This window comes from Ursus maritimus, unplaced genomic scaffold (genome assembly GCF_017311325.1).
Source record: "Ursus maritimus isolate PB19 unplaced genomic scaffold, ASM1731132v1 scaffold_16, whole genome shotgun sequence".
Lineage (NCBI taxonomy): Eukaryota > Metazoa > Chordata > Mammalia > Carnivora > Ursidae > Ursus > Ursus maritimus.
Window position 1 is genome coordinate 35,394,243 of NW_024424008.1, and position 142,356 is coordinate 35,536,598.

General features: G+C 48.4%; 2 protein-coding genes across 2 annotated transcripts in view; both read left to right on the forward strand.

The window, feature by feature from the left end:
* Positions 1 to 53,336: 53,336 nt before the first annotated feature.
* Positions 53,337 to 100,369, forward strand: IGSF9B (immunoglobulin superfamily member 9B). The gene is made up of 20 exons (XM_040631013.1): positions 53,337 to 53,400; positions 64,370 to 64,567; positions 66,356 to 66,502; positions 71,729 to 71,880; positions 72,154 to 72,271; positions 73,644 to 73,785; positions 74,105 to 74,250; positions 76,907 to 77,049; positions 77,365 to 77,505; positions 77,589 to 77,705; positions 77,983 to 78,133; positions 79,235 to 79,346; positions 81,719 to 81,894; positions 82,947 to 83,173; positions 84,028 to 84,112; positions 86,330 to 86,491; positions 86,864 to 86,909; positions 87,506 to 89,155; positions 96,900 to 97,021; positions 100,161 to 100,369. The coding sequence occupies exons 1-20, from the start codon at positions 53,337 to 53,339 to the stop codon at positions 100,367 to 100,369; spliced, it is 4,308 nt and encodes a 1,435-aa protein (XP_040486947.1).
* A 37,957-nt stretch (positions 100,370 to 138,326) lies between these two features.
* Positions 138,327 to 142,356, forward strand: part of SPATA19 (spermatogenesis associated 19) — a 14,707-nt gene continuing 10,677 nt past the window's right edge. Inside the window, exons 1-5 of the mRNA XM_008688405.2 lie at positions 138,327 to 138,602; positions 138,775 to 138,831; positions 139,329 to 139,421; positions 139,606 to 139,697; positions 142,329 to 142,356. The exon at positions 142,329 to 142,356 is cut by the window's right edge and continues 50 nt beyond it. Coding sequence (XP_008686627.2) covers positions 138,345 to 138,602; positions 138,775 to 138,831; positions 139,329 to 139,421; positions 139,606 to 139,697; positions 142,329 to 142,356 — 528 coding nt within the window. The 5' untranslated portion in view covers positions 138,327 to 138,344. The remainder of the gene's footprint in view (positions 138,603 to 138,774; positions 138,832 to 139,328; positions 139,422 to 139,605; positions 139,698 to 142,328) is intronic.

The window sequence follows — 142,356 nt, forward strand, 5'->3', positions numbered from 1 at the left end:
AATACTGACTGCATTAATTACTAAAGGGGAAAAAAATCCTAGCCAGACCCAGTTTCAGGGTCTAAGTTGATGGGCCACATGGAGGTTGATGTCCAGGTAAAACTTCTTAATGCAGGGTCTTTATAAATACTTCTTTCTTGGGATTGTCCTGGGCTCACAGGAGGAAAGGGAATGTGGCTTGGCATGTGGAACAAAGGAAGGGAAACTGGAATTCCAGCCTGTGGGTGGATGAAATGTAAGAGTTGATCGAAAACCACAGGCTGAGTCCAGGGTGATGGTACATGGCCATCTGCAGACCCTCCCACTTCCCCTGCATGTCCCAGACGTTGCAACAGGATGCTGCCCTGGAGGTGACTGCACTTCTCATGCCCCTGGCACCCCACAGCCTCTTCTCTCTGCTCACTGGACCCCACATGGGCAGCATCAGTCCTCCCAGGACCCATAGCCTCTGACCCCCTCCCCCCCATAATCTCCTTCCTGCCTACACTTCCTGTGGTGGGTGCTTGGCCTCTGGTGGTCAGCCCTTCCTAACAGAGGTGAAATGTATTGAACAGTTTCTTCTTCTCTGGTCTTTATTTCAGTGGTTGGCTTTGTTCCTTCCTCTTTTACTCTTTGGTTAGAATTGCTGACCAGGTGTCCTCTCCATGGCCTCAAGTCAAAGTTCTCATTCTGGCCAATCCGTGTGGTGGCCAGCCTGCAATAAGGTTGGTATCCATAGCCTTTAATGTCTCCTCCCACACTGAATTGGCTGGACTTGTGACCAGTAGGAAATTGCAGAAGTGATAACATGACTTCCAAGATAAGGCCACAAAAGGCACTGGCTTGCACCTTGCTCTCTCTTGGACTGCTCTCACCTGGGAAAGACAGCTGCCAGGTCATGAGGACACCTGAGCAGCCCTATGCAGAGGTCCACTAGGAGATGAGCACCTGCCAGAAACCAGACTAACTTTCTAGCCATGCAAGTGAGCCACCCGGCAGGTGGATCCCCTGGCCCCAGGCAGGCCTTCAGATGACCGCAGCCCAGCTGACACCTGACTGCAGTCCATGAGACTCCCTGAACCTTGCTAAGCTGCTCTTGGATTCCTCCTGGATTCTACAAACTTTGTGAAACTTTTATTGTTTTAAGCCACTAAATTTCAGAGTGATTTGTTAAACAATGGTGAACAGCTAATACAATGTGTTTCTCTAGGAATAGGTTTCTTTCATTGTGTCCTTGCCAATAATGTCTTTTTTTTTTTTTGAGAGAGAGAGAGAGTGCATATGCATGCAAGTGGGGGGAGGGGCAGAAGGAAAGGGAGATAGAGGATCTAAAGCTTGATCTCATGACCCTGAAATCATGACCTGAGTCAAAATCAAGAGTCAGTTGCTTAACAGACTGAGCCACCCAGGTGCCCGGTGCCCCTCCAATAATGTCTTTTAACATAGCCACACTTGTTGATAAATCAGAGTTGCTTTATCTTACCAAAACAAAGAAATGTTCCTCTCATTTATTTTGAGTACTTAACATAATGCCTAGTAAATAGTGTGCCTCGGTATTAAAAAATGTGGAGCAAATGTCAGTGCAATTAATGGAAATAATTAAATCAATGAATTTCAAGGTTCTGTGTCAAATAAGGGACAATGGTGTTACTGATAAAGTTAAAGCGGGGAGCCTGGGTGTCTCAGTCAGTTAAGTGTCTGACTCTTTTTTTTTAAGATTTTATTTATTTATTTGACAGAGATAGAGACAGCCAGCGAGAGAGGGAACACAGCAGGGGGAGTGGGAGAGGAAGAAGCAGGCTTATAGCGGAGGAGCCTGATGTGGGGCTTGATCTCACAACGCCGGGATCACGCCCTGAGCCAAAGGCAGACGCTTAACCGCTATGCCATCCAGGCGCCCCTTAAGAGTCTGACTCTTGATTTCGGCTCAGGTCATGACCTCAGGGTCCTGAGATGGAGCCCCGTGTCAGGCTCCACGCTCGGCAGGCAGTCTGCTTCTCTCCTTCTGCCTCTGCCCCATACCCCGCTCACACTTTCTCTTTCTCTCTCTGTCTCTAAAATAAATAAACAAATCTTCATTTAAAAACAAGTTAAAGCAAAATAAAACTCATTTCTGTGCATCTTTTTGTGATTTATAGGTGAGGAAGTCAGGTAGTAAAGTTTGTAAAGTCAGGTAGTCAAGTTTGTAAAGTCAGTAAAGTAAAATTATTGCTAGATCGATATTAAAAAAACCGCTGTCACTAAATACGCCCCATGTGATGTTGGTAGGGCAACACTGACATTAGAGGATGGCCAATATAAGTGCATGGGGGGGGTCCTTTCATTTAAGTGGCTAGTCCCATGTATGACTGCATCTGAATCTAGACCTTTGAAGGTTATCATAGTATTTACGAAGTTAATGATGCAGGTATCCCAGCCACAAACTTTCTCTCTCCTCTCATCTAGTTGTACTCTGAGGTTTCCATCACAGAAAAGAAAAAATTATAAGAAAGAGGAAGTAAAACCGAACTTTACCTCATGGCAAAGCCTTTACTTCCATAATTGCATTTAAATTTTGCAGCAACCTTGTGAGATAGAAGCTATTATGATCCCTGTTTTATGGATGAGAACCAGGGCCCCATGCTATTAAGCAATTTGCCCAAGTCCACCCAACAGGTAAATAATGAAGCCATTATTCAAACTCAGTTCTGTCTGATTCAAAGCTTTCCATGGCAGTTTTTCACAGACTCGAAGACCTAGCAGGTGACTTCGAAATCGTGTAAACTAGCTTCACTAACACGCATGAGGACATAGAGACTCCAAGAGGTTAAGTGACTGATCAAAATAGCTCAGCTATTAATGGTGTGACCCAGATTGATTTTGGACCTCTGGTTTGTTTTTCTTTGCACTTCATCATTGAGACAGTAAGACTGACTTTGCTCCTGGAAAACCAACTCAAAGTTTAGGAGCACTCTGAGGATTGTTTGAAAGAGTTTTAACCCACCTATTTAAAGAAATGCCATTTCTTAAACAAACATAAAGATTGCACTGTTGAAAATGAGGGGAAGACGGTGTTCTGACTTTCCTGTGGCCCTTTGTGCCAACGGGCGGTTTCACTCAGGCGGAGAAAAGGTGCACACCCTGTGGCTTCAAATACAACTATGCCATCGGCAGTAGGTGCTGAAGCCTTGTGCCATGTCTGGTGGCTTCAGCAGCAACAGGAGACCCTTGCGGTGGATCAAGGCAAATTCTGTGCTTTTCTCTGATAATAGCACCAGTTTAATTATAATCGAGAAGTGTAAATTCCAGTTTGCTTACATCTCTAGTATGTTTCATTTCAAATGTGACTTTCCAGCTCCTTCTCTCTCTTTTTTTTCTCTTCGTGCCATAAAATATTTGCATATTTGAATGTCAAATTTTCCAAGTGCTGGAAGCAACAGGCTCTGGTATGTTCTTGAGTTATTTTGTATACCAGCATCTGTCTTGTTTCAGCAACCACCAGAGCTGAGAAGTGACCCAGGAGCAGCCTGGCAGGAAGAGAGAATGTGGGATCCAAGGGGGGGTTCCTTGTAATATGGAGCCCAACAAAGCCTGGGGGGGGTTCTTTAGTCCCAAACAGCTTCATAACAGATGTTTTCCCCCAGTTTATTTTTATTTTTATTTCATTTTTTTAGAAAGGCAGGTCACCAAATGAAACAAATACTGAGTGATGACTACAGAATGTATCTTTGGAACTTGCTAGACTAATTACTGAGGCTCCAAAATCACTTTAAAAGCAACACATTTTGTTTTGCAATATACATTCTTGTTGCCAAAAATTTTTTTTTATAATTTCAATCAGAATCCACCTCAAACTGGATAGCCGATTGCGGCAGAAGTGGAATTTGGAGGGAATACTGTTATTGGGATAGTGTGTTTCAAGGAATTTCCTCACTTCCTCTGTGTATCTAATGATGGGAAATTTTCCGACGATATATTCTCAGAGCTTGAAACAGCTTCGTTCTGGAATGATGCCTTCTGTTTAAGCCATTATGATAATAGCTGCTTGCTGCGTGCCAGGTGATATCTCACAACTCCCCTAGGTGGTAGGCATTCTTACTCCCCTACATTTACAGATGAGTAAACTGAGGCTCAGAGGGCATATGATGGAAAATGGCAGAAACTGGATCTGGATGGAGGTTATTCATATTTATTGTGTGCATTGTATTAGTTATTGATGAAAAGACTATGAGAGCAACATCTACCCATTCGATATCCTTATGTTTGAATGCTCAGACCTTGAATTTCCAGGGAGCTTCCTGATAATTTCCAGCTACTATGGGTTTCCAGTTTACATTTCATCAATGAAATAGGATTCTGGCTTACACACAGAAATGTGACTGCTTTGAAACCACACCTGCCAGGAGCATTTATTCATTTAACAAAAACGTATCAAGACTTACCATGTGGTCATCACGGGGAAATAATTGTGAGCAAGCAGAGCAAGTCCTTCCTTTTCTGTTGTGGTGGCAGCCACTGTTTTGGAAATTCAGAGTATGATACAGCACTATGAGCAGGTCCAGGTCTTCTGGTTGAGGTCTTTTTGTAGGTCTCACCAGAGATATTCTCTCACCCTAATCAAGGGTATTCTCAGAATCCAGATAGGTGACCTAGTTCATCGAGGCATATCTTGTTCCATCCATCCATCCACCCACCCATCCATCCATCCATCCATCCATCCATCCATCCATCCATCCAATTATTCATGTAATTCTTATTTATTTAGTACCTACTATGTGCCAAGGACAGTAATAGATCAGGTGCAGTTCCTGCTCTCATTAAATCTAGAAGGGGATGCATTAAATATGGACGAATAAACACATGTAAATACACAGTTATGACTTGCAACTGCGAGGTTCAGGAAACTGCTGTGATGATTACTTGAGCTTGGGAGCCATGCTGAGCTGTGTGGCAACTGTGAGCGAGAGTGACAGCCAGGTCCCACCTGCATGTGTCTTCCAGCCTGCATGCCTACATGGCCTGCACCGCCCAAAGTGGGGTCTTTTCCTCGTTCACACAGTTGCCTCTGAGGCGGTGCCACCAGGTATGGTGGAGGTGACAGGTGCTGGGAAAGGAGGGAACAAGATGTATGAAGACACCGAGAAAGGCCAGATTCAGAACACACGAGGAGGCCCTGAAGAGTCAGAGAAGGCAGGTATGCGGTGGGCTTGGAGCAGGGCCTTGTGGGCCACGCCAGGTATTGGGGCTTCAGTCTAGTGCAGTGGGAAGCCTGTGAAGGCTTTTATTTTTATTTTTATTTTTTTGAGAGGGAGAGAGTGTGCGAGCGAGCACAGGAGAGGGATGGGCAGAGGGAGAGAGAGAATAAGCAGACTCCACACCCAGTGAGGAGCCCAATGGGGGCTCGATCTCACAACCCTGAGATCAAGACCTGAGCCAACATCAGGAGTCGTATGGGTAACCGACTGAGCCACCCCAGAGCCCCAAAATATTTTTAAAGATTTTATTTATTTATGGGGGAAGGGGAGAGATAGAGAGCTCCTGAGCTGGAGGAGAGGCAGAGGGAGAAGCAGACTCCCGCTGAGCCGTGAGCCCCACATGGGGCTAGATCCCAGGATCCCAGGATCCCTGGAATCACAACCTGGGCCGAAGTCAGATGCTTAACCGGCTGAGCCACCCAGGTGCCCGCTATGTGGATTTGTATTTTTAAAAGTGACCTCCATCTTTTGCTCCCCAGCACCACCTTCACCCCCAATCTCCCTGAAACCCAGGCCTCTATTTCCTTGTCTGTAAAACAGGATCAACACCACGTGTTTCGAGGCTTTTAAAAAAAGGATTAGACGAAACGGCTCATGTCAGTTCCTATGAGTACCTCTTTATGGCTCCCTGTGCGTAGTGATGAGAATAGCTAAGATTTATAGGGCACTTCCTATTGATTTGTTTTCACTCATGCGATCGCTATGACTATTCTGTGTTGTCATGTCTGGGCAGTAGGAGCGTCCCCGCTTCGCAGACGAGGGAAGCTGAGGCGCAGAGAAGCTGAGCGCCCACGGCTTCACTCGAAATGACGCTTTTCGGCATGCGTGCATGGAAGCCCATGGACAGCACTCGCCAGTTTGTTGGCAAGGGCTACACCTCCCGTTTGGAATAAGAATTGTCCCAACACAGTGATTCAAAGAAGTTTCCAAGAACTGATTGGAAAGACCTGATCCTTTCTATTTGCTTCCCTAGCGTCGGTGTCCCATTAGTGCCAATGTCTCGGAGGAAGGCCTATGTGGGCAACATCTTCTCTCCAGCCATCCTCAATATGGGTGTGGGTGTGTGGTCTTTCCACCCCTCTCATTTGGCAGGAAATCACCCAGAAGATATAAGGTTGCTGAAAGCGTCTTTGACTTGGAAAGACTGTAGAAAATGCAGCTTTAAAAGAGCTGACACCTCTGTTATATTTCGGTATCCATCGGAAAGAGTTCTGGTATTTAGGGACCCACTGAGCTCTTGCTGACAGCTCTGCAGGTACAGTCTGTCCTGAAAGGTGTTTCCTCTGGCTTCAGGCCGGGCTGAGACAGCTAAAGTGGAGCCCCGGGGGTGGCGACATCTGGGCCGTGTCTCAGGTCATTGGTGCCTGTGGCTTGGTGCTCATCAGAATGTGGCTGTGACACTTCCCTCGTCTGCCTGGGCCACCCCAGAGCCTGGCAGGCCTTGTTTGACAGCGCTGTCCATGAGCGAAGCAAAACAGGCCATAGGGAAGAGCAAATAGCCAGAGTCTGGACCTCAGCACAGCTGCGCTGTGCGACCTTGAGCGAATCACCCAGACTCCAGGAGCTCACTGGGTTGTGTGAAGATCAAGAAATGGCATATACTTGAGGTATACAATGTGATGATTTGACTTGCATGGTGTGATATGTCAATTATAGCTCAATAAAGCTGGAAAAATAAAGAAAACTTCTTTTAAAAAAAAGATGTCTGGACAATAGCATTTAGAAAGGCTTAAAATTGGGCGACTGGGTGGCTCAGTCGGTTAAGCGTCTGCCTTCGGCTCAGGTCATGATCCCGGGGTCCTGGGATCGAGTCCTCCATCAGGCTCCCTGCTCAGCGGGAAGCCTGCTCTCCCTCTCCCTCTGCTGCTCCCCCTGCTTGTTCTCTCTCTCTTTCTATCAAATAAATAAATAAAATCTGAAAAAAAAAAGAAGGGCTCGAAATTCTCTGCAAGTCGGAAATACTGTTGATTCCTCAAAGGTAAGGTTCTGACCCAAGCAACTAAGCCCTGATCCTGGTCCTAAGCTCTCCTGGGGAAGGGACAAGGGAGATTCCCTTGGAGGCAAAGGTCCATCTCCTGTGGGACATAGGCCCAGGGTGGCGATTGCCTTGCTGCTGTGTCTAAATTAGATGTGTTTCTGCCAAAGTTGTCAGCAGGATGTCACTGCCTTCTCAAGTACAGCAAGGAAGTAGGAACATGCAGAGCCCCGAGGGGAAGGTTTTGGGGGACGGGGCCCAGCTTTAAAAAATGTGGGTGGTATTTCATTAATAAAATGGCCCTGGGCCTTCTTCTGGTTTCTCACCCACCTCTGGATTCTGCCTTCATTCCTTATCCCAGGTCAGCTTCTAGAAAGACTAATCCTGCCCTGAACTTGTTTTTCCTTGTGCCCAAGACTCAGATGGGCACAGACTTTCCCCACCTCTTTCTTTCCTGGGCTGGAGGAGGTGCTGCCAGTACAGGAATGGAGGGAGGTATAGGGGCTGGAGGGTTCTGTGGAAAGTGGAGGGATTTGAGAGGAGTCAGGTTTAGAATCACAAGGCCGCCTGTCCCGTTACTGAGAGCATGCTTGCTGGCGGTGGGGAAGGATACAGTGGTGTGTTCAGGGATGTCTGAAAACCCCGCAGTTCCTGACAAGCCAAGATGGCTGGTCATCCCAGAAGGATTCTGATGATGCTTACCACAGATCTCCAGGCAGTAGACCAGCTTTGTGCCAAAGCTTTTTCTGGCAGATATGTTATATATCTCTCCCTTATACCTAGAAGAGGAGAAATGAAGTGTAACTGTGGGTATCAGGGTCCTGATGGCACCCTTTGGCCCCTGCTGTGATCTGGCCCTAAGCACAGCTTCCTCTCCACAAGCAAACAAATATCCAGACCTGATCCAGAAAAAAAGTCCAGAGAATCCTGGCTTTCTCCCCATCCTGCCTGAGTGCTACTCCAGGGACTCACTTGGTCCCCGTACCTCTGGCTCAAGGCCCCGCAGCAGGGGCTGCTTCCTGGCTCCTCCCCTGCCCCACTGCCTTTCATCTGGGTCAGATCCTGTGTCATGGGTAAAAATCAAGGCTGGAGATGCAGAGACGGAGCCCGATGATGGACATTTGTCCCTGTCCTGGCCAAGGAGGCAAGGGTGTCATCCACCAGGTCACACTGAACATGGCTGGGCAAAGACAGGGCTGAAGGAGTGGGGAATGCAGGTCATTCCCGGGAGCCCTGGAGGTGGGGATTGTGAGGAGAGCCAGGCCCTGAGGCCAGCCTTTGTGCGTAGCAGTTCATGAAATCCTCTCAAGTCTGAGGGATGTGTCATCAGTCTTGCAAACACGAGCTGCCAAGAAGTAAAATGGTTTGCTCGAGACACACAGTGAGTTGGTGGTGGAGCTGAATCCAGAAGCAGGTCTTCTAATTCCCAGGCCAGAGTCCCCCAGCATTACTACGGGCCTCTCCGAGCAGCCCTGAGTGCCCTGGCCAAGTGTCCGCGGTTGCGGGAGCCTTTTGTCCAGAGAGGCCTGAAGGTATGCCTTGCCCAGCGCCCATCCACATTGCGGGGGGCCATTCTGGGCTCTCATGACCCCTGCTGCCACTCTGCCACCACGGAAGCCCTAACCCCTGACCCTGCGGCCCGCGCTGTGGCAGCTTCTCTACTTTGCAAGAGAGGCTTCCCTCCGGTGTTTGGAGATGGTGGTGAATGATCTGGAAAATCTGTAATTACACTTCTCAGAGCTCCGAGGGCAGCCTTCCCTCTTTCCCTGTTTAAGGTTTTCTGTGTAAAGGCCTGTATCAAGTGTGCTTGGAGGCGGCTGGGAGCAGGGAGATGACCCAGTGCCACATCAAAGGCTGGCCCTGTGACTCTAAACTGTGGTCCCAGCATGGAAAATAGAGCTTTCAGCTTCGTCTCAGTGTGAGCCTCCCCACGTACTAGTGGGAGTAGCCCTTCTCGTCCACCCCTCCCTGACCCACGGAGGCAGGCGATATCTCATTATTCTTCTTTTAAAACATATATAATAAGCTTCTACTATGTGACAGGCACTTTTTATTTGGAAATATTACCCATGAAGCCCCTATTATTATTATTATTTTTTAAATTGCTTCAATTAGGAAACTACTTTCCTTTGGATAGGGAGAAAAAGAAGTAAAATCCTCCTCCTTGCCCCTCTCACCTCCTTCTTGTACTTCTGTGGGATAATGAGAAGGGCAAGTGGGGAACAAGGGGCAGTTATCTTCCCTGAAGAAAGTCCCAGAAGGAAGGAGGGAATGGGATGAGGTGAGCATCACTCTTTACATTAAAGGGAAAGACTTCTAGCCAGCTTTCCCTCCTGCTGTGTCAGGGTCCCCGACATCTGGAGGCTCAGAGTGGTGAGCACATTTCCTGCTTTTGTTCCTGGAGACAAACCTTCTTCTGACATCCAGCATCTGTTCTGCCCAGGAGGGCTCTGCAATATTTAGCAGACCCAAACCCCACAAGGAGGCACTTGAGTCAACCCTTGGAAGATCACAGCTGCGCCTGGGTCAGGAGGAGAGGAGGCAGAAGCAGAAGAGGATGGGCTGCAATGTCCAGTTTGGAGCTCCCTGCACCCTCTCACCCCTCCCCATCAAAAACAAAGCACAACAAAACAAAGAACATAAACACATTTGTTCATTCATGCGTTCATTCAGCAATGACTTCTTGTGTCCCTAGTATGTGCCCTGTGCTGCTCCAGGTATTGTAGACAGAGCGGAAAAGAAAAAATCCCTACCTTCATGAAGCTTATTTGTTGTGGGGAACCCAGAGGGAACCAGATAAGTAAACCGCTAGCTAGTGATACAGGAAATGAAGGGAGGAAAGGCAAGATGAGGGGATTGAGAGACGTGTGTGTGTGTGTGTGTGTGTGTGTGTGTGTGTGTGTGTGTTTATGTGTCTGAGAGAGAGAGAGAGAAGGAAAGAGGAGAGGGAGGGAGAGAGAAGGCTTATTTGTTGTGGGGAACCCAGAGGGAACCAGATAAGTAAACCGCTAGCTAGTGATACAGGAAATGAAGGGAGGAAAGGCAAGATGAGGGGATTGAGAGACGTGTGTGTGTGTGTGTGTGTGTGTGTGTGTGTGTGTGTGTTTATGTGTCTGAGAGAGAGAGAGAGAAGGAAAGAGGAGAGGGAGGGAGAGAGAAGGAGGGAGGGGAGAGAGAGAGGGAAGGACGGGGGGGGGGCANTGGGATAGTGAGGGAGAGGGAGAGGGAAGGAGAGGAAGGGAAAGGGGGGAGGATGAGGGAGAAGGAGATTACATTTGAAGTGATTAGGAGAGTTTCCTGAAATTTATTTTTTATTTTTTAGGAAATATCTGAATAAAGAGAGGAAGCAATCCATGTGGAACCCAAGGGAAGAGAACTCCAAGTGAAAGAACAGCGAGCGTAGAGGCCCTGAGATGGGGACCAGGGTTGACATGTTTGTGGAAGGAAAAGGAGCCTAGGTTGGCTCGAATATTCTGAGGGAAGGGGAGAATGAGGAAGTTGGGGCTGAGAAATCATCTTGCTGGGGTTGGATTGTGGAGGGCCTTACAGACAAAAGTAAGGACTTTTCCTTTTATTCACTAGGTAGTGGTGAGTCATTGCGGGGTATCTGTGTTTAAAGAGATCATTCCAGCTGCTGCGTGCTCTACTCCTGTTGGGGCAATTACTATAGAGTGGGCAGTATCAGGAGGTAACACTGGATAGATGTTTAAATTGCAGATGCTTTACAAGCTATGTCACCACGCCCCCCATCTGGAGACAGTTGTGTGGCATGGTAGAAAGATAGGAATGTGCACAGACAGAGTTGCACAAGGCCTAGCTCTGTGGCTTTGGGCAAGCTGTCTAAGATTTCTGAGCCCCAGAGATGCCCATCCGTCATGGGGGTCAAACAGGAGGATGGAGTGACATTGCTTTCATGATATAAAGCATCACATGCACGTCAGACCTGAGACCCTTACGAATCATCAAGGGCTAGTGTTTGCTTTGTGTGTATTTCCACTCTTTTCACCCTGCTTTTTACCACTGTGAGTGACCCGTCCACTACAGTCTCTTCTTATGAAGCAGCGTCTTCTTATGAAGCAGCAGAAGTCTGCCTGATAAAGACTGAGGAATATAGATCCATTCACTTGGTTTGGACATCTGCTGATGATTCCCAAATCTCAACCCCCAGTTATTTCTCTCCCAAAAATCCACACTGACGTTGGGTCTCACACTCCTGAACATCTTGTGGGCAGAGACACTGACTCCCCTCTTCCAGATGATCTTTCTAGGGATGTTTGTTGAGCAAATGGATTTGGGAGAGCGAGATTGGGTCTCCTTTCAGAGTAAATGGCAGGCTTGCTTACTGTCCAGTGCAGTAAAGAGAATGTCTCCCCCAAGACAAAGGACAGGCAGGCTTCCAGCTCACTATAAAGAATCTGAGTTTCCTTTTTTTTTAAACATGGGGCTTGAATTCATGACCCCAAGAGCAAAACCTGAGCTGAGATCAAGAGTCGGACGCTCAACTGACTGAGCTATTCCGGTGCCCCAAGACTCTGAGTTTTCTAAGCTGAGAGCTCCCCTCCTGGAATGCATCTGGCCCACTTGTGCAGCCATCACCTGGCCCTTTTCATGGTGTCCTGTGGGACTGGGGCTTGGGGAACTGGCATAAGCACTGAAGCTGTGGCTGTTGCAATTGAGGTAAGTCATTTGTCTCTGACCCAGCAGTCTCATGTCTTCTGCCAGCATTCGTGAGGCTGTAGCAGGCTACCTCATTAGCTTGCAAATGGAGTAAAATCTCAGACTCTCCCCACGACTTCACAACTGGAATCTTCCACAGTTTGCGGGAAGGTGCTTTGAAATAACTTGCTGCCACCTTAAATTCAACATGTTCAGAACTGAAACATCACTCACATTCCTACTGCCTGTCCCCCACTGTAGCACAGTATTCCTGTCTCTCCCCTGGTACTTTATCATATTTAAGGAAGCTGTGCTCCTTTTCTCTCTCTCCTTCCTATGTCCGACTCCTTATCAAGATCAGGGGTGCCTTCTTTAAAATGGCTTTCACATCCACAGCTTCCACATTCCACATGCACCTTGCCCATCCCCATCATCTGACCCATTACTTCACTGTCCTGCCCTGCCTTACCCACCCAGACTCAGATTCACTCCACTCACTTCTGTTTACTGCCTCTGGACCATGGACATTGTGTTCATCCTGATTGCATTCTTACAGCACTTGATAGTTTCAAAACACTTTCACATACATTCTGTCAGATGTGTGAGTGAATATGACCCTTGCTATAGGGCAGTATATTGGTTAGTTTTATTGTACGTTAATTTTATGTTTATTTTGGCTGGAAATACAGATATTTGGTCAAACTTTATTCTGGATGGTGTCTAAGGGTGTCTTTTGGATGAAACCAACATTTTAATCAATGAGCATTTAGCGAAACACTTTGCTCGCCATGCTGTGGGAGGGCCTCATCCAATCAGTTGAAGGCCTGAATGGAGCAAAAACCTGACTCTCCAAGCAAAAAGGAACTCTGTCAGCAGACAGACTTTGGAATTGAGCTGCAATAATTGCTCTTTCCTGGGTCTCCAGCCTGTCAGCCAAACCTGCAGATTTAGGATCACATGAACCGATTCTTTAAACTAGATCTCTTGGGGAGCCTGGGTGGCTCAGTCAGTTAAATGTCTGCCTTTGGCTCAGGTCATGATCCCAGGGTCCCGGGAACGAGCCCCGCATTGGGCTCTCTGCTCAGCAGGGAGTCTGCTTCTCCCTCTCCCTCTGCCCCTTCCCCCTGCTCGTGCATACGCATGTGTGCTCTCTCTCTCTCAAATAAATTACTAAAATCTTTAAAAAAAGAGTAGTTCTCTTGGCCTTTTGATATACACATCCTATTGGCTTTGTTTCTCTGGAGAACCCTGATTAAGACAGGTGAGTATTATCCCCATTCTACAGACAAAGAAATTGAGGTTCAGAAATGGCCAGTCACTTGTTCACAGCATTAGGAAATGCAAGTACATCTCGTTTAGGCTTCACATCTCTCAGACTTTCTTCAAATGCCTGCTACCTTTGTCACTTTTTGACTATGAAATTTTCAATGATTTTTCATTTCTTAAGTAATCACATCTAAATTTTTTCTCCTTGATATTAAGGTTCTTCATACGGGTGACTAGGTGGTGCAGTCAGTTGAGCATCTGACCCTTGATTTCAGCTCAGGTTTTGGTATCAGATTCGTGAGATCGAGCCTCTCTTCAGGCTCCACACTCCGTGAGGAGTCTCCTTGGGATTCTCTCTCTCTGTCTCCCTCTGGCTCTCCCCCCTCTTGCTCTTTCTCTCTCTTAAAGAAAAAAGTTTCTTCATAATACCATTTTTTCTCCTTTCTAGTCAGGGAGTTTTCCTCAGCTTCTCAGGTACCCACGAGGGAGAAGTTTCTGGGAAGTGGCAGAGTTCATAGTCCTAAACTGAAAAGAAAGAAATCATTCAATGGGTTAAAGATATTATTGGAAGTTAAAGATATACATCTGCTTTGCAAATATGATGAAAATAAGACATCTTTTAGACTAAATAGGAGTTTAAATGTAAAAGCCACTGTGAGTGTTCTTGTTACTTAAAGGGAATGATGGGTAGGCCATTGACATGAGCCAGGCAATGCCGGGAAGATGGTAGTGTCCACAGGCTGTGGACTAGAGCTGCACTATCTGACATGGTAGCCACTAGTCACATCTGGCTCTTTAAATTTAAATTAATTACCATGAAATAGATTACCAACTTAGTTCCTCAGTTGCATTAGACCCATATTAAGACCCAAAGATCATATTCTGCTAAGTGGTTGCCATATTGAACATCCCCATCATAGCAGAAAGTTCTGTCTACAGAAGTAGAAAGTCTAGTCCCAAATATAAATCTCACAGGGCCCTTAACAACAGTTGATTAGTGACAGAGAGAAGACCAAGGTGAGAGGAGGCTTCCAGGGCTGAGAGCCACAGGCCCTTCCAGCAGAAGGACAAAGCAAGAGTCCTCATGGTTCAACCTCAGGGATGGAAATGCCTTTGGACCAGAGGGAGTAATTCCTCCCTCAGGTGGAGGCAGAGATCAGGGCGTGGCCATAGCAGCCTGGGCAGCAGGCAGAAAGACACCCCTGCCTGGATGAGACACCCAAGGGAAACACCCCTGCCCCAGAAGGACTCAATCAGAAGCTACTTCAGGTTTGGGGTCCAGGTGAGGCCTCTGTTTCCAGCTGCCAGGTGGTTTCAATAAACATGTTAGCTATGCATGATAAAAATTTATAGGGCAAATGAAAACGCATGATAGTAGAATATTTTATTATAATCTATATTGCAATTTTTATTATTTATTAGAGTGTATGCTGCTGTTGCGCAAATAAGTTATAATAAACCCCAATTTGAAGAAAAATAGGACATTTATAGATTTAATATTCAATGAACAGAAATCTCAAATCCTGAAGACACTTGGAAACTATTGGTAAACAAGGTTATTCCCACCTGTAGAAAAAGAGACATTGTGTTGGGAGAAAAAAAAATTGGCTTTTTTTTCTGATTTCTCATTTTGTTTTTCTCTTCTCATATTTCAAGAATTCCCTTGGAATAATTCCAACCTTATATCAACTAATCTAAGGCAAAAAGATCATTGTTCGCAGTCCAGGGCTAGCTCAGAGATCAGATGAGCATCCCTAAAGGGGAGGGAGGGACAGCACTGACTGTTCCCAGTCGAAGGACAGGGTACAGCTGAGGCAGCCCGTGAAGTGAACTGGATGACATCTGGTGATCCTTCCTGCCTGGGGTGTTCCCTTCCAGAGAGAATATCTCGAAGGTGTGACCTGAGGCAAAATTCTGAAACAAAAATTTTTGTCTGCAACACTTGCTTCCCCTTCCTTTTACCTATATGGTATTCTGGTCCCCTTCTCCTTGAGTATTTGATCTGTTGGTATGATAAAATGATAGTGTGGTGATACTGATGTTTCACTTCTTCCAGTTTGCATATTAATGACAACATTTACATGTTTAACAAAAAGCTTCTAGAGACAGTGCCGGAATTAAAGGCAGGGAACAGATACCTCAAGTCACAGCAAGGGGGTGTTTGCCTGGGGAGCTAGTTGGACCAGGTCACTGGCATGTCTGAAGCTGCTTCCTACAACATTTGCTGTTGAGAGTAAGCCCACTAGTCTCTGCAGACAACTCTAGAACTTGGTTTCCAGATGCGCCATCGGATAAGAGATTTATCAATGTGCTCCCAAGACTTTGCTAACCTGAAGGGCCGTGGGGACAGTGAGGATATACTTGGGACCAAGTTAAAGGTCAGTCACTACTCAAATGTTCTTAAGACCAAACCCTGGGCACAATGGGTCTGTCGGTCCTAATGTAAGTGGGTTTGTGTATACAAGGCAAGCTGGGATTCTGGAAACCTGAATTGGAGAACTGTAAGAAATCAGGCCTAGACAGAATAGGGGGTGTGGAAAATGTGCCCATGTTCCCTGGCTGCTTCCTGTATTGACAGTGGCACTAGATGAAGTGTTCAGAGAGGCAGGGCAGACTCAAATCACCTCTGGGGTGAAGATGTGAGGAGGAGGGCTGCTCAGACCGGGAGAGCCCAGGAAGAGACTGCTGGCAGAGCCCTGGTGGGTCCTCAACACACCGTGAGTCAGACTTCTGAAGATAGCTAGGTCTGGGGTGCTCTGGGGGAGGGGGCTGGTGAGAGCCAGAGGGGGAAGGGGTGAGTCTGTGGTTAAGCAGCCTAGAGGTGAAGAGGGGGCACCAGCACTGCTGTGGGTGGGGGCAAGCCCGGTTATGCAAAGAACCCTGGTGAACATGCAGGTGCGTGGGGCTTTCACCCAGGAATGCCAGGGGCCATGAATACTTTTGCCAAACTAATTCCAGAGCCTGCCCCCTCCCCCATAGCGGGGAGAGCTTATTCTACTCTGCATCTTTCAGTGCCTGGCATGGTGTCTGGCTCACTGTGAGTTCCCAACATAGGTTTAATAAATATTTAGCTCTTACCATGTTCTGGGAATATAGGGGTGAAGGACATGACGTTCCTGTCCTCATGGGAGTGGATAAACAATAGTAAAGCAAGCAAGCAAATGCACATGATCATTTCATAGGGAATTGAATGCTCTCAGGAGAGAGAATAGAGGGTTAGTTTTTGGGTGGAGGGACCACCGTGGGTCGGGTGGCCAGGAAAGGCCTCTCTTGGGTGGTGATATGGGACCTGAAGGACAAGAAAGAACCAATGACACCACCATTTGGGGATGGGTGGTGGAGACCACTCTGGGCAGAGAAGATGGGGAGCATGAATTTCTTATGCAACAGCTAGCTCGTGTTTGGGAAAATTCCTGTGTTTGAGAAACAGGAAAGGAGGCAAGTGTTGCTCATGTGGCTTTGGTGGAGTGAGCCACACCAAGTGGAGGGGATGAACTTAGAGAGATTGGTGGAGCATCAATCCAGATTTCCTTAAGAGTGCTCTTGGCATTTAGGGTGAGGCACGCATGGATATTAGGTGGCATTTAACGTCCCTCGCCCTCGCCCACTAAATGTGAGTAGTGCCTCCTCACCCAAGTCATTCTGACAACCAAAAAATTCTCCAACGTGTTTCCATTCCCACACATTGCCTAATAAAGACCTCTGGAAGATAAGTGTATTAGTCAGGGTTCTTCAGAGGAACAGAACCAACACGATGCTTATATATGAAGACATGTATTATAAGGAATTGACTCATGTAATTATGGAGGCGGACGAGTCCCAAGATCTATAGTCATCCAGCTGGAGACCCCGTGTAAGTGCCAGTCTGAAGGTCAGTAGGCGCGAGACCCCAGAAGAGCTGATGTTGTAACTTGAATTCAAAGGCAGGAAAAGACTGGTGTCCCAGCTCAAGGCAGTCAGGCAGGAGGAGTTCCCTCTTACTCCCGGGAGAATCAGTCCTTTAGTTCTGGTCAGGCCTTCGACTGATTGGATGAGGCCCACCCACACTAGGCAGTGCAATCTGCTTTACTCAGTGTACAGAGTCAAATGTGAATCCCACTCAAAAACACCCTCACAGACACACACAATAACTGGGCACCCTGTTGATACATAAAATTAACCATCACTACGTAGGGCCTTGATATTCTTTCTGTGTGTCAAGACCTGGGAGAGCTGAGCTTGCTGGGGTAAGCCATGAGAGATTCCAGCAGAATGTGACTGGGAAAGGTAGGAGGTGACAGTCCCTAGGCATTAAAACTGCCCCTGGTCCCGCTTTATGATGATTAGGTTTGGGTTGGGTTATTAGACGGGAATAAGAATAACAATAAGTCTTACAGTACTTTGCAATCCACATACATGATCTCCTTTCACCTCCACCTCCCTGTTATCCTGTGAGGTGGGTGGGGGTGCATTATTATTGCTATTTTGCAGATGAGAGAAGAGGCTTAGAAAAGGTCAGAAGTTTGCCAAGGTTATACATGTTGCCATGGTGTAGCCAGGGCTGGGGTGACTTTGGGGTCCCCCAGAAGTTGAGGGGTTCAGGGTGGAAAGAGCAGGCTGGTTGCAGAGCATGGAGAAAGCTGCAGAGGGCAAGGGGACAGCCATGTGCATGCACTGCAGGCAGGAGAAAATCTTCAAGGGCGCAGCGTGCTTCTGCGCTGCAGTGACGTAGCAGACCTGTCACTTACCAGGAAAAGACAGCCGTGGCCGACAGAGCCTGCTGCTAGTGGCAGCTGGGGTCAGGGTGACTCAGAGGGAGCAGAAACCCAGGCCTGGCAGGGAGACAGCCAGACAGTGGGGTGAGGAGCAGCCAAATCTGTCACCTAGAGCCTCAGAGGATGAGGCCAGGGACATGCAAGACAGCGTGGGGGCAGCTCCGTCTCTGCAGTCCTGTCCTGGAGACCTCCTGTGGGGCTGCTGCCTGGACCCGCTTTCTTATTTGGTTTGCTTGGGCTAAAGAAGTGTCAGGGGAGTCTGCTGCGGGTCTTTCATTATTGATGGTGAAGGCACAGAGAAGTAGGGCAAGCTAAGATCTCCGTGTCCTCCCCCAGCATTTTCTGCTACAGTGTCAATCAGTCAGGGGCTGAGTCTTTTCATGTTGGGATTCTTGGTGCCTGACACTGTGGCCACCACCTGGGAGACCCTGCTGCATGCTTGCTGAAGGGAGAGAAGCCTGCATGAGGCCCTGTGGGATTTCAGAGAAGGAAAGAGGGGCTCTGATGAAGACAGCTAATTAACAACACTGTGCCACCAAAGGGACAGACGGCAAGCAGTTCCATTGGCTGAGCTGTCTGTGTCCAGGAAACAGATTCACGCCAGGCTGCAGGAGAGCAGTCTGGATCCAGCCAGGGGGTCAGGCAGGAGGGTGAAGCTGGCAGCCTGGAGAGACAGGCTTGGAGCACCTCAATGGGCTTGGCTATCTCCTCCCAATGAAATACGGTCATGCAGAGAAGAAAAAGAAGAAAACGTGGAAATCTGGAAAATAATGACTCTTTTCTCCCTGTGGATTCCTCTGAGGCAGCCTGATGTGGTCGGCAGCACGGGCTTTGGCACCAGAATGCCTGCAGTGAGGACAGGCTGGCTCCCATCTTGGATGTATGCGTGCCCTCATTTCCATCTGGGGTGACCCTCTGTGTCACGCCCTCTCCCCTCCTTCTGATCCTCTGTTCGCACAAAGTACCCTCACTTCCATGCCAGTTTCACTGACATCCACTGCTTGAGGCCACCTCCTCATGGTATAAGCCAGCCTCAGTTCTCTGTAGGGCAACAGAGCCCAGAATTGAGTTGCGATCCACCGCAGACCTTATGAGAAGTTTTGACCAAGAAACCATGCACAAAGATGTCCAGGCATTTCTTCTCCTCAGACCCTGTTTGTTCCTTACTCTTGCCACCTACAGACAGGGACACCATGGTTCAGATTGAGGGAAGGCCTGGGCCAGAGTTGGGTCGGTGCACTGGAGTCCTTGTCCCCAGAATATCAGGAGGGCACAATAGCTTGTGAGGCTATTGCTGGGGCTGTGGGCAAATAAGGTCAGACATCACTGGGCTAGGCCCTGGTGTTCCTGAGATCTGTGGTCTGTCCTGCTAGGAAACCACCCCCTATTGATGCTGACTCTGCAGCGATCAATGCAAATTACTGGAAGAATGTAAGTATCTTCATTTTTCCTGGACTTGTGACCAGCAGACCCTGAGGCATCTCCTTCCTTCCTTAATCTGGCCCTAAAGTGAGGCAGGCAGAGAGATGGCAGTGTCCTCCCAAAGACAGGCTCTGGGAAGGCTGAATGGGTGGGTTTGGGGACCTCTGCTGTGAAGGGACATAGGACACTCTCATCTGTGGAAGATCATGGGGGCAGGAGTCCCCTTTGGGACTTCCCTGAAGGGCTAGGTGCATTCACAAGCAGGACCCAGGCTGCACAGATGGTTAGGGGGCTCCTCTGACCCTTGAGAGAATGACACAGAGGAACTCTGGAAACTCAACCAAACTTCGCACCTGTGGCTCCTCTTGGCTTTAGATAGAGCGTCTCTAGAGAGGTTCTAGCTATCACTCCATCCTTGATGAAATTTCTTGTATTCTGCTCCCAGCCCTCGCCTGGGACTCAACCATGCTAGTGACTAATTGCTCCCTTGAAGTAAGAGAGAAGTCCATCAGAAGAGAAAGAGCTCTGGACCATGGCACCCGGAGCAAATAACATTCCTCTCTGGATCGTATGCTCCTCATCTGTGGCGATAGGCTTCAGAGCACTTGCCCTGCCACCTTTATAGGCTCTGAGGAAATATGGGGAAGTGCTTTAAAATATTTTGGGAAAATGCTACAAATATTGTTGATCATTGAGCTTTTGCATTGTTTTGTAAGCCTGTATCCATCATCTCTAGTCACAACTGTACCTACATCTATCATCATCTATCTATTATCTATCATCAACCCATCTATCCATCATCTTTTTTCTTTTTTATACATTTTTTAGTTAACTAATTAATTTTTATCGAGCTATAATTGACATATAACATTGTATTAAGTTCAAGTGTACAACATGATCATTTGATATTTGTATCCATTATGAAATGATCACAACAAACCTAGTTAACATCTGTCACCATGTATAATTACAAAATTTCTTTGTTTTGTGATGAGAACTTGTAACTAATATTTACTCTCTTAGCAACTTTCAAATATGCAACACAGTATTATTAACTATAGGCACCATGCTGTACTTTACATCCCTTTGACTTAGTTATTTTATACTGGAAGTTATTTTATACTGTATCTTCTGTCACCCTTCACAAATTTTACTCTTTGCTGCCCCTGCCTCTGACAACTACCGAGCTGTTCTTTGTATCTATGAGCTTGTTTTGTTTTTGTTTGTGTTTATGTTTTTAGATTCTACCTATAAGTAAGATCCTATGGTATTTGTCTTTCCCTGTCTGACTTAGTTCACTTAACATAATGCCCTCAAGGTCTGCTTGTGTTATCATGAGTGACAAGGTTCATGGTTGAATAATATTCCACTGTATATCCATCACATTTTCTTTATCCATTTGTCTATGGATGGACACTTGGGTTACTTCTATATTTTGGTTATTATAAATAATGCTACAATGAACATGGATCTTTTCAAAGTTAATGTTTTTGTTTTCTTCTGATGAATACCCAGAAGTGAAATTGCTGGATCATATGGTATTTCTGTTTTAATGTTTTGAGGAACCTCCATACTGTGTCTCACAGTGGCCGCACTAACTTCCATTCCCACCCACAGCACACGAGGGCTTCCATTCTCTTCCTCATCAACACACTTTTCTTGATAAGCTTTTGATGATAGAAGTAAAGGAACCACAGGTAGAAGTAACACTACATCTCAATCTAGATTCTATAGGAGGGAATTGTTTCCCCAAAGTGGACAAAGAAGATCCTCCTAATAGCAAACCAATGTGAAAAAAACTTAAAGAATGTATTGTTCGCTTTTAATCTGCATAGAAATTGCTCCTCTCCAACTTGCTTCTTTTGATTAAATGTAACAAACATTTTTCCTTGTCAATGAAAATAAATCTTTGCCACCAGTTGGGAAAAAAAGCAAACGAAGGAGATATTTTCATAGGCCTCTGCTGTTCTTTTCCCATGAAAAAGTCCCTCGGCTAGTGAATCCCTCCTCGAGATGCTCCCTGTCCTGCCTGCTTCGGTTTCCTGGGGAGAAGCATTCCTGCTGAGGGGAGCAAGGGTCTCCTGGCCATGCCTGATCCTGTGTTCCATGTCCTTCTCACCTGGTGCCCAGCTGTGGGGTTTCAGACCTGCCATGCCTGCCCAAGGAAGACCACCCCTGAGAGGACCTACCTGCAGGCCAAGTCAGATGGGCGTGCGACCTGGGCTGGCAAGAGCAGCGGTGGTGGAGAGTGGTGGTGATGTGCTGCAGGATGCGCGGGGAGGGAATCGCGTCCGTATGGATGGGGTCAGGAACAACTCTGTATCCTGCTCCTCATTCAGGGGTCCCTGGCTTCCCCCACTGAGCCTTCGGTGCCAGGGAAGCAGCCGCCTGTTGCTGGCGTCGATGGCTCTTCTGCCAAGCAGGTGGATTAATCAAATACTCCACTCATCAGGGGGTATTTATGGCCATTTCCCCTGATTCTAATGTTCGGTTTTTATTTTCTAATTAGACATTTATTACTCCTCTCTCTCTGTCGTTTCTATGATAAAGGTGTAAGTGTGCACTTGCAGTCTGTTTGAACTCTGATCCTGTCATGAATAACAGGGACATTCACAAGGAGGGGGCTTCTAGGACAGCCCCTCCCCACACCCCCTCATACCCTGCCCTGTTTGAGCAAATCTCAAGGTAGAGAAGGTATGATTGCATCTTGCCCTCTAATGTGACATCAGTGTCATGTTAGACATTTTTCAAAGGATTCAGGGCACTCTTTACTTTTTATACTTTTTCCTTTTAAGGCAGTGTTTCTTCCTTTCTGCAGGGTAGGGGAATTAAACCAGTTGACTGGAGTTTCCCTCACTTCTGAGCTCCTTCTCTGCTTCAGGTTGACATAGACCTTGAGAAGGGTCCCCCAGGATTTGAGGAGTAGCCGGTACCCAGCTCCATAGGAGAGCAAGTCAGTGAGGCTGAGACCTCCCTTCAGGAACTCCATCCTAAGCCCATTTTGTTCCTGTCATCACCGCTAATCTTTATTGACTCTCTGCTGAGTGCAAGGCATCATGCTAGGTGTGGAATCTTCCTTCCACCTCTGGGGGTAACAAATTATATTCCTTGTACATATCTCCCTACTCTTCCTGTCTCAGGAATCCTGGGCGCAGAGAAGGCAGAACATACCTCCAGCCCTCCTTTCGGCAACTCCACTCATGATGATGTGGAAGGAGTCTCCAAGGGCCATCATCCAGTCCAATGTTCTGCTTCCAGGCTGCACAAACCAAGCTCTAAATCTAGCTCCCTTGGTTTCATCTACTCACTGGCTTGCTCTCTCCGGCACATTAACAGCCAGGGGGAGAAGAAAGAAACTCTGGAAAGAACCCAAAGTGCCCATTAGATGATTGTTATTATGTTGGTGCCTGTTGCAACGATATAAGTCTGAGGTCTTAATAAAATCCAACATTTTCCAATTAGCTGTTGCTTAATTAGCAACATGAATATTCAGAACCCTCATGCCCTTCGGCATCTTCTTCCCTCAAGTGCTTCCCAACCCAGCCTGCACCACCAGATAGTATTCTCACATCTGCAGATAGGAGGTGGGGGCCCATAGAGCTCTGGCCTCTTCCCTGAGCTGCAAGGTTCCCTAGCTCTCCCCACCTCCCCTCTTCCAGGGGCCAGAAAGCTCAGGCCATCAGATCTCCCCATTTGGAAAAATGCAAAATGCACAGTTTGTCTTACTCACCGCAAAACCTCTGAGGTTGATTACTTCCGGAAAAGGCCCACCCTGAGCACTAGAATGTGTGGTCCTTTAAACACAGACTCTAAAGCAATTGGAAGTCTTGGTTGCTCCTGGTTGCTGGTGGTTTCCTCCCTCCCTTCCTTCCTTCTTTCCTTATATCCTTTCTTTCTCACTCATTCCCTGCCTTCCTTCCCTCTTTCCTTCCTTCCTCTCTCCTTCCCTCTCTCCCTCCCTCCCCCTTCTCTCCCTTCCTTCCTTCTCTCCTTCCTTCCCTCCTCCTTTTCTTCTTCCCTTCCCTTCTTTCGTTCCTTCCTTCCCTCCTTCTTTCCTCCCTCCCCCTCTCCATTCTTAATTCCTTCCTTTTTCCTTCTTTTTTTTTTTTTAAATTAGCAACAGAAACTTTCCTTCAAAGGCTCCTTCCCTAGATGCACAGTGCATAGAGCAGATTAAAACAGCGCTGGTCCAGTTAATGTGCAGTTGAGTATGGAAAGAATTCTGCCTTCTCCACCTACTCTCCCATCAGATCACTTCTGGGATACTTTCTGGAGATCTAAGGAGCACAGTGTATGAAACGTTGATTTTTTTTTTTTTTGTTCATTTTTATTTTCTCAGGAAAGAAAATGGAAGGCCAGGGAGGGAAGGTACGTTGCCCAAGATCAAACAGGAACAGAAGGAGGGAAGTAGACTTGGGCTTACAGCTTCCACATCCATCCAGGGTTTCCCAGGCCCTGAACCCGGGAGCCCAGACAGAAATGCAAGCACGAGGACTCCTCAGATGGAAGGAGGAAGGGTCTCCCCTAGCAGCACTAAAATTCATTTTGCTTCCCCAGCAGGCAGTGGTGCCTCTCCTCTGCTGAATGTGGGAAGAGAGGAGAGGAAAAATGTCCATCCTCTGCCCTCCAAGTCCCTTGCCTGGTAGCCCCTCACCCACCACAGATTGAATATGCTGCATTGGCTATAATTTGGGCTTAGTTTGGAGGTAATTTCCCGGTGGTGCCTGCAGCTTCTTAATGCAGGCTGTCAAAATGATGTAGAAGTGTGCTCTGCCAGCCGCCCGGCTGACTTTATTCAGATACATCTAATGTGACAATTTTGTCAAAGCTTGTTTTAAGGAGCTGTTTTGACTGCGTGTTAATGCAGCCTTCCTAATCAGCCAATTGCTGCATTTGATCCCCCATCCCAGGAACGAGATGGTGATGATTTCTCCGCAGATAAATGTCTCCCTTGTCCCCGGAGGTGACCTGGCCCCATGGCAGGGGCAGGCATTGGGAGAATGGGCTGAGTCCCACCCCGGGCCCCCTGCCCCCTGCTCCCTGCCCCCTGCAGGCTCTGGTGGCGGCTTGGGAGACTGTCAGGCCTTTGGGCTCAGGAGCTGAGCAGAGAAGAGCCTGCGGGAGGCTGAGGGGAGCACATGAGGAAAGGGGCTCGGGGAGCTTGTGCTAACGAGGGCAAGTTAGGGGACCTTGGATGTGCTCTGAGAGGCTGGGGACAAAAGCCTGTCAAGAGAGGGCCCAGCTGCTAGGCTGCCGCAATGAGTCAACCACAGTGAGTTAGTTAATGTCTTTTCCGGACTCAGGTTCTCGAACTGCATGTCTGGGTGGGACGAGCCCCTGCCACCGCTCTGGGCTGATAGACTGATTCCCAGGCTTGGGCAAGTCACCTTGCTCTTCTGAAAGCCTGTGAGGATGGAGTATGAGATCATAGGTAGACATGCCGGGCAAGTAGGCAGAAGATCCCGAATGGCTGCTGCCTTTCTCCTCCCACCTCGCCAGTGCTCCTGGGCGGGACTGAATCGGAGCCCGGCAGCGATGTCTACACGGAAGTGGATCACACAGCCTTATCAGCTGCTGTTTCCCCTGTGCTCAGTGGCCTTGACACCCCTCTTTGATTTTTTAAGCTCTGTGTGGGCAGGAGTTGGGAATTTATTATTTAGTATATATTCCAAGGATCTCACATATTCCTGTAGAATCCTTGGCACCTGATTTAGTACGAGATGTTTAATTAAGATTTTTATTTTCTATAATTTAGATCAACTTTCTAAATGGTGAATTTCATATTCCGAGAGAAGCGGAACACGAATGAATAAGTCAATTTTTCTTGGCCCCTCTTGTGCTCCAGGCCCTTGCTGGGCGCTCTACCTGCATCACATCCTTTAACGGAGGTGTTGCGGGTCTATGCCTCGTCTCAGCTCACACAGCTGGGAAGATCCCAGTTTGTCCAGTACGCCGTTGCTGGCTCTGAAGTCACTCGGTGTAACAGGACGTCCCAGTTCTGGCACTGAAAAATCGGCAGCTCCTGTTTGTGCTGGTTCCTGAGAGGTACGGGGGGCTGAGGGGTGGTCTCCAGATTGTCCTCAGGCCAGGTATGCTGAGGGGTGGCAAAGGTTGACTACTCTCATTGCCTGGCTTTGGGACTTCCCACGTCATTTGCACCTCAAAATGTCACCCCCCTTTCTCCGTGCACTGGTTATTGATGTTTATTTTTAACTTGCATGTGATGAAGATGAATCAGAGCTGTCTCTACCAGCTGCAGATGGTCCTAACTGGGCCATCAAGGTTTGGGGCCTCTATGTCCTCTTTGCGGGGGTGGGGGGGTCTTCTGTGCTCCTGATCAGTTGAACTGGCTGGTCATATCTGACATACTGTCTTGTTCCCAGGACCCACTGTCTGGGCCACAAGAAATTCTTTGATCCTGTCTGAGTGCTTGATTCCCCTCTCCCCTCTTTTTCTGCACCTCTGGGAACATCTGTGCTGCTGAAAGCATTTTATTTGTCTTCATAAAACAAGAGTTAAAAATAAAAATCAATAACCACCAGATTATCAAGGGAGGATTAATTCAACTTTTGTAAATGCTAATGAGATCTGGAACCCTAGCCAGTGGTTCAAGCATGGATTAGTGCTCTTCTGCCTGGCTCTAGGAGAAGGGCTTAACAAGAGGTCTCTTGGGGATGCCTGCCAGACTCAAGTGTCCCTGTGACCTCAGTTTCATGAGGCCTATGCCCCCAGGACTCAGGCTGTTTCTGACCCCTGGCACATCTCCTGTTGGCTCCTTGGCTCAAGGCACTGCTGGCAGAGTGTGACCAAAATACCACTTTCCCAGGAGCAGAGAAAAGTCTCTTTACTCAGGACCTGGGAGTCTTTCAGTTTGTCAGGTTGTTTTCGGGATTGACTATCATTATCACAGGGCTTGGGGAAAGACTTCCAAAGTCTCCGTACCATGAGAACGTGCTCGAGTCTGCTTTGAGAACCTCTTCTGAGCTTGGCTCTCCAGAGGAGAGTGAGAGACAGCTGGCTATCCTGTGTGCTCTGAGATGTTGCAGTGAGAGGGAGCTGGAGGGGTATGGTGGTGGTTGAGCTCTTTTCTCAAATCCTACCACACCGCTAATTTTACTTCCTCAGAACCTCCAGGCCTTTCCCCCACAAAGGTGTCTTCCTCTGCCAGGCTGCTCTTTCTTCAGGAACCAGCGAAGCTCACTCTCTCTCCTTCAAGTCTCTGAATGTCTCCTCCATTTCTAAACCCAGCCTCTTCCCCACACTTCTGACTCCTCCTGCCCTTCTCGGTTTTTCCCCTTAGTGCTTATCACCTCTTATCATCTTCTATGTTTATGGTGAGCTGCTTGCCTCCTCCTGCTAGAGCTGTGGGACCCAGGTTGCCTGTCTTGTTCTGCTGTGCCTCTCCAGGCATAGAACAGAGCCTGGTACATAGTGGACACCCAAATACTTCCTGAGTGAAAGAAGATGAAAAGTCGGTGTGTCATTCCTTCTTTCCTTCCCAGCCCAGTCTTTGAGAAAGGTACTCAGGGTTTATGAAGGCAGCACATTGTGGTCCCTCCGTCCTGTGGAACACGACTTGACAGAAAGAAGCAGAGTCTGCTGGTAGAGGCCACAGCTCTGTGACTCTCCAAGACCTTGTGCTGAGTAAGAAAGCCAGTCTTGAAGGCTATGCACTGTATGATTTTGACATGCCAGAAAAGACAAAATGAGGGTGGTTGTGAGCGGTGGGGATGAGGAGGTTTTCTGGGGTGATGCACTATCCCGTGTCCAGTAGTGGTGGTGGTCTCATGAATCTACACACATGTAAAAATTCGCAGAATTATACAGCAATGGAAAAAAAGAGTCAATTTTGCTCCATAATACTTTAAAAATAAATAAAAATACCTTGAAAAAGGGAAGGGATGGAATTTATCCAGAAGCCCAAGTTCTAGGTTAATTCATAGCTGGAGTAGGAATGTTCCTACTACAGAAACTGCTCCCCCCGCCCCACCTCAATCAGAACACCTCAGGCCCTGCATTTATGAATGGGAGCCGTGGATGTGTTTCTCTCTTTATGTACACACAGCAGATACAATGCATGGGTGTCTGCGTGCAATTTTGAAAGGATAGCAGTTTTTAATACAGAGCAATACCACTTTGGCAGACCATTTGCTGCGATAAGAAGGAAATACGCCATGAATAGAATTTTCTTTGTAAATCCCTTTCCTGGCCTCAGACCCAGTTATGGATTTCCTGCTGTTAATAGATTTGAGTTCTTTTGCTTTTCTCTTCTTGCCTGTTCTGCTGCGGGCACTGTACCCTCTGCCTCCTGACAGCTCTCATTTCACTAGAGTCTGCCCTTCTCGCTCACCACTAGACCCTAGCCTGAAAGCTAGGCAGTGCAGGAGCAAGTGGCAGATCCCACCAACTAGAAATGTTTTCTACAAAGATGCTGAATGTTCTGTCAGCAGTGGGCCCTTCCTGTGTGTTAAGTGCTCTTTTGTGAAACACAGCTGTCCCTAGGAGGGAGAGCATAGCAGTTCCCCAAGTGCAGGAGAGTTGGCCGTTCCTTTTGCTCCTTCACCACTTTACCTTTATTCCTCTGCTCAATTGGTCCACAAATGTTACTGGGATCTTCTATTGTTGGTCACTGTGCTAGGGCTAGGGGATGGCCATGAGACAGATCTAGCCCATTTTCCTCCAACCAAATCAGAAACCTGGGAGCAATCCCTAGGCACTCTATCTCTGCCTCTACCCCATCTGGCTGTCCCCCAACCCTAGGAATTCCACTTGAAATTTTGCTAGACATGCCTCTTTTCTCCATCCTCACAGAGGCCAGCAAAGCCTCTTGTGGGACCACTGACCTGGACTCCTGGTTTCTTCCAAGTTCTCCCTGATAACCTTTCCCCTCTACCCCACCTTCACTCCATGATGCTGATGTCGCTAAGTGTTCATGGGAGCACTTTCCTGTTTAAGAACGTTTAATTTAAGGAATTGCCTCTGGAATAAAAATCAAGTTCTTTCATAATGGGAGCACAGGCTCTTCCCTGGCCTCATCTGAGGTCATCCTGGAAAGAGCTCTGCCTCTTGCCCTTGACAAAGCTGCTCTCTTTGCACACCCCAACTCAGTCCCCGAGGGTCACATTTCACCTTCTTGGAGAAATCTGCCCCTCCTCCACAACCTCCTAGGCAGAATTAATCGTTTCCTCCTCTGTGTTCTTATTATACTTTATTCCTAACAATGGCATACCAGTTCTCATGCCACAATGCTGACTAAGCTTCCAGAGGGCAGGAGATGACTTTTGTGTCTCTTGGCATTCCCAGCACTGGCAGGGAGAGAATTAATGCATATACTTGTTGAATGGAACTGATTTCAATTTTCCAGATACCATCTTTTCCAGGGGCCGTGTGTGTGCATGTGTGTGTGTGTGCATATGTGTGGGTGTGGGTGGGTGCTGGAGCTGGGGTGTAGGAGGGTGAGGGAAGGAAAGGGTTCAGGAGAGCCATAAGATCTTTTCATGACCAGTTGGCCTTAAGCCATCCTAACCTTCTTTCCTCCTCCACCCCCCACCCTTCCCCCACCCCAGATCTCCGGCTATTGGCTCAGCGTTCTTACAGAAGGTATTAGGTGTCAGTTTACCTCTCCTCCAGCTTTTCTACCTTAAGTCCATAACAGCTCAGTCATGGGGAGGACAGTGTTCCTTACTGACTCCTTCTCTTCCTGGGGGACTGGTCACTACGGCTTCAAAGCTCTCCGGGGCTGGCTGCCAGAAGGCTTCTTTTCAGACTCCAGGGCCTGACCACAGGCTGGAGTCAGGTGCAGCAGGTGCCACATGGCTTTCTCTCCAGGAAGCTCTCTGTTCCAGCTTCTGAGGTTGTGTGAATGGAGAGTCACCCCCTTGCCTTTTCCACTGCTCAGACCACTCTGGTCTTTAAATCTATGTTGGACTTCTTGGGGAAGGGGGTCTATGGTTTGGTTTAACTTACAGTTTAGTTTTTGTCAGGAAATTTGTGAATTCTTCTGAATCAGAGAGTTCTAAAAATGAGAGAGTTCTTGCTTCTCCTTCCCTTGCTCCTCTTCCTCACCCGCAAGTCTGCCTGAAGATCCCAACTGGGAGTGGGGGTGGGATGGGCTGTTCCTGTGGTTGTTTGGTTTTTTGAGAAATTAATTTTTGATTTGTTATATTTTTCCCATCCCACTCCTTTCCAAGAAATTAGCCAGGTCTTTTACGTTCCCTTGCTTATGCAAATTGTATTGCCAAAAAAGAAATTGCTCACAGACAAATTCCTTCTTAGCTTTTGTTTCCTGAAAGTCTGGGCTCCTTGGAGGAATTCTGCTGGGGATGGGAAGAGGTGGACAGAGACTATCAGAGGAGAGATTCTTCATGGGAGGGAGTGGGGTGAAGGTCCCCTGTGAGCAGGGGACACACACACAACCTGTCTGATAAATGGGGCCTTTGCACTTGCTCTTTGCTCAGCCTAGAATATTCTTCTGCCCAGATACCCATATGACTTGCTTCTTCACTTCATTTAGGTCTCTGTTCAAGTGTTATCTTCCCAGGGTGACCTTCCCTGACCAACCTATCAGGAATGGCAACCTTCAGTGGTTTCTTTCACTTCACCTGATTTATGTTTCTTCTTAGCAATAGAACTACCTGACATATATGTATGTGACTATTTATTTATTTTCCCAACCCTGGAATGTAAAAGTTCCAGTAGACCAAAGATTTAGTCTGTTTCAGTTTACTACTATAGCCTCAGCACCTAGATCACATTAATGGTATCTATGATGTTCGATTTTATGTGTCAGTTTGTCTAGACCATGGTACCCAGATATTTAGTTGAATACTAATCTGGATGTTGCTATAAAGGTATTTTTTAGGTGAGATCAACATTTAAATCAGTAGATTTTAGTAAAGCAGATTACTCTCCATAAAATGTGTGGGCCTCATCTAATCAGTTGAAGGCTTTCTCTTTTTAGGAAAAAAAGAATGAGGTCATCCCATAAGAGGGAATTCTACCAGCGGACTGCCTTTGGGCTTGAGCTGCAACATCAGCTCTTCCCTAGGTCTCCAACTTGCTAGACTGTCTTATGGATTTTGGATTTTTTGGCTCCAATCTATCTATTGTCTATCTATCTATCTATCTATCTATCTATCTATCTATCTATCTATCATCTATCTATCTATCTATCTATCTAATTATCTATTATTTATCTATGTATCTGTCATCTATTATCTATGTGTATCTATTTATCTATCAATCTATGTATCTATCATCTATCCATCTACCTATCTATATGTATCCCAATGTAGGTATATCTCCCTATATATCCTATTGTTTTTCTTATCTGAAGAACCCTAATATAGTACACAATAAATATCGTTGAATGAGTAACTAAGTGATGGGTAGGACCTCAGGAGAGAGTGGATTTATTGTATTTCTAAGAGACTATATTCTGGACATTGAGATTCCTAAGAAATTCCCTATAGCTGTAGAGCAACACATCTTTAAGGAACCATGTTGTGTGGGCTTTGAAGGCATTGGAGGTGAGTATAATAGACTTAGGTAGTAGAGACACTTCCCCGATATGGGGTCTTGAATGAGGTTGAAGTAGGGATAGAAAGGAATTTTGGGCAACAACAGTGACTTATAACCAAATTTACTTTGATTTAAAGAAAATGAAGAACTAGGCCATTTCTTGAATATCCACATTTATGGGTTAAGTTTTATTATCTTTCCAAGTTTCAAATATTTGTTCTCCTGGTTATGATCACACCTCCTTTCCCGCCAATGGTCACAATGTTTAACATGTGGTTCCTCTGCTAAGAAGGAGAATGATTCATTCATTCATTCATTCATTCATTCAATTGTCAAACATTTCTTGAGAACCTTCTGTGTTCTAGGAACCGTGTTAATGCTAAGGGTATATATTAGTTATCTCTGCTGCATAACATATCGTCCCCAAACTTAGTGGCTTAAAGCAACCACATGCAATTATTATTTCTCATAGTATCTGGATCAGGAATTCAGCAGTGGCTTGGCTAGGTGGTCCTGGCCTAGGGTCTTTCATGAGATTGTAATCACGTGTCAGCCTGGGCTGTCATCATCTGAAGCCCTGACTGGGGCTGGAGGATCTGCATCCAAGGTGGCTTACTTACATGGCTGCCAAGATGGCTCTGGCTCTTGGTGGGAGTGCCCAGTTTCTCTCCATGTGTATTCTCCATAGGCTGCTTAAGTGTCCTTGGGGCATGGCAAGGACATTCCCAAAGTGAGTAATTCAAGAGACAAAGGCAGAAAACACAATACCTTTATTTATTTATTTATTTATTTATTTATTTATTTATTTATTCATAGTGCCCGATCAGCGGGGAAGCGTCACAGGGAGAAGGAGAGAGTCTCTTAAGCAAGCTACGTGCTCAGCACTGAGCCTAGTGTGGAGCTTGATCTCGTGACCTTGAGATCATGATGTCGACACTTAACTGACAGAGACACCCAGGTGCCCTGACATAGTAGCTTTATGATCCAGCACTGCAGGTTGCATACTATCACTTCCATAGAGTTCTGTTGGAAACACTGGTCAACACTAAGGAAGGTGACTATATAAAAGCATGGATACCCGGAGGCCAGAAGCATGGGGGCCATCTTGTAGATCTACTTGAGGATACGAAGATGAGTAAGTTGGACAAATTTCCTGTGGTGCCATGTCTTGTGAATAAATTGGCATGGGCTGAGCTTTGCATATGCCTATATTATCTCCAGGTAACCAATTCTCCTGCTTAGGGAATCCTCTTATCTCCAGTCTCATCATCACCACCAGCTTCCTTCTCTTTGTGGTACCATCATTAATAACTATGAAGCACAGAACGTTATACCCTATGTCTGGACATAGTCTGTGTCCTGGTCATATTGTGGGTGGGCATGTACAAATGGCCTTTATGATACACAGAGACTCCCGAAGAGAGATAAAAGCCTGCAAGGGCAAAGCATAAATCACAGGCATAGGGTTTGGCCCCTGAACAGGGCAGATACACTTACTGACATCTCCCCGATAGCTCCATCAAGCTCATCTCAGTAGCACATTCCCTCAGTTCTTTGTTGCCTCATCAGTTCTAATGTGTTCATTTGTACTTCCTTCCTACTTGACTCTATATTCCTTGATGTCAGGGAGTAAGTCTTCTCTCTCTGGGGTATCTTTCTCTCCTTCTAAGTCAGTGTCTCAGTGAGGACCTGGACTGTACCCTTAAATGACTGGTTTGACTGACTTCAGTAAGTAGTCAAGGACCGAGGTCTTTCACTGTTGTATCCCCAAAGCCTGTCATGGAAACTCCTTCAGAAATAAAATTCCAGGAGGGTAGGAACTCTGTCTTGTTCACTCTGCCTCAAACAGTACTTGCCAAGTAAAGGTTTAACAGACATTTATTAAATGAATGAATGAATGTTGACACCAAGTAGTGTTAAAGCAGTACATGGATGATTTAACAAGTCTCGAATTGCCATAGCTCCAGCCTCTTTCTCCATATTCTGGGCCCAGCAAATCATTAAAACCATCTTTCATTTCTTCTGGACCTTATTTTGTTTTCTAGAACTTTCCCCAACTGAGGGTAGGAAAGAGGGCTAGTTGGTAGCCAAGACTTGTGGGCTCCAAACTCCAGCTTTGGACACTGTTACCTTGGAACATAGACACAAAAAAATTATCCTGACTTTACCTGTAAGAAGGGGTGCTGAGCCCAAGGCTGATCCCTGAGGGTGGGATGGGGTTGCAGATACAGCGAGAACAGGTGTGCTGCCTCAGGCTCTAGGTGGGATCTTATAACTGACTGAGGAGAGAAGCAGGGTGAGTGTGCATCATTATCCTATGATTAATATATAATAATATAGTAATCACCAGGCAGAGCTATGTTAATACAACATTAGGCTGGAAATAATACCCACAGGAAGCACCATTTGAAGCCTCCCACAGCATCAGTAATTTGGCTTCTCATCATGTTAGCTCAGGTGAGAGTAAGAGGACCCTGAAGACACTGGAGATACAGTCAGGTTCCCAACAGATTTATGCAGTGAAGTGCTGACTGACCTAGGGACCCAGCTTGCCTGGGACACTGCTACCAGGGGAAACTTCAGGATTTCTCTGCTCCCTTATACCCTCCTACATTTCATGCACAGGTGGAAAAGAGATGGGTCTCCTTGGGCCAAGGGCAAGGATGGTTTGGGGCCAAGGTGCTATATGTATGGTCTTTTTTCCTCAGGATTGTGAAGCCCCAGGGTTCTCTTTCTCTCCTATTCATGCACTGACCTGACCTGTGGATTCCTGGCAGGAGCCTTAAGAAGAAATGCTCTGCTTTCATTTTGTGCTTTGCTTTGGGGTCCTCTCTCTTCTCTGGTCGAGAGGGTATAGACCTAGAGAGAAAAGGAAGAACACCTGCCTTCAGTCTTGGCCACCAGAGACCTCTATGTGTATAGACTGCTCCCCAGGGGCTGTTTTGGGGTTTGCAGTGCAAACTTTGAGAGAATGTCTTGGCCTAGCTTTGCTCTCCATGCATACATCTCTCTCTATGGGAACACTGTAGGGTTGGGGTGCAGTTGACAGTGGCTGTGGCAGGGCAGGATGTAGGCAAGCCAGCTCTGGATCTCTGGCCAAGCATCACCTACTATCTTAACATGACTATGCATAGTAATAGGAGACTACCTCACATTCTAGGAGGTGTAAATTTCTAGAGGTAGGGAGTTGAGTGGCTTGACCTCTCTGCATGACCCCAAATTCACCAAGCCTTTGCCTTTCCAGTTTTCAGCAATTGCTTATGAAAATGACTCAAGTGAGAAGGAACAGTCTTTGGAGTGGAGCCAAAGCTGTGTTTGCCGCAGCAGAAGCAGCATTGCAAAGGTTGAAGAGGCAAATGGGTGATGCTGGCTGGAGGACATGGGGGATGGGAAAGGTTAACAAGGGTAGCTAGCTTTTAGTGTGAGAGACTGACTGGAGCCTACCAGCTGATCCAGGCAGACTGCATGCTTGTGTCTGCCCTGCCTGCTGATATCCCCTCCTCCCTACCCCAGCCCCATCATTCCCATTTTTCTTAATTCCTTGGAGCCTGAGTCCCATCTTCTTGGCTTAAACCTCCATTTCTAGGAGTTTCTCACCATGTGAGGAACAATCCTATTGCAAAAAGTGACCCTTTCTTCAAAGCTCTGGCTCAACACTCACGCTATAAACAAGAACCAATCTGACTGTGGCTCATTCAATGCCGGACTAGTGAGCAGGAAGCTACCATTTGTCTTGTCTCTTTAGGAACAGAGTGGGGGCACCCTGCCAGGGACCTGGGGCTGGAAGGGGACAGGTGCAGGTTTCACTGCTCTGGCATTTGATGTCTCTAGACAGGCATATTCTCTGGGACCTGTTGATGCAATTTCTCTTCTTGGCCAGAGGAGATACTCCCCTGGGCCAATTCTGCTCTGAGAAGAATCACCACCTGCTCCATTAGGGCAAGAAAAGGCAGAGATGGGAAGGCAATAAGGCTGAGAGTAGCAGAAGCAGAGCAGCTTGGAAAAGACTTCTGCAGAATTTCCCAGAGCCCTTCTTTTCCTGGTTTCCCAGAAGTCTGTTGTAGGGGGTGTAGAACTCAAGATTCCTGGCTTAGAGTTGAAAAAAAAATCTAACAAACTAAAATTGGAGGTTCACCTTAAGGTAGGTAGCACATGGCTCTTATGTCAGTCCCCTGGGCACAGAATCCCAGGCATCAGGTCACGGTGACATTGTCCTTCCTTGCCAAAGTGCAAGGATCCAGGTTACCTTGAAGGCTCCTGGGCTGTGTCTCTTCTGTGTGAGGAAGGCCAGCTTTGGACAGTTCTGCTTTTTCTCTTTCTGGGCTAAGGACTGGCTCAGGCAGTACATTCCCTGTTTGCTGTGTCTTTATAAGGCTGTCACTGCATTCCTGACACAAAACTTTTCTTGTCCATTCCTGGCTTCTGGATAGAATGGCACTGACTCCCAGCTGGGGAGGAAAGAGGCTTCCCTACAGGCTGGTCAAAAAGAAGAGGGGCCAGACATTCCATTGCCTCCTGGGAAGAGGCTGAGACCATGTGGCTTTGGAAAGCATTTCAGGCATAGTGGCATGCTCTCTACCAATGCACAGCCTCAGATGTCTTCCACCTGCTGTGCCCTTTGGTGACCCACAGGTCCAACCACACTGTCCAGAATTCACTGCAACCAAAACAACATCTCTTTGTGGCAAATAATAAAAAAACACATCCTGCAGCTTTATGTTGCTTAATTAATAAGCTTGTTATTAATCCCTAAATACCTGTAAGCATAACCAATTCTTTGTTATGACCATGTTGCTCTCTTGGCGGGAATCTGCTTTGCCCAAGCTCTGGCTCAACTGATGGGGGAGAAAGCCAACTTGATTAGGAACCTGCTGTCTTTCCCTTGACCCCACCTGCCCAATTCTTATTCTCTAGGATCTTGTAGCACATTTGCTATTTTATACCTCTTGCAGTTGGTACTTCTCCCAGATCCCTTTACTGGGCTGCTATACCCACCTCAGTTGCTCCATGAGTATTGGTCACTATTGATTTATAACTGTACCCTTGCCTGCAAGGAAATGCTTGGGACATTATGCCCCCTGCCTGGGGCGATCTAATCTGACCAATGCAGATTATAAACGGCAATCCCCCTTCTTCAAGTTGGGACAGCTCTGCAGTACTCATGGTGTTCATGCTCCGGAACTCCAGGGGAAGAACAGGTTGAAGCTAAGCTTTGACTGAAACCCTATCCTTCCCTGGCTTCTTCTCCTACCCATCCTGCTTGTCTCACTTCTCTTAGGTTCATTCTGAGAGCTCTCCATCAATAAATCCCTGGCACAAGAATCCTCATGGCAGGTTCTGCATTTGGGGACCCAACCTTAGACATAATTTATTCCAGTGAGGGCTGTGTGTGTGTGTGTGTGTGTGTGTGGAAGAGAGAGAGAGAGAGAGAAGGAGAGGGAGAAAGAGGGAGTGAGGGAGAGAGGGAGAAAAGGAGAGAGGGAGAGAGAAAGAGAGAGAGAGAGTGTGTGTGTGAGAGAATGGATCAGATTAATTCAATTTACTGAACACTTTCCGTGAACCACATGGGAAAGGTCAGGAGAGACGTTAGCATAGAACAGAGGCATTGAGGAGAAGATCCAGGAAGACCTCAGGGAGAGGACATCTGTCCTGTGTCTTGAAAGATGAATGATAACAAACACAAAGGAAAGGAGGAGCAGCAGAAGTAAAGGACAGAAACCGAGCCTTAGACAAAGCGTAGGCACCTTGCCCAAGTTCATTCAGTGGTAAGCATGGGAGCCAGGATCCAAGCCCCTCTGTCTGCCTCCAGAGGCTGCCTTCCTTCTGCATGCCTCTCTTCCTTTAGCTTGGCTGACTGGGTGGATACTAAAACTTCTGCTCTCCATGCCCTTCTTATCCTGCCATGTCAGGACCTTGCTTACATGTGCGTTACATGTCTCTGTGGGCACAGTGCCAAAATAAATGGTTTGTGCTCATTAAATATCTGTTGAACTGAGCTGACAACAAAACTGCTCTTAACCCAGCTTCGCCTTGTCTGTCAAGATTGAGTGAAGGAAAAAGTCTCCACTCTAGAGATTTCAAGCAGAAAGGGATTTAATATGGAAATTTAGGGTCTTATGCATTTGTTAGAAGGGCAGAAGAAGCAGATTCAGTGTTGAGATTATTAGAATGACTTCCACAGCAATGCAGAATTAGGAAAGCTGCAGCTCTGAGGTTCTTCTGGGGCTAAGCCTTGCAAGGTTGAAGCTGCCATTGGCCCCAGAGAAACCTCTGGAGATCTGGAGATGGGAGAATAGACAGTAGAATCCAGGGATTAAGCAGACAGATGAAGAAGTTGCTGCTACTGTTTTTGAAACTTGGAAAATGAAGAATGAACATAACATTGAAAACTCTTGCAAGACTATTATGACCTTGACAACCATCAGCAGCCTCACAAAAATCACCTCCATCTCCTGTCTGTCTTCCAAATCTTGTGTAAGTGCATGTAATGGGTGGGATCTAATTCACATGGTGGTGGGGGGGCAAAGCCATCCACAGTCTTCTTTTCTGCATCAGATGACCCTCTATTGGCCCATAAGTGACAGGTGAATGGCAAGAAATGCTCCTCAGTCCAAGCAGTTCTAGGTAGTGGTATGGGGAGGCAGAGGGGCATAATCGATGGTCCTCACGCCCTTAGGGATGGGTTGGAAAAGCTCTGTGTGAGTGAGAGATGGCAATAGATTACACGCAGAAGTTTCAAACTGTGCACTTGGAGAACATGAATTCAGAGACTTCCTCGTTACGTGGGAAGGTTCAGATGCTGGTGCTGGAGCCAAGGCTTGGGTGTCAGTGTACAGGCATGCACAGCACTGAAAATGTTCTCCTCAGACCTTAGGTACATCATCATCTGTTGTAATCCCATTAACTCATTTTATTTTGGGGAAGGTTGAGCCCAGGGTGTCCCAAGAAAGAATTTTCCCACTGTCACATAGGAAAATTAGTAGACAAAATTGGAGACAAAACCAAAATTGGGCTTTCTCCATAGGTTGAAAGCTATCTTAGCCATTTTCTTTTTCAAGATTTATTTATTTATTTGATATATATAGAGAGAGAATGAATGGGAGGAGCAGAGGGAGAAGGAGAGAGTGAAGCAGACTCTGCACTGTGCATGGAGCCTGACATGGGGCTGGATCTAACAACCTTGAGATTGCAACCTGAGCTCAAACCAAGAGTCAGTTGCTTAACTGGCTGTGTCACCCAGGTGCCCCTATCTTAACCATTTTCGAGGCCTTCTCCTTGCATACAGGAGGTTAAGGTCACCTGCACATCCTTCCAAGGATCAGATTGTGCCCAGGGTCCGGGTCTTCAACCTCTGCACACAGTCCCATATTAAGAACTGTGAGTAGAAGTGTAAAATAGTGTTCCTTCCTGTAAGCAGCTTCAGTAAGACCACCAACCATTTCCAACTAAGATGGCTTTCCTTCTTCTTCACGCCAATTGGTGGACATTATGGGAAGGAAGCTTTTGACTCTATGTTGAATTTTATAGCTGTTCAGCCAGAGAATTGGCTGCTTGATGAGAGTCCTCCATTCCCCAAGGTATCCCAGTGAACAAGTTCAGTATGATGGATAGTCACTTGTTGAGAAAGTCATTAAGGAAATTTAGGCACTGAGAGAATGAAGAGGCAATGGCCTAAAAATCTCTAAGGGCTTTTCTACTTCTGATGTTCTGTATTTCTGTGATTTGACCTAGATGTGGACATGGCATGAGGCCAATGGAGAGTAGACAAGCTTGGCCTCAAGGGCAGGGGGCAGTATAGTCTGAGGTCTTGGGCATGTGCTTGGGCTGTTTCGAATGGGTGGTCCCATTCGGCTTTCTCTCTCTTCTGCACTTGGTATTCTCTTTGTGTCCCCATATCTGTGCCTTATGGGATTTGGCTGGTGGCTGTCATTCTGCATTGGCTTCTGTAAGGCTTGGTACCTCATTTCCTATTGTTTGGGGCCTCAGGTGCAGATGTGCTCCAAGCTCCTCTGAGGATGGAGGTGCACAGAAAGCCCAGCTGAGTTATAATGGGCTCTGTCTGGTATAGAAGTGGCTGGGCATTTCTCCAACACCCCCGAAGAGATTAGCAGGCAGGGCATGTCCCATAGGAGTGGGAGCCAGAGTCCTACACAACTGGCAGAAGAGCTTTTGCTGGAGGTGTGTGTCATAAGCGTGTTGGGCTCATCACACCATGACTCACAGGCAGTGCGTGCTCCTGAGTGTGCAGCTCAGAGGGCAGGTGGGAAGGGAGCTGGTGAGGAGCTAGAATTCTGTTCAAAACTTGGCCCAAACATGCTTTCTGTGGCTCCAAAAGGGCCCTCTCCTAGTCAATGGTGTGTGTATGTGCCCCCATGTGTGAATGTATGTGTGTGTATGTGTACACATGTGTAGACATATATGAGAGTATCTATGTATATATATCCAATTATTTATGTGTCTCTATGTGGATATCTATGTGTGGCCCAGTGCATTTCATGCACATACTCATCCATGTGCCTTCTTGTGCATGCATGTGCGTGCGTGTGTGTGTGCATATGTGTGTGCTTGTGTGTTTGCTGCCAAAGTTTGGGTAGGCAGATCTCTCTGCTGGCTTTGCCTTGGGCCATTGGTTTCCTAGAGGGTGAGTTTGGATTCGTCCTCCCTGTTCTGGGTCGATGGCATTGATCCAGGAGGAGTGAAGAATCAATTGTTATTTGGTTGGAAGGCCTGGTGCCAGAGTGTGTGAAAAGTAATTAGAGGGAGAGAAGCTGATGCCAAGGGCTGGGCCCACTGCCCTTGATAGGGCTGCTGGCCTAGGAGCAGACTGGGGCCCTAGGTGGTAGAGTATGGTGGAGAAGAGACTCATTTAAGGGGATCCAGGGCATTCTTCCTTGCACCCGTGATGCCAACTCAGCCTTCCTCTTTCTACCAGCTCAGGACAAGCTCTGGAGAGATAGCCCATGGTGGGGACTGGAGGACAAACTTGTATTTCTGCCCTTGGTGATCTGCAGCATGGGAACAGGATCTCTTGACAAATACTATATATTTCACTCCCATGCATCTCTTGTATAATAATAAAAACATATGTCATTTATTCAAGGCTTCCAGCTTTTCAGAGAGCTTTCACTTTTCTTTTCTCATCTGAACCTTACAACATAATTATGAGGTGAAAACACAAGTATCACGCCCCATTTTTTGACAAGGAAATAGAGGCACATGTGCAAAGTGACTTGCCTAAGCTCCCATAGGGAGTTCAGTACAGAGGTGGGATCACAGTCCAGACCCAGCTGTGGGCTGCATATAGGGGTTCTCTTATACCAATGATTCTCAAATGAGGCACGGACGTCCATGTCTATGACCTTAACTCATCTGGGGTGAAGGTTGATGAGAAAATAAGTAACCCAGATGGCTTTGGAGGATGGTTCTTGCTACATTAAGGCAGTAGTTCCTCAAACTGTAGCATGCCTGAGCCACAGGAAACATCGTAGGGTGCAGGTTCTCAGCGTCTACCCCCAGAGGTTCTGATTCAGTAGGTCTGAGGTGGAGGTGAGATGGGGCCCAGACTCTGAGCTTTCTTAATCACATGCCCTAGCTGACCCCACTGCAGGTTTCCAAGAGCCATGTTTGGAGAAACAGCTTTAGAGAGTTCCAGCTCAGGTCAAGGAACAGCTAAGAGGAAATATAAATGGTGGGGCATCTTGTCTGCCTGTGGCAGTTGGAAGAAGGAAGGGAAGCTGCTGGAGAAAGTGGGATCTCTAAACCTTGAATAAAGAGAGAAGGGTAGAATGACAATTCTTTAAAACTCAGGCTATTCTGGGGTTCACTGGGACTTCCTCACAGTGTTTCCAGCTGGACTTAGAGGAGAAGCTATAGTAGCCTTCTCAGGAAGTGGTGGGGGGCAGTCCAGATTAAGTTGTATGGAAACATGTTAGGAAATAAAAAAAAGAGCAAGAACCAAATAGAGAGTCAGGAGTCCTTGTGTGCCCTCACTGCACCACTAATAGTGTCAGGCTCAGAGCCATTCTTATTAAACACCTGGGTTCACTTTGCCAGCTGAGGGGCACAGGAAAGAACTCTATAATGGATTCATCAGCCAGGAAAAGAAGGGAGGAAGAACTAGGCTAGGGAGATTCTAGAAAGAACAGGAGGAGTGGGAAAAAGTAAGAGATGGATAATGTAAGGGGTTCGAAGGACCTGCCTTCCCTGGCCAGTGACTATTTTATCTTATATGGTAACCATCCAAGGACCAAGGAAATGGGACTTCCAAAAACATGTACATGAGATTTCCTCATTGTGCATAGAATGATTCTTTTCTGAGAACTAGAGCATCTTCTTCAGAAAGTAGTAGATCATATCAGGATGAGTCAGGTAAGGAACCAGGAGAGTGTCCAGAGATCTCTTTTTCCTAAAGTAAGTTGCAAACACAGTTCCTGGTCTCCATATCCTACTCTTGGAGAGAGCAGAGGAACCTGTTCTGATCCATAAGGGCCACTTGACTTGACTGCACTTCCCTAGGATCCTCTGGGCAATAACAGCAGTCTCCCATAACCATGATCCTCAAATACATCATGGGGTAGGTGACATGTTTTACACTACAGACTGTGGTTGAGGAGTGGTAATAAAAGGTGCAGAGGGGGAAAGGAGCTGGTGAGACTGTGGTTAGAATTAAGAGGAACATTTCAGGGTGACTTGGAAATGATCTTAATGTTCTACAAAGTAGTTTCACCTCCAAGCTAGTAATGGGTTAAGAGTGAAAAGCCATGCAAGGATGCTTATGGCTGCTTGTCCCTTTTGGCCTATCCTCTACCCATTTCTCTCTTCTTGGTGTGATGTGCCAGTCCCAGATGGCACCCATCCCCATCCTGTTTCCTGTATTCATCTTGCTTCTCACTCCTTGTGCAATTACTCACAGCCTGAGCCGGGCTGAGATGCATAACAATATACCTTCACATTTGTATAATGCTTTGCCATCTTCAAACTACTTTTATACCCATGATGTCATTTGATGCACACCACTCACCGTGAAGGAGGCAGTGCAGTGTCATGGTTAGGAACATGGAGTCTGGAGGCAGGCTATATGCATTCCAATCCTGTCTCTGCTCCTACTATTGGTGTGATGTTAGGCAAGCACTTTTGTTTCTTCTTCTATAAAATGAGGATAATAACCAATTTTTAATGTCACGAGGATTCAATGATTTAGTCTTTGTAAGGTATTTATAACAGGTCCTGGAGTGTGAAGCACAATTAGCGTTACTATTATTATTGTTATTATTCCAGGTTAATAAAAGAAGACACACGACTTAGATGGGGTAAGTGTTCTGCCTAAGTTTTAGAGCTAAAATTTGACAAGGTTGGGGTTGAACCCAGATCAGCCACCTCATGGTCCCACAACACAGCAATGCCATATTACTGAGCCAATCAATATTCTTTGCACAGACTGTTTACCTTCTGGGTTGGAAGTTCATGAAGGATGGAACCCAGAACAGGTGTGATTTCTAAAGTTTCCTCTGGTGCATGCCAGACCCAGTTCTGGGAGTGTTACGGACTTCAAGACATTCGATCCTCACAACAGCCCAGAAAGGCAGGTTTTTTTATTCCTTGATTATAAGACTCGAAAGTTGAAGAAGTTGGGACTTCAATGCATCTGGCTTCACTTGCCCTTCTGAATGCAGATAAGGGAGCTCCAGTGTCCTGCACCTCTGAGAACTGCCTTGGGGATGCAGGACCCTGCTAGCTGAGGCGCTGTCCACAGTGCTGAGGAATCTCATTAGGACCCGTGGGCCAGGGAATTACCGCTGCTGCTCATGTCTCCAGCAGAGGGTGTGTAGAGTGGTTGTTCGATGTGTTCCTGCAATCCTCAGGCAAGGGAGTTCTCAGATTTTTTGTTTTAAAGATTTTATTTATTTGACAGAGATAGAGACAGCCAGCGAGAGAGGGAACACAAGCAGGTGGAGTGGGAGAGGAAGAAGCAGGCTCATAGCGGAGGAGCCTGATGTGGGGCTTGATCCCATAACATTGGGATCACGCCCTGAGCCAAAGGCAGACGCTTAACCGCTGTGCCACCCAGGCGCCCTGAGTTCTCAGATTTTACATACCTCTCATTAATCCCCAGAGGCTCAGAAATTAGGATTCTGTACAGGCTAGGAGAGTTATCCTTAACCTCTCTCTCCTTCTCCTGTGAGTGGGGTGGGGCACTGAAAATTTGGAGATACAGCACAGACTGTGCAAGGGTGCATACATGTGCATGTGCATGCAGAGCCAATGCGTGCCTGGGTGTCTGTGTGCATGTTGGCTATATCTATATGTATCCCTGTAGTTCTGTACAGGGCCCGTATATATGTGTGAAAGTGTGTGGGTGGGCAGGTCTGTACGTGGCAGCATAGCACCTGTCTGTGTGGGTGGTGTGAGAGTGTGTGTGTGTGTCCCTGGAGTGTGTGTGTGTGGAAAGTGTGTGGGAGGGGGCTAACAACTGTGGTGTGTGTGGTGCTGGTGGCACTGTAGTTGTGAGGAGTCTAGTCTGCTCAGCTTCATCTTTATCCCTCCCTGAGCCATACCACACACACAGCACCCACAGATGCACACACACCTGCACTCTCAAGCCTATTCACACCTACTTCTTCCATATTCACTGACACACAAGTAACCCATCAGCATTACAATACAGCACTCAAATGTGCATGAAAACACTAACACATGTGCACACAAAACAGAAGAACACATATCCAAACCTCTGACAGATCACACAGAAATGCTCTCTGCTTCCCTCTTCCTCCTTTCGAGCCCTGATCTTCAGCTTCCCATCCTCCCTGGAACTCTCCATCTTTTGTCCTCTTCCTCCCCTTCCTTGGGAATGGCTTTCCTTGGCTTGGTGCTCTTAGTAGATCCATTTACTGGGCTCAGCCCTGGACATAGTAAGGAGGGTTACACACTGGCCTGACCACTTTTTCCACCAGAAATGTGGATTTGTTCTCATTAATACGAATCTTGGTTACAAGAGGCTCCTGCTGGCGCCACCTGCTGGTAGCTGCTACCCAGTGTCTGTAACAGGTTGGGGGTGGGGAGCTGGGTACCCTGGAGACAAAAACTAGAGTGAAGCCAGGGCATCTGGACACTGGGCTCAGGATGAGTTTGAGGAAGGCGGATTTCAGGTGGACAAGTCTCCTTGGGACCTGATTTGGCCAGAAGAAGAGAAGAACGTTCTAGGGACATCCAGGCTGGGAGTTCTGGTACGGGAAAGCAGGAGTTCCCGCATACATATAAACTATGGATCAATGTGTGTCAACCTTGTGATGCATTAACTTCCTCATATGAGCAGCTTAAGAGGATGTGGACTTTGTAAATAGGTACAGATGTAGATATGACGTATGTGTGGTTATATGAAGAGATTCTGCCTGTGAATGTGTGCACAAGAGCATCCTGCATTTATGTGTGTGATTTTGCATATGTGTGTGTGAGTTCTGACAGCGGGTGTAAGTGTAATGTGTTGCGTATGTGTGTGTGTGTGTGTGTGTGTGTGTGTGTGTGTGTGTATAGATGTGGATTTTAGTTGTATTAACCTACCATATGGCAAAAACCTTGGCATTTTATGCTAAATCCTTCAATCTGGACACAGGACCTTGAGCTCAGGAAGTGTCAACATCTCCTACTCTGTGAACTCCTGATCCCTCTTCCCTCTAAAGGTAATGCCTAGTTTTCAGTTAACACTCAGTTTTCTCCCCTTCTCTCTTTCTGCCCTTCTCCAAATACCCATAGTTCACGGGGCACAGTTAGATTCTGGAATTCCATGCATAGAAATTTCTCAGCTACCATCATTTCAGGGTCCAAAGGCAGCTGAACTAGCCTCTGACCCCTTCTTGTCTGCCAGGGGTACACCATTTGCCTGGATGATGAATGGTAAAACACCCACTCTGCACTCTCCCCGACGTGTTTTTGCAGGGCTCATGCCTCAAAGAACCTCCACAAAGGAACAGCAGCCTAGGGCAGAGAAAGGCCCCTTCTCCCCACAGCAAATGCTCTTTTCAAACTAGCCTTCCTCTTGTTGGAATGTCGCAGAGGCTTCTTGGTGCCCCTCCATTAACCTTGGGAAGTTGCCAGGAGAGCAGCCGTCATGGCAGCCTGCCCCATCATCCCCCTTCTCTCCACATTCCTCCTTCTATCAGCTCATTGTCCGGGATTCCCTATGAGACTCTCTTTTCAGTGCCTCAACTGGCCTCCTCCCACAAAACCCTCCTGCCCTGGGCTTCCCTGGCAGCTGTGACTACCCCCGAGTCCACAAGCTTTTCCAAGTTGGTTTCCTAGAAAGGGTGTGGGGAGGGAGGTTAGCTTCTAAAACCTCAGAGGTCAGGGTTCTGGGCGAATTCTTCTCTTTTCCCAAATATCTATTTATATTTACATAAATAAATCACTATTTATTTATTTCTCCCATCTTGCCTCCAGGAATACACCCTTCTCGAGCATATTCACCAGACTCTCCCACATAGCTGTGCCCCCAGGTTGGACAATCCTGTCTCCTGTGTAGATAAATCTTGACTATCTCACATTGTTCCCTAGTTTCTAACTACCTAGAAACAGACACTGGGCTGCAAGCAAGGTTAGAAGTTCAGCTCCATCTTCTAATTTTAAATCAGTGTTTGTAGCAGCTGCTACATGCATATAGCAGCTCATATCATGGGGGCTATGAGGCCAGACCACCCTCCTCACTGGGCTTCTGAAATACCTCCTGTGTACAGTGCCTCTTCAATACCTACTGTGGGCTGGCCACCGTGTTAACCCTTTAGCTCATTCTGTTCTTCTGAACAACCCTATTGGCTATTAACTGTAAGTTCTATGAAGGGAAGAACCATGTCTACATTGCTCATCCTGCACCTAGTAGAGTGCTTGGCTCACAATAGGTACTCAATACCTACTTATGAATGCCAGCTGCTGCTTAAATGGTTGGACATTTGTGGAATTCCCAATGAGGCTTAGGGAAGTTACACAAGTTGCTTAAGGATACACTGTTGGTGAGAGGTAAGGCAGGGATGGAACTCAGGTCTTCTGACTCTGAGTCCAGTAATTGCTCCTTTATAGCATATTTACCTTGTGTCCAAGCACCATGGAAACTTGTTGCTGTGGTACCCTCTGCCATGGATGTTTTTTCCAAGAATAAATCCAGTTCTGTCTCTAGGCTCTGCTCACCACTCTGAAGACCAACAAGGAGGAACAGAGAGGAAGTGGAGAGAGGGTTGAAAAGTGAGGTCTTATGATAAAAGGGGCAATGAAGGAAGGATGGGGACAGGGACAAAAGGGAGGGGGTGCGGCTGGTGGGGAGTCAGGGAGGAGGCAGCAGAGAGTAAAGGGGACTGGAGAAAGGGAAGGCGGGGCTGACGTTTCCATCTGACCTCTGGCTCATATCTGGTCCCCAGCCCCTCTCTTCCTGTTTCCTGCACCTGGCAGAGCAATGCTTGAGCCAAGGCTCTGGGGGAGGGGGGGAGGGGGAGGCAAGGGAATAAAGATGCATTTGGCATCTCTTAGCACTCCTACACAAGGCCCTTTTGTGTGGGGGTTGAGAACTAAGTGTGGAGGGGTCCAAGAATGAGAGGTCTGGGGGTCGAATGTGTGCCAGAAATAGACCCCCTGAAGCCCTCCAGCTGTGGCTCCAGAGCCTCTTCTCCTCCCCCATCCCCATCCCATCCATCTGTGGGTCCAAAGCAGAGGCACAGGCCTTCCCACACCATTTCTTCGGCTCCTTGTCACTCCCCATCCCCCGCCCCCTTGCCCCTTGGTTTTACTTGAGCCAAGAGAGATGCTTTCTCCTCAGCTTTTTCTTTCTTTTTTTTTTTAAAGATTTTATTTATTTATTTGACAGAGATAGAGACAGCCAGCGAGAGAGGGAACACAAGCAGGGGGAGTGGGAGAGGAAGCAGGCTCATAGCGGAGGAGCCTGATGTGGGGCTCGATCCCTTAACGCCGGGATCACGCCCTGAGCCAAAGGCAGGCGCTTAACCGCTGTGCCACCCAGGCGCCCCCTCCTCAGCTTTTTCTTGGGCCCAGACTTGTTTCTCACTGCCTCCCTCCTTACCTCTCTAATTAACCCCACACTCACTTGTGTTACTCCTATTTGCCTACTCCTCCTCTCACCTTTCTTATCTGACCTATTTCCTCATTTCCCCTAAAACAGTCTCTGCTCTAAACATGGAAGCTTTTTCAGACATGCCAGCCATGTCACTTTATTACCACTTCTGTACATTCATTTCCCATGAATCTCTATTGAACCCCCACCATGTGGCAGGTACTAGGCATACCAGACAACAGTAAACTAGATAGACCAGCTCTTTGCTTTCAGGGGGTTACAGACCAGCAGTTTCCCTTGACTGCAGGGCCTTGTTTCATGCATTCTGTCTCTCGCTCTCCTTCATCTGAGATTTGGCTCACACCTCACTTCCTCCACTCAGCTCTTCCTTATTTCTACTGTCTCCACCTTCTTGAGGTTCTACGGCAATTCCAGCCTGGGCCACCATCTCTCTCCAGGTTCCATGTTGACAAAGTTTATTAAGCATTGCTCAGGTGGTCATCTTCATCTTTCCAAGCAGATATTAAGGTCCTGAGTGATAGGGATCCTGGTCTGTCACCGTTGTGTCCTCCTCAATACCTAGCATAAGGCTGACTGTGAATCGGTGTTCAGGGGTCACTTGTTAATTGGAGAATTCCTTCTCCTGGTGTTTCTTGAGCCTAGGCCCTTGATCTCTCCACTCTAGCATGACCTGTTTCTTGGCTGATTCCCCATATCTTCCTGATCGTCTGCTCATGTCAATCTTTTGCCAATAGCAATGATGCCAGTGGCTCTAATCCATGACTCTGGGTACCTCTGTGGAAGCTCCTATACTATACTAGAATCCCTGACCATTCAAGAGTCTTGGGTGTAAAGTCAGGTCTGATTTTCGTCCTACATAATATAACAGAGGCATGGAATTGGGCTATGGCTTGAGACTGCTGGAGACAGACAGAGCAACAACATGTAGGAACCTTTAGATCCCTCCCCTGCAGACCTTCATTCCTATCTCTGGTTTACTGTCCTTTCTGTAGATGGAGAAACTATAACTCAGACAAAAGAATGACCCAGACTCCCCAACTTGCTAGGGCCAGAGCAGGGATGATTCAGCAGAGTCCTGATTCCTAGCTGTCTTTTAGGCTCCTGAATGGCAGAGTGTGTAAGTGGGGACCACTGCTGCCCATCTGTTCTAGCACCTCATTGGTGGGGCTTTGGCCTTGTTTAGGCAAGAGCACACTCAGGTGGGCCAGAGTTGCCTAGAAGTCCTACAAATCACATTTTCTGTGATGTAGCCCTTGGCAAGGTGAGGGGTTGGCGAAGATTGATGGTAGCATATTCCTGTGGGGCACTTCATAAGGAGGGCTATCATTAGGGTACCTGAGTTCTGTGGACAAATTTGATGCAAAGCAGAGAAACTCCTTTCTTCATTCTTAATTAATCCACAGAAATATGAAACATGCCTTCTTTGAGATTGTTCGGAGCTGTCCTGGAAAGCCAAGAAGAAAGAGGAAAGGAGTTGGTATGGCTGAGGGGGCTATCTATCTGGTTTTCAGATAAACTTAGCTTAAATTGTGGACGTACTTTCTTCCTTGGGCAAGAACTTGTTCCCTTGTCAGCAAGACAAGCAATGAATAAAGTGTGGCTAAAATTCCAGGAACTGGTAACTGGGCACACATACATGACGAAGGCAGGTTGTGGGAGAGTATCATCTCCTCCCCACTCACTGGTGTGCTGTAACTACCATATGCACATGATGGCTAGGGCACAGTTCAGCAATGTCATACTGCACCTTTGTAATGGGTGGGGTTCTGATAGCCTCTCTTCCCAGTCCTTGGGGATTCATCTGGATAAAATATCATAAGGTGATCCTATGGTGATCAGAACAAGTGTGTTAAGCCAGAAAGGACTAGATGTGTCTCTGGGATGGTCACCACCACCCAACCAAGATATGACCCTTAGGGGAAATTGGAACAGAATAGGGACAGTCTGGATCCTCTGAAAAATTTGAATCAAAATTCAGTTTGAGTTTTCCTAAGACAAAGTCTTCAGAAATTTATTTTTGGAGAGGGCAAAGTAGAATGTTAGAAGAGCTACTTGTGTCCAGAAAAACAATTTATGACCAGAGGCCACCTGCCCAAGAGACAAGCAGTGATCTGGGAGAGAAGTAAGCCAAGCAAGGTGCCTGTAAAATTCTGTGAGCATTTTGAGCCTAGATGGAAAAATCTCATGATAAGAAGGTTTGAGAATCCTGTAAAGCTTTTCTCCACTTCTGTATCAGATCTTAAGATTAGATATTTATATTTTGGAAATCCAATTTCCTTTGTTTATTTTCTTCTCTCCTTCCAAGTTCTTTTAAAACATGCTGACTGGTCCCTGGCGTATTAAGAGAAAACGAGGTGAGAGGATTTGCTTCACACATGGGCTAGACTTTTATAAGGGTCAAGCTTACATCCCTCTGTGCCTGGGACTGGTGGCAGCAGCTTGAATTGAAGTGAGAAAAACCTAAGATCTAGATAATGTTTGCAAAACCTTTCTTTTTAGGGATTTTCTTTAAAGTTCATTTTGGTCTTAATTTTGGAGAGTGTTTTTATGGTAGAATGTATTATCCCCAAGTGGCTATAACATTACTTCCCATCCCATGAGCTCTCCTTACAATGGGATGTGGACATTACTGCTGTAGGGATCTACATTCTGTGCCTTGAAATTGGCGCAGAGTTTTGATTCTTGCAGAAGTGATGCTATGCATCTTCTAAAGCTAGGACATAAGGGTAATACATCTTCTACTTGGTTCTATTGGGATGCCAGCTCTTGGAATCCAGCCTCCATGCTGTGAGGAAGCCCAAGCAGCCTGTGGAGAAGCCCATATGGAGAAGAACTACAGCTTTGCCTACAGCTTTGGCTAACAGCCAGCATCAACTTGCTAGCCATGTGAGTAAGGCATCTTGAAATACAACCTCCATCCCCTAGGTGGTCAGATACCATATTAAGTAAACAAGAGCTGTCCCCACCAAGCTCTGTCCAAACTGCAAATTTTTAGCAAATAAATGACTCTTGTTGTTTTAAGTCACTACATTTTGGTATTTTTTTTTTATATGGCAAGACAACTGATACAGTTCCTTAATTATATAAACACTAAACATGGATTCTGGTGCTTATTTTGGGTAAATTGCTTTGACTTAGAGCTGCCTCTCTTCCCCACAAGCAGCTGTCCCAACAACTGTTCTAGCCTAGATTCTACAGAGATGTCTAGAACAGTTGAGGAAGCTAAGTGGTGACAGGTGAGTGGACTATTGTTTTTGAGTCCTACTTGTCAGTGGATATAAAGAGGGAATAAGGATGGTGTCCTCTTCTCCTAGGTTTGAAGCTTCTGTCACCTCCAAGGGCCTACGGAGATAAGGACTAGCATTCTGTATTTCCAAAAAGAAGAAGGGAGGCCATATACGCCCATACCTGATATACATACACTGCATTTGTTAGTGTCACTGATGATTAATCAGGTACACTGCCATGAGCAGCTCCTTCTTCTTCCCTAATGTCCCTCTTGGACAGCTGGGGTCCATGCTCATCTTGAATACACCTATGAATGTGTCCATGCCAGGGAGGGTCTGCCATCCTTCCTGGGTCCAGAAATTAGCCATATGCCAAGAGGGGAAGGTTTAATTGGACCTACTCCTCACTGTGACCTGAAACAGGATAGCTCTTTTGAGCTCATATGAAACCAGACTGAGACATGTCTGATGATGATAATGATGATGATGGTGATGATGCTAACTTTTGCCTTTGTATCTCAATTTTCTTCCCCTTTTCTCTCTGCCTTCACTTTCTTGTTCCACTTCATCTCCAGTAGTCTTATTCAGAAGAAGTTTAGTCTTGGGGTGTCTGGGCGGCTCAGTTGGTTCAGCATCCGACTCTTGGTTTCAGCTCAGGTCATGATACCGTGGTTGTGGGATAGAGTCCCATGTCCGGCTTTGTGCTCAGTTCAGAGTCTGCTTCAGATTCTTTCTCCCTCTCCTCTGCCCCTCCCTGCTTGTGCGCTCTCTCTCTCTCAAATGAATCAATAAAATCTTTTAAAAAATAAAAAAAAGAAGAAACGTAGTCTCTTTTTTAGATAGTTCCTTTGTACGCCTTCCCAACTCAACTTGTGCTTTTAAGCTCTTTAGGTTTTTCTTTTTCCTGCTGCCAACCTGACAGACAGTTTTAATTCCCTAGCAGAAACCACCACACTGAGTAGGACAAAGTAGATGGCCAAGCAGATACAATCAAGATGGATGGTGAGAGCGGCTCCATCCTTTTCCTTAATTCTTCAGGTCACTGGAAGAATGTTTTCCTGAGCACAGATGCTTCCCACTCCTCTGCCTTCTTTATGGAACTGGGGCTAGCCCTTGGGAATCCAGCATTTCTCTCTACACCAGTTAGTTGCTTAGAGGTTTTGGAAGGGAAAGAATTCTGTTATCGCTGCTTCTGCAAATGGATCCCTGTAAGGCTTTACAGCCCTAGAACCCTGGGAAAGTAGGTGTATGTGTGTTTACGTATATGTCGAGGGTGAAGTTGTCATTCTTGGGCATGCTAGCTGGAAATTAGCCCATCAGTGGGGGCTGAGAGCTTGTAATCCACTTCATATTCCCAAGAAAGTCATCAAGGCAGACAAAGAGAGACTAAAGCAAAGGCTCATGGAGAGATGTCCTCAGTGTTACGCTCTTGAGTGTGTTTGCACGACTGGAGGGGGTGGGTAGGGTAGGATGTTCTGGTTCTCCAGGTTACGTCCAGATGCTAAAACTTTACCAGTGGGTCTGCTGCTCTGCTGGGGGGGGGTCCCAGTTTTCTACCTCCTGGCTGGCTGTGAGCTGAAAGGGCTCAGGTTTCAGGGAAGGCTGTCCCTCCAGCAGTAAGGGGCAGTTTTGATGCATGTTGTGTGTGGATGTGTTTTCCCAGAAGCAAGTCTCCTTCTTGTTCTTTTAGGAGCTTCATGTCCTAGAGCCAGTGCTTTGTGGCCAATGAGTGCTTTGAGAGGGTGAAATTCCTGAACTCTTCTTTGCTGCCCCTGTGTCTTCCTTCCTTGGCCCATAGCCCATCCTAGGGAACTGTGCCACTCTCACATTGTTTTCGCTCCTTGAAAGAACAAACATCTTCACTGCAGCCTCAGAACACTGGTGTGAGGTGATTGTTTATAGTAGATGTTTCCATGACACTCATTTATTTCTTCTGCAGATACAACTGTGTTGGGGGAGGGGATGAGAGGTTAGAGTAGAGAGACTGAGAAATATGGAGACCTTCCAGTTGCCTCATCTATCTTCCTCTGTAGGAATAAGTCCATCTGGCCTTTTCCCTGGGTCCCTCTGTCCTAAACCCCGAAACTATTCCACATCTCCATCTTGGCTTCCTGATGCCGAGATGCAGCTAGGTTCCCAGATAGGTGGGAAGGGGAGGAATTTTGTGCATGAAGAGGCAGGCTTTTTTAAAAGAAGGGGGAAAAAAACTTCTATTGCTCAAAGTAGAGATTTAGTAATGATGAGCAACGATGACCTGCACTGGGGGTGGCAGCATGTGTGTGTGTGCGCGTGTTCCTGAGGAGGGGGTCTCTGACACTCCCTCAGCTGAGCCAATGACTCATTCTAAATTGGAGCGACTTTTGGAGGTCATTTTAGTCATCCCCCTGCCGTCAGGCCGGATGGAGTTTGACTTAACAGCATCACGTTTGGGTGGAAGGGGGTGCATTGCTGAGGGAAGAATGTCGGTGTATGGAAAGGAGTGGGGGAGGGTATCGTATGACCTCTTTGAAAAGATCTCCAGCGAAGGACGTTCCCTAGCTTTCCCAAGCTGCCCGTTCCTGGGTTTCCCCATCCCTGAATCAGCATCGTTCTCCAGGGAACAGCTTTTTGCTGGTTGAAAACCGGATGTTGGGTTTCCTGGGTGGGCGGGGGCGCCGTCCCCTCGGACCTGTCCAGGGTAATTGAGATTCCCGGGGTCCCGTTAGCAAGCCCGAGAAGCTACCATTCCCTTCACCAGAAACTTGCCATGCAGTGTGAGCAGAGAACAGTACAGAGCAAAGACGCTACAACGCCTTCTCCCTGGCAATGCGCATGATTCTGCGGCTCTGTGCTCGCCACACTTCAACGCACCTTGAAATGGGCTCGCCTCCTTCGCACCGCGACGAACAGACAATCGAGCCAATCGGCCCCCAGGCCTGAGAGCAGTGTCCAATGGGCGGCTGGCGGGGGCGGTCCCGGAGGCCCGGCCCGGCTAGGCTTCACCGTGAAGCTGGCTGCGCTCTGCCTGGGCTAGTAGTGCAGGTGCCGCTGCGCCGGGGGCCGGGGAGGCTGCGCGCCGAGCCGAGCGGAGCCGGGGAGGGATGGAGAGCGGGCCGCCCGGGCTGCAGGAGCACCGGCGCGGGGCGTAGGCTGGCGCGAGCGGGCGTGAGCAGGCGCTCGGGCGCGAGAAGTGTGAGGGCGCAGGAGCACTTTGCGATAGGATGAGGCTCTTGGCTGGCGCGCGGTAGTACTATGATTTGGTATGTGGCCACTTTGATAGCAAGTGTGATCAGCACCCGAGGTCTTGCGGCTCAAGGTGAGTTGAAGTGCAGCGCCCCTCCTCTGGCCCTCCCCGGCGCTTTCAGCCCCTTCATCCCCGTTTCGGGCTCCTCGGCTCGGCCGAGTGCTGCGCCTTTCCGCGGGCGAGGCTCCAGTTCCAACGAGGCGCGCTCCGGAGCACTGCCGGGAAGGGCTGGGGGCCGCGGGCCGGAGGGGCCGGGCGGAAAGGGGCGCGAGTCCATGGGCTGCCGGGCACTCGGGAAAAGATCTTGGGATCCGGGTCTACTTCGTCCGCCTTCGGCCCCGAGGCTTCATACCAGCGTGCCGAGACAGGTGCTCTTTGCCGGAGCAGCCGCCTCTTCTAGCGTTGGGGAGTCGGCGGCTTTCCTAACTCTGGCTGCCGGGGAGTTTGCGGGTCTTTGGGCAGGCTGCAGCACGCTCGAGCCCCGCGCAGCGCCACCGCTCGCAGACGAGCCCTTGCAGGGAGGCGCGACCCAGAGCCTTGGGACTCTTGGCACCCACAGCTCCTAAAGGGACAGGTTTTTCGGCCCTGCGGGCGCCCCCCGCTCCAGCTCACACCCCTTCTGATCACACATTCTGGCGGCTGAGGGTCGGATCCCCCTCGCGGTGCAGGAGGCGCACGGAGCCCGGAGAGAGGAGAAGAGCTGGTTAAGCGCTTGAGTCCCTGCGCCGGCTCCGAGGAGTGTCCGCTTATGCCTAGCCCTGCCAGGTGCCCGCTCCTGTCTTAGCCGCACCTGGGCCCCGGCCAGGCAAAAGTTCCCTGGGAGCGGGCCGCAGCCGGGCCGACCCCACGCCGTCCCCCTCCGCTGTGAGGCAGAACTGGCTGGGGGTGAGGGCGGCGGGGTGGGGGTCCCCTCTGCTGCATCTCCAAGCGGAGGGAGGTTTTTCTTTTTCTGATTTTCTCCGTCTGAGCTGGGGGTGAGACGAGGGAAGCCAGCGAGTTGGGTGATGCGTGCGTGAGCGCGCGCGCTTTTGCTTTGGAGACGGGCAAAGCGACCTACAAGCCTCTGGGTGGCACCCCAGGCTCTCGGCCCTTGTATGGAAGTAGGAGCGGAGCCTGGAGGGTGCTAGGACTCTGAGCTCACTGTTTTCAGCACGCAGACACAACCCAGCTGCGGGCAAGTTCACAAAGCCTCCGGGAGGAGAGGAGAGCTGGGAGAGAACCTGTCGGGGGGTGGAAGTCAGCTGGGAGGACCCGGCGAAGAGAGAACCCGCTCCCAGCCGCGCTAGGGCAGAGGGGGTCGTAGCGAGGCGCCTTTTACAGCCAGGGTCCTCTACTTGTCTGGGGGTGTGTAGGGGGAGAGGGGAGTGATTTGAGAAAGTTTCTAGAATGGACTGTCTTCCAAGCTATTTGAGGAAGGGAGTGAGTCTGAAAACGGAACCAGAGGAAGGCGAAGGAAGGGTGATTTTGTTAAATGATATGTTGACTTGGGTGGTTTAAAAACTCCATTTGTCAGGTGGGAAAACTGAGGCCAGGGAGACTCAGAAGCTTACGGAATGGGGGTGGATATGAGGTGGGTCGAGTTGTGTGTGCGAATCTGTCCTTAACCTTAGCCTCCTCCTTTCCCATATATTCTTGTAGTCTTCCAATGCCCTCGTCCTCCTCCCCTCCAGTTTTTGGTACGTTCCTGCTATGGGACTGTCGCTGAAAGCACAAAAGGAGCTGCTGGGATCTTTGAATAAAAAAGAGACACTGAAAGGAGGCTCTGAAATAGTCTCCACCCTGAGAAGTCAGGGTGAGGGGAATGGACTTTGTGCAAATTTAAATACAGAATAAAGGCAAATGGGTTTATATTGCAGCAACACACAGAATGGCCAGACAGAAGGAAGGACTTCCCAACATTGAAGGTTGTTGGGCATGAAGGTTATACGCTCTTTCTGGGTGTGGAGAGGTCCTTCTATCTGGGATGGCTTGACATGCACCCTTGAACCTGCCACCCCTATTGGTTTTGGGGTCCTTTTAGCTCGAAAAGACTATTTGTATGTTAGTTAAGGACCTAGGTATGGGTCAAATGATCTGGTTTCAAATCCTGGCTCTGCCACTTGCTGGCCCTGACACTTGCTGGCCCTTTGACCTTGGACAAGTTGCTTAACCTTTTAAATGTCATTTGCCTCAATGGCAAATAGGATTAACAGTATGAGCTTGTAGGGTTTTTGGTGAACATCAGTGCTGTAAAGAAGTGAATATAGTAATATAATGTAGTATAATTGGGAGCCCTGGAAATGTCTTAAGGGAAGCTCAGAAGGCTGCCTCTGTCAGGAACTAAGTACCCTTTCGCAGGCTGACCTTGTCTGGGGAGAACCTCTTGTTCCTCTGAATCCCAGGGAGGTATGCAGAGGGCGTGCAGACCTCAGGACTGCTTGGAAATCCTTTGAAAGATCTGCAGAACTGGGAGTTTTGTCAGTGGCCAGAGGCTTGTGGGAAGGATGCAGGGAACCCAGGAGGCAAACGGGTCATAGCATCACAGCCTGGGGGCGGGGGGCGGGCTGTGTGGCAGGTGTTTACTCACATGGGAGTAACCAGCCACTGTTCAAATTCTGGCTCTGTGTGAGACCTCAGCTGTTCTCTGACTGGCAGAGGTGACTTCTGGGGAGATTCCCTCGAGGTAGGGACTTGGAGATACCACTTTTAGGGTTTGGCTGAGGCAGAGGTTGCTCTAGCAGAGGGGTAAAAGGGAATGGGCCCTTAGGCAGTGTCGGGTTGGGCAGAGTTAGAATGGGCTCCCCTTTTGCCTTTGATCATGTGTGTCTGAATGGTGATTAAGGTCAGTAGAGAGGTTGGGGAGGGTACGGAGAAGATACGCATCTGGAGTCTGGGAGCTGGTGATTGGAGACTCAGCATCCCAGACGGAGCAAGCTTGGGGGAGGACTGTGGGCCATGCCATAGAGGAGAAGTCTGGGCCTTTATTCCCAAGGCTGCCTCCTCCTGTCCACCGCAAATTCTGTGGCTGGATTATCCCTGACTGCAGTGTCCCCAAACCAAGAGGGGTTCTGACTCAGATCCCACTGGTAGAGTGCCCTCTCCTCTTTGCCTGGCCTTACTCTCCCTTCTTCCCTTTGCGGATGAAGATGGGAGGGGGAGGTGTAGACCAGGAGGCTTCTAGCAAGACCGCATGGACAGTCCATCAGCAAGGAAGGACTCTGCTCAGCAAGGGGCCAAGTGGTATGTGTGTGCATGTGTGCCTGTGTGTGTGTGTCCCTAGCACACATGCCAGAGGCCGGGGTGTGTCTGGCAGCATGCGTCCTGGAAGAAGCTGAGGACGGGATGTGTTGGAAAGGGCATGGCAGGGGGGCAGTGGGAAGAGTCAGCTTTCAGTTCCTGGCTTGAGGCCCTACATGCGCCAGACTTGGAGTAGGCAGGTCCCAGAGCCGGGTGGTTTCGTGTTTGTGGCTCTGAGACAGAACGCTGGGATCTGGTTACCCAAGGAGCAGAGGCTGCCTCGCTGGGGAGATGCTGAAACTCAGCATCTCTCTGCTCCTCCCTCTTTCCTGGATCCTGGCACTGCTGTCCTGGTGCCTGCATTTTCTCTCCCCTCTGCCCACCCCAGCCAGGGTGCGGCTCTCAGAGCTTGGCCTGCTGCTCTCTTCTCCCCTGGTCCTGCTTGCTGCTTGCTCTTCTCTCCCAGCCTTCCGGTGTGCTGGGGGTGGGGGGTGGGGGGGTGGTTTGAGGTCTGGGTGATAGAAGGGGCTGGGCCCGAGATTTAAGACACTTCTCTTCCTCTTGGAAGTCTCCTCCCTCCCCAGACGCATCCTGTGACCTTCTCAGGCTGGGGCCCAGGGTCTCAGGGGGCAGTTTTCTTCTGTCTGCTGCCTAGGATGGGTTAAGCAGCTTGTGAGAAGAGTGGATCTGAATTATGAAAAGAGCTGTAATTGGTGTGAGCTGTCTGCAGATGTGTGCACGTGCCCGTATAGGTGTGTGTGTTTGCACGTGTGTGTGTACACATGCCTGTGCTTGTATGTGTGTGCACACACTTGTGTGTTGGCATGCACATGTATAGAATGCAGCAGGACAGGGGGACAGCTAGGCTCCAGGCACGGCGTGGGGAGTCAGTCCTCTCCGAGTGCTGTGTTTGTCAGTGAGACGACACTCAGAGCAGGCACCTTACTTTCTTCATCCCCCTGCTCTGCCCCTGAGTCTAGGCAGCCCAGAAGTTTTTGAAGTTGGAGGCTCAGCCCAAGGGCTGGATTGAAAGATACCTAAGGTCCCTGAGAGGAAGCCTAAATGGGCAGGGAGGGGGCACAAACCCAGGCGGAGCTCCAGGGGACACAGAAAATGGGCCTGTCTTGCTACAGTGGGCTCTGGCATCAGTTCCCTGTTAACCCAGTGCGCTCTAGAGTAGAGAGGGGCTGGGTCCCTGGGGAGATGGGAGAGGGTGCTAGGGCTGCAGGGGCAGCTTGTAGCCTGGCCCCCTCAGGGGCACTGCCCACGGGTGCCAGCTCAGTCTGCCCGAGGCAGCTGACCTATTTTTCTTAGGAATCTTCCTGCTTTTCTGTTCTCTCTTGCGTGAATAAGCAGGAGACTGGTGAGCAGAGACAGGGCCTCCGTGAAGGTTTTGGAGAACAATTCCATGTGAGCCAAAGCTTTGAGGGAGGTGCCAGCCAGCCTAACTGTCCTTCTGAGAAGAGAGGGGACTGGGACAGTCCCCGCAGCCTGTCATCGCATCCCTAGTGCCCTTCCTTCCCTCCTGGTCACAGTCACCCCCCGAGAAGGTCTGTGGCAGATAGCTTGCACACTGGCTCGCCTTCACAAATTGCGCGAGGTGAGCCACTGTCCTCATTTTCTGGCTTCCGAGTAGGGAATGCTGGCGCTTCACTGTGAGTAAATATGGGGCTTCGATTTCCTAACTTCCTTGTCTTACCCGAGGAGGGGAGGGTGGCCTGGTGCAGGCCGAGCCCACCATGCCCTCACCTGTCTGGGCCTGCCTGCCTGCCAGCTCTGAGTACACGCGTGCCCTTGGCCACGCGTGAGTTTGTAGGGTGCAGGCCTCCACCATGTGGGGGGGTGGGGGTGGGGTGTGGCTTCGCCTTTCTGCTGAGGAGCCATTAAATAGCAGAGCGGAGGTTGAATTACTGACTGCTTCCTGTCAGTGGCTCATGGGGAAAAGGCTCTTGGAAATACAATCTAGCTGAGAGCAAATTAAGGTTGCTAATAGCATCGCTGCCTCGTGGGCTGCCGAGGGGAGCCCAGCCAAGAGGGTTAGGAAGGAGAGGCACCCACAGGAGAAAGGAGGCCTGCAGTTCCTGCCCCTCCCTCCCCAGTGCCTTGCTGTTTGGAAGATGGGAAGCTTTCCCGGCTAGGGCCTGTCTGGGCTCCCCTGACCTCTGACTTCCCACCCTGAGAGGTTTGATGGGGAGTGGGGGCTGGAAGGGCTGTGAGGATTCTGATAGGGAGACCATGGAAGGTGGGGACTTTGCTGAGAACCTGCCTAGGCTGGGTGTGGGGGCCCTTGCTGGAGGCAGAATGATGGCCAGATGACCGCTAGCCCACCTGCCTTCTGGAAGGAACAAGGACATGACCAGATGTTTTGGTCCTGTGTCCATCTCACACTTGTAGAGTGTTCTTTGGTCTGGGCGATAGGGAGTCTGTCCTCTGCCTTCCTCAGGCCATCCCTCTGGGTGTATACTGCTGTGGGAGGCTCCCTGGGAGCCCGAGTCCCCGGCTTCCTGGAATCTCCTGGAGCCTCCTAGCTGGTTGGGGAGGAGTGATTGGGGGACTATTGGGGGCTGTGCCTTTTTTGGACTCAGCAGGGATTATTTTTAGGCTGGCAGATGGAGGTGGCGGTGGCTGTCGCTGGTATTATTAGACAACAGGCCTGTGGTTTGGGAGTCTGGTGCCCAGAGGAGGAGGGGGCGGGGGACGACAAGGAGGAGCTGGAGGAGGAGGAGGAGGAGGAGGAGGAGGAGGAGGAGGAGGAGGAGAGGGGGGAGAGCAAGAACAGGAGGCTCCCGTAAGGACTTATAAATGCTGGAGGCTGGTGCTCATGCCGTGGTTTTCCCTCACCACAGCCGCTAGCAGACTAGCCGGGGCTGCAGACTGATGCCGAGCCCAGAGCCAGTCAGAGACACCAGCCGCCTTTGCAGCAGGTGCACCGTGTCTTCCTTCTCCGGTTGAGGACTGCAGGGGCCTGGCCCTTGGAACCTGAGCAGAGGGCACCGTAGGGAGGGACTGCCCCTGGACTCAGGGAAGAAAGGGGCGGGGCGCTGTGTCTGGGCTGTGGTGCAGGAGAGGCCTTAGTGCCTGGGCCTGTGGTCCGGCAGGATGGTGCCCATGAGTGTGGGCAAAAGGAGGCATGGCAGCTGGAGCCTGACTCCCCCACCTGTCCCTGAGTGACTGTGTGGAGCCAGGTAGCCTCCCAGTTTGCTCATTTGTGAAAACGAGCCGGTAGTATTTCTGTCAGGTGGGCATTGGGAGCATTAAGGGAAATTTGTGTTACATGCCTGCCCGGCCCAGAGCCTGGCATGTGATAAGTATTTAGAAGAGGTTAGGTTTCCTGACAGCCAAAGCTCTCCCTGCTCTGGCTCTTAGGCCTTCTCAGGCATTTGGAGTGTTTGTCATTCTCAGGTACCCTTCTTCCTCCAGCCCTGCCCTGGAGGAAGAGCCCCAGGCCGTGAGTGTCGGCACAGGGGCTGTGCCAGGGCCTGGCTCCTCATGGTTCTGTGCCCACAAGGGAGCCAATGGCAGCCTGGATTTGGCTGCCCACCAGGCACCACCTGGCATAGAGAGCAGAGGATTTGTACCCTATGGGCTTCCAAAGGTCAGCCAGACAGCAGGGGCTACCTTGTCCTCCTTTGCTCTCCTGCTTTCTCTTCCCTATCCCGGTAAAACAACTCCAGAGTGGGCTGGGCAGAGCCCCAAAATGCAGATTCGCTCTGCTCTGGGGACTGCTGTTTCCTGCCTCCTCTAAAACGGGTATGTGGAATCCAGGGCACCTCAGGCCTCCTACCGCCCTCACCCCTGCAGATGCCAGTTTGCCCTTTGAGGGTGCAGCCTCAGCTCTTGGGGCTGCTGTACGCCTCTTTGGTGGGGAAGGGGCCTGGGGGTGTCACCCCCTCTTGCAGCTCCTCCTCACCCAGGTCACTATCCGTCCTTCCCCTCCCCTCCCTCCCTCCATCTCTTCCTCCCTCCTTCTTGCTCCCTTCGGAACCGGTGGACAGTTGCTCCAGTCAGCCCTGCTGGGGAGAAGCCCACTCGCTTCCCGAAGGAATCGCCTGCATTCTGTCCCCCTCCTGGTTCTGGGGTCCTTTGAAGACCTGTGTCTCTGTGTCCCCTGTGCCCCAGAGTTCTCTCTCCTGCCCTGGGCTGGGCTCTGCCTGTGTCAGGTTTGCACTGTGCCATCCCTTCCTCTGTCTCCTTCCTGGTTTCTTGAGTCTCTTTCACTCTTCGATTTGGGTTTGGTGTCGTTCTAGGTTAGAGTTTCTCTCTCTCTCCTCCATCAAACCCCTCTTCCCTTTTTACTGCCAGCTTGTTTACTTTTTCTCTCTTGCTTTGAGCTTTTCTGGGGAAAGTGTTTTATTAGACATATTTTGGCTCGGAAAGGATCAGGCTTAGGAAGAAGTGCTTGTAGGTGATGAGTGAGAGTGCTATGTGTGTGTGTGTTTAGGAGTTGAGGAAGCTGATAAATATTTTAGGGTTCAGGGATGCCTGGGTGGCTCTGTCAGTGAAGCGTCTGCCTTCAGCTCTGGTCATTTTCCCGGGTCCTGGGATCGAGCCCCTCTCCCTCTGCTGCTTCTCCTGCTTGTGCTCTCGCTTTTGCTCTTTCTTTCTCTCTCAAATAAATACAGTCTTAAAAAAAATATTTTAGGGTTCAGAAAACCAGGAGGGTTGGACCGAGTGCAGAGGCTGGGGCAGGGGCTCCCACCCCTCTGCTTTCTTCTTGGGAAACACCATCTCTTTGTGCTTGCTTAGAATCTTTGGGATGCTTATCTCATGGAGTCCCCTCTCCTGCCGCTTGTCCTTGGTCGCAAGGGGCCTTACGCAGAGAGGAGGGGTGGGGCTGACTGGCTCCTGGGCTGGCCTTGGGTTGGGTGCTCAGTCCTGAGCCCAGGGGCTGGCTAGGGGGTGGGGGTGGAAACCTGGAGCCAGCGCGGTGCTGGGGGAGGTGTGAAAGAGGCTGCCTCATTGCCATGCGGTGAGAATGAGGCAGCGTGGAGCGGTAGGCACTGTGGGGATCCATTGCAGAGCCGCCCCACCTCCTGGCCTTGCCCCCCAGAGCCCGCAAGCCCGGTCAGTCGCTGGGGAGCTACAGAGCCAAGCTTCACTGCTAAAAGTGGGCAACCGCCTGCTCAGCAGTGCTGGCCGTTTTCTCAGAGCCCCTTCCTCTTGCCTTTGGCTTTAGGGCTAAAGCCCTGGGAAGGAGCCCCCTTCGTGGACTGCCTCTGTCCCCCACACCTGGTAACCAGGCCCTGGAATAGGTCCTTCCTCTTCCCCTAGGCTCCTGTGTTTCCTCTTTTCACCTCCTGGAAAGTCTGTGTGACAGACACTCACATATACTTGCACACGGCCGCATACACACATCTACATGCTCACACACACGCATTCCGCCGTGCACACACTCATCCCCGTCCTTTTCCTGAGAGCCACACATATGCACACATGCACATACACACTCCTACATCCTTTTGCCAAGAGCTACTCTCATGCACATAGACTCTCACATGCAAACACACATTGTTGCCCCTGCTCGCTCATGGTGCCCGCTGTTTGCCCATTCCTTCTGGGTCCAGGATCAGCCTTTGTGCTTCTGGAGGCTGAGAGGCAGCCTCTGTCCCTCTCTAGGTGCCCCTGGGGTTGTGGGGGAGGGGCCTGATGCAGCTGAGCCCTCTCCTTGCTTTCCCTGAGGGGTTGGAATTCAAACCTAGCCTGAAGCAAGGTTGGGGGTGGGGGGATTGGGAAACCTGCTGGGGCCTCAGGCAGGTGAGTGCAACACTCTGCTCTGCTCCAAAAATACTCTGTGATCTTAGCTCTTTCTCTAGAAAACAGTGATGTCACCAGCAGCCAATCAGCTTCTAGAAGAGCTTGCCTCCTCCTCCTTCCGCAACTTAGGGAGGAGAGGGAGAGGGGGATGGGGAGGGAGAGAAGGAGAGACACAGAGATGAACAGACAATATGTAGTCAGACATGGAGAGAGATACAAACACAGAAACGTAAGCACACAGAGGTCCCTCCACACAGAAAAGCAGGCAAAACCCTTTCCCGGTGCATAGGCGAGAGGAAATCCACATATTTCCCCCAACACACACACACACACACACACACACACACACACACACACACACACACTGATAGAGACATGAAAACTGAGAAAGACCGACAAGTAGAAGCATTCACATAGAGTGGGAGCTAAAGAGGAAAAGACAGAGAGACGGAGCAGCACAGAAAGACATGGAGAAGGAGTAGGAGAGAGACTTCTGTCTCAGAGCCAGAGAGACAGAGGAAGAGTCAGAGAGACAGACCCATAGAAGGAGCCAGAGACGCAGAGACGTATAGGAAAGACAGAGAGGAGAGAAGGAGACAGGCAGGAGCACACAGGGGTCAGAGATGCAGTAAGAGGCAGAGGCAGAGGCACCACAACAGATAGGCAGACAGACAGATGGACAGAGGGACAGACGGACAGGCAGATGCCGTTCTTCTGGGCGTCCTTTCTGTGGTGGGAGGGCCCATCAGCTCTTGGCTTTGCGCCTCTGGTAGAGCAGCTGCTGTCCTTGGTGCTGCCTGGAGGGGCCCAGCAGGGACTGGGAAAGGAGGCGAGTTTGGATGGTGAGAGCTGTGGTCTAGTCCGGAGTTGTGTTGGGTAGTGTGAGGGAAGGCAGGAGGGAGAGGCTTCTCCAGGCTGTCCCTTTCACTGGGAAACAAGCTGGACAAGGTGACTTTGTGGTCACGGAGTCCTCGTGTGGGAGGGAGCAGTTTCAGGCTCAAGGTGGGGGTGGCATGCCTCCTGTAGGGCTCAGGAGTAGGCTGCCAGGTGAGAGAAGCTATGCCTGGGTTAACCTGTCCTTTGTGTCCTCCAGCTTGGGGGTGGGGGTGGGTCTGTCTCCACTTTGCCCTCCTGATGCCAAGAGGATAGGTGCACCCTATCCAGCTGTATGTGTTATCATCTGCCAAAGGTGGATGATATCCCCTTAGCTGGCTGAGCTTAGCTGTCCCAGGGGCCCCGCTCTGTCCCCACCATCCTGCTTTCCTAATGGTGATGCCTGGGGTTTGGAAATTGGAGGGCTGGAGGCCCCTCCTGCTCCCCTCTCTGCAGCAGGTGCAGTGGGGCAAGGGAGGAGGGGCCTGGAGAGGCCAGTCAGGCCTGTGGGGTTTTCCCTCTGGTGTTGCCATGAGCAGCCTCTGCTCAGCTTGTTAGGGATTCCCCTGCTCCTGTATGGAGTACTCTTGTTTTGTGCTGCGAACATCAGGCTGAGCTGGGGGTGGGGCGTAGGAGGAGGCTGGCTCTGCGGCTCCTACCAGGCTCTGGTGGGAAGCATCCTGCACAGGAAGAGATTCCATATTTATACTCCCGGCTACAGCAGGCCCCTGTAGCCCAGACTGCGGGTCTCCATAGCGAGGCTGAGGCCCCTCCACTTTCTCAGTAGCCAAACCCCTTAGAACTGTTGGGGGGGGGTGCAGTGGGGGAGGACATGGTCATGGCTGTGCTCTTTGGGATTAGGGAGGGAAGGTTTGGCTTGCAGGACTGGAAAGAACTGCTTCCCTTTCTTCTTCCCCCCTTCCTCCCCATCTCAGGTTCATGGATACATGGGGCCCCCAGGGCTGTGGGAGGTATGAGCAGGGAGGGGGAGAAGGGGGTTCAGGGTGCATTTGGGACCCTCTGGGGAGTGACTGAGCTCCTTTTCAGGAAGAGGGCTGGGGTGGGCAGCTGGCCTTGGGGAGGGGGTGGGAGATGGAGGTCCTTGGACATGGATGGACAGGGGGCTGCCTCTTGGGCTGCTGGGGCAGGATGTCCTTGTCACCGCCCTTTGTGCATCCCAACTTTGCTGACCCACTAGCTGCCCACGGCCTGCGAGAGGAGCCCGAGTTTGTGACCGCAAGAGCCGGTGAGAGCGTGGTCCTGCGATGCGACGTGATTCATCCGGTGACAGGACAGCCCCCGCCCTATGTCGTGGAGTGGTTCAAGTTTGGGGTGCCCATCCCTATCTTCATCAAGTTTGGCTACTATCCACCCCATGTGGACCCTGAGTATGCAGGTAAGGTCTGGGCTACAGCCCCCCCCACCCCCCATTTCCTCTCCTGGTTTTGGCATGGCTGGCCCTCTTCTCTCTCAGTGGTCATGGTCACTGTTCCTCCTGCCTTTCTCTCTGTTGCTGCTTATATTTTTCTGACTGGTCTGTTATCTGCTCTCTATAGTCTCTGCCTCTTTCCTCCATCCTTTGGACTTTGGTAGGTTTTAATTAAGTGATGGGGAGGAGAGGTACGAGGTGACGCAGGCACAAGGCATCACAGCACAGCTAGGGACGTGCAGGGGCAGAGGCAGGAGTGAGGACAGGCAAGCCTAGAGAGCCCACCGTGTAGGACAGCAGGGCTGCGCTGAAGGGCCGCTCTGTGCAGGAAGCAGCTGAGTCAGAGCCCTGCTGCCCTCGGCTGGGCTGGCTGGCGGCAGCTGTGGAGTCTGCTCTGTCTGCCTGGGCCCACTCCTTCCCTCTGGCTCTGAAGTTGGGGCCTCATCCCGTCCCTGAGTGGAAGCAAACATCTGGGGCTAGTTCATGCCGCGGCAGTGGGCACCTGTTTCCTCCTCCTCTGCCGCTGCGGCCTCCCTCCTCCGGGCCCCCTGGCTGTCTTGCTCTGCAGTTGCTCCTGCCAGCAGGGGCCTCGTCGTGAGTCACTGCCAGTGCCTGCCCGCCAGCCTGCCAAGGAGGAGAGCGTGCAGCGTGTGCATGCATGAGTGTGAGCGTGTGTGTGTGCACGAGTGCGCGTGTGTGCTGGGGTTTTAAAGGAAGACAGGAAGCTGGCAGACCTTGCTTTTATCTTCACTTCTGGCTCCTGAGGTCTGCAGTGCATTTCTCCCAGAAATCTTCCACTTCTCTGTCTCTCCCTCTTGGGCCTACCCCTCCCTCTCTTTTTGGCTGTGGTTGGTTTTACATTCTGGTTTTTAGGCAGATTGCCAGTGTTGAGATAAGGATGAAAACAGAAGGTGGTGACATTGGGGTGAGGGGTGGGCTGAGGTCGTGGGTGAAGGAAGGGTGGGCCCCGAGGGCTACTCCTCATCCCCGACTCCCAGTCGGCTTGGCTCCTGCTGCGTCTCGTACCTTCTCATCACCGTGAGTGAGATGAAGATGGCCTCCTAATGGGGAAGAGGACGGAGTTAAGGAGGGTAGCTGGGGGGCCTTTGCTCTGCTTGCCAGCCCTAGCCTCATTCTTGGGCTTATGGGCCCTGGTGTCTCAGGTCCTGGGGGCAGTGGGCTCTGGATAGATGAGCAGTCACTGGCATGGGCAGTAGGACTGGGAGGGGACCCCACCACTCTGGTCCCTGTGTGCCCTCTCTCTGCTTTACCGTAGGGAAGCCAGGCAGAGAGGTGCTGGGGGTGGGGACCCGGGTGGGAAAGGGATGTCACTTAGCCTGAATTGAGGTTCTGGGGCCTGCTCTTGAGTCCCCTACCTCACCCTCTTCTGTTTGCACCTTTCCTTCCTCCCTCCCTTCCTCCCACTCTCTTTCTTCAACTCTGCATCCCCCATGCCTTTCCTTTGTCCCAAGAGATCTGCAAAAGAACAGGAGTATTCCGAGGGACTGAAGTTCTTCCCAGTGCCAAACCCAGAGTTACAGTTGCAGGTGGGTGGGGCCAGCCGAGGCTGGGAGAATGGCTCCATGGCTAGGCCCTTTGCCACCTGCTGCCTGGAGTTGGTGCCAGCTGTTATTTTGGGGCCCTGCCATGGGAAATAGTCTGAAGGTTACAATGGGTCCTCTGCCTTTGCCGAGTGTTGTGCTGTTAGCCTCACCCTGACGGCCTCCTGGGCTTTTGTCCACTCTCTTCCTGCAGGCCGGGCAAGTCTTCACGATAAAGCATCCCTGCGGCTGGAGCAGGTCCGCTCTGAGGACCAGGGCTGGTACGAGTGCAAAGTGCTCATGCTGGACCAGCAGTATGACACCTTTCACAATGGCAGTTGGGTCCATCTTACCATCAACGGTGCGTATGGGCCTCATTCCTGGGGTGGGTGAGGAGTGACCTGGAAGGTTATACTCCGAGGACGTCCTTTAGGGGAACCCTCTTTCCTGATTGTACCCTATGCCTGCTCCGAATCTCTTCTGCAAAGAGGAGTCAGCAGGGCTGGGCCCCATTGAGTTAGCCATTCCCACCTCCTGCTCCCCCTCGGTGGTCTCCCTAGAGCCTCTGGGGTCAGTGGAGGTGCCTGGGAGGAGCCGCTCCCCAGGCATGAGGTGGGGTTTGCTGTGGGTGTTGGCGTCAGAGTTCCTTAGAGGGAGGTCGGAATCTGGTTCTTGAAACCAGGAAGGTTTAGGCTCTGTGGAAGCCAGATTGGTAACTGCTGGCACCATTTCTCAGCCTTGGGAAGACCGTGCTAGCCCGGGAAATGCCTTCCCACTCTAGTGGGATTCCTGGAGTCCCACCAGGACAGTTTTCCTTTTTAGGTTAAGATTTTGGTTCCTTGTTAAATATGTTCATTTGAGTGACATGCAGTGAGGGTCTGTTATGTGCCTCGCCTGCACCAGGTGATGGGAAAACAATGGTGACAAAGCCCAGACACAGTCCCTGCTCGTACTGGGTTTACTGTCCAAGGAAATGTAAGAATCCAGTGAAGAGTAACCATTTTAATGGCTATCAGGTGTTTAGAGCTCACATGCAGTGAATTGTGCTGTGTGTTGATGCTTTTTAAGTGTTTGCAGCGGCCCCAGGTGAGCTGGCCCGGTTCCCAATGCTGGTGTAGGCTTGGGCCTGGCTCTGAGGCTGTGACCGCACCAGGCACTGGGCCTTCTGCGTGTCCCCAGATGGAGAGTCTCTCTTGTGTCCCTGGGAGTCCTTACTTGGGAGGAGATACTCAGGAGGAGCCAGGAGAAGCTGGAACCGCGGAGAAAAATCTGGAGAAGTGGCATATATGCTTTCGATGTGCCACAGACAGCTTGGGTCCTTATGGTTTTGATGTCTGTGACTATAGATGCTGTGGGTGGGAGAGAGAAATTGATGCTGTTCCTGGCTCGGAAGCTTCTGATGGTAACGATCTGCTCTGAAGGATGGCTCTGTCTGCCCTGCCTCGTGGGGTTGGGTCAGTCCTCCCACGGGGGTCAGGCCGTGCTCCATGGCTTGACAACCTCTCCAGGGTCCTAGAGGAACACACTGTTTTAGCCAGGGCACTGGTCTCTTAGCCACTGCGGTCCTAGAACAGTGTTGGTCCAGGCTGCCTGACCCATTCGATGTAGTTGGCTCTTGTCAGTCTGTCCCAAGAGACTGATTGGAGGCTTATTTTAAGTCTTGGGTGGGCTGTCCCCACCACACAGCAAGCTTTTGAGTCACCTCCTTTTGATGCCAGCTGTTGTGTGTGCCGAGAATGAAAACTCATCTTAATATTAGCCCAAGCAAAACATAATTAGGAAGGTAAATCGGCTGCTAAAAGCTTCACTGACTGAACACTGAGCCAAGAGTCCCCACGTTGCTTTCTGTCTCTCTTACGCCCTTTGGAAGCTGGGCTGAAATCTCGACCCCCTTCTCCTTTCCTGTCATCCTGGCTGTGTCCATTCAGTGACCTGAGACATCGGGTGCTCAGTAGGCATTCACATGACAGGAAAGTAGAATTTAGTTGAGAATTGTGTGTTCTGTAACGTCCCTATGTGCGTGAGTGGGACTTGATACTTTGAGAATTCCTAATTGCTTAGAGTGGAATGAGCATGGGACGAGACCCTGAGAAGGTTTGGTTTATTTCGCGAACCCACTGCATTCATTCATGAATCCGAGAGCTGTAGGATCCCAGGTAAGTCTCTGAGCGTCAGCTTCCAGTGCCTGTTTGCAGAGGTGTTGTGAGGATCAGATGGAATGCTGTGTGAGAGAGTGTCTTGCACAGTGTCTGGAACGTTAATTACATGTGGGTCAGCTGCTGGCCATCCTCTTTCTCAAGAGAGAAAAAAGACGAAATCAGATGAGTGCGTGGTGGCAGGGAGACAGTGACACAGGAAGGTCCTCAGACTGGAAAATGTGGAGGACCGTGGTAGTTTGAAAGTCCTTGTCGATTCACAACACATCTCGAATCCTGGCTTTTAGTGTTTACATGAGTAACCTGTATACCCTGGGCCTGGAGATCAGGCTGGAGTGCTCCTTGTAAATCTTGTAAATAAAGGGAAGTAACACACACACACACAGACACACCCACACCCACACCCACACCTTGAATGTTTACTCTGTGGCAGGCTCTGGGGACACAGCAGTGGACCCAATCCAGACCTAGCTCTTAAGGAAACTTCCAGAGGCAGTAAGTCTAGGGACAATTGCAATATGGGTTTGGGAGAACAAAGGAGGGAGAGCTTCTCCGAGGGAATGACTCCTGTGCAGAGACCCGACTAGGGAGTTAGCCAGGTGCAGGGGTGGGAGGTGCGGAACAGTATTCCAGGCAGAGGGAACAGCATGCCCAGAAGCCCAGAGGAAGGAGAGTCAGTACATTCAGGGAGGGCGGGCAGGTTGTTCATAGGGAAGTGATGGGCAGAAAAGCTAAGAATGTTCCCCTCTCTGCCCCAGGCTTCAGAACCAGAGCTTACCATAGAATACTTTGCCCTTACCAAGGAGCCTACCTCTCAAATGGGGAGAACAAAGCAGATACCTTTCAAGGTGAGAGAGCTCTCTCCCTTTGTTCCCGCCCTCCCTTCACCCTGAGTTCTGAGTTCCTTCCAGCATAAATATTTCCATTATAGAAGGAAAGAGTCTAGAGTGCCAACATTCCATTGCTTCCAAACTAGAATGTTTAGTGTCAGGCATTTTCTGACAGAGATCACCTTTGGAAAATGAAAGGCCAATGAAAAATTAGAATTACAAATGGTCTCATTCTCCTTCTGTGTGTTCCTAAAGACCAGTTGGGTGGAAACAAACCCAATTATTCCTTTATCACATGTAAAAGACCCAAAAAGCCCAAGCCAAGTGTTGCTTTAGGTTGGTGAATTACTTGGAGGAGAGGCCAGCCTGTTTCTAACCTGCACTATTAATTACAGGGCACTTGTAAAAAAGAATTAAGCCTGGAAATGCAGCTGGCAAGCTAACACCTAATTCTGTAAATAATCGAGAGTCAAACCATTATTTTCCTGAAAACTCGAGATTGTTCAAAGGACTTTCCTGATTAGCACCTAAATAATAAAGTAATTATGTAATTAGTAATTAATTTGTCACTTGAGGACGTAATTTTATTTATTATCTTTTCTTTTAAGCTTGACACCAGAGGTAATGGAGGCTGTGGCTGTATTAACTGTATTTCAAGGGACAGGCTTGGCAAGAGGGGCTCTGTTGGAGATGAGTACACTTCCATTTCAGAAGCTGGGATTTCAGAAACCCCGTATAAGGATTTGGAATGGTTCTTGCCGTCATTTTTATTGAATTCGTTGTTGCATGAGGATTGACGTGCTTGAAGGTGTCCATTGTGTGTGTTTCGTGTGTGATGAAGTATGCTTCTTAATTCACTCAGGATTCACCCTCCCGGTGCCCCCCATGTGCCCACACTGAGCTAAGGGCGTTGGAAATGATTGAAGAGAGTGGTCTTGTCGTAATCTCGCTCCTAGGAAGTTTTGTGTGTTTGAATTCGTGTTGGTCTGTAGGTGTGTGTATGCGTGTATACTAAATTCGTCCGTCCATTCAACAGCTGTTGTGTGCTCTGTTGCATGCCAGGAACTGTGCGAAAAGCTGGGCATGCAGCGGGATTTACAGAAAAGATCTTCGTTCTCAGGGAGAGTCAGTGATCGTTACTTTAAAGAAAATAAAGTGGTCCAAGGAGGTAGAGAATGCTGGAAGTGCTGTCTCACATGGGTTGACCGCTTAAGGCTGAGACGACATTTTAGCAAAGTTTTGAAGGAACCAAAGTAGTGAGGTCTGGATACAGAGAAGACGGCAAATGCAAAGGCCCTGAGGTTGAACGTTCTTGGCACCTTTGAGGAAGCCAAAGACAGCCAGTGTGGCTAGAGCACCGTGAAGGGGGTCTGTGGTAGCAGACAAAGTTGGCAGAGTGAGGGGCAGGCAGGACCAAATCTCAAAGCACTCTGATTTGGTTCTCAGGGCAGTGCTCTCTGGAGAGGTGCCACCCATCTCAGAGCTTCTCGTGGATGCCTCAGAGGTTTCCGGGGAGATGATAATGATAAGAGTAATGGCAAAATAACCAACATTTCACACATACTTACATTACAAGATCCCTTTGACAAACTTTATCTCACTCCTCATGTCAATCCTGGAGGGGGCCAGATTTAGGTAAAGGCCAGAGAGGATGAGTAACGTGCCCAGGGTTACCCAACAAGTGGCAGTCTAGCACTTTAACTTGGTCTTGACCTTTGGGTAACTTGCGATGAGCTAAAAATGTCCTGCCCCAGCCTGGCATTGTGAACTGAACTCCAGGGCCGATGTTCAGCAGCGGGGCCCCTCCTTGTCACTTCAAAAGCACTGACAGTCCTGTGGGTTAAGACTGACCCGATTGCCTCCGCAAGCAGCTCAGAATAACGAGGCGGAGTCTCTTAACAGCTGATGATCCAAACAGGATGGAATTTTAGTCAAAACTCCAATCAATGCAAGTCATGGTGCGGGGATAGCCTGGCATAATCAGAAGAGAATTGAGAAGGGAGTAGCCTGCAGAGTGGGCTGTCTTTCTGCCCAGACGCCAGAAAGGGAGGAAGGTGGATGATTTTCTTTGCAGAATCTGGAAGAGTAAGATTCCTTGTAACCATGGTCTGTGGTCTATGTTAGGCCTAGATGGAGCTCAGATAGCAGACGTCCCGGAAACGTGGGGCCTGGCTGGGCCGGGGTTAAGGAAATAGGCGTATCAGGGATGAGGTGAAAGACTGGGGGATGACGGAGCAGTCTGGAGCTGGTGGCAAGTATGTGCAGGCTGTGAGAGAGCTGTCTTCTTTATTGCTCTGTCCTTAGTACTGAGCATAGTGGCCTCCTTATAGATGCCCAGCAAACATTTGTTTTATTGGTAATTAGCCAAGTACAGTGGGAGAAGTTCAGAATTTGTACCCAGCCAGACTGACTTTGAATTTCAGGGCTCCCCTCCCGCTGTAAGACTCAGGCGCAGAGGATTTTACCTGTCTCCCCCTTCCTTTGTTTTCCCTAGCACCTCGCAGAGGTGCTGTGTGAACACAGCGGGCGTGGTGCCTGGCGTGGGTGGGCGCTGCACGCAGGGCCGCAGCCTGGCTAACCGCACCCTGGGTCTCTCTGCAGCTCCTCCCACCTTTACAGAAACACCCCCCCAGTACATCGAGGCCAAGGAGGGTGGCAGTGTTACCATGACCTGCACAGCTTTTGGGAACCCCAAGCCCATTGTCACCTGGCTCAAGGAGGGGACACTCCTAGGTGCTAGTGGGAAATACCAGGTAAGTGGGGTTCTCCGTTGGGACTGCGGCACTTCTTCTTCCTTGCTCACCTTCCTTTGCCTCCTCCCTTTCCACGGCCACCTCCCACTTCACATGACGGGTGACACTGTGCACAGCATGCAGCCTGGCTCGGGTCTGTTGGAGGGAGATGGAACATGAAACCCCTGGCTCCGTATCCCCCCCAGTGTATGAGCCCCAAGTCCCTCTCCGCCAAGGGATGGCATTGGTGGGGCCCCAGGGTGGGTGCTCAGCTCTCTCTCTTCTTGGCCCCAGGTGAGTGATGGCAGCCTGACGGTGACATCAGTCAGTAGGGAGGACAGAGGCGCCTACACCTGTCGTGCGTACAGCATCCAGGGAGAAGCTGTCCATACCACTCACCTGCTTGTCCAAGGTAAGGGCAGTTTCTCTCCTCTTCGTGCCCCCGACCTTTTGCAGGGATTCCCAGCCATCTGAGCTGCAGTGGGGTTTGCCTAGGGCACGGTTGGCACAGCTGCGGTGGCTGGAGGGATGGGCAGCCCACGAGGAGTGGGGTCGGGCCTCTCCTGAGTATTGTGTGGCTCACAGCCAGAGCTCCCATGGTGGCCTGCTGTGGCCATCACGTGGGTTGGTGGGACGTACCATGTTGAGTTTTGGGTTTCTCTCTCTGTCCAAATAGTGTCCTGCCATGCCTCCATCTTCCCTGGGGGAGGGGACCTCTCTCAGGTTCCAGTGATGGCATCAATAAATAAAGATAGGAATTCAGTCCAAACCTCAGACATTTAAACAACACTGAGGGCATTTGGTAGAGCTGGGGTCTGCCTGGTCAGCACTGGGAAATGCCAGGCTGCCCTGCGTGGGGCCCCAGAGTGCCGCAAAGGGGGCAGCATCCGGGTGGCGGGGTCTCTGTGCTAAGCCCATCCACCCTGGTTGCCTCCCACCCACTGCCTGCTGGAGGAACAGTGAGGGCTGGGGGCGGCTGTCTGGGCTGCCAGGGCTGCTGAGACACATGTTCTTTCTGCCTCCTTCTGACGTGGACCGTTGAGTGGCAGCAGGGGCCAGAGGTCCCTCTGCAGCTTGGAGAAGAGCTGCCCTCTCAGAAGAGAGCCAGGTGACAGCTATGGCCTGTCCGGAAAGCCAGCGCCAGGGAGGGCTGGGATTTCGCCCCCTGTTGACTCTGCTTGCCCCCTGCCTCCTTGCCCCCAGTCTGCCCTCCTGACCTCTGGCTGATAAGCAGCAGAAGCCTCTTAACTCCAGAGGCCAGATCATTCCTTGCTCTGGATTGAAGAGAGTGGCCTTTGTCCCTCCTGCTTGTCCCCTGCTTGGGGTCTGCTGGAGAGAGGGATGGGCAGGAATGGGGGTGCGTGCGTGCGTGTGTGTGTATGTGTGTGTGTTTGTGTGTGTGTGTGTATGTGTTTGTGTGTGTGTGTGGCGGGTTAGATGGCCGTGTGTGCATGGAGGTGGGGTACAGGTATATGCCAAGAAGCATGTCTGCAGCGGGCTCCAGGGTCTGGGGCATCCCGTGACCACACCCCAGGACCTTTTGCATCTCTGGGACCTGTAAGGAGAGTAAGAACCTGAGCTCTGGCAGCAGCTAGAAGCATCTCTATGACAGCTGCCCAGGGTGTGCTGCTCCCTCTTGGGCCAGTGCTCCCCCCCCGTCAGCTCCCTCGCAGAGTTCTGGGCACCCCTTCCTGAGGCATCTCAGAGCTTCCTGGGAGGTGCCCTGAGCTGTCGCTCTCCCCTCCTGCACCGGGTAAGGTCATGTTTATTTCCTCTTTCCCCAGGGCCTCCCTTCATAGTCTCCCCTCCCGAGAACATCACTGTCAACATATCCCAGGATGCTCTGCTCACCTGCCGGGCAGAGGCGTATCCCGGCAACCTCACCTACACCTGGTATTGGCAGGATGAGAACGTCTACTTCCAGAAGTGAGCATGCTGCCCTGCCCTCTCAGGGGGGTCCCCAGCCACCAGGCCTCCCAGGGGAAAGGCCTTTGAGCAGGGGCTGCCCCAGGCTGCCCTTGGGCTCTGAGAGCTTGTGGAGGGGTGGTCCGGTCTGTGCCACGTGCAAGGCCAGTGTCTGCACAGAGCGGCCTTGAAGGGGGCCAGGAGCGTGAGGAAGTGCTGGGTCTCCTTGCCTCATTCACAGGGTGAGGGGACTCCTTGCTGCCTTGCTCTTCGGTGTCGCGGAAGACCCTCTTCCCTCCGTGCCAACCCCGCCCCTCCTTGTCTCCTTGTGTGTTTGCAGCGACCTGAAGTTGAGAGTGCGGATCCTGATTGATGGGACTCTGATCATCTTCCGGGTAAAGCCTGAGGATGCGGGGAAGTACACCTGCGTCCCTAGCAACAGCCTGGGCCGCTCCCCCTCTGCCTCAGCGTACTTAACTGTGCAGTGTGAGTAGGGGCGAGGCAGAGCTACGCATGGTAGGGGTTCCAGAGGAGGCAGGCCTCGTTAGCTGTGCCGGAGGCTGAAGGACAGCAAGAGAGCGAGGGCCATTTGAGGGCATGTGGGCAGAGGAATGGCAGGAAGCAGGGACGGCCCGACAGGAGGCCAAGACCTGGACTGGTCAGTTGAGGTGGAACTCACACTTGCTGGGCGCCTTCTGTGGGCCACACATCGCTACACGTGTTAGCTGACTCATTCCGTCAGCCAAGCTTACGTTGGAGTCAAGGACCTGCAGACCTTCTGAGCAGTTGTCCGTGCGTTGAATGCTAGCCAGCCCCTCTCTCTGGACCACGAACAAGATGCTGTCTGGTGCTTTTACTCCCTCAGGGATGTGAGGGAGGGTAGGTGACGCTGATGCCGGGTGAGAGTTCCTGCCCGCCCTACGCCTTCCCCCACTGCGGACGAGCGGGTGGGGCGAGGGGGACAGAGCCCCCTTCTGGGGTGACTTGATCTAGTTCTGCCAACGCTTGGCTCCCTGTTGGTTCTCCTTGCTCTTCTCTAGGGCTGCCAGAGATCCAAACGGATGAGCCGCTCCTCACGCCGGAACAATCGAGGGCTTTTGTGCAAGCACAATAATTCAGTTTGCTAATCTTGACTCCGTCAGCATAGTCAATGCTTTCCCACCCCCTGGCAAGCTGATCATTGTGAGAATGAGAGAGAAAGATGAGTAATGAGGATTAATTTCTTCCTTTTGATTTGTGCATGGCCCTGTCACTCAAACAACAAAGGCGCTGCGTTGTTACTGTAGGTGACAGGCTCTCCATCACTTGAGGGCTGGTGTGGGAGAGCCGCTCGCCCCCAAGGGCATGCAGCAGCAGGGTGAGAAGGTGAGCAGTCTGGAGATGCCTGGGTCAGCATTTGAGCTGAGAACAAGCAGAAGAACAGTCGTGACCCCAGGAGGTGGGGCTGTCTCCGAAGCCACTCTGCAGAGCTGGGTGTTTGCCCTTGTCTCCTGTTGAATGGGCGCTGGGGTGTCGGAGCCAGGATGGACCTTGGAGCCCCGCTCAGCTGCTAACCTCACATTCTCATCATTTTCTTCTCGATGCAGTAACTTTGCGGCGGCGACAAAGGCGACATTTCACCATTTCCACTGTTGTCAACTTAAAAGGGCTTTCAGCACGCTACATTAGGGGTCCCCAGTTTTGAAAGGCTATGAGGCCCAAGAAAAACGATGTGATGTGACCCAGGACCTCAGGCCTGTCCTGCCCAGACCTGCAGTAGGAAAAATCTGGTCAAGAAGCTATTTGCACGTGACTTAGCTTGTGCCCCAAGCTGTGCTAGGTGTGAAGGGGCCTGGGGAAGGGAAGAGCCCGCTTGGAGTAGCATCTCGTCTGGCTATGTCACTTGGGCAAGAAGGTGGCAGTGGCAGAGGGGAGAGCCAACAGGGGTGGTCTTCAGAAGGATGATGAACTTACCAGGACTAAGCCCCCCATCCGTGAAGCCATGGGCCATTTTTCTGCCGAGAGGGGTGTGTGGTTTCCCCATCTCTCCCCAGTACCATCACCCACTCCCACTTGTCCTTTTTTACCTCCTTGTTGCCTTCAAAGAGAATCCGGGGGGTGAGATTTTCAGGTGGGTGAGACAAGGATCTTTATTTCTGCTAAAAAGCAGTGTTCAGAGTATTTCCCATTCATAAACCCTTTGAAAATCTTGGAGGAAAAAAAAAAAACTCTACATACAAAAGTAGGAAGCTATGTCTAAATATATAACTCGGCCTGGTATTTATGTAATGCTGTTCTCTGAAGAGCTCCAAATGCTTAAAAGATACCAGCTCATTCATCCTCACTGCCTCACTGGAAGTTCTGGATCTTTCTCCTTGGTAGCCCTCAGGGGAAACGGGGGGAATCGAAAGGTGATGAGTCACCCACATCACAGGATGTGCTGTTCCTGCTGCTCTCCTGAGACCTAAACTTTCATCCGTTCTGTGGCCAAGGTTGAGTCTGCATTCCAACCGCAGAGGGGAAACTGAGGCTTGAGGGGGGCTGGGCAACTAGCACAATGGAGAGGAGAGAAAAGAACCACGGGTGGTCATGCCTCTGAACACCTTATACATAGAACTGACGTTCCTCTTCTGGCTTATGATGAGGACTGAGAGCGGCTTGCTGTCCAAGAGAGACTTGGGATAAGCAAGTTGATGGAGGGTGTGGTTAAACGTTGACTTGGAGTTTGGAGTCTAGGGCCTGGAGATACGATGTCCTTGTTCTGCTTGTTCTGCAACTCATTCCATGCGTAGAAGCGTTTGAGGAGTGCCATGGAGCGCAGCAGGCCAAAACATGCCTTTGTTCTGAAGAATGCAGTCGGCAGGACAGACAAAAGCAGCCTGCAGGTTGCGCTGCATTGGGGCAGCCCATTGTGGCCTCTGGGGTTTGTCTGTCTTGTTCCTTGTGGTGGTCCCAGCACCTGGCACTGTTGTGAGCACCGAGGACACCGTCACGCAGAGTTTACTGAATGGGTGGGTGGGTGTGAATGGCAGTTCCTCAGAGACGGGGTGTCCGTAGGAGACCCCGGGGGTGTGTGTGGGGTCTTGGTCCCCTGCCCAGAGTTCTCACTCCTTGACTTCCCTCATGCCTTTCTTCTCTCTCACCCCACGCAACCCCTCTGCAGACCCAGCCCGTGTCCTCAACATGCCCCCCGTCATCTACGTGCCCGTGGGAATTCACGGCTATATCCGATGCCCTGTGGATGCAGAGCCACCGGCCACCGTGGTCAAGTGGAATAAGGATGGCCGCCCCCTGCAGGTTGAGAAGGTGCTAGAGCGATGCATGTGGGGTCACAGGGAGACACACTCTCCTTCGCTGAGATGCTGCCTCTGAGGGTCTGGGTCCCTGCCAGGACTCCTCCACTCCCCACCAGAAGTTTCTGGGGGAAGGAGAGCGGCTTCCTGTGGGGGCCTGCTGTCTGGTAGAGCTTTTGCCATTCTCCCAGGGCACTAGGCAGCCCCCGGCCCAGGCTAGCTGCTGCTCTGCTCAGGTCTGGCCTTGCGGGGGCCGGGACCCGGGGGCCGGGACCGAACTTCTGCCCCCTGACTGTTGCTCCCCACTCTGCTGTCTGTGCTCCGGCAGAACCTGGGTTGGACCTTGATGGAGGATGGCTCCATTCGGATCGAGGAGGCCACAGAGGAGGCCCTTGGCACTTACACCTGTGTGCCTTACAACACCTTGGGGACCATGGGCCAGTCTGCTCCCGCACGGCTTGTCCTGAAGGTGAGGCCTGGGGCTGAGAGTGGCCCCCGTGGGAGTGGGCACCCGAAACGCTCGACTTCATGGCTTTGCTATGCTCTCCCTAGGACCCCCCGTATTTTACGGTGCTACCAGGCTGGGAATATAGGCAAGAGGCCGGCCGGGAGCTGCTCATTCCCTGCGCTGCTGCAGGGGACCCTTTCCCTGTCATCACATGGAGAAAGGTACCTCTGGGTTCTGGAGCTCCTGGGAAGTGTGGCGGATGGGCAAGACCTCTAGTGGCTCTGTTCTGACAGGGCCAGGTGCTGAGTAGCGGGGCTGACTAGAGGGATGGGCCCTCTAGAGGAGGGGCGGTGGTGGGTGCAGGCGAGTGTTTGGGTTCTGCTCTCTTTCTGTTCTGGGACTTCTGACATGTTGGTGGCTTCTCTTCTTCCCTGTCGACCTGGTTCCTCCCCTGCCGCCCCGCTCCTGCCTTCCTCTTTGCCCCCTTGTTTGGCTAAGGTAGGGAAGCCCAGCAGAAGCAAGCACAATGCCCTGCCCAGCGGGAGTCTCCAGTTCCGAGCCCTGAGTAAGGAGGACCACGGGGAGTGGGAGTGCATCGCCACCAACGTGGTCACCAGCATCACTGCCAGTACCCACCTGACCGTCATCGGTATGGGGGCTGTGGGCAGGAGGGCTGTGGTCTGGGTGCTGGGCACTGTCCACCCTTTCTGGGCGTCTTTCCTGAATCAGCCCACCCCTGAACCCAGAGCCTGCCCCGTGTAGCCCTAGCCCTCTGTAGACTCTGCAACAGGGAAGGTGACATAGCTTCTGTCCCTGGGAGATCTTTTTCTGGCAGAATGTACCCAGGAGCACCGCCACACAGAAATGGGGCAGGGGCGTGGGCAGGAGCAATTGCTCAGAGGTCTGTGTCTAGGGCCTAGGAGGGGAGCTGGAAGAACAGAATGAGGGGGATCTGAGAGGCACGCGTGTGCTGAGCTCCATAGGCTGGGCTTGGCATGGAGGTTCCTGGCGTTCCCATTTCCTGGGGTGCCAGGCATTATGTTTCCACTTCTGCCTGACCTGTGTGCCTAAGACCTCAGCATGTACCGTGGTAGCCTGCCCCTCTGGGGATGGACAGCTGGTTGTAACAGTGGCCAGCACTTCGAGTGTTTGCCACCAGTTTTAGGCTCTGTACCAAGTGGTGCCCCATCGTTTATAACCTATGAGGCGAGAGCTGCTAAGTCCCCAGCGTACATCCATTAGAAACCAAGGCTGGCGTGGATCGCACGCCTCACCGAGCATCGCATCGCTAATGAGTGTTGGGTCCAGGACTCGAACCCAAGATGAAGTTCGTAACAGTTGTGTTGTGCTGCCTCTCACTGTGATGTTCGGGTGGAATATGGCTATCTCATGAGGCCAGAGAACTTTACAGGACAGGGGCTTTTTGGCTTTGCCTGTGACCTTAAGGGAGAGCGTCTCTGTGTTTGCCAGGTAAGCACAGGACTGTGGCCTGGGGTGACGAACGTTGTGGTTTCCCTTTGGCCATAGTCCTGGTGCTCATGCCGTGTCTTGCTAGAAGGGCTGGACGGCACAGGGGGGACGGGTTTTCTCGTGCAGCCCTGCTGCTCAGGGCGTCCGCTCCTCAGAGCGTCCCTGTCCCCGAGCGCTGCACTCGGGGCACTGCATTTTGGTACTGCGCAGTGCCACTGTGGGTGCCCAGCCCACTGGGCCCAGCTCATTTCAGTCTGAGAGGACTTCACTTGGTCTCCAGGCACCAGCCCCCATGCCCCGGGCAGTGTCCGGGTCCAGGTCTCCATGACAACTGCCAACGTGTCCTGGGAGCCAGGCTATGATGGAGGATTCGAGCAGACATTCTCAGTTTGGTACGGACCTCTGTGAGTCACCCCCGCATGCTTTGCTCTCTGCTTCTCCCTCCCCCAACCCCCGACTTCAGTCAGTCCCTGGGGTGGGTGGACGTTATGAGAAGGCTGTGGTTCTTCGCGTGCTAGACCTCCAGGCAGTGAGGTGTGTGGACGCAGTGGCTAGGTCTTGTGGGGGAGGGGTGTGTCTGTCTGAGGGATTCCGGACGTTCTGCATTCCCAGCCTGCAGGGTTTGGGATGCCAGTTCAGGTTGTTGCCTGAAGTGACCATCACCCTCTGCGGCTCTTTCCCCAGCTTATCTCACGACCCCTTTTTGTGTCCTTGGTTCATGCTTCTTTTAGGTCCCTCTGTCCTCTGGAGTCTGGAAGTGACTCCTCATCTTCAAGGGCGTTGTGAAACAGCCCAGCCGGAAGCCTGGAGTCTGATTTTTTTCTGCCACTTCCCCAGTGGTTCCAGAAACCGATTTGAAGTGGTGCTTGCCTTCTGGCCTTGTCCTCAGCATCTCCATTTTCTCTAGGACCCCGTGTCTCTATTGTGTTTCTATCTCTGCTGTTAATTTGACCAGATGTAGTGATTTGAGATCTTTGCCTAAGCCTTGGGGTGGGTAAGGGATCTCAAAGATGTACAAATCAGGCTGAGGTCAGGAGGCCCAGAAAAGGTGGAGAAATGAGCCATAGCTGACCTCCTTCCCATTCCCCAAGGATATCTCTCCCCACACATTCCTATCCTGAGCCAGGAGCTGGCCACCTGCAGCGTGGGACATCCTTGTGCAGGAAGGATGAGTCCTCCCACTTCCTCCTTTTCAGACCAGCCGCATCTGGGTGTGTATTCCCAGTCAGGCGCACCCAGAGCCTGGGAAGGAGGAAATGTCCCTGCAGAGGGCAACTCGTGGAGAGTCAGGGCGAGCCCCTGATACATTTCTCCACAGCAAGGGAGGTTGAGAGGAAGCTGCCCTCTTTCCCATCATGGTGATTTGGTGGATATGTCCTGAATATCCTAGGGGTTTGGAGTTCTGGATAGACACCCTGGACCTTGATGGTGAGCGTGGGGAGCTCTCTGAGTTGCAACCAGAACATCCTCCAACCCTTATCTCTGGTCCTCCAGAGGTGGGGGGGATGGCGGCCTGGCGAAAGAAGGGGTGCTCCTGACAGCGCTGTCAGGTGACCAGTGCAAGAATCATGGTGCTGCCAGTGGCTGTGTGTCCAGGGAAGGGTGTTTGGCACGGCCGGGCCATCTCTGGGGACGTCGAGGTGGCAGGTGTGGGCATAGATTGGGGTTCCCCTCACTGCTTGCGGTCCTGCTCCACGCTGCTGCTCATTTGCACCGCTTTATTACACTTTGCTCACTTGCTTGGTGCCCGGGGCCGGGGTGGGGGGTATGGGTGGTTGCAAAGTCTGGGGAGGTCTCCTTCCCTGCTCTCATCCGGATTGCCTCTGACGCTCCCAGTACTGACTCAGACATTTGGCACTAGCTTCCTTTTGCTGTGCTTTCTGCTGCCTCAGCTCAAACTCCTGAGCATTCATGGTAGTGAGCCTTTAAACATAGAGGGAACCCGGTGGGCGGGCGTCCCCGAAGTTGTAGCTCAGGGCTGCAAGAAGAAAGCGGCCCAGGGTCTCAGTCCCATAGGATGATGTCTCCTCCCCGTGGTGAAGTGGGGCACTGCACCTGTAGACCGCCGGCTTCATTGCCAACGGAGAGTTAGGTGGGCGGTATAGAACAAGGCCTACCCTTCACTCCTAGTTCCAGGGTTCTCCACACACAGCGTGACCTTCCCCTTGATGGTGAGTTCTAACCATTAAGGACTTAAGGATCCTGGTCCTCACTGTGGGGAAACCCCTGGTTATTTTTGTCATATACCCTAGACTTCCTCAGATGACTCAAAGCGGGTTGGGCTGAATGAGCCCTCTGGGTTACTTGACGTCCCACTTTTGGCTGTGCCGGGAAGGGTGTGCAGCTCAGGTCACCTGGGTTCTTTCCCTCGTCTGCCGTTGCTGAGTTGCTCATTCTCACTTTCCCACGAGGGTTCCTGCCTTGCTTCTCATGTCCTGACTCTCTCAAGGCAGAGCCATTCTCAGGGTTGTGACCAGGGTGAGATTCTCCCAAAATTCACTTGGTAGTTTGACCAGGACCTTGAGTGTCATTTATACCTAAGGGCTCCTCTTAGCAGAGGAGGTACCAGCAGTGGCTGATGACCTGGGACAGCCGAAGTTGGGTAGGTCAGCCCACCTTCGTCATTACCTCTTTCTGTCCTGAAGCCTGGGAAGGCCAGGTCTGCCCACCGCCACCTCTTTGAGGAACTTGCATGCACTCTCGCATCTCCAGTGTAACCCACCCCACCCCCTTGTCCCCGATCCTCTCTCTTTCTTTTGGCCAGGATGAAGCGGGCACAGTTTGGGCCCCATGACTGGCTGTCTTTGCCAGTGCCACCGGGACCCAGCTGGTTGCTAGTGGATGCCCTGGAGCCTGAGACAGCATACCAGTTCAGCGTCCTGGCCCAGAACAAGCTGGGAACGAGCGCCTTCAGTGAGGTGGTCACTGTGAACACTTTAGGTGAGGGCCCCAGGCTGGGATGTCTTGGGGGTATTTCCTGGAGGAGCTGGGTAAAGACGGTAATGGCGGTGATGGTCTACCAGCTAACTTTACTGCTTACTATGTGCCAGGCGCCTTCCTACATACTTTACATAATCATATCATTTGCTCTCAGAGGAAGGACTTGTCATGCTATTCTGTGGCGTTTGCCTGGACCATAGTGCCTTGTCCCACGTCAGAGCACTTTTGGCCAGATTCCTGTTAAGGAAGAGGCTTGACATTGATCCTTCCTTGTTAAGCCACATGTCTGTATCTTCCTGTGGCTTCACAGGGCAGGCTGGGAATCCGTCCTCCTTCTGTGCTCTTGCCTCTTGCCGATTCTTTCCTCTGGTCCTTGGCCTCATTTGGTGGCAGGCATGTGGCCAGTTCTCCCTGTCGAATCGTCTAGTCATGCCAGCTCTTCCTTCCTGGACCCAGTGGCTCACTCCATCCCACCCCAGAGCAGCTGTGAAGAAGTGGCACCCCGCCGGCCTATTCCTGGATCCTTTACTGCCACCGAGAGGTGCAGCAGTGATGGGATGCTTACCCCAGCTCTGGAACTTTCCTCCCTGGCCCTTGTTTTCCCACGTGGGCCAAGAAGGCAATTGAGAGCAGACAGTGAGCTCTGGAAAGACATTCCTACTTCCTTAGAAGAGAACATAAGATACATTTTGTAGTATCTTTTTAAAGATATTATCTTATTTAAAAGATTACATTTAATTCTTCTATCTTCCTCCCATGGTTCCCCTTTGTTAGCTTTTTTGCTTTTTTTTCCCTTTCCTTTCGAGGGACTCCATTCCCTCATCTATGCTTTTAGAAGTGCTCAGAAAGTAGAATCCCATGGGCCACTTCCCTTGGGTGAAGAGAGCTCTTTTATGTGACAGTCTTGTCCCTGAAATGACTCATGCATGGGAATGTGACACATTCTGAGGGACACATGCTGAGCCGGAAGACAGCATGTAGGGAGGTGAGGGAGCATTGACCTCAGCACCGCCATATACCTTCTCTCTCTCTCTCTCCCCTCTGTGCGGCAGCATTCCCTATCACAACTCCAGAACCCCTGGTGCTGGTTACCCCACCAAGGTGCCTCACAGCCAACCGGACCCAGCAGGGTGTGCTCCTGTCTTGGCTCCCCCCTGCCAATCACAGCTTTCCCATTGACCGCTACATCATGGAATACCGTGTCGGGGAGCACTGGGAGACGTTAGATGCTGCCATCCCAGGCACTGATGGAGACTTCTTTGCCAAGGATCTGTCACAGGTGAGGTGCCGAGCTTTTCTCTGCTGCTGTTCCCAAATTCTGGATGTGACATGAGTCTCTGGAGTGACCCAAGTCAGGTGTACGAGGCCCAGCCATGTACTGCTCCCCCCCCCGCTCCCCGCCACACCAATTCCTTTATTCTCAGACCTGCTACCAAGGTCTGGGATCTTCAGGTCATGGCAACTGAGGTCCCACAGACTCAGGACCATGTGTGGCAGCACGGACTTTTATTGCCATGAGGGCTTTTTCCACATATGGACATAAGCCGGGGCAGGGCAGGTGAGGAGTCCTGAATGTGTAACTAGACAGTGACCTCACTCCCTGCTAGGAGTCTAACTTGGGCTGGGCGAAGGATTTCCCAGAAGGATAGTCTTCTAGCTTTGCCCAGGGAAGGACCCCTGCTTTAACAATTTAGAGTCCCCGGAGGAAGATACGTTATTTTTTTTCCCCAGCTGCCCCCCGCCCACCTTTGAACCTTGATGTCTCTCTAGCTGGAGAGAGGAAGCAGCTTATTTCATGGATACAGACAATCTCATCTATCTTTCTGTCTTCCTTCCCTGAACACTCATGTAGTGGTAAACTGGCTCATGGGGGCTCCTGCTTTCAGTGACCTCACAGTTGTAGATCGAAATCTGCCACGGTGGGAGTATTTTTACCACGGAAATTGGCAAATGCTAGAAATCAGGACTTTTTTTTTTAACTGAGAGCTGGTTGTTCATCACTTCCAGTGTGCCACTGTTTTGGGTACCCTGTTCCATGAGAGATCATTGCAGCGTGAGTGGGGGAGGGTCAGTGGTGGGTTAGTGGCTGTCTCAGGTCCCTAGACTGACAGGGTCTTGTCCCGGGGGCTGTAGGACACCTGGTACGAATTCCGGGTTCTGGCCGTCATGCAGGATCTGATCAGCGAGCCCAGCAACATCGCCGGCGTCTCCAGCACAGGTACTTGGTGGTGGTGGTGGTGGGGATGTTGTCTTACAACTGTGGGACATAAGAGCCATGTGGATGTCCTTTGCAAGATAGCTAATATGGGGAGGGTGGCTGAGGTGGAAACAACGAGAGCTCTGGTGGAAACTGAGTCACAGCATTTCTTAAGGCCCTCCGAGCCATCCTTCTGCTTCCACGATGGACAGAATTTCTCCAACTAAAGAGCTGTATTTATGACACTTTCTATAAGATAGCCGCAGGAAGAAATGTAGCCAGTCTTCTCATGATAGTAGTCAAAAAGAACTTGATTTAAGTTCTTTTGCTCTAAAATCCCTGTTTCCTCCAGTGCTGTCCTCTGTAATGGACTGGGGCGGTGAATTAGAGAGACAACAGGTCAGCACATATTTGTTGAAAGCCTATTATAAGACTGCTTTATAATTATGGTGGTTTTATTTGGAAAATTGCTGTTTGGTGTTGTTTCCTCCACTCCTTCGTCTCCCTAGATTTTTTTCAGGCTAAATAAAGCCAACTCCCTAGCATTTTCCCCATTTATCTTCCTTTCCCTTGGCTCTGGTCCCATTTCTACACATCTTTCTCTAGCTACAGTTCCTGAAACATAGCAGAGCCCCTCCCTTGCCCAGTGACGTGACTCCCCCTTGGTATGGGAAGAGGCTTTTGCTTAGTGATTAAGCAATGGCACCATTTCCGTGGGCACTGCTCACACAAGGACCTCTGGGGCTAGTTGGCAAGGAGCTTGGCCAAGAAACTCATGCAGCCGGACTCCCAGAGCTACAGAAGCACCAGGGCAGGCAGACTTGGGGAAGGAGAGGGGAGGACCCAAGTGGTACTAGAGCACTGGGGGCTGTGGGGTGTGACTTCTGCCTCATGTTAGACACTGTGGCACCATGGGCTTTCTTTTCTTTTCTTTTCTTTTCTTTTCTTTATTTATGTATTTATTTGACAGAGAGAGACAGCCAGCGAGAGAGGGAACACTCCTTCCTTCCTCCCTCCCTCCCTCCCTCCCTCCCTCCCTACAAAATACCCTGTCTTGGCTTGCCTCCAGGGAGGGGGCTCCAAGAGTTGGAGGAGCAGGGAACAGAGCTTGCAGCCAGAATAGAAGACTTGAGTGTTTTCATCAGTGAACCGTTCTGTGTTCAGTGGCTTTAATGTCTGGCACCCGAAAGGAAGCCCACGTACTGGGAAGACTCCCCATGGGTGAATGAAGGCACAGAGACCTCAGCCCCTCATCTCCAAGCCCCCCATTCCCAAAAGCTGTAGCATTCCTTTTGCCCACTCAACTCAGCGGCGTGATTTGGGTTATTTTCATCCATTGTTATTTTCAGCAGAACGATGGGCTCTGGCCAAATATCTCAGAATCCACGGACTCTAAAGAGTGGCACTTTCTATCGGAACTGACTTTGAAGTGGGGTACAGTAGATGGGGGTCTAGTCTTGGCTCCATTACTAATGAGCTGTATGGATCTGGGCACAAAGTGAGACACTGCTTTACCTGTAAAATGAAATTGGACCTGTGTTGAACGTCCCTGCCAGCTCCAGCATTCTGAACCCGAGATGACCAGGACGTGCTCACCCTCCCTGTAGAAATCGTTTGGCTGTGCTGTAATGACTTAGAAATGGACAGATCTGAATTCTGTAGTCACAGCCTCTTCTCCCTGCTGTCATGCGTTACTGTCCAGGTGCTTCCACAGGACGCTCTCGTCTTGTCGAGACAGCATGGCAGAAGGCAGCAAATCCCCACAGGAGGCCAGAGTTACCGTGTTGTGGTGCAGGCCCTCATAGGCAATATTTATGTTAGCAAGTCACTCAAACTCTGCCCGCGACCGTTTCTTTACCTTAGAGGATGATAGCATGTGCTCTGTCGGCCTCATGTGAGGGTGTGTGGTGGCGTGCGCGAGAGCCCTTTGCAAAAAGCACTAGCCAAGTAGACATCATTATTGAAATTATTACCGCTGTGGGGTCAGATGTGGACGTGGTGCCTTCCTTACGAGCTCTGTAGCCATCCCTTGACTTCTGTAAACTAGTCTCTCTTCTGTCTTCCCCCTCTATCCCAACCTTTTCAAGTGCTAGAGTTGAGCATGGAGCCCGAGCCTTCACACTGTCTGTTCTGCAGAGGTAGGGAAAGATGCTTGGGGGCTAGGTGTCAGAGCAGGTGGGGGCTTTTACAGGAGGGCGGGAAGGAAGGAGCCATGCATGTTCCTTGCACCCCCTGCAGACATCTTCCCACAGCCGGACCTGACTGACGACGGGCTAGCTCGGCCTGTGTTGGCTGGAATCGTAGCTACCATCTGCTTCTTGGCAGCCGCCATCCTGTTCAGCACCCTGGCCGCCTGCTTTGTCAACAAGCAGCGCAAGCGTAAGCTCAAGCGCAAAAAAGGTGGGTGTCTGCCCCCACCACCCCGCTCTACGGGGCCCGGTTTCAAATGCTCCCCGTTGGAAGAGATGGCCCACTTGTAGCATGGGCCCCCTTGAAAATAGGGAAATGGGGTCTTACGGGTAGAACTGCCAGCGGGACTTGATCTAGAAGAGGGAGGAAGGAAGAAGGATGCTGGGGAGGGTGTGATGGAGCCGGAGTGTGAGAGAGGGCAGGTGTCATGGTGGGCACGGGACTCGGGACTGGACCCAAAGATACCTAACATTGGAAGGAGCTGCTCCCCTCGGTGGCTTTGCTCCAGACCCTGTGGACACCTGAGATGAGTTTTGTGTCTCTGGCCTCAGTAGGCTCTCCTCCCCTTCTTCTTCCTTCCAGATCCTCCACTCTCCATCACTCACTGCAGAAAGAGCCTAGAGTCTCCGTAAGTGCCCCCGCTGTTGTGGTGTGTGGACAGAAGGTGGGAGGTGGACACAGTTAGGTGATTTGACCCACTCAGCCCCCAGACAGGTGTTTCTAAACTGTTTGCTGTCCACTGATCTGCACGGTACTTTTAAGTTGTCCGCATTCACACAGGAAGCAGTAGTCTAGACAGTCCAAATTAGTGGATAATCCATTTCTCTTTAGCTTTGGAATGTGTTTCTGTGATTTTTTTTTCCTCCTAGTAGATGTGCCTTTTTAGTGTTTTTCGCTTCAGTTGGTATGAAGATGGGGTTGCATTTCTTGAGCACCTGGGAATGAAGTTAGAGGTGCCACGAGACCGAATGGGGCAGACGGGAGGGACAGGGCGGAATGAAAGTAGAAATGTGGTTATTCATTCAAAAAATGGCCGGCGTACACTTGGACAGTGAAGCGTTGGTCAGAGTATTTTACGTGCAAATATGTAGCCCATCTGCACCCCTTTTTTTGAGTATTATCTTAGGTGTTTGTGGTTGTTCGTTAAGAGGAGAAAAAGAAGTGGAAGAGCAGGCGTCCCCTGCCTCACGCTCCTGCTCCCTCACTCACCCCCCCCCCACACAGCTTGTCATCTGGCAAGGTGAGCCCCGAGAGCATCCGCACGCTACGGGCCCCGTCGGAGTCCTCTGACGACCAAGGCCAGCCAGCAGCCAAGAGGATGCTGAGTCCCACCCGGGAGAAGGAGCTGTCGTTGTACAAGAAGACCAAGAGGGCCATCAGCAGCAAGAAGTACAGCGTGGCCAAGGCTGAGGCCGAGGCCGAGGCCACGACGCCCATTGAGCTCATCAGCAGAGGCCCTGACGGCCGCTTTGTGATGGACCCCTCTGAGATGGAGCCCTCGATGAGGAGCAGACGCATCGAAGGCTTTCCCTTTGCCGAGGAGACGGACATGTACCCTGAGTTCCGCCAGTCGGACGAGGAGAACGAGGACCCGCTGGTGCCCACATCGGTGGCTGCCCTGAAGTCCCAGCTGACCCCTCTGTCATCCAGCCAGGAGTCCTACCTGCCACCACCAGCATACAGCCCTCGGTTCCAGCCCCGTGGGCTGGAGGGCCCCAGCGGCCTGGAAGGTCGGCTCCAGGCCACAGGCCAGGCCAGACCTCCCGCCCCCCGGCCCTTCCACCATGGCCAGTATTATGGGTACCTCAGCAGCAGCAGCCCTGGGGAGGTGGAACCGCCACCCTTCTACATGCCGGAAGTGGGCAGCCCCTTGAGCTCGGTCATGTCCTCCCCACCCCTGCACACTGAGGGGCCTTTCGGCCACCCCACCATTCCTGAGGAGAACGGAGAGAACGCTTCCAACAGCACGCTGCCCTTGACTCAGACACCCACAGGAGGGCGCTCCCCTGAGCCCTGGGGCCGGCCAGAATTCCCCTTTGGGGGACTGGAAACCCCAGCCATGATGTTTCCCCACCAGCTGCACCCCTGTGATGTAGCCGAGAGTCTGCAGCCCAAGGCCTGCCTCCCCCGAGGACTGCCCCCCACCTCCCTGCAGGTGCCCGCGGCCTACCCGGGCATCCTGTCTCTGGAGGCGCCAAAGGGTTGGGCGGGCAAGTCGCCGGGCAGAGGCCCCGCCCCAGTGCCCACCTCTGCTAAGTGGCAGGACAGACCTATGCAACCTCTGGTGAGCCAAGGGCAGCTAAGACATACCAGCCAAGGTATGGGCATACCCGTGTTGCCTTACCCCGAGCCGGCCGAGCCCGGGGGGCACAGCGGCCCCAGCACATTTGGCCTGGACACCCGGTGGTACGAGCCCCAGCCCCGGCCCCGGCCCAGCCCCCGGCAGGCCAGGCGCGCCGAGCCCAGTTTACATCAAGTGGTGCTACAGCCCTCCCGGCTCTCGCCTCTGACCCAAAGCCCCCTCAGCTCCCGCACCGGCTCCCCCGAGCTTGCCGCCCGGGCCCGGCCCCGCCCGGGCCTCCTGCAGCAGGCAGAGATGTCGGAGATCGCCCTGCAGCCGCCGGCCGCTGTCAGCTTCTCTCGAAAGTCCACGCCGTCCACGGGCTCGCCTTCCCAGAGCAGCCGCAGCGGGAGCCCCAGCTACCGGCCCACCATGGGCTTCACCACGCTGGCCACAGGCTACCCTTCCCCTCCGCCGGGCCCTGCAGGGCCTGCGGACAACCTGGATGTGTTTGGACAGACGCCTTCCCCTCGAAGGATGGGGGAGGAACTGCTCAGACCAGAGCCCCCCCCACCGCCATTATCTACTTCAGGGTGAGTGTTTCTCCTGCCCCCCTCCATCTGGTCATCTGCCACCCCCCATTCCTTACCCGCCCTCCGCCCCTTCCGTCAACCCAATGACAGGGCTTGTCTGGACATGCTGCAGCATTCCTTCGGGAGAGTTCTGGTGTTGGCATCAGCAGGGTGTGGTCCTGGGGGTGAGGGTGGGGCTTACCTGCCCAGGTACCCTGCCAGGAGCACGAGGGAGCCTCTCCACCCAGCCCGGAGCTCTCAGGAGGCCCCCAGGGTGTTGGGGAGAGGACACACGCCGGCGGGGGAGGGCGGGTGTGGTGTTTCCAAGTGAGTGGTCACCTCAGTTACTTTTAGAGTGGAGAGCTCTCCACATCCCCGTGATCCTGGCTTTGGGGGTGGTTCCAGGGTTTACCCAGAGACCTCGTATCCAGCCTCCTTTCCTTCCCCAGCCCATCCTCCCTGCTAAGCAGGACCCGGAAGCCTGATTTCCCTGGACCGCCAGGCCTGGGGCTCCTCTTCCCAATCTCCTGCCCGTAGCAGCCTAGTGAGTGGGACCCCCTCCCACAGACGCTCCAGGGGGCACAGCCTGGAGGCTGGGAGCAAAATCTCAGGCCTGTGAACTATGTGCCCGGAGCCATATACCCTACCCCAACCTGTGTGCCTCGCAGGAAGCTGCAGACAGACAGACAGACAGACAGACAAGCTCCTGCGATCAGCCTGCCCGAGAGAGCACACTCTAAACTGTAGCCGCTGGTATTCCAGGTACCAGAGTCGGCCTGGACGCCCGTCTGTGCCTCTCTTTCTCTCGTCTTTCTTCCCCTGCCCCCTCTTCCCTCCTCCTCCCCCTCTCCCTTCCTTCCTCCTCAAGTCTGGCTTTCTTTCTGTCTGTCTTTCTTCCTCCTCCATCTTCTTTGGGTTGGCCCGACTTGCTCCGACGGGCTTGCCACGTCTCCGTAGTGCCTCCCCGGTCCCTCCTGCCCTCCCTCCCTCTCTCTCTTTCTCTCTGGTTCCGTCCTTTGGTCTCTCTTCTTGATGTGGCCGCCTGTGCAGGGGGAGCAGAGTGTTCCAGAAGAGGCTGGCCTGGTGGTAGGCAGGATGGGAGGTGGTTGGAGAGGAGGGAGCCCAGTGCCCTTCCCCTGCCCCATGCACTCCCACCCTCTCTGGTACCTGGAAGCACAGCCTCTCCTCCCACTGCCCCCTGCTCCTGGCAGGTGGAGAAGGTGGAGGAGAGCTCCAGCTAGGACGCCTGGCATGGCACGCCCACGGGCCCGGCCTCTGTCTGTGCAGGCGATGCCGTGCGCCGAGCCCTGTCGTCTGTGCTTCGTGCAGCTCTCATCTGCCTCGTCCATCGTGCCGTCTGGTTCTCTGTCTCTCTCCTCTCCTTCCCCTCACCCCATTCTCTGGCCTCGCTTGTGGTTCTCTGGCCCCTGTGCTCCTCCCCTCCTCCCCTCTGGGTGTGCGTGGGTGGTTCCCCCACGGCCCGTGTTGATAACTGCTTTGTTTCTGATTGATCTCAGCTATCTGGGCAGTGTTGTCGAGACAAGCCTCTCCTCAGCTCAATAGGTAAGGGAGCTCCGCGGCTGGGGCGGGGCGGGGGGTGGACAGGCGGACGGGGCTTTGGCAGGGCCATCGCTTCCTTTACAGGGGAATCCAAACCATGTCCCCTCACCCCCTCTGTGGGCGGCAGCCTCCGCTGCCCTGTACCCCACAGCTTCTGGGTTCCCCACATCATGCTGCTCCAACAGCCTCACCAGGCCGCGCTCGGGCACCGCCTAGCTGCAGCTTCCGACTCCCACCCCACATGCCGAGCCTCTCCCAGAGCCTCCCTGCAGTTTTCCTCACTCAGACCCCTGCTGCCAACACACCCAGGGCCTCCCACAGAAGCCCCCTGGGACCCTGCATGCATCCCACGGGGCCTAGAATGCCTACAATCCGCTTTGCATCTTTGCACTTTGGGAAACATCAGGGCCACACTCAGATCCAGAACCTCCCCCCCTTTTGCCCTGTTTTCCCAGCAGCCTCAGGCATAGTGCCCCCCCTTCCATCCTAGCCCCCCAGAGATTCAGATCTTCCTCTGGGGTTGCTGGTCCCTCACAGTCTTCTTGGGATCTTTCTAATATTCTCAAGGAGCCCAGGGTTGGGATGTGGCCCAGCTCCTTCCCTCAATAGCTGGGTCATCCTCAGGACCAGGTCGCCTGTAGTCCTGTGAGGGCAAGGGCAGGGGAAGGTCACCACTTCCCATGTCCCTTGCCTTCGGTAGCCCATTCTTGGTTGTTACAGGACTGAGATGTGGACCTCGCCCTCAGGCCCAAATTGCTTTCAAGATCCCAATAGTAGCCACTCCTGATCTCCTTGGGTCATAGCTCTAGGGTGTTGGGAGGAGGTCCCCAGGGATAGAGGACAGGCTTCTCCCGGGTAGGAGGAACTCGAGCAGCGAAGCACTGTGCTCCTTCCTCTGCTCTCCACCGAGGTTGGTCCTCTTCTGGCGTTCTTCCAGGTGGAGGTCTCAGGAACGTGGGCATTTTAGAGGGTTGTCAAGTCTCTTACAGAGGCTTAGGTCACCCGAGACTCACGGTCTTCCATGGTGACTAAGATGCTTCTTTTTGCCATGGATGCCATTGCCTGTGCCTCTGGGAACAAGCAGTGTGGGAGCAGGAGAGCTTGCTGGTTTCTCTGGTGAGAAGCATCTGCATCCCTTGCCCACCTAGAAATGTCAAGGGAGGCTGATTATCCTAACTCAGGACTCTAAGCCTCCAGTCAGAAGAGTGGCCTCCCATAAGGAGGACTGGACTGCTTTGCCATCGCTTTACGACCTGCAGCTACGAACTTGTTAACAGCCAAGAGGCCCTGGGATTGTGTCTGAGGCTGGTTGGGACCACACTGCAGCCATTAGCACTGGAGAGAGCAGGGAGGGTGTCAGGAAGGAGTTATGGGCTATCATGAGGGGCCTCCTGTGGCGTACTGGGTGGGTGCTCCAGAGTGAGAATGACCGGACCATCCTCCACCTTCCCTGCTCTCCCCCCCTGAACCCGAGTTAGGACCCCTCTGTCACCCCTGGAGAGGTGATAGCTGCAGGACCAGCTGTCACTCCACTCCTGGAAAGTGCCTGGACCCCGTTCCCCGTTGTTACCGCCACTCCCCTCACCCAGTTGTTGACCCCTCTCTGCACAATGTCCCCACTGCGCCAGACCCGAGAGCTGAGCTACCACACTCTCCCTGCTGTGGCAAACCCAGAAACCAAGGGCAGCGATGAGGGCGAATTGGTTCCTTGGGGGCCTGTCAGCATCCCCAGCCTAGGAGAATAAAGTGCTCCCCGCAGCCTCGGAGTTAGACCTTGATGGTGCTGGCAGCCAGAGCCACCGCTCACTCCTGCTTGCTGAGAGCCTCCCCCGGGTGCGGGAGCTGCTGGGGCCATTGGGAGGCGTCAGGCTCCTCTTCAGACGCTGTCTTCATGCCGCGCCTTTGCATGTGTCTCCACTCGGTCTTGCTTGGAGAAGATGTGACACGTCTTGTCTACGTTCGTTCTTGCTCTGTTCCTGTTTCCTTCAGTCTCTCTCCTGTTCCTTCTCCCCCGTACCTGCAGTGGTTTTCCCACCTCTCCTCCTCCTTTCTCTCTCCCCTTTTTCTCCTCTTCCCAACTCCCATCTTGGAGCGGGGAGTTGTATTGCTGCACCTGCCCTTTCTGGGGCCGGCTGGGAGGCCGGCGGTTTTCTCGGCTTCCTGTCTCATACCAGTAGCAGCCCTCTTCTCACTTCCCCCTCGAGCCCCCTCTCCTGTTAGTGCCGACTTTGGCCTGTCTGATCAGGTGGGTCTGGGAGGGTGGATGGGGCCCCCCTTTTACTGGGAGGACTGTAGGAAGGAGCTCCTGTTTGAAGACAAGTCTCTCCCGAGCCCTGAGGCCAAACACTGGGTTTGTCCCCTGACCCCAGTGGAGAAGTTGTCATCCGTCATTACAGCTGGGTGGGAGCTGACCTCTGCAATCCTGGCTTTCCATTTTGTAAGTGCAGAATGCGGGGGGACCTTTTTCCCAGCCATGCCTCGTATACAAGTGGATTTCCTCATCCCCCCCTCCACGGCCTAAGGTCGGACGAGCAGAGCCTGATGTCAGGCAGTTATGAAGGGGAGGAAAACACTCCTTAAATCACTTCCCCTGCCTGCTGACTGGGGACAGCCACCAACTGTTGGAGAGGTCAGCCCTTAGGGCAGTAAGGGCAGAAACTGTCCAGGGGAGTCGAACTTTTCTGACCTGTAGTTTGCCTACTTTTTGAACTTTTTGTCTTTTTCTCCACTACTCTGGGTAAGCACAGAGCTAAGCACCCAAGGTCCCGGGCTAAATGGTTGTGATTTGGGTTTCGTATGGATTTTATGAAAACAGAGAGAGAGAGAGAGAGAGTAAATTCCAGGCAGTTTTTGGTAGTTCTGAACCGCAGAGAAACATCATGGGGACAGAGAACTGGGGTTTAGGGGGAACTCCATATGACATGGAAGATCCAGAAAAACCTCTCAGCTTTTAGGCCTCGTACTCTTACTTCCTGTGAGGAGAAGAGCCCCAGAGTTTGCTGGATTCCTGTATGTTTTAGGAGAATTGAATTGGATTGGGAAGAGAGCGGTGACCTCCATTTCTTAGAGAGCCCAGGGTTGGATGCTGTCCTAACAGGGTAGCCTAATGGTCAAGCTCAGATTCACTTACCAACTTGATTCCAGGGATAGGATGAAGTTGCTTAACCCAGGCCTTCCTCTGTTTGACAGACAGCAGCACCAAAAGCTTCGTTGTCTGATGGGTCCCCTGTGGGCTGGATATTGACTGGGGACGTGGTCACCCTTCTAGAAAAGAGAGGCAATTTGACTCCAAAGGGCTTTTTACATGCAGCAGGTAAAGTCAGTTGGGCCACATTTCACATGTCTTTTCTGTATAATTTGCTGAAAATAAAGATCCATTTTTGCCCCCCGCCCCCCCCGCCCCATCCTTCCAGACACTTGCTTTTATTTTTCCCTCCTGCATCAGTAGAGTGTCTTGGTGCCTCCAGGAACCTTCTGTCATGTTTCTGTGTTTGAGCACTGAGCCCAAAGCAAAAACAGGTGGACAGCAGGTGTCCTGGAAGGGCTGGAGCTTGGCTGTTTCACAAGGGAAAATTGGCTTATCCTCCTCCATGGATCATTACTGTTTGGGACTTTTTGCCTGAAGATATAACTTCAGCCAGCTTTTCCCCATCCCTGGTATGTCTTACCCTGGCCGTGCCACTGAAGCAGAGAATGTCAGGGACTACTGCAGCATGGCGAGGTGACTACTGCTCCGGTGAAGTGTGGGAGTGCTGCTTCCTTCTAGATAGCTTCTGGACCTGTTTCCTTTAGGAGGAAGTTGGAAGAGCAGTTTAGCCTAATGTTGAGAGTCTTGGCTCTATCACAGAGTAACTGGATTAGTAGACAAGCTGCTTAACCTTCCGCATTCAGTTTCTCCCTCTGAGAAACAGGATCAGTGTAGTATTTGCCTCTTAGGGTAAGGATGAGTGCAAACTATTATAGAGAACGTAGACCAGTGCTTGGCATGGTAAGTGGTAAATAAATGCTATGTGATAGAAATGGTAAAGGTAATGATGTGTTAATTTTAGTAATACTATCCTTGGAAGTTTCACCTGGCTTGGAGAAACCCTAGGAATGTTCTGGAGCGCCCTGAACCAGTTTCTGTCGTGCCCTCGTGGGTCACCCTGGGTTATGTGGTTTCAACACTGCTCCCTGGGGGCACTTGCTTGTCATAAGCCTCCTCGGACCACATATCGCTCACTTTGTGTGGTCTTTTTGAATAGGCTGGCCAGGACCAGGAGACAGGTAAATGGAACGGCTGATTCATACCTTTGATTTTCCTTTTAGGTAGCTGAAGAAGCCCTAGTCAAGGATGAGAAGGGGGTGAGGACATCTCGCCAGCATTGCAGAGTCATACTCCCTCATACCCTAGCCATCTCCACCCTTTGCCCGCCTTCCAGATTCCCTTGCGGCCGCCCCTGCTGCTGTGTAGGATTTCTGTGGGTAGAGTCTAAAGGAGGAGGGGATGGGGAATTTGCAGGTTGGGTCTTTGGGGGTGGAAGACCTGACTTCTCATGGGGAGTTGGACTTCTCTCCAAGACCCATGTGTGGCCTGTGTGTGTGTGTGTAGGTGGGGCCCCTGGGTTCCGTGCTGTCAGGGGGATATGGAAAATCTAGAAGCTGTCCCTGACCTGAACTTTGGGGAAGCTTCTTGATACTTTATTTACGAAAAAGCTATGAAATGATGACATCCACCAAAGAAGATGGAGCTTGCTTCATTGCCAGTTAATGCAGGAAACCCCAGAGACCAGAGGCTTATCCACAATGAGTCTGTAAGGCTTTTCTTCCTTCATCCCCACAAGTATGGCCAGTACTGGGGAGATGGGGCTGCAGACCTCCCATCCCTCTGTCATTTGTTGTTCTGCTTTGGATTGCCTGCTCACCATGGGGCACTTCTTTTCCCCTCGCAGGGTTGGCTGTCCTCCTTTTAATCAGGATTTACCCAAAACCAAAGTGATGGAGTTGGAAGAGGTAGATATGGGGACTGAGGAAGAGTGCGATTCACCTCAGTGCACTGTGGCCCTACGATGTCCTACTCCCAGAGATAGAGACAGCCAGCAAGAGAGGGAAACATGCTAATGCCAGCACTGGCGGGAAAGAAAGAGCAGCTCCTCTTTCTCTGCCTTTATTCCTTGGGCTCCAAGTTCGGCTTACCTTGCGAAGAAATGACATTGATAACATGTCTTCTAGATTTCCTTTTATGACTCTTGAAAAATTCTCTCCAGTATGAACTGGTTGTCACAGACAGTCCCTCCTGTCAGCTCCCTTTGGTCCACTTTGTCACAGGGGCTGCATGGGCTCCAGCAGAACTGTGGGCTCTGGTCTAACCTCATGGTCGATCCACATGACAGCATCCGCCCTGCGGCTGGGGAAGGAGAGACCGACGTACATGGTGTCTCTCCCAACCCCAGTTCTCTACTGAATCTTAAAATGGAGAGATTCGCTGGACAGTTGCTACCGAAGGCAAGGGCTTTGCAAGGCTGCCAGATTGGGACACTAACCGTCATAATCTACTTCCACCTTCTTTTATTCTCGTGCGTGACTGATGACATCTGAGCCTGGTCTACAGTGGGTCAGGGAGACCCCCCTGCTGAAACGTGGGTAGATGACAAGTATTTTTTGCTGTTAGCTGCTGGGGTGCTGCCTGACTCTGGTGGACGGAGGGGAAGAAGCCCAGTGAGGCTGGGATTTATGTACCCTCCCTCTCACTGGATATTGGGTTTCTCATTTGGTCCTGGCCTTCTCTTTTCTGGAGGAGGACAGTACATTGGGATGGGGTTCCTCACCTCCTGCTTTAACCTGCCCTCTTACTTTTCAGTTAAAGGTCTTGGTCGTGATGATTGCTAACAACTTTGGGCATTGAAGCTGCTTTCTTCTCTGACCTACCTCCTCCTGGTTTGAGTGAAATGTGATGAGGCTCACTATTAAAGTCTCTCTCTCCCTTTCTTAGGTCTTCTGGTTGCTCTATAGAGTGGTTTCCATCTGCGGCAGGCCTCCCACTGCTGGAGCTTTCTACCGGCCTTTCTCCCTTCCAGGAGCAATCAAGAGGCAGGTGACAAGGAACCACTGCGGACACCTGGGACTTTGTCCTCCTGTGGGTCGGCTGTATGGTTTTCTTCCAGCCCCTCTTCAGAAGCTCCCTCTTCTGGGAGCTGACCTGTGCCTCTCTAATTGTCCCTTCCAGAACACATCCACCTGCACCCGGGAATGCTGCTGCACCTGAGAGGCTGGAGGCTCTGAAATACCAACGGATAAAGAAGCCCAAAAAGTCATCCAAGGGCTCTTCGAAGTCAAAGAAACGATCCGGTAAATGGCGGATCCTCTCTTGCCCCCTCTCTCTGCCGCTGTTATGGGATTGTTTGGCTCAGGATCCCATCCTTGGGTTTTCTTTAGAATTAAATCCACCGGCTTATGTTATTGTCTCTTTTTAACATCGATTACCGTGTAATACATAAATATAATTTTCATGTAAAAATTAGAAAGATAAAGTCTCTGATTGTCCTCGCCATTGTTTCCTCCCTCCTGGGAACCATCCCTCTTGGTAGTATGCACACTTTCAGAGCCTTTCTGTGCATATGCCTCTAGAAAACACCTTGTATTGTTTTAATGCATTTTTAAACAACATAAGTAATATCTTAATTTTTTCCATTCTGCCCTACGCCTTTTGGAAGTATCCCTATTTCCTTATATATTTCTTCTCTATTATTTCAGACCTTCTAGTTGGACGTGGGAACTATTCAGTGCTTAGGGGACATCATGGCATGGACCCCGCCGCTGCGGGATGACCAAACTTTTCTCAGTGAGATAGAATGAAATCTCCTTATCATAGGAAGGACATTTCTATTGAAATATATCTGATGTTTATATTCAGCAGTGATCGGTAGCTGCTAAGATAATGCAAAAATGATTCAGCCCTTTTTTACACCTAGAAAATTCTTTAGTATTTATCATGTACTCTATTGTTTTTTTTTTTTTAAAGATTTTATTTATTTATTTGACAGAGATAGAGACAGCCAGCGAGAGAGGGAACACAAGCAGGGGGAGAGGGAGAGGAAGAAGCAGGCTCATAGCAGAAGAGCCTGATGTGGGGCTCGATCCCATAACGCTGGGATCACGCCCTGAGCCGAAGGCAGGCGCTTAACCGCTGTGCCATCCAGGCGCCCCTGTTTTTTTTTTTTAATCAATGGTTTTAGGAATCCTGTCACAGGCTGTCAAAAAAAAGACAGCTGAACAGTTTCCTTGCAGATCTTTAATAACCACTGGAGAGTAACTTTCTTTAGAGACTGGGTTATGGGAAAGTGTTCTACAGAGGTCCCTGGAATCTTCGGAGGACAGTGAGCACTCGTTTCTCACTTCGCCTTTGGGTGGTGCTATTATCCTGTTCATTTATAGATGGGAGTACTGAGGCAGAAAAGAGGAAAACGATTTTTTTAAAGTTTGGGTGAGACATTGGAGCCCAAAGCTGAATGTTCAACCTTCTTAAGCCCATTGCCGTTGAAACGCCATGTACCTACCTACCTCCATATGTATGTTTTGTTTTGTTTTAACAAAAAGAGCCACCTCGGATCCCTTTTGTTCTGTCATGCCATCCTGTTCCCTGTAATATGTTGATGGCTCTCAAATGTCTGTTTTTAGCCCCGGTCTCTTCCATGAGCTCGAGTCTCATATTTCCAGTTGCCTGCCGAACACGCACTTAGATGTTTTATAAGCCTTTGAAATGTCCACAATAGAGTTATTGATTATCCTCTCCAAATCTGCGTCTCCTCACTTCCTCCCCAGCTTCTTCAGTAGCTGCCTTCCTCGTGGCTCGGGCTGCTTCAGCCTTGCTTCTTCTCTTGCTCTCACATGTCCCGTCCAATCCATTCGGTAAGGTCTGGGGGCCCCACTTTTACAGCAGATCTTAAATAGGACGACTCTTTTCCACCTCAATTGCTAAAACTAAATTCTGAGTTACTGACATTCACACCCTGATTATTGCAGCGGCCTCCTAGCCGTTTGTCCTGCTCTGTCCTTGGTCCTTCTCACTATATTCTACACTCAGCACCCGGAGTGATCTTTATGAAATGAAACCGCATCCTCTGTCAGTTGTGGCAGTGCACACGCACACATGTGAACGCACGCACATGCACACGTCTGAGGAGAACCTTCCAGAGGTTTCCCACAGCAACCAGAGCAGATTTCAAACTGCTTATGATACCCTTCTCCGTCTTTCCTGCCACGCTGTCCTCTGCTCACTCTGCTTCAGCTACGACAGCCTTCCTTCTGTCTCTGAAACATGGCACGTGAGCTCTTAAGCCATGGGTTTCACTTTTGCCCCTCCTTCTGTTAGGAACACTTCTCTTTTAGAGCTTCAGAAAGCTCATCATTCAAGACTCATGTGTGACCCTGTCCAGGAGTAGAACCGTGCTTTAGTCCTTTGCTCTCGCGTGGCCCTGTTTTCATCTTTCTCTGTAGGACTTTCAGTACCTGGAAATTTCATTTCTGTATTTTTTTTAAAAGATTTTATTTATTTATTTGACAGAGAGAGAGAGAGACAGCCAGCAAGAGAGGGAACACAGGCAGGGGGAGTGGGAGAGGAAGAAGCAGGCTCCCAGCGGAGGAGCCTGATGTGGGGCTCGATCCCAGAACTCCAGGATCACACCCTGAGCCGAAGGCAGACGCTTAATGACTGAGCCACCCAGGCGCCCCTCATTTCTGTATTTTTTAAGCCCTTAATGTTTGTCTCTTCCTCCTCACCCCACACTGAAATATAGTTTTCTAGAAACCCAGTACTTTACTGCCGTATCTGCAGAAGGGCCATGAGGCAGAGGCATGAGCCTGGCAGTCTACGAAGGGCCACGCCTGGCTCTATTGCAAGGATTGCAATCTTCGGTTAAGTCCGTCACTGCTGGGGGGCACGGGGGTGAAAAAAAATGTATTGAGTTCCAACCCACTCTTAGAAGCCCTGATCCCCAACACCTAGAATGATGCTTGGTACCCAGGAGGCACTAAAAAAGAAATACTGTTATTACTCTAATACAAATTAAAATACTAGAAATACTAGGTAACAGATTTAAATAAAAATACTTAATATTAAATAAAAGATAAAAAAAGAAATGCCGATGGACTAGACCCATCCTGCTTTCTCGGCTCTCCGTATGCCCAGGGGAGCAGACGCGGATCACTGGTTCTCAGCACAGATGGCTCCAGAACGGGAGGCCCTTTGGCCACAGGATCCTGGCTGGACCAAGAGGGCCTGATGGGTCACTGGTGTGGTGCAGACGGGGGTTCTCTGCTGCAGTTGCCTCCAGGCCCTGCTGTGCTCGGTGACTCTCATTTTCATACTAGAAAGCCAGGCTATGTGTCTTGGCAGATGACAAAGGTGAGCATGCGAGGTTACCATTTTCCTTTTCACGCACTTTATTTTCTTCCCATTTGTTTGGTGCGCCTGTTCCCTTCTCCCTAGACGGTTCTGCCTCCCAGGCTCAGCAGCCTCCAGACTCCCAGGTTCTGTGGCCCGAAGAAGCCGTCTGCCTCCGAAAGAAGAAAAGACATTCTCGGCCTGACCCCTTTGCCCGCCTCTCAGACCTGTGCCACCGCCAGCTTCCGGAAGATCAGACAGCGATTCTCAACAGCGTGGATCACGACGACCCCGGCCACGCCACCTTGCTGTGAAACGACGCAACTCTAAGTGGTCCCAGTGCGGCAGCGCTGGGCTGAGGGGCAGGGGAGGGAGGATGAGGGTGCCAGCAGAGGGGCAGTTTCGGGGGCTGCTCCGACCTTTGTTCTGCTCATTCTCTCTCCGGTGAGAGTGTAGCCTCCTCCGAAGCCTGGCCAGTGGGTCTCGCTTTGGGGACAGCGGGCCAGGGGCAGACCTGTAGGTAGAGATCAGGAAGTGAACTGGGGACAAGGAGAGATCTGCCTCCTTCCCACCTCTCCCCTCTTCACTGGCTTGATTTTTCTCACCTCTTCAAATACCTTTGGAAGTGAAGAAGGGGAAAGCAATGGCTTTTACTGCTCTCTGCTTCTGTTTCAGTTTTTCAAGTCCTGGAAGAGGGCTGGACTGCCCAACCCATCTTCCAAATCTACATATATATAGATATAGATACAAATGCATATGTATGTAGTTTGTGGGTTTCTCTATGTATATATATGTACATTGAAGCAAAGTGCTGTTTATTTCTGTGGTCAGTGAAGGAAGGAGGAAGAGGGCAGCAGACTTGTGGAGTTTGTAAGGAGGACCGGCAGAGAGCCGGCTGGGCGTCCTGATGTCTGTCCTGGGTGTTAGTCCTCCTGAAACAGGATTCATGACTTCTCAGCTGAACTCACCGTTCGTTTCTCTACCCTTTCCTGTCCAGAGCAGAAATGGGGCTTGCCATGATTGCCAGCGGCCTGCTTTAGGGGTTCAGTAATGAGTTACCACAGAACTAAACACAAGCCCTTATTTCTTGGTTCCTGGGTGAAGAGAGGGTGGCCAGCAAAGGGCCAGACTGGTGTCTTTCTTCCACGGTCTGGCTCGTGCTACGGAAGTGGAAGCTGCTTAGCAGTGGGGCCAAGAGCCAGGTCCTGATGCACAAACTTGAGCTCGTCCATCAGTCCCTCTTGGTCCAGCCGGGGCCGGGAGCCCTGTGGCCAAAGGGCCTCCTGCTCTGGAGCCATCTGTGCTGCGCACCAGGCTGCCGCGGCTCTATTTATATCCTGCCTCTGGCTCGGCACCCTCTGGAGTACTGTTCCAAAGGCGCTGATTGGATTCCTCCTTTCCTTTTGTGGGAGCTAATTCCCCAGATTGATTAATTGCCACTTGTGGGGAGCCTGCCTGCGGCTCCTTTCCATCTCTCCACGTGCTGCCTGCAGAATCCTCTTTGCCCTGGGCCCTCCTCCATCCTGTGGACCCAAGCTCCAACAGGATGGGATCAGATGAAGCCAGGGTGCCTCAGGTTTCCAGGTTCTGGGGGCACTCTGGATCCTCTCTCCCCTCAGTTTTATTTATGTGGAACTGGCTGAGGCGGGGGGGAAGGGGGAAGGTAGAAGGGGTGGTAGGTGGGGGCCTGGGCTCTGATCCTTTCTCTGCCAAAATCTTGTCCGAGTTCAAACTATTAGCACCCAGGAGCGTCTGTGAGGTCGTCTTACAGTGACTAAAGATGGATCTCTCTCTTGAGGTGAGATAGGGGTGCTGCCCAAGAGCAGGGCAGAAGGTCCTGAAGACGGATGGGGTGCCTCTGCTCTTTCTCCTCTGCTTCCGCAGGAGCCTGCCCTCTGGCTGCCTGGGAATAAAGGTGGCTATCAGGTTCCTTGAAGTATTTCCTTCTTGGTGCTGTTGTCTTGGCGGGTTTGGGGACATCTACCTCTCCCCAGTTGCCTGCTTGGATGCTGGCCAAGTCAAAGCACTAGAGGCTTCTGCTGGTCTCACTGCAGTTGGTAGTGGCTGAGCCCTGATGACCTCAGCAGGGGGAGGCTCTGAGAGCTGGGGAGCTGCTCTTGCTGGGAGCTTCTGTCTTAGGGAACGGATTCTTCTCTGCCACAAGCCCTGGTGCTTCCTTTCTCTGGCCTAGCGAGGGGGGGACCGGCTCCGCTGTTGGGGTTCTGCCACATGTCACACAACCAGAGTTCCTTTCTGAGGGTGGTGAGTCATCGTGACAGAGGGGGGAAGGGGCAGTTTCTGGCTCTCATCTTGTTGACTGCTCCACTCTTCTGGGCTGGGCCTGTGCCCTGTGGGTGGAGCCCGGACCTTCCGGCTAACGCCCTTCTCTGGGGATCCAAGACCCCCCACTTTACCACTGGGCGGCAGCTCCAACGAAACGGAAAAGCAGAGGTTGGGTGACTCCGTCTGCTTTTCCGAGCAGCACTACCTCTGCCACCGCACCCGATAAGTGACTCGCTGAGTACCTCTCCTAGGGCATGTGGGGAACGGACACAGACTTACACTGGGTCAGTTTGTAGCCTCTCTCGGTGTGTGGTTTGCTGACCGGGGTGGATCCTGGCCGAAATGTGAATGTGGGATGCCAGGGCTGTAGGACTTCAGGGTGAATTGGGCCAATCTTTCTGGGCCCTATGCTGGGAGTTCCAGGTTCTGAGCTTAGCAGAGAAGAGGAGAAGATGAGGTGGAAGGCTTTGCCTCTTTAGGATGTCCTACAAGGCTGAGAGCCAAGCTCTGGGCTGAGGTGCCTCAGACTCTGGCTGTGCTTTCCCGAGGGGCCAACCAGCAAGCTATCTCCAGGGCTAACAAAGGTGCTGACTCCTGTCTTCTCTTCTTCCTCTGGCAGTGCCCCTTACCTCAGCACATCAGACCAAATGGTGGGAGCTGTGCTTTTCGCTGGCCACTGAGTGGCAGCTCTGCTGGGGCGTCCCCAAGGCTAGGCAAAGGACACACTCTCAACGGCCTCACACTCACTTATCCTCCCAAGATGGCATTCTCCTTGTGACAGTGTCCTTGAAGGCCTGCAGCCTTCCTGCACCCCTGGGAGCTATTTCAGCCCTTCCTTGAAGGACTGCAGTGGAAATTGGCAGAATACGGTCCCCTCTGTCCATGCGATGGAGGGTAAAGATGTCGTAGGCACACACTTCCGTGCTGGGTGTGCGCACACGTGTGAGGGTGTGGTTGTGCACGTGTGTGTGATGGGGGGGTAGCCGTTTCTAGGGACCAAATGTCCTTCATACTCTGCCCTTGAACAAGTGCGATGTGCACTCTCGAGCTTCCTGCAACTTTTGTGCTCCATTCCGTGGGCGATCAGATGTCTTCCAGACTTCCTCTTCTACGGTCTGGTACCTTTGCAGTAGAAGCAGCTCACCTGTGTCTCAGAGCCTGCCCCTTCACTCTGCACCCTGACTAGAAACTGTGACTGTTTCAGGGTTAGGCGATTCGCAGACCGGGACAAGGGTAACGGGATTCTCGAAGGAGCCTGAAGCTGAAAGCATGTAGGAGGGTCTGAGACTGCAATTGTTTGGGGAAGAGATGAGCAATAAGGAGAAGGCAAATCCTGTTTCTTGATTGCTGGCTCACTACACCGAGTGGGTTTCCTCGCTTGCGTGGGGCCACGTGTGGATCGTCGTTTGTGGCCAAGTTCAGCACGTGCTGGTGAGCCCCACCACTGTATCTCCCCGCCTGCCTCCCTAGCTTCTTTCCTTGAGAGCTGAGGGGGCACAAGAGACCTTTGGAGACTCCACTTTGTCTGTAGGAAGGATGCTTCATCCCACAGGGCTGGTGGGGTTGGTGCCCCACTTTGAAGAGCCTGTGTCCAATGATCACGCTCTTGGGGGCATCTCAAGCAGGGGTGGATTGGGGTAAGTTTTAATATTTTTCAATGCTGTCTTTATTTTGATTTGGGATCTAGAATATTTAGGGTTGTACTGATTCCAGTTGTTTTCCTGTATCTTTTTTACGCAGAGGAAACTGGGTAGGGTTCAGATGTGGAATTTCCTGACTAGTTTGGTTTTTGTTTTATCTTGTTTTGTGTTTTGCGGAGTTGACAAAACAGTAGCTTCAAGGGAGAAACAGCCTTCACCAAGCTTCAGGGCGACTTTGCCACTCCCCGGGATTAGAATCCAGGGCTGAGGTGTGCGTGGCTGCAGCTGTTTCTTCCAGTTTTGTTAGAAAAGCCTTCTGGGGGGTTGGGGTGGGTTGGGGGGAGAATTGTACATAAAGTACATTTTATTGTTACATAGAAACATAAGAAAAGAAAAGCTAATGGTTACTCTTGGGCTTGCTTTGCTTGCATGTAAAGGAGCTTTGGGCGCCATCACAGGGATTTCTGGGGAGCAGTAGGAAGGAGTCAAAGGGGAGAGATGGGTGGGAGCAAGGGTGGCTCCCCTGAGTGCATCCCCACTGCTCCCCCTGGGGAAGAGTGCACATTTTCACCAGCCCTTCTGGGCCAGCTCTGCCTTCATATTTTCTCCAAAACAAAGGGAGGCAGGCTCCGGCAGGCTGGAGGCTTGGAGCCCCATGGGGCTGCGCTTGTTGCTTTGGGGAAAGAGTCCAGATCTAAACTGAATAAGGGAATTGATTGAGTGGGGTGTTTCAGGAAAGGGAGTTAGAGAGTTGGAGCACAGAAAGGAGGTCAGATTCTTTTGCCTAGTGTCTGTAAGGCTGGGAGGGGAATAGAGAGCTAGGTCAAGCATAAAGTAGAAAGAGGGTGGGGATCCTGAGATATGACAGTAAGGCCAAAGCCAGGGGACATCAAGCCTTACCTTTCTCTTTGGGGCATGTGATAGCTTAGTTACCCCTGAGGGTGCAGTGTGTAAGTTGGGGGAGTCATCCCAAGAAAAGAAAGAGGAGTGGTTGCCTGGGGTGGGGCAGGCTGGGGAGTAGTGGCAGTGAAGATCATTTAGGGGACAGGTGTGGGAGGGTGATACAGTCGCTGAAAAAAAAAATGAGGGGTGGGGTCTTGGCACATAGGCCCTGATTGGATCTTGGAAGAGGTCTTGCTTCTTGGCTGGACTTCCTTGCTTCTTCTAGAATTAGCCTATAACACGAAGTGCCCAAACCAAACATGGTCATATTCTCTGTGATGTCTTTCAGCTTCATCTGTTTGTTTTCAGGGGTTCCTCAGGCCCAAAGTTAGGAGTCTTGTCTTGAGATCCCCATCGTATTGCCAGCTCTGTGTCAGGAGAGGAGGAAGACTCGTTCTCCTGAGCTTCATGTGTGTGTTTTCATAAGTAGAAGTGGCAGGTGGCCTTCTCCCTCTCGCCCAGGATCTTAAACTGCTCGTAAGACATTGTTGCTGGCGAAGGAGGGGAAGGACCGGGCTTTGCATTCGCATCTGTCGCCCTTTCTTCTTGAGGCACAGAGACCGCCTTCAGAACGTGAAGTCACACAGCGGTTTATACCTAGACGTTTGGTTCTCACTTTCTCCTCCTTTGACAGGGTAAGACCGCCAGTCTTATTGACATAGAAGGACAAAAGAGTTTCACCCTAAAGACAGACCAGCCATTCTGCTATCCTCTTTGATGTCTCCAACCCTGCCTCCTTTCAGATTGAGAGGCAGAATTAAAAATCTCTTCTTTAGAAGAAGTCCATAAAAGTCAAGCCCAGGGGGGACTTGAGCCCTCCTAGCACCTTGATGTTTGCTTAGGGAGGGGTATCCATCACCACCCCTCCTTCTGACTGGTTGTGAAACCACACTGGTCCAGTGCTTTATTTCTGGGCCCCCTGTCTATACTTTCAAATAAGTCTGTCATGAACAAATATAATATCCTTACCACCTGCTGTGTTTTGGGTTGCTGAGAGGGTAGAAGTGTTTTCATAACCTCATTTTAAGCTGATCACATAATTTCCAACAGATTGGGTCTGATTCAAAGACTCTCCTTACCCCAAAGGTTTCTGGGTAGGATAAAGAAAAATTAAGCATTAGTGCAAATATCATTAATGGCTCACCACACCTTATAGAAGGAGAGTTGAAGTATCTTGGTTAATAAATACTTTGGTAGGACAGCAACCAGCAATTGAAATCACTTAGGTATTTTCTTCTGTGATGGGTCTGTCGTAGTAGTTGGGGTTTCTGAAGAGAGCTGAAGGAGTAATTGCCAGCTCTGGACCCCTGGCTGGGAGAGCTAGACTGCACAGTTAGATTCTCAGTTCCTATCCCTGGTACCTCGGCTCTTTGCCTTTCCCATCTCACTAGACGGGGACGTGAATGGCTGTCTGGGCCTCTTGTTCTTTTTGGTCTTGAAGAAATGTATTCTATCATCGCCACCTCTCCCTGGCACTGGATTTCCTGGATTTATTTTAGGAACTAGGGCAAACTCTCCACGTCCACCCCATATACGCGCACCAGTTAGGCCTTTCCTTCCTTACCCCACTTCTTTATGGCTCCAGGGACCTTGAACTTGTGCATGGTTTACGATGGGGAGATGGTAGGGTGGGGAAGGGGATCTGGGAGGGGAGATGGGCTGGGCCGGGAGGGGGGATTTCCATTTTCAGCCTTAGAAATACTGCGAGCATGCTTTTGGGTGATGTGTGGGGTTTTCACATAGTAGGTGGAAGGGGCAAATGCTGACCCCTCTCATGGGTGATGAGGACTTAGAGGCTTTTTGCTTCCTTTTGGCTTAGGGCATCTATGAAGCCTCGTTTCTCACGGAGGGAAATAAACCTCCTCACGGTCATCTTGCAGTCGTTGGAAGGCAACTGTCAGTCATTCTTCAGTGAAGATCTATATTGCCTACGCGCGCGATGAGAGGTCTGTCCTGAGTAGACAGTGTCCTAGCTGGGTCAGAGAAATGGGGCTGTCTCACATGTCCCTCTGAAGTTGCCAGGTCATCTCCCTGGTCTCCAGCCCCAGCCGGCTGTCTAGTCTGTGTTCCTTTCCTGGGCTCAGGAAGTGAGAATGTGTGTGCTGTGTGGGTGTGAGGGTGTCTGGTTTCTCTGTGGGTGTGAGTGCGTGGGGTGTGAGAGTGTGTGGCACGGGAGCGTGAGTGGGTATGGTGTGTATGTGGTGTTTCGAGGACGTGTGGTATATGTTGTGGTGTGATGTGGGTGTTTTTGTTTGGCATGTTTGTGGTGTGTGTATGTGAGTGTGTGGTGTGTGTATTTGTGGTATGTGGGTGTTTGTGTCTGGCATGTTTGTTGTGTGTCAGTGTGGGGTGTGTTTGTGGTTTGGGGTATATGTGTGTAGAGGTTTATAAGGACACACTAATCTGTCTGAGTAGCATCAGGCCTAGACGACCCTCTTTTTGGTTAACTCTTTGACAGGCAACTTCTGTTTAGGTAGGAGGGTGAAATTAGTAATATACCATCTTTAGTGTATTTTTTATGGAGATTGTATATAAAATTATATAAGTACATATAATTTGTTCTATTTTAAGGAGAGAGGGGAACTTATGTAAGGGGTGGGTGGGTGCAAGGATCAGATGCAGTAGTCAAGAGTGGGAGGCTTCTGGCAAATGGGGAATCTGGGGAGTGGGAAGTGGGAGGAGAGGAGACTCAAGCTGGGCAGGAGGAGTGGGGCTCACGCCCTTGGCGCACATATATAAATATACAGAAAACCTATATAAAGTCTATCTAGCTAGCTTATCTATATATCTATATATCTATATGAAGTCATAGTTTGCTTTATTTTTGTACCTGTGCTTAGAGATGTTTGGAGCAGGACTGCCTTCCCCAGGTGGTCTGGAATACTAGCTCATGCCTTGATGCCCCCACTCCCCCATCCTTCCTCCATGCCTTTCTTCCTCTGAGACACTCTCTGTTCCGAGTTGCTTGGGTCTTTCTGATAGAAATGTGTGTATATGAAAATTAAAAAATAGCAAAATAAATAATCCACTTGCAGAAAGGAGGAGTGAGCTGAAGGTTGTGGGAAGCTGTTGGATCTGATAGCTGCAAGGGGCACGGGTCCAGTATCTCTTGTCACTAGCGAGGACACTGAGGCTTGAACGCTTGCATAGGGGCTTACTACAGTGAGGATGGAGAGTTGAAGACTGGGAATTTATCCTCTTATTGCTGGGGGTTGGTTCCTAGTTCCTCTGAAGGAATCTGGCTCAGCAGCATTAGAAAGGAGAAGGTTAGGGTTACTTACGGGCTTACCGCAGTACTCACCCTGGTTGTAACACCTTGACTCGCGCACTCCTGGAGGGTGTGGCCGTGAGACGGAGGCATCTTGAGAGAACTTGGTCGGGTTGCCTGCATGGGCTCAGACATGGAGAAGAATACCCTCGTCATTCTTGCTGCAGATTCTTGGAACCAGTGTGAATATGATATCTAATATAAATATATCATATAGCTTTTTACAGTTATTATTTTAATTGGAAAATAAGGTGTCATTGGAAATGGGATGGTCCAATCCTGGGACACTGAGTGGAAGATGAGGTGTGAGAGAAGAGCTTTGGGCATGATGGGGAGGATGGGGCTGGGTGGAACCTCCTGCCACCTGGCCTGGGACCTACAGAGCCGCCAATATATTGGAAGAATTTGGCCCAGAATTGGAGATTCTAGAGTGGTAGCTCGCTTGCACTGGAGCAGGAAACTCTGTGTGGCCTGAGAATACCTCTTTGAGAATTCAAGACCTCACATATGCTGCAAGGACTGTGCACCTTGCAGCCTCAACAATCGTCTCTTGGGTGCTAGCTTTTTCTTCCGGCTTGCCAAGAGCTCAGAGTGATGTGTTTGAAGCTGGTAAAGGGCCGGATGGTACAAGCAGCCAGGAGAGACTTGTGGCTGCAATCTCTCTGCTCTCATCCTTCTCATCAACTACAAAAGGCAATACTAACCCCTCCTCTCCAACCAAAGTGTCACGTTATCCAAGAGCTTTTGTCCTAGGGAGTTGGATCGTTAGAGGGACTCAGATGCCTCAGCCACTGGAAAGGCTCTCTTTACATTTTGGGGGTTTTATGGGAAGAGTAGGTTGGGGTGGAGCTTGAATCTGACTCCTGACCCTACTGCCCCCACAACGTGGACCTTATAGGGCTCTGACATTCACTCAGGCACTGTGCTAGAGGCCCCGGGATTACTTGCTCAAAACGCTTCTCATTTTCCGAGGACACTGAAGGAAAATGGGTTTTGTCCATGCAGTACTGGAAGGGCTCTAATACGAGTCCAGTTGGCCGTGGGTCCATCTTTGATTAACTTTTTCTGCAGTCTTCCAGGAGGCCAAAGGAGGATATAGCCAGATGTTTCTTAGTGAGATTTTTCAGGGAGCTTGGGCAAGAGACAAGGCAGCACATTCTATGTCCCTTCCCAGCTTGCAACCTAACCCCTTCCTACCTACCCAAGCCTCCACACAAAGAGGGCTTTCCATTATTGGTTTTTTGTTTGTTTGTTTGTTTGTTTGTTTGTTTGTTTGCTTTTAAAGTGGTCATCCTTTCTTTCTCCATAGACCCTGTCCTATTACTAGTACTCATGCAACCAGCAAAATAAATCACTTTAGCATCCCAGGTCCCTCAGAGGGTTAGTAATCTCAATAGATCTACAGTTGCTCCAAAACTCTACTTCTTCCCACATTTTACTCAAGGATTGATCCTTAAGAATCATCAGCAACATCAAAGTATACAAGGTCAAAAGTCGTTGACCACATTACCATTTCATTCATTAAACTCCAGTTGGACTCTTTATTTATGGAAGGAAAAGTGAACACAAGGGGTGTAGCCCCCACCTTGAAATTTTGGAGGTTGGAGGGGATATAATGCTTACTTCTACCGTTCCCATGATCCTGGCCATAAGCCCTCAGAAAGATGGTGAAAAGATAAGACATTGGAGTGGAGGGAAGGATAGATAGCCAGCCTTTTACAAAGGCACGTGGAGCAAAATGGGTTGAGATCTGATTATATATGGAGTAAGCAAAATTTCCTGTCTTTGAACCTCTCAGTTAATGGGACAGGTTGGTGGGATGGGTGCTTCGATTAGACCTGCAAGGCCCATAGCCCTGTTGGGAACAAGAGCTGTCCCATATCCTTGTGCCATGGTCCTTGGTCCCCATGTGGTAGAAGGGATATTGAATTTTGGCTTTTCCCTTTTGGTAGCTGGTGGCAGAAGCTGTGGAGTTGTTTTACTTTTGCTGCCTCTGTCTGCTAGATGGGACAAGAGTTTGGAGCAGACTGAGTCACTGGGAATTGCTCACCCAAGGATCTGGGTGGGTCATATCCTTTCCCCCTTTATCATCAAGCAGAAGCTTGGGCAAGAGGGGTTTATCTATTGCTGGTTGGCTTTTTGCTAGGCCCTTCCACTCCTCTTTGCTGTAGATGTCCATGTTGTGCCACTTTGGGCAATGTAAAAAGTGGGTGGTGGGGGAACAGGAGAACCCACACAGCACCCTTCCTGTCTATAAGGGATTGGCCACGATACTGGCCTGTGGGGGGGGGGTGTCTCTCCTGTTGCTTAGTAAACCACAGTGCAGTGCCCAGGGACTGGGAGGAAGTGCTTTATGGAATAATCTCGACTGCTGGAACTTTAGATGCTGTTGGTTGGTTTAGGGAAGAATAGCAGTTTAAAGCTCCATTTACCAAGTCGTATACATCAGTCTCAAAAGGTCTTGAATCTCATTCAGATTTCATTTCCGCACTGCTGTCTGTGGGGCCAGAGACCAAGGGCACACGGATGGTGTGTGTTTTCCCCCATTGCTCCTTTTCCACAGCCATTGACTTGCAGGGACTGCATCCTGCTTCATGTCAGGGATGCTCGGTTCCCTTCTCCTTCAGCTTTTTCTCTTCTACCAGGACAGATGCTGTTGTCCTGAGTAGACTTCTTCCATCATACAGCTGGAGGCGAATTTGTATGAATTTCTTTTGCCCATTTCACCCAGTGGCCTGTGGACACAAAGAAGGTGGGGGTGGCTAGGCAGTGCGGGTGGGGAGGGGCTCCCGATGCCCCCTCCCCAAGACCTCTTAAAAACTCCATACCTCCAGATGCCCGGTAGCCTCTTGTGAGTTCTTTTCTGATGAATCTGGATGTGACTGTCAGTTTCATCATGGGAGTTCTTGCTCCCATTTCAACCTCTTTCTTTTCCTTCTTCAGCTTTCTTTGGGAGTTGCTCCCCACCCATGCCAGGTCTTTTCGTGAAGACCATTCAAACCTCGTTTCCATTCTTGAATGTCAAGTATTACCACATACTGTGCTAGGGTGCTTTATGGTGCTGTTCCTGAAGAGGCCAGCTGGACTGAACCTCCTTCGTCCCCACCGGTTCCTTAAATCTTGCTGTGTTTTGTCTTCTATTTGATTTTTTTTCCCCCCTAGGGGTTGGGGGCGGGAGACATGGGGGTGGCTTTTGTGTTCTCTCCCTCTCTTTTCTTTATGTATGGACTGGTTAAAGTCAGTTATCATGGGCAGCTGACTTCATGGTATTGGTTGGCTGACTTTGGTTAATTATTAAAGACAAACCAACAAATTGTACAGCTGCACACAGAACACCTTTAAGTGTGAATTTGAATGGCAACTAGAGGCTTACTTTTTGAACTTCAGGTATGTAACTCAAAAGTAAATAAAAACACTATTTTTTCAGTAAGCTTTTTTTTTTTTCCTTCTAAGAGACAATTTAGAAATCAAACTATAAGAACATTAAATCGGTGCTGTACCAAAGCCTTATATGAACGTACTTACACTCTGTATAGCCCGTCTCTGGTGGGCTTCCTGCTCTCTCTCACCCTCTTCTCAAAAGCCTGGGAATGCCAGCGTGTGCCAAGCCTGGGGCTGGGACTGGGGGACCTGTGGGCCAAGGCAACACCTTGGAGCAGAGGATGATGGTGAAGATGGGACACCGTTCTGCTTCCTGAGTAGACTCTGAAAGGAAACCGGGCATTTGTGTATGTGTGCATGTGTGCGTGTATACGTGTGTGTGTGTGTGTGTGTGTGTGTCTGTTTGCTTACAGGTGCACAATGCCAAAGTGAATGCACTAACCAAGGGTCTGAAAGGGAGACCCAGGTTGGCTCTGGGAGTGGGCTGGTTGTAATGAAAGGGGGAGCATGTCTTCTCCCTTATTTCCTGTCCTTCCCTTTCCTCTCTATCAGGGAATGGAGGTGTATGGAAACAGCTACACTCTTAACCAGGTGCTTTTCCCTCAAAATCTCCAAATGCTAAGCATCTCTAAAGAGCCCATCTGAGAGGCAGGCTCCTCCAATCACCAAATCACAGACTGCCAAGATGGGGAGGAACCCTTCTTCTCTCCAGCTCTTGCTTGCTTTCTTGGGGAAGGAGGCTCCTCCTGCAGGGTCCCTTGACCTCCATTCCTGGGCCCGGGCCTGTTCAAGCTGACACCCCTCCAGGTGGGCTCCAATTGGCTTCCTACCCCTTCTTCCCAATACACAAAGAAGACCCGGCTTGAGATGACCCCTAAGCCACGCCTGCTCTGTGGCCCTAAGCAATAATACCTGCCCTGGCTACCAAGGACTCCTTTGGCCTTAGAGTCTTGCCAGTTAAAAAACCGAGTGACACCCCAAACTCAATTAGGAGAGGATCTGCAGCCTGTGTTGGCTCAGGTTGCCATGCCAGGCTCCACTCGCTGGTACTTTCAGGCTTGCTGGATACTAACCGACTCATCGCCAGTAACACTGCATGTTCATATAGTGAGTTAAAAATCAAAACAAGCAAACCCGTACATAGGCAAACAAACAGAGGACAAAGGGCACATCAAACGACAAGATGTGTAGCCAGTGAAGGTATCCTGGGAGTGTTGCAAGTTAAACTGATTAAGAGAAGTCGAGTATTTAATTGCTCCTCATGTAACATTACTCTGCTTCAGAAATGTTTTGTATTTTGATATAAATAAACATTTGCTAAAAAAAAGTTTATTTTCTAATTTTATTTATACCTAGGAAGTATTTTCTGATCTCTTCTAATCTCACCTCTGGCTTTAGGGCTCTCTAATTAACCCTAAATTTTAAACTCATGACTGAACCTGATTCTGGAAGGATTTGAGGCTTGGAGATTAAGGAACGACTCTTCATTCATTGAGCAAATATGTACTGGGGGTATATTATGTGTGAGTCCCTGTTTCGTTCAGTTGGAATCCATCAGTGAACAAAACACAAGGCTTCTATTCTTCTAGGGCTTCTATTCTAGTGGTGGGGAGAACGACAAGAAGCAATTACCGCAATAAGAAAATTACACAGAATATAATAAGGTGATAAGCGCTTTGGGGAAAAAAATAGAGCAGGATAAGGGACAGGTGGAGTGCAGAGCGAGGGCATTGGTTGCAGTTAAAAACAGATCGCCTGAGTGGACCTCCCTGGGAAGATAACGCTTGAGCAAAAACTAATGGGTAGCTCAGTGCAGTGTCTAATGCCCATAAAGTTCTTTAACTTCGTAGATTTTTTTTTTATGATGCCTGAGAGCTTTACAAACTAGAAGATATGCTGACTTTTCAATTATGGGATGAAGATCGTTTTTGTTTGATTCCTTCTTTGTCTAACTGAGCCCCCACTCTAACGGAGGCTGGCCCGAGGCAAAATGTTACTACATGAGTCAGTGGTGCCTTCTACTCAAGCATGGGATTGTCTTCCCTTTCACTTGAAGGGATTAGCAGTCTTCCACATCTCATTCCATCATCCCCAAGGTTGATTTGGTGGACTTCACTGCCTAAATCAGCATGCTTTCCCTCCCTTAACACACCATCTTTCTTGTTTCTTTTCTTTTCTGTGTGTGTCTACGTGCCATTTGGGGCAGGGGCAGAAGGAGAGGGAGAGAGAACCTTAAGTAGGCTCCACGCTCAGGACAGAGCACAAGGCAGGGCTCTATCTCAGGATGAGTCGAAATCAAGAGTTGAAGGCTTAAGCCACTGAGCCACCCAGGTGCCCCTCTCTTGTTTCTTTCTTTCTTTCTTTCTTTCTTTCTTTCTTTCTTTCTTTCTTTCTTTCTTTCTTTCTTTCTTTCTTTCTTTCTTTCTTTCTTTCAGATTTTAATTTATTTGGGGCGCCTGGGTGGCACAGCGGTTAAGCCTCTCTCGCTGGCTGTCTCTATCTCTGTCAAATAAATAAATAAAATCTTTAAAAAAAAAGATTTTAATTTATTTGTCGAGAGAGAGAGCACAAGCATGGGGAGTGGCAGGCAGAGGGAGAAGCAGACGCCCCACTGAGCAAGGAGCCCCATGCGGGACTTGATCCCAGGACCCTGGGATTATGACCCGAGCTGAAGGCAGACATTTAACTGACTGAGCCACTCAGGCACCCTCCCCTTTCTTGTTTCTTGATATCCTTCCTTGTGTTCTATCTCTGCAGTACTCTCTGATTATCAATTGATAGGATGCTTGGTTTTAATTTCATCTGGTCTTTTGGTGTGGGGCAAACACCATGATATCGCTATCTATGCCCAGAGTCCCAGGCGAAGAAAACAACTAACCAACCCATTAGCCAAACAAACAAAAACAAAAATAAGTCCATCTACAAATTTAAACGCGTTTGCCATGAAGTAAATAGCCTCCATATAAAATTTCCTGAACGCCATGAGATGGGGCTGTGATGCCGGGGAGCTTTCTATCTAGTGTCCATGTAGCTTGCTTTGGCCTTGATTATTGGTCACAGTTCTCATCCATACCTAGTTTCCATTTCATGACCTCTGCCCTCCCTTTTTCTCAGTAGGCCATAATGAAAATCTTTTTGATACTTCTTGTAGACTCTGGACTTGATTTTTAAAAGCCGATACATGAAGGAATGTTTCACAGTCTCCCCCTTACATAAATGAGTGTGGCTACATCGCCAAACCCACCCTTGCGCAGGCCAGCAGCTCAATTTTGACACATTAGGTGGCAAACCCCAGCGGTCCATTAATCCTCTCCCAGTGGTGTGTATTCGACAGGAGGAACTTGTGGACAGAAAGAAACATTTTTGTCACATTTGTCAGCTCTGCGGCAAAGCCGAGTTTATTTATTTATTTATTTTATTTTTTAAGAAGATTTTATTTATTTATTTGACAGAGAGACAGCCAGCGAGAGAGGGAACACAAGCAGGGGGAGTAGGAGAGGAAGAAGCAGGCTCCCAGAGGAGGAGCCTGACGCGGGGCTCCATCCCAGGACCCTGGGATCACACCCTGAGCCAAAGGCAGACGCTTAACGACTGAGCCACCCAGGTGCCCCCAAAGCCGAGTTTAAAAAAAAATTAACTAGTGAGGAAAAAAATAAAAAATAAGTAGTTTGGGTCAGGAGGCCCCCCTCTTTGTGTTAAATGGTATTATTTTTAAAAATTGGCCCTAACTTCATGTTGACCCAGTGCTCCATGCTTTAAATAATTCTTTCACATCTATTTTATTTGGTGCCCATGGTAACTCTATGCCTTAAGTAAAATAGGCCTTCCTCTATTTTTTAGAGACAGGAATGAGGGGGTGAGAACCAACAAAGGAGTCAACCAATCAATGTCCCTTTTTTCCTCTTCCCCTCCCCCCTCCCTCCTTCCACCTTCCCACCCCCATCACTTCCTCCCCCATTCACTCCTTTCCTCCAGCCTTTCCATACACCTCCTCATTCCACAAAGGCTTTAAGGTACCAAGAAGTTGCCTAGAAAATGAGAAGAGGCCTCAGACATTAGTCCTGGTCCTGTGCTTTTTCCCTTAGGCTTCCTTTCAGACGGATGCAACCCAGTATTCTCCCAGTGAGCTCATATAGCCCCCTGAGTCTGGAAAATGAGACTCTGGAACCCTACTGAGCAAAGCCAATACATTTATTAGTGGGAATTCAGCTGAATGACAGTGACAAAGAAAGGTGGGGAAAGACCATGTGATAAGCGCACTTTATAAGCTTTATAATTTCAAAACACTACTGATTTCTGGGGTCAAGACCCTTTGCTTTTAGGTTTTAGAAAGAAACCAGGCTGGTCTTGGGTGGTAAGGGACCTTCTGTCATGCAGACTGCAGGGTGCATGGTGAGCCCAAGTCAGACTTGTAGACTAGCAGAAGTTTCCTTTTGTATCCCCGGCCTTCCCTTTTGGGATCCTTTCCCCTATTTCCATTGAATCCTTTCCCTCCATGGTAAGGTCCCTCATGCCTTTCTGTCCACGAACACAGTATTAAGGAAGGATCTCAAGATGCTTTAGTTTCTTCATCAGGGGAGATGGGCAGGATCTTTCCCCAGGACCCTGAAATTTCAGATTTAACTCACTCTGCTTTTGAGAAATTGCCTTTCTCCTTTATGCCCTCAGCCCAAGTCTATAAACCAGCCATATTTATGACGGTTTACTCCCCATCCCCCCTCCCAGGCCCCCTGACCCCCTTTGTCTTGGTTCTGCCATTGAATAACTGATGAATTTGGAGAAATCACTTGACCTTTCTGACAGAGCTACTCTTGTCAGCATCCTTCAAGAAACACTGGGTGGGAGGTGTGCATTCTCTCTGTTGACGCTTACTCTGAAACATCAGGGTGTACTGGTCATTCTCTCTTGGGAGCTCCCTTAGCAGCACCAGATTGAGCCACAAGGTTCTGCAGCTCAGCCAGAATCCATTCCAAGGAGAGAGACAACATTCTTTCCCTCTTGCTGGCAACCCCAATCTTTATGACAAGTTGTTTGAGAGCCCTTATTTCATTTGGCTTTGAGTGGAAAGCATACGCTTTCTGCCCACATAGCGGGGCGAGAGATAAGCCTCTTAGTATCTACAGACACTCTCCATAAGGGAGTCTGGCCCTTCTCTACCCTCCCCAGGCCTCTATCTTATCAGCACAGAGGTATGGGGTGCGGGGTGTTGCCTCTTGGTAGGTTGTGGTGGAGTAACTGGCCCTCTTGACAACTGCAGCTATCTTGAGGAGAGGTACTTAGCTCCCCTTTATCCTCAGTTTGGGTCCTTAGTTGCCCATTTGAAGATAGCAGGAATGTTGCCCATTAAGTGCCCTTAACACTCTGTTACACTAGCTCATTGTGTGCCTGCATCACTCATGTATAAGCTCCTTGGGGATTGGGCCCTATCTGACCTGTTCACTGTTGGATTCTGAATGCCACTCACGAGAGGGAGATTTAATAAATGCTTATTGAAAGAATGAGTGGCTGGTCAGAAAATGCCTATTCTGTTTCACAGCATTGAATTTGCTGGTCATTGGTAACCTTGGTAAGAGCATTTTCAGTGCACTGGTGGGAGCAGAAACTAGATGTGATCAGTTGAGGCATGGGGAGGAGCATGAGAGACAAATCTAGAAGCAATATTTTCAAGAAGCCTAGAGTTTCAAAAAATGGAAAATCTGAGGTGAATTAGGGCCAACTGATCAGTAGACAATTGTCATTGAAAAGATGGTTTGTTACAGTTCCCATGGGGAGGGGACATACTATGCTATCAGGGGCCACACAGGGGCACACCAGAGTTGTTCAGGAGGCAGAAGGAGAAGGGGAGCTGAGGGCAAGAGTCTTTATTGTAGTTTCCACAGGAAAGAATGAGCAAGGCAGGGGAAACAGGTTAAGGATTGGCTGGTTTGGATAATTTCAGCTGGCTCCATGGCACTGTTCCTAGTCATCTCGTCCTTGGCTCTGGGGTGATTAGGGCAGGGGGATAATGTTCTGGAGTGTGAGAGCCTGATAAAGGAGCTGATTGGGGTGTAGACACTGGATAGGTTCGTTTGTATTTGAAAAATGCACTTGTGGGCAAATTATCGACTATCTATAGGTATTGGCTAGCCCTGGGAGGGGCAGTCCCTCCAGGGTCAGCAAGGCCCCAGATGTCAGTGCATCAGAGTATAGGAAACAAAAGACAGAGTTAATATAGCTTGTAGCAAAGGGGAACAGAAAAATGGGATGGGAGTGAGGGAATGATGTCATAAGGATAAGCTCTATTTGTTTTTAAGTCAGGAGATATTAAAGTATGTTTCATGCCACTGGAATGAGCCAATGGAAGAAGAGACTCATGATACCAGAGAGAATGGTGGTAACAAAAGTAACACGGTTCTTGATTAAATGTCAGCAAAGAGGATCCAGACCACATACAAATGAACTGGACTTTTGAGAAAGGGTAAGATACGTTATCCTTTGGGACGGGAAGGAAGATGATGCCAGTATGTCATAGGAATAGTGGAGAGTTCTCATTTGGTGACTTGTGTTTTCTTATGAAGTGAGAGACAAGGTTATCGGATAGATGAAAGATCAGAGGGGTTGTGGTGGTGGTGGAAAAAATATGAAGAATAAATGGGCTTCCTTGAGAAATGCTGAGAATTGCTGGGCTGTTTTTTGTGTCAATTTGAGGTTGGTGACGATATATTGTTTTATCCAGACTTGTGGATTTCCTAGAAAAGTATGATTTAGAGGAAGAGGGACTATGTAGTTGAGGGAGATTATAAGGTAATAGTCATAATAAACCATAGAATCTAATGTTGATAAGTAAATAAGATAGAACAAGATTGATAAATACAGATAAAGTGGTGGGTCCAATGGTTTGGAGTCTTTATTGTTACTTGGTTTTTGGGGGGAGGGCAGTGTGGGCCACAGTGCTTGAAGAATAGAAGCTTGAGGTCAGATCCTGGTTAAGAGTGTGTTTATAATTTAAAGGAAGAGTAATTCTAGTAATGACCAGGCCCATTCTGTCACTGTGGATGGATGGCTTAAGCAGGGTGAAGGAAAATTCACTAAAGATGAAAAGCCTAAAGAAATAAGAAGGGTGATGGATGGCTTACCTGGGCAGGTCATCACTGAAAGTGACAGTGGAAGTTGGAAGGAGAGGAAGAGTGAGGCAGGTACTCAGTGAATGGAAGGGTCTTGAGGATGGGAGATGTGAGCAGCAATGAGAGGGAGGAAGTGGTAGCTTTGGCTATCTCATATTTCAAAGGAGCAGGTTTAGGAGAGAGAAATGGTCTGGAACTATCAAATAGAGTCTCTGGTTTCCTACAACTTGCATTCTGTTGTAGGGAAACAGCCAACCAGTCAATCACTTGATCCATCAACATTAAATTGTAGTGGGCATTATGCAAAAAGAGTGATTAGTTGGCTGCTTTACATTGGATGTTTAGGGAAGTCTTCTCCAAAGTAACATTTGAGTCTTGTCTCATTGATAGTAAGAAGGGACCAACCAGAAAAGAGCATCCTAGGAAGAGGGTGCTGTTAATGCAAAGACCCTAAGGCAAGAGTGAGTTTGAGATATCTGAGGAACAAGGAGCTTAATTTTGAGACTGGAAGAATTTTGGAGAAGGCTGAATTTCAGCCTGGTGATTTCTTTTGCCAAGTCACAGCTTTGATAGAGAAGGAGTGAGACCCTGTAATCCAGAATGGGAATATATAGATGAATGTGTTGGAAAATTCTAAACCTCCAGGTTCCTCTCAAACCTCTGACCTCTTGCTGGAAGGTAGAACACCCTCCTTGCTTGAAGAACATGCAGATGCCTCAAACGAGGCAGTTGTCTTGTAAGACACTTCCTTACCAGCTACCCCATTCTTCTTTTCTTATCACCAGACAAATAATGAGAGTCAAACCTCACTGACCCCACTGGGCAACTGTTTAGTCTGCTGAGAAGACAGGGATTTCACTGGGGCCTGGCTAACATGCCCTAGGCAGGTATTGGGAGAATGTGTCTGCAAATAGATACTGTGGGCACTGAATCAAAGGGGCCAAAACTTAAAACTCTCTGTGGGAGAATTTGTTAACATGGGAACACTCTCCCATGACACAGGACTTCACAATCTTGCAAGAACCCTGGAAGGTGATTCTAGTAGCTGCTGGAACGATCTTTTTTTTTTTTTTTGGAATGATCTTGAAAGCTGGATGAATGTGATGGCCCACATGAAGTGCAATAAATATGTCAGAACTCTGCTGCAAACTATGGAAGAAGGAATTAGGAGGCTTGGAGAAGTGGGCATGCTAAAATGGACCATTATATAGAACCAGGAAATCCACTGGCTTACTGTGTTTTCTGAGCAGGTTGGAGGACTCCCGATTTACCCAGTAGAGATGAATGTCTTGGTGAGAAGGGCACCAGCATGGATGGGAGGTTCAGCAGTGGCTGTCCTCCGCAGGCTGGGGCTGGTGATTGATCATGCACTTTCAGAACAGAATGTTAACCAAAAACCTGTAGAAGGTATTATTATTAATGGTGAAGCATTAGAAGCATCCTTTTAAAGCCTTAAATAAGAAAAGAAATAAGGCATCAATTCTATTATGAAATATTGTACTGGAAATCCAACCACTAGTTGAAAAGAGTAAAAATATAAGAGGTTTAAAAAATTAGAAAGTAAAACAATACTTTCATTATTTTCAAATAATATGAATAACTACACACACAAAAAAAATCTGTGTGCCTCTGTGGACAAACTATTAGAAATAGTAAGAGAACTAAGTGAGATTGCTGAATTTAAGATGAGTGCTATTTCTTTATACTAGCAACAGAAAATGTTAATTAAAAGGTACCTTTATAATAGTGATGTCAAAATAAAATAATATACACAGGAATAAATCTAACAAAAGATGGGCAAGACCTTTATGGATCAAATGGTAAAATTTAATTGAAAGACATAAGAAGGGGTACCTGGGTAGCTCAGTTGGTTAAGCACCTGCCTTTTGCTCAGGTCATGATCCCAGGGTCCTGGGATCAAGCCCTGCATCTGGCTACCTGCTCAGCTGGGAGCCTGCTCCTCCATCTCCCTCTGTAGCTCCCCCTGCTTATGCTCTCTCACTCTCTCTGTCAAATAAATAAGTAAAATCAGCTCAGGTCAACCATAGCATCAGCTTAAGCTTAGAATTCTAGTTTCCAACTCCCTTCTAATTTTTGGCTACTAGCAATGACTAGTACTTTCTTATGAACTCAGCTCTGCATTCAGAAATATGTGTGCTTTGGGGCGCCTGGGTGGCTCAGTCGTTAAGCGTCTGCCTTCGGTTCAGGTCATGATCCTGGTCATGATCCCAGCATTCTGGGATCGAAGCCTGCTTCTCCCTCTCCCTCTGCTTATGTTCCCTCTCTCGCTGTGTCTCTCTCTGTCAAATAAATAAAATCTTTTTTTTTTTAAAAAAAAAGAAATATGTGTGCTTTATTTCATCCAACATTCTAGAGTTTTGAGGCAGGAAGCTTTCTAGGTCATCTAGTTAGCCTTCACACCAACACTGACAGTCTCCAATTTTTGTCTTTGTTTAAAGTATGCTGCTTCTTTTCTTCTAAATAGCATATTTACAAATATGTTTCTTAACTCAATCTCATGGGTTTTTTTTTCCCTAAGGAACATTCAATTCATTCACACTGATTCACAGCTGTTATACTTTATATACCATTCTATATTATTTCATATGTTTTATTCATTTTATTTTGTGGTCTTCTGGTTTTCCTTTTCTGTATTTTTGCTTGTTTGCTACTTATTTTTTGAATGCTATTTATTGCTGTTTTGCCCTTTTATTAAATTTGGGAGTTTAAATATTATTTCTGTTAATGATTATGTTTCTTTCCCCAGTACTCAGTCTAGGGAAAGTCTATCTTTCCTTCACCACTATTAAATGGTGACAAATGCCAATATCCCCCACCCCCCACCCCCACCAAGAACTCTATTATCTGGCTGCTTCCTAGTTCTGTGTAAGACGTAAGCTTTAAAACATTTCAGTTCGCTACTTTCCTTTCCCCCTAACCTGAAATGATAGTTTTGAATATTTTTACTTCTACCTCCCCATCCTAATACCTACGTTTTGCTGAGAGAGTTCAATACATTTACTCTAAGCTATTTTTAGGATTTATTCTGCAATCGGTCTCTTCTGTTTTAAGAATCCCTATTTCTTAGATTATATATTCTCAGATACTCATTTTCAATATACATTTGACTACATGTGCACATGTCGTCAAAATGACATCTAGGTGTGTATTTATTACTCACCACTTTCTTATCTCCATCACTCTCCATCCTGAAGTCTTTGACTTAAAAAAAAAATTAAGAGTAAGGATTTTCCTCAAGTTTTTTTTTCTTATATAGGTTCATAGGTGATATAGCTCCTCCGCAGGCTGGGGCTGGTGATTGATCATGCACTTTCAGAACAGAATGTTAACCAAAAACCTGTAGAAGGTATTATTATTAATGGTGAAGCATTAGAAGCATCCTTTTAAAGCCTTAAATAAGAAAAGAAATAAGGCATCAATTCTATTATGAAATATTGTACTGGAAATCCAACCACTAGTTGAAAAGAGTAAAAATATAAGAGGTTTAAAAAATTAGAAAGTAAAACAATACTTTCATTATTTTCAAATAATATGAATAACTACACACACAAAAAAAATCTGTGTGCCTCTGTGGACAAACTATTAGAAATAGTAAGAGAACTAAGTGAGATTGCTGAATTTAAGATGAGTGCTATTTCTTTATACTAGCAACAGAAAATGTTAATTAAAAGGTACCTTTATAATAGTGATGTCAAAATAAAATAATATACACAGGAATAAATCTAACAAAAGATGGGCAAGACCTTTATGGATCAAATGGTAAAATTTAATTGAAAGACATAAGAAGGGGTACCTGGGTAGCTCAGTTGGTTAAGCACCTGCCTTTTGCTCAGGTCATGATCCCAGGGTCCTGGGATCAAGCCCTGCATCTGGCTACCTGCTCAGCTGGGAGCCTGCTCCTCCATCTCCCTCTGTAGCTCCCCCTGCTTATGCTCTCTCACTCTCTCTGTCAAATAAATAAGTAAAATCAAGAAAGAAAGAAAGAAAAAGAAAGAAAAAAGAAAGAAAGAAGGAAGGAAAGAAAGAAAGAAAGAAAGAAAGAAAGAAAGAAAGAAAGAAAGAAAGAAAAGGAAAGAGGAAGAAAGACAGACATAAAAAAAAAGCCTATAGGATTGGACCATTCCCTCCCCACCCCTCCCCCCACTCTCAGCTCAGGTCAACCATAGCATCAGCTTAAGCTTAGAATTCTAGTTTCCAACTCCCTTCTAATTTTTGGCTACTAGCAATGACTAGTACTTTCTTATGAACTCAGCTCTGCATTCAGAAATATGTGTGCTTTGGGGCGCCTGGGTGGCTCAGTCGTTAAGCGTCTGCCTTCGGTTCAGGTCATGATCCTGGTCATGATCCCAGCATTCTGGGATCGAAGCCTGCTTCTCCCTCTCCCTCTGCTTATGTTCCCTCTCTCGCTGTGTCTCTCTCTGTCAAATAAATAAAATCTTTTTTTTTTTAAAAAAAAAGAAATATGTGTGCTTTATTTCATCCAACATTCTAGAGTTTTGAGGCAGGAAGCTTTCTAGGTCATCTAGTTAGCCTTCACACCAACACTGACAGTCTCCAATTTTTGTCTTTGTTTAAAGTATGCTGCTTCTTTTCTTCTAAATAGCATATTTACAAATATGTTTCTTAACTCAATCTCATGGGTTTTTTTTTCCCTAAGGAACATTCAATTCATTCACACTGATTCACAGCTGTTATACTTTATATACCATTCTATATTATTTCATATGTTTTATTCATTTTATTTTGTGGTCTTCTGGTTTTCCTTTTCTGTATTTTTGCTTGTTTGCTACTTATTTTTTGAATGCTATTTATTGCTGTTTTGCCCTTTTATTAAATTTGGGAGTTTAAATATTATTTCTGTTAATGATTATGTTTCTTTCCCCAGTACTCAGTCTAGGGAAAGTCTATCTTTCCTTCACCACTATTAAATGGTGACAAATGCCAATATCCCCCACCCCCCACCCCCACCAAGAACTCTATTATCTGGCTGCTTCCTAGTTCTGTGTAAGACGTAAGCTTTAAAACATTTCAGTTCGCTACTTTCCTTTCCCCCTAACCTGAAATGATAGTTTTGAATATTTTTACTTCTACCTCCCCATCCTAATACCTACGTTTTGCTGAGAGAGTTCAATACATTTACTCTAAGCTATTTTTAGGATTTATTCTGCAATCGGTCTCTTCTGTTTTAAGAATCCCTATTTCTTAGATTATATATTCTCAGATACTCATTTTCAATATACATTTGACTACATGTGCACATGTCGTCAAAATGACATCTAGGTGTGTATTTATTACTCACCACTTTCTTATCTCCATCACTCTCCATCCTGAAGTCTTTGACTTAAAAAAAAAATTAAGAGTAAGGATTTTCCTCAAGTTTTTTTTTCTTATATAGGTTCATAGGTGATATAGTGTCTGGACCATGTCTATCTGCAAATATGTTTGACTCGTTGTGATAGCAGCAGCAGCAGGGAGTTTTCAACCCTTTTTTAAGGCACCCGAGTGAAGCCTCTCAGCTCCCTAATCATCTCTCACTCTTCTGGGCTTGGGAGAGAGAAAGATGAACTCATTTGCTCAGTCCTTCCTCTGCTCCTTGGAGGACTGAGAGAACAGGTACGGTCCCATGAGCTATTATCACTTCCCCCCTGGGGCTCAGGAATCTCTGCACACCAATTTCCTTTCCTGACCTTGGGATTTTCCCAACACTTGTGCCTAAGTTAACATGTTGCAGAGGAAGAACAAATGAAGCCTCATGTTAAATCATGAAAGTGGTCAAGATTGCTTGTGAGAACATGGCAAGAGGGATGAGCAGGGGGCCAAGAATAGAATCTTGGGAAACATTTAAGGCAAAGGCAGAGAAAAGGAAGCCTAAGAAGCAGACCTAAAAGGACAGGTCAGAAAGCAGAAGAGAAGCGGACCTAAAAGGACAGGTCAGAAAGCAGAAGAGAACCGGACCTAAAAGGACAGGTCAGAAGGCAGAGGAGAATCAGGGAGTAGAGAGTCTCAAGGAGGAAGTGGTCAGTGAGTCAAAATATAATAGAAAGATCAGGTAAATATGTCTTCACAAGCTGGGGTGAAATCACATTAGCTTTCCATTGAAACCATACATTTCAATGACGCCATGTCTCATTTGTCAAATAAACAAGAAGGATGCAAACATGAAGCTGTTCTCCATAGTCTAGAGAGAGCCACATATTGCATACATGAAGTGCTGTTTCCTTCTGTTTTTGGCATTTCTTTTTGTTTCCTGTGAGGACATCTCAATTCCTAAAATTTCAAAGGGTAGGGATCAGGGACTCTCCATGTCCCCCCTCTCTTCCTCAGTATAAATTATTGCTTGTGATTGGATGAGTGGAAGGAACAGCATCTGAGTCCTAAATGTAAATGGATATACTGAGAAGGAGAGGGAAACAATGAATGATTCTACACTGAATCAATTAGAGTTCCAACAAGAAACAGATAATTAGAGGGAGGTTTACTTATAAATTATTTTTATAGGTGTGGGAGTGATGTAGGAAGACCACAGTGAAGTAACACAGGCACAAGGGGCAATTAGTGGCTGAGTGATACCATCTTATGCCTAAAGGCAAGAAGGGAAGGAGCGGTCACCATAAAGAAGGAAAAGGTGTCATATAGAGCAGGCCATCGTGAGAAGAACAGTGACAAGGGAGAGAGCCAGCTCCAGATGACCTCACAGGTATAGAACAAAGGGAATAAATACCATGATCTCCTCCTTTCTCTCCCCAATCTCCTGACGAGGATTCCTACAGGCTGGAGCCAATTACAGGCCAGAGGGTAGCAGGAGTCCATTCATGTGACCCATATAGCAGAAGAGAGGAGGGAGGAGAGGGGTGGAGAATGGATCTTGAGGGGCAATTGGAAGATATCTGACACAAAATGATCTGCCTACAGAATGTAGGACTTAGATTTATGCTCAAGTAAAATGCTGTGTCACATAAGGTAAGGCCCAAAAAGTGCATATTGGATCTGGCAATTTAGAGTCCTCTGGCAACCTTATTGAAAACAGGTCTACAGGAAAGATCAGAAGAGGAAACCAAATTGCAGTGGACTGGGTTAAAGGGGAGATGAGGACATGGAGAGAATGATAAAGACTTTCAAGAAGACCAAGATGATAAGAAGAGATCTGGAATGAACTGGATCTGGGAGACTGCAGGATATAGTAGATGTCCTCCATTCTTTATCTTTTCTCATGTTGAAACCCTTTGCCATGTAGTTCTAGTGCCTTCCTTCCTGAACTCTGGAACTGATCAGGTATCTTGTTTCAGCCAATAGGATATCAGCAGATATTGCAGAAGCAAAAGCTTGAGTGAGCCTGTGCTTTGGGGCTTGCTCTATCATATTTCTGCCATTGCCACAAAAACATGCCCTTGGTAGCCTGCTGGAAGATTACTGAGACAAGGAGCCGAGCCAGAGTGCCATAATTGCTCTGGTTGAAGCCAGCCTATGTTAGAAGCCAGAGCAGATCAGCTGATCCTCAGAAATTAAGATGACTCAGGAGAGATATCTAGCTGACACCTAAATGATTCCAGATAGGTAAGGAACAAACACTTATTGTTATATGTCACTGACATTTTATGGGTGATTTTTAATGTGTGTGTATGCATGTGCATACACTTTTTAAGTAAGAAAGAAGGGGAAATAAGAATAGATTTTAGAATTTCTACTTCTAGATTGGATGACAGCAGCCCAACTTTAAAAAGCCAGACACATTATACAAGTGTATTTTAAAATACTTTGGAGATCATGTAAGTGATAAGGAAGAAAAGAATTGGGATTCCAGAGAGAATGGAGCCCTTCTGAGGAGAGCTGTCACTACCAGTGATTTTCTCCTCTGGAGGCATTTATTCATTCTAGGACCAGTCCTATGTTTAGTCTTGGCTCACCTCAGAGGAACAATACTGGGAGACAGAAGTCAGGAAGCTTTAGGGCTCACACAGAACTGGTGTGACAGATTGAAAACACAAGGAGCCCCAAATGTATGGTTAAGTTCTTCCAATAGAATATTTTTTGAGATTGGGCTGTGCACAGGAGGATGGGGAACTAGGCAAGGACTTGGAAAAGGCAGAGGGAAATATTCTGTAATCTCGAATGAGACTAAATCCAGATAGAAAGAGGGGCCTTCTCAAGTACAGTCTGCCTGGGGGAAGGAGCCTGAAGAACTAAACTTAAAATCTTCAAAGAGCAGAACTATGTTTCTAGCAGAAAAATATTTTGAAGAGCAGACTGGACATGCCAGAAGACAGGGCTAAGGAACCAGAAACCAGGATAATCAGAAGTGCAGAGACAAAAAGGAAAGGGGAAAGCAAGGAAAGGAGCAAAAGAGACCTGTGGAACACAAACGAGAAGGTCTAATAGAACATATAATTGGAGGCCCAGACAGGGAAGAGACAATAAATGGGGAGAAGCAATATTGGAAGAGATAAGGTCAGAGAAATTTTCTAAACTGGTGGAAGATATCCCACAGATTCAAGATGCTCAATGAATCATCAGGAAGATAAATACAAAGGAAAACACACCAGGCACATCACAGTCAATCTGCTGAAAACCAAAGATAAAAAGAAAAATCTTAAAAGGTTCAGAAAAAACACCAAAACAACACAGCACATTATCTTCAAAGAAGCAACAGTAAGATTAATGACAGCCTTTTCAGCATAAACAATGGAAGACAGAAGACAATGGAATATCTTTAAAGTGCTGAAAGGAACAGCCAACCTATAACTCAGTAAATAATAGAATAACTTAAAATATTTGATTTAAAATGAAACAAGGAAAGGATAAAATACAGATGATACAAATAGAAAAGATATTAATCTTAAAACTATCTAAAATATGTTGATAATTATAATGACTTTAAATGGGCTAAGAAATCCAATTAATAAGATAAACATTGTCAAACTGGATTTAAAAACTACAACTAAATGCTGTTTATAGGAGCATATTATATAAGTAAACAGAAAGGTGGGAAGCAATAAAATTTAAAAATATATACCACAGAAGTACTAACAAAAAGAAAGTTGCCAAAGCTTTATTAAATCAGACAAAGTCAATTATTTTTTCCAATAAGGAATGAGTTTTGTTGGCTTGTTATCTCTTAATCTTTTTTTTTTCCCTGAAATTTTTCATTGGCCTAAACCTAATGACTTTGGACATATGTACTTTATGATGAGGGAACAGAAGGCTGGCTGAAGACAAAGCAGAAGCTGACACCCTGCAAACCCCCCCCCCCCAATGTATGCAACATTCCTTGGCACTCCTGGCTGCCCTAAAACTAAGGAAAAGAAAAACAAATGATTAACTGACAGAGATCACAATCCTGGGAGGCCTGGGTCTCCCTCAGTTTTCACATGTCCTAGTGATTTACAAGGAAGAAGCTTTATCAATAGCCTAACTTCCAGAGACCCATAGTTCAGTTTCCTGAAGCCCTAACATTACCATCCCCTCCGTAAAATTGAGGGAAGCTAAGGCAGAAGGAAATGTAAATAAAACCTGCAGCCCATTGATAAGGACACGTGATAGGAGGAAAGTAACATTCTCCAGGGAAGCTCCAAACTATTTTACTGTTAACACCTTCTAGAGGGGCCAACAACCTTAACTTGACAATGGCAAGCCTCCAGTGTCCTGCGAGTCTTCTTTGACATTTGAAAGTGCTTTCTCAGCCTCCCTTTTTCCTCACCTCCCCCAACCCCATGGTATATAATCAGCCACCTCTCACAATGCCGGTGCAGCAGCTCTGTCTGCCCATGGGTCCTGTCCCTGTGCTTTAATAAACCATTTTGCACCAAAGACGCCTCAAGAATTCTTTCTTGGTCGTCAGCTCCGGACTCCACCCCTCTGAACCTCATGTATATTCTATGACCTCATCACTTTAGTATGGGGTCCATGGCTTCCCATAGACCCCAAAAGAGTCTTCTAATTTTTTATGAGGATTTTTTTTAATTGAGGGTTTTCCTTTTGATCAGTCTTAAAATTGAATTTTACCATTTTCTGCATCCGTTCTGACTCCATATAATCAAATCATGGCATGGAATCCCAATGGCCTTGTTTGTGGCACAGATATAGACAAATGAAGTCAATTTTAAAGTAAGAAATATTTTTGGTCATTAAGGCTATTTAATGATAATAAATTGGGCAATTTATTTTTATTTTTTTAAAGATTTCATTTATTTATTTGACAGAGAGAGAGAGCAAATACAGGGGGAGCGGCAGGCAGAGGGAGAGGGAGAAGCAGGCTCCCTGCTGAGCAGTGAGACCGATGACATGCGGCTTGATCCCAGGACCCTGGGATCATGACCTGGGCTGAGGGCGGATGCTTAAGTGACTGAGCCAGCCAGCCAGGTGCCCCTAAAGTGGGCAATTCAATAGGAAGATTATATCAATGCTAAAATTTGTGTGTATTTAATAGCATACTTTCAAAATGTATGAAGTCAAAATTGACAGAACTAAGAGAAAAAAACAAACACAATCATAGTTGGAGATTTTAATATAGTTTTCTCAGTAATTTATAGAACAAGTAAGGAAAAATTCGTAAAGATTTAGAAGACTAGAACAAATGATCAACTAACTTGAACTAATTGACATATGTGGATCTCTACACTCAGCAACTGCAGTGCACATATTCTCTTTAAGCGCTCAAGGATCAGTTACCAAAATAGACTATCTACAGGGCCAGAACACTTATCTTTTTAATTTCAAAAGACTGAAATCAGAGTAGTTCTTTGCCTAGACTGGAATTAAATTATAAATTAATAATAATAATATATATAATTATATATATATTTGTAATATATATATAATTATATATATAATGTAGTATATATACTATAAGTATAATAATAATTCTAATTATAACATTTCCAAAAGTTTTTCAGTTAAAGAATTCTAAGTAAATCACCATGTAAGTCAGAAAACATTTTGGTTAGATAATAATAAAAATGTGAAATGCAACTAAAGCGATGATCTGAGGGTAATTTTCAGTTCTAAATGCATACATTAGCAAAGAAGAAAGTTGAAAATCAATGACCTAAAGCACCAGCTCTAGAAGCTAAAACATTAACAATAAACTAAGCCTAAAGAATACAGAACAAAGAAAGTAATAAAGGTGTGTGTTATTGAAATTTAACACAGACACACACAGGAAAGTCGACAAAAGGTAGTTATTTGAAAAGATTAATAAAACTGGCAAACCTCTAGCAAGACTAGCGAAGATAAAAAGACAAAAATCATAAATTAGCATTAACAGGTTTCACATCAAATTCGACAAAAAAGCAGAATCCACATCAAGTTCTACAAATATTAGGAAGATGACAAAAGAATATTGTGAGCACCTTTATGCCGTAAATTTGACAACTTAGATAATATGGAGACATTCCTCGAGATACACAAGCAAAAAAACAAACCTGAATAACCCCATATATATTAAAGAAATTAGTTCTGTAATTAAAAACTATCCAACAAAGAAAACTCCAGGTCCAGATAGATAGATTCACAGAAGAATTCCTCCAAACACATATGGAAAAAATAAATCTTACATGAATTCTTCTAGAGAATAGAAATAGCGAGTGCTTCTAAATTCATTTTATGAATTCAGTGTAATGTTAATATCAATATCCGACAAAGAATACAAGAAAGAGAAATTATAGGCTAATATCTGTTATTGTCATAGATGCAAAAGTTCTAATAAGACTACATATTTATATATAATGTGAACATATAATATATATGATATATGTGTATATATATATATCCTGAACAAGTGGGGTTTGCATAGAATTTCAATGTTGCTTTAACATTTGAAAATCAGTCAGTGGAATGCAGTATAATAATAGAATAAAAGAAAGCCCATATGATCATCTCAACACAGAAAAAAATTGGTAAAATTCAACATGCTTTCATGACAAAAACTCCGCAAACTAGGAGTAGAAGTAACAATATTTAATTGGGTGAAGGGAATCTACCAAAGACCAGCACCAGAATAAATGATGAAATAGTGAGCACTTTTCTTTCAAGATTAAAAATAAGGCAAAGATTGTTTTTACCAGCTCTATTTAACATTTTACTGAAGATACTAGATAGGGCAAAAGGGCAAGCAACCCCCCCCAAAAAACAGCAAACCCCCCCATGATTCCATACTCAGAAAATCTAAAAATAATCTGTATGTAATCACTATTAGTAAGTGAATTTCACTAGAAAAAGAAATACAATTGAAAGCACTAAAATTTTAAATATCTAGAGATAAATCCAATGAGAAATATGCAAATCCTCTACACTGTAATCTATAAAACATGTTGATAAAATTAAAAGCTTACATAAATGGAAGAATATAGCATGTTTAAGGATGGAAATCTCACTTTAAATAAAATGTCATTTCTCTCCATTTGAGCTATAGATTTGATAAAATACCAATCAAAATTCCAGAACTTTTTTGTGGTAATTGACAATTTAATTTTAAATATATATAGAAATGCAAAAAAACTAGAAAAGCCAAGATAATCATTAAGAAGAATGAAAAAAGCAGGACTCACACTACCAGATATCAAGACCAATAGGATTAAAAGTAAGGAAGAGTGCTATTGATGCTAAAAAAGAGGAAGAAGGAGAAGGACAAGAAAAGAGGAGGAAGAGAGGGGAAGAAGAAGGTAGATCAATAGAATAGTAAAGAGAACCCCGTCATAGCTCTACACAGGCACTGCCATCTGTTTATGACAAACGCACTACTCTCGTTCAGTGGGATAACGACTAGCTGAATGGAAAGCATAAGTGACTCTTGATGTATAACACATCACACAACACACAAAATTGATTTGACATGGATCATAGATCTAAGTATAAAAGCTTCTAAAACGATAATGTTTCTAGAAAAAAAAACATGATTATGTCTTCATGACTTTGGGGTAGAGATATTTCCTTAAACGTGAAACAAAAGCATAATATAAGAGAAAAAATGATAAATTGACAGAAGGATCTGGGACATTGGTCTCTGCTGTCGTCAGATTAGACAGTCAGTTGTGGCTTATAGGTCACCTTGGTGAGTGGAAGTCCATGTTGATGAACCCATGCATAGCCTCTGTCCTTGCTACCATTGCCACTTTGTTCTTGGGCCCTTTAGGTGATAACGTGGGTAGCTGGGGAAAGAGACTGACTAGTATCTACAGAATGGGTCATCTTATCCACTTATTAATAAAATGCTCCTCTGCTGAGGTCACCTTTGGTGAACATTCATATGAGACATGAATATCTTCACTTTTTCCCCCAAATCCAAGAGATCTAACCACATACCTCTTACCTACACCTCCTTGTTACCAATTTTCCAGTCATGCTCCTTCTGAGTCCCTGACTATCTAGCCAAACCATTGGCTACAACCCATGAATTAGTATACAGTCACAAGTGTGGCCACTTCTTCCAAGGAAAATGACCAACCAAGTGCACTGTTTGAGGTTCTGCCCTTCAGAACTTCAAGGGAGGATTTCTCTTCACTAACTGTCCTTTAAGGATGTCCCAGAAAGTAGTGTTGTAACACTATACTTTCAGATTTTGATGACATATTATGCAGAATCATCTGTAAATCAGGCCTGAGTCTTCTCTCTGTCAGCTGATCATATGAAATTCTGCATGAGGCCATAGGTACGTACTGGGAGAAAGAAGGTAGTGTAGCCAGAGTAGGGAATGAGGATATTTGGGCCACTTCCTCATAAAATTCTTTTGCGCCTTCAGGGCCAGTTTGTGCCTGATTTCAACTCTACCACTTCCATTTGATGATGGCGTACTGCTGTGCACACGCAACTTTATGGTGTGATGGGCCAGATAACACCCAGTTCATAAAGGGCTGCTCAGGTTGCATGGTAACTTCATGGCCCATGGTTAACATTCATTCTCTACTAGGGCTTTGGAGCAAATGAAAAGCTGTATATCAAAAGGAAAGTAGTTAACCACAGAGGATGACAAAGTATTGCTTCAAATCCTAATGGTTCCTTCTGTGATTTACGTATAGAGGCCTGCTAAAGGTTTCATAAAGCACCTCTATCTGCTACTGACACTTCAAGCACCATTGAATCTACTGGATCATATGGCCCAAGTGGCAGAACTACTTCTGGTGGCTTTTACTAACCGGTATTGAGAAAAGAGCATTTGCTGGAAACATTTCCATATATCACATACCATGTACAAGGGATTGTTTTAATTTGCTCAAGCAATGAAACCACATCTGGAACAGCAACTACAGTTGGAGTCACCACCTGATTAAGTTTACAATAATCCACTGTCATTCCCCAAGATCTTTCTGTCTTCTGCATAGACAAAATAGGCAAATTGTGTGGGGATGTGGTGGGAATCAACATTCCTACATCTTTCAGGTCCTTAATGATGGCACTAACGTCTATAATCCCTCAGGAATGTGGTATTGCTTTTGATTTACTCTTTTCCCAGGTAGTGGATGTTCTACTGGCTTCCACTTAGCCATTCCTACCATTATAGTCTTCACTCTACAGGTTAGGGAAGTAGCATGGGGGATTCTCCCATTCCTGAATATATCCATTACAATTATGCATTCTGGAACTACAGAACTGTAGAATGGCTTTAGGGACCCACCAGGCCCTCTGTGAGAGGGACTTGAGCTAAAACTCCATTGATCACCTGCCCTCCCTAAGCTCCTGCTTAATTGTGATCTCCTAGAGTTAGTATAAGTTCAGAGCCAGTGTCCGGTAATCCTTGAAAAGTCTGTTTCCTTTTCCTCAATGTACAGTCACTCCAGTAAAAGGCTGTAAATCCCTTTGAGAAGGGTGGAAGAAAGATAAACACTATGCATTTTTGGTAATGAAGCAGGGTCCTTCCTCAAGGGGATCTGGATTGTCCTTCATTCAAAGGGTTCTGAGTCTGTACACTGGCTCAAGTCAGAATTGGTCAAAGGGCCATGACTCTGTTTTTATGATTCAAGTTAGACTTCTGTTCACTTGACCTAGAATTCTTCCTCTTATATAGATCAGGCAAGAATTTAGTATACCACTCATCTATTTCACTTTTAACTAGCCAACACTATAGATCTCTGGAAAGCAGACTCTTCTTATTACTGTTTGGACTCCACTGTCTATTATAGTAACCATACCCACCTTGCTTTTGATGATTAAAGTTGCTGCATGGCCCCTGCTACCTGGGGTTCAAATATCCCTATTGCGTTTAGAGTCCCCACATTAAGTGACAGCAATTACTGCTTTAATTTCTGACCTACAGAGAAGAGTGACCCCAGAGCTCTTCAAGGATGTTGGAGTTCCCCTCACAAATTTATTTCTTTCAGTCATAGTAAAAGCTGTGTCCTCTGGACCCTCCAGGGGTGGGTAAGCATGTTTTACATGATAAATACACTCTAGCATTCCAATCTCCCTAAACCTTTGGATACCTTCTTCTATAATATACCAAGGCAATTCTGGCATTTCAAATTCATTTAGTGTAGGTCATCTTTTGATCCATGTTTCAGCCAAACAACAAAGCAAACCATTAGAGCCCTTTCTAACGCCCTGAGCTCCAATATTATATGCAGAATCTCTGCATAGTGGGACCATATCAATAAATGTGTCCAGGTCAAACTTTTTGTTCCTTCCACCATTATCTTCTATCCTTCATATTCATCCACAAACATGTTCTCCAAAATTATGCCTGTATAAATTGGAAAAATCATGTTGTTCTTTTGGAGTGTAATGCAACTCCTCATTGGTCACACTTTGTACCTCACCTGTTGGGGGCTGCTGGCACCTGAGTGTAGTTATAAATCTAAGAGCCAAGCTAAGTAATAAGCATGGGTCCTGGAGGAGGATCACCAGTGTCTTTCAAGGCAAGTACCTCAGACAAAGCAGTATTAATTTCTTCAAATGGGATGGAAGGACTGCTTCTACTGGCAAAGAAGAGTAAGAATTATTTAGGATTTAAATATCTCCAGCCTTTTTAGGATCTTTCCATATGTCTTTATACCAATTCCCAGGATTCCATTACTTCTCAATTAAGACTTTCACTTTAAAAGCAGAAGACATGACCTTATATATAGAAAATTCTAAGGAAACCACACACACAAAAAAACTGTTATAATAAATGAGTTTGGCAAAGTTGCAGGATACAGATAATATTAAAAAACCTAGTATATTTCTATACACTAGAAATGACAAATCCAAAAATAAAATTAAGAGAAGAATTCCATTTATGATATCATCAAAAAGAATAAACTACTTAGGAATAAACTGAACAAATGAGGTGTAAGACTTGCCCATTGAAAACTACAAAACTTTGTTGAAAGAGATTAAGGAAGATGTAAATAAATAGAAAAACACCCCATGTTTTTGGAATGGTAGATTTAGGGTCATGAAGGTGACAACACTCTCTAAATTGATCAACAGATTCAAAACATCAGCACGCTTTTCAAATTATTTTTAGAGAAATCGACAAGCTGATTTCAAAATTCCAATGGAAATTCAAGAAACTCACAATAGCCAAAACAATCTTAAAAAAGAAACAGTTGGAGACTCAGATTTCTCAATGTCAAAACATACTAAAATCAAGTAATCAAATAATCAAGACAGTGTGCTATTGGCATAAGGGTAGATACATATATGAATGGAAAGAATTTACAGTCCATGGGGCATCTGGGTGGCTCAGTTGGTTAAGCATCTGACTCTCGGTTTTGGCTCAGGTCATGATCTTAGGGTTGTGAAACAGAGCTCCACATCAGTCTTCACACTCAGCATGGAGTCTGCTTGAGATTCTCTGCCTCTCCCTCTGCCCCATGCCCCACTCACATTCTCTCTCTCTTTCTCTAAAATAAACAAACAAACAAACAAACAAACAAATAAATAAATATCTTTAGAAAAAGGAATTTACAGTCCAGAAATAAACTCTTACATTTATGGTTAATTGATTTGTGGCAAGGGAGCTAAGACAATTTAATAAAGAAAGAAATTCTTTTCAACAAATGGGCCTGGGACAACTAAATTCAAAATGCAAAAAGAATGAAGTTGGATTCCCTACCTCACACCATATCCAAAATTAACTAAAAATGGATAATAGACACAAATGTAAAAGCAACAATTATTAAATTCTTAGGAAAAAAACGTAGGAATAAATCTTCATGACGATATAATAGGTATATCTTAGATATGGCACCAAAACCACAAGCAACAAAAGTAAAAACAGATTAATTGCACATCATTAAAAGTCCAATTTACTATTTTATGTGATGAATGATAACTTCATTCATCATTTCTTTCCTTCAAATGATATCATCTAGAAAGTGAGAAGACAACCTACAGAATAAATATTTGCTAATTATATATCTGAGAAGACACTTGTACACAGAATATATAAATAACTTTTACTTAAAATTCATTAATAAAAAGACAAATAGTCCAATTATGAAGTCGAAAGTATCTATATAGATATGTCCCCAAAGAAAATATACAAATGGCCAATAAGGACATGAAAAGATGACCAGCATCATTTATCATTAGGGAGATACAACTCAAAACCACAATGAGATGCCACTTCACACTTACTAGATGGCTAAAAGTAGAATGGCAGATAACACTGTTGGCAAGGATGTGGGGAAATTAGAACTCTTACACATTTATGGTGGAAATGTAAAATGGTGCTGCCATTTAGAAAGCATTTTGACAGCTCCTCAAAAATAGAGTTACCATGTAACTCAGATGTGTAACACCATTAATTAATTATTTAAAAATTAAACTATCCTTGGTACCAATTTATCTTCATTCATCTGGCTAAGCTATAAAAATGACATACAAAGTAAACTTAATAAAAAAAAATAAAGAGTAAAGGATAGAATCAAAGAGGGGTACGCAGGGGATTTTGAAAGTAACCGTAATGTTCTTTTTCTTTAATGGGTATACTTGTATTGTTATTCTTTAAACTGTACACAAACTGTACTATAATTATTCTTTCACATGGATTAAATATTCAATAAAAAATGATATACCAGGTGTTGGCTGGCTAGAAGGTGAAGCAACTCTTCCTTTCATACATTGCTTATGGGCCGTAGTTGATACAACCACTTTTCAATAGTCTTTGGTATATACTAATACTAAGTATATGTAAAGCCTATGACCTAGCAATTCCACTTTTTGGTATGTATATACTCCAAAGATTCAGTGCTTATGTCAACCAATAAATAGGTATAAGAGTGTTTATAGCAGCATTATTTTAAAAAGCATCAAAGTAGAATAACATAAATGTCCATTAATAGTAAATTTGATAATTCGTGCTCTGCTCATACAAAGGAATACTAGGCAAAACTTATATTTGGTGATAGAGGTGAAAATGTTGGTCACCTTGTGGGAGAGTATTACTTGGGCTTGTTGGGGTACTAGAAGTGGTTCAACATGTGTGTGTCTATGCACACCTATTTAATTTTTCTGAGTTGTGCATGTATTTGTATACTGTCCTGTATGCATTTTGTAACATTAATAAAAAAGTGAGAATAGATTTATATACAAACAAACCCAGGATGTAGAGCTCAAAAACTTATGAAAATCTTACTTCTGAAGTAAGAACAAGATTGAACAGACAGGAGAAGAGATAGAACTCCCCTGAGTATATCTTTTCATGTAGTTTTAACTTTTGACTCACATTAATGTTTTTATATAAAAAATATATCAATAAAGACAGAAACATAAGTTTTAGGTAACAGTGGCAGAAACAGAGATGTTGACAAGTAATTTCATCTTCTGTTTTTCAATTTCAGTCCCCCTGGGAGTTAGGTTGGGGTCATATGACTAGTACTGGCCAACAAGCTTTAAGAAGAAGCCTTTGGGCTGAAGCAGAAGAGCTGATTTTGTTCCTCCATATGTTCTCTCTACTTGCTTCAGCAATCATGGAGGTAACCTCATGAGACCTTGGAGCCACAGGATGGAATTCTTCCTGGATCTCTAAGTCACCACATGGAGCACAACTACACTAAAGAGCTTCTCAACTTGTATTGGAGTTTTTGAGAGTGAGAAGTGAAATTTTTTCGTTTTAATTTTTAATTCTAGTTAACACGCAGTGTTACATTAGTTTCTGGTGTACAATTTAGTCATTCAACACTTCCATACATCACCCTGTGTAAACCTTTTTAATTTGGGGACTAGTCTGTTGCCTCAACATGGCCTAGAGCTGGAAAGTATCAGGAAATATATTTTTAAATAACAAATGGCACTTGCAATTTTTACTCTATTCCTCTAATTGCTTGGATAATTTTTTTATGATTTGAATCACTGGTGTAAACAAAGTAGAAAAAAGAAATGTCCTTGTTGAGAATTTTTTTCCTCCATCTTTGATTTTTTTGGGGGCGGACAAATTATTTCTTCCCCCATATGTGAGAATAAGAAGTACCTGTGACATTGTTTGAAATCAACTTCTAGAGGGCCCGGATCATTTTGTTACAAATTTATTTTCTTGATTCATAAAATGTCTTTCTGCTTCAGCACTGCTTAAAACTGGGTGACCAGCAATAACCCTCCTGCCCCAACCAAATCTCTATAATTTTGTTAATTTCCCCCTTGTGTCTTCCTCAGACTTATATTGGTTGTGTCTTATTTTTTCTTCCCATCCCCCATCTCTCCTTTTCTGAGCTATGGCCATCACTAAGGCAGATACTTCATGACCTTTTTTTCCATCTCCACTCTGACCCCAGAGATTAAAGGAGGCCATTGTCACATCATCACTGGCCAGCCAATCAGGTGGGCACCTCCCATCAAAGACCTCCTTGTTCCAGAGGAGTTCTCAGGCAGCTTCGATGGAAGGAGGGAGCCAAGAAGGAGGCCTGGCATAAGTTCAAAGATGATAATTACAACATGGATTGTGTACATTCTCGCCCGGAAATGTGCAGGGTTCCCCTTCCCACCAAAAATCAGTTCGGTAAGTAGAGCTGGGGGTAGCTACCTGGAATTGTTTCTTATCTCTCTGCTCCCTTCTGACCCTTCCACTGCAGTTCCAAGAGATCTTGTAATACATAACTCTGGATAAGAATGGAGGAGGAGGGCTGGGTCTCTAGGTATTCTGAGGGCATTAACTTACCGATTTGTTGCAGGACGTTGAAGTTGTAGAAAGCGAGGCAGTATCTGTAGTACAGCACTGGTTGAAAAAAGTGAGTAATATTCCTCTATGACTTAGGGTACTCCAAATTCTAGAGAGCTGGTCTCCACGGGTGCAAGAATCTGGACTCCTTTCCCCTTGGAACTGGGAAACTCAAGGTCATTGCTAAACACCCTGCCTAGAGCTGTGTCTAATTCACCAAATGTCCTAGAAGATGCTGGGGCTTTTGTTCTTGTCAGAGATGTGTTGGAATCACCACTATCCCCACCCTGCTTCTTAAGGATACTGGATGAGGGGTTTCAGACGTGTCATCCCCAGCTACAGGGCATCTCAGGAATACCTTGGGATAGGGCCAAGGACTTAATGAGTCCCATGGAATTCTACAGAAAGGTAGACATGTTTACTGCAGGAACTGTGAGATACAGAGTGTATACGTGAGGACATGTGGAATGTGTGTTGTGACAGAGGGAAAGGAGGGAAAAGGAAGAAGAGACAGATTTGGGCTCAGATACAGAGCAACACTTTCAGGGGAGATTGCTCACCTTTCAGACTGAAGAAGAAGCTTCCCAGGACATAAAGGAGAAGATGTCCACCAACTGCCCTCCCACCCATGGCCAAGATGTACATGTCACCAGAGATGTGGTAATTGAGAGTTTGAGACAATCATCCTAGCGGAGTGGGCAGAGAGGGAGGTGGGTGGGCGTAAAGTCCAGTTGGAAAGGGTCTTGGGCAAGTGGGCAGAGCTCGTCCAGGCTGGACTCCACCCTCCCCATGAACTCTATCCTCGTTGGACAGTAATCACATGCATGCCACCTGGATTTCCTAGGTGAAGCATCATCTCTCAAAGTCTGATTTGTTGGCAAACCAGAGTCATGAGGTCCTGGAGGAAAGAACAAGAATCCAGTTCATAAGATGGAGGTAAAGCATCTCATTTGCCCCAAGCGGAGTTGTGGGAGGAAGGCACAAATCCCCCACCTTCAGGATTCCTGGCCAACACAAACTTAACAGCTATTCTTCTCCAGAGATGTTGGCTTCTTTGGCTGAGAAATTTTTCAGCCTTACTTTGGGGTCTTAAGGGAATATTTTTGTTATCTTGAAAGCCCAGCTCATTCCTAAGTTTTAACATGACTTGAGGGGTTGCAAAACTGGGCTTGCTCACCATTTCTTCAATGCTTCTGAATAAATTTCAGACTTCTGTTACTTTTGCACTTGATTTGTTCAGAAGTGGCTGCACTTTAAAGAGCTAAAAGAAAATAAGCTCTTAAAATGCAAAAGCCTGAGCCCTCATCTGCAGCTGAGGTGAGAGGAAGCTTCTCAGTGCCCGAGGCTAGAATTCTGTGCTCCACAGTACAGTGGCTTTGCCAGCCTCCCGCCATGCCTGCCCGAGCACAGACCACCTCCTTCTGCCTTTCCTGGCTCCGAAGGGGCTGAGACCCAATGTGGAGGGAGCTGAGCCTAGAAGCCATCTCATTTCCTCTGGCATAAGCTTCCCTATTTCCTTTTCAGGACTGTGTTCACTCGGGGTCTCTTTTCCCAGCAGAATCGTGGAATTAAACTAGTCCTCCATGAAACTGTGGAGGACCTCTCTCTCTCATTTCTGTACTCTTTTCCTTTCCATGCCCCCATCACTAGCTTTGTTCACTTATATCAAGGAGGATGCACTTCTCGAGAAATGTATTTTTGCTTTGGGATATCCAGTTTTCTTGTGTTTACTCCTTACGGTGCCATTAACATTTTAAAACAGGATTCAAATGCCCAGGAAGGAAATGGTGGAATTTGAGACATTCCAGGGAAGACTTTTTGGATGGGAACCCCATTCTACAATCATAAATGTTGGGGACTGCAATCCAGCCACAGCCTTACACATGGGAGCCTGTCCCTGCCTGACATGGCCTCACTGGATGGGACTCTATATGTGGCAGTTCCTTGGTCTGGATAATATGAATATCATCTTCAGAAATTTTTTAGACCTTAGCTGTATGGCATACTTAGGTTAAAACTTTGGAGACAAGCTATTCGAATCACAATTATCCATATATAATTTTTCCACTCTGGACTTTCTGTGGACTTTTTTTTTTTTTTAAGATTTTATTTATTTATTTGACAGAGAGAGATAGCCAGCGAGACAGGGAACACAAGCAGGGGGAGTGGGAGAGGAAGAAGCAGCCTCCCAGCAGAGGAGCCTGATGTGGGGCTCGATCCCAGGACTCTGGGATCACACCCTGAGCCGAAGGCAGACGCTTAACGACTGAGCCACCCAGGCGCCCCTCTGTGGACTTTTTAAACCCATAAATTGTGCCTGACCCCCTCTCCCATCCACTGGCTTTGGCATTCTTTTATTAGTTTCAGTAGATATGTAGTCAGGGAATACATACCCCTTCATTAATCATCGATGGATACTCAGTTATTTGGTAGATGTTTGCTAGGCCCTCTAAAGAGAGAAAATAAGATGGAGTCCCCAGTTTCAAAGGGGTAACAGTGAACTAGATGAATAAGGTGTGTGAATATTAGAGAAAATGTCAGAAAAGCCATGAGGAATATCTATAAGAGCATAGCATGGGGGACCCAAGCTCTTGCATTGCTGCCTGGGGGACCCTGGAAAGGATTCTAGCAAGAAATTTGCTTGGACTGACCTATGGGCTGGGCAGGGACAGAATAAACAGGAGTGGGGAGGAGGGGGCTTCCACAGGTCACAAGAACCTTGGCAACTTGGCCAATTCCATCTGACTTCTAGTGCCCAGGGCTGTGGCCCTTTCTTTGAGGCTTACCCCCTTCTGCCTTGGCTGGGAGTAATCTCTCCCTTTTCTGGAATCCTTTTATCCTTTCCTACTCCTCTCTTTGGGCACTGACCCAGCTCCACCTTGTGTGACTGATGAATGAGCACATGTATCAACTCCAGGCTTCCAGTCTTTGAGGCCGTATCAATGCTTCCCATTGAAAGCTCCAGAGCACCTAGAACAATAGAGGCAAAAATGGGGGATTCAGTGGACTGACTGGTTTTGCTGGAATGGAGGTTTTGTGGGGGGAGAGAGGGATGGAGTGGGGAAGGATATGAATTGGACCTCAGAGACAAAGGCAAGTCGGCATGGTGAAATAGAACAGCAGTGATGAGGGGCTTGCAGCTTCTTCGTGAGAGACTTTTGCAGAATTATCTCTAAACGATAGTAAGTATGGCATAATGTAGGTCATAACGAGCAGATAAGGAAGTTGGAGAGGCGTTCAGAAGGGGTGAATTCCATGCTTCACAAGACCACTCACCTGCTGTGCAACTCTAGTAAAGGCACTTAACCTCTCTGTTTCCTCAACTCTCCTTAGGACCATTTGCTACCTGCCAGGATTATTGGGTGGCTCAGGGGTACTTGTTGGTAAAAAACAAAACAAACAAAACAAAACAAAAACCTTTGTGTGCCTCATGCAAGAGGAGTGAAGGACCAGCTCAAAATTTCATGGCAACAGGGTCAGAACTATTGTTTATGTGATTCCAATCCATTCACTATGCCTAGTGAAAGAAAAACTCAAGAATCTCAATGTTTGAATGGTGTTTTGCAGCCATACCCGTATCTTCCAAGTGCCAAGT

Bases quoted from the DNA above. Each gene is read 5' to 3' on its own strand.
- IGSF9B (XM_040631013.1), top strand. From the start codon at position 53,337: ATGATTTGGTATGTGGCCACTTTGATAGCAAGTGTGATCAGCACCCGA. The intron at 77,050-77,364 runs GTGCTAGAGCGA...GTGCTCCGGCAG, and splicing joins GCCCCCTGCAGGTTGAGAAG to AACCTGGGTTGGACCTTGAT. The intron at 86,910-87,505 runs GTAAGTGCCCCC...CCCCCCACACAG, and splicing joins AGAAAGAGCCTAGAGTCTCC to CTTGTCATCTGGCAAGGTGA.